At 46.0% G+C, this 144,179-nt stretch overlaps 3 protein-coding genes across 7 annotated transcripts; 2 read left to right on the plus strand and 1 right to left on the minus strand.

The window, feature by feature from the left end:
- Nucleotides 1-4,603: 4,603 nt before the first annotated feature.
- pofut2 (protein O-fucosyltransferase 2) lies at nucleotides 4,604-11,719 on the minus strand. Its single transcript, XM_084451786.1, has 9 exons — nucleotides 11,568-11,719; nucleotides 10,030-10,280; nucleotides 9,356-9,500; nucleotides 8,986-9,096; nucleotides 7,113-7,179; nucleotides 6,792-6,917; nucleotides 6,447-6,627; nucleotides 6,154-6,277; nucleotides 4,604-5,613 (listed from the first exon to the last, which is right to left on the minus strand). The coding sequence occupies exons 1-9, from the start codon at nucleotides 11,669-11,671 to the stop codon at nucleotides 5,460-5,462; spliced, it is 1,263 nt and encodes a 420-aa protein (XP_084307912.1). The 5' UTR covers nucleotides 11,672-11,719; the 3' UTR covers nucleotides 4,604-5,459.
- Nucleotides 11,720-12,897: 1,178 nt separating this feature from the next.
- Nucleotides 12,898-78,214, plus strand: myo1b (myosin IB). 5 transcript variants are annotated; one of them, XM_084452203.1, is made up of 32 exons: nucleotides 12,898-13,134; nucleotides 20,375-20,518; nucleotides 24,480-24,595; nucleotides 44,162-44,256; nucleotides 47,492-47,596; nucleotides 49,139-49,185; nucleotides 51,449-51,512; nucleotides 54,302-54,400; nucleotides 55,161-55,264; nucleotides 56,290-56,437; nucleotides 57,237-57,355; nucleotides 58,675-58,761; nucleotides 59,441-59,506; nucleotides 61,016-61,120; nucleotides 62,477-62,539; nucleotides 62,898-63,098; nucleotides 64,143-64,369; nucleotides 64,581-64,781; nucleotides 65,749-65,842; nucleotides 67,398-67,547; nucleotides 67,797-67,865; nucleotides 68,004-68,090; nucleotides 68,452-68,538; nucleotides 69,865-69,951; nucleotides 71,465-71,551; nucleotides 72,590-72,664; nucleotides 73,321-73,455; nucleotides 73,619-73,725; nucleotides 73,914-74,050; nucleotides 75,127-75,275; nucleotides 75,495-75,625; nucleotides 75,727-78,214. In XM_084452203.1, the coding sequence occupies exons 2-32, from the start codon at nucleotides 20,393-20,395 to the stop codon at nucleotides 75,854-75,856; spliced, it is 3,498 nt and encodes a 1,165-aa protein (XP_084308329.1). In that variant the 5' UTR covers nucleotides 12,898-13,134; nucleotides 20,375-20,392; the 3' UTR covers nucleotides 75,857-78,214. The 5 variants fall into 5 exon arrangements, with proteins under 5 accessions (XP_084308329.1, XP_084308330.1, XP_084308332.1 ...); XM_084452204.1 differs by lacking the exon at nucleotides 69,865-69,951 and having other exon boundaries at nucleotides 75,727-78,213; XM_084452206.1 differs by lacking the exons at nucleotides 69,865-69,951; nucleotides 71,465-71,551 and having other exon boundaries at nucleotides 75,727-78,213.
- A 4,269-nt stretch (nucleotides 78,215-82,483) lies between these two features.
- Nucleotides 82,484-92,631, plus strand: LOC311320155 (eIF5-mimic protein 2-A-like). The gene is made up of 12 exons (XM_084451844.1): nucleotides 82,484-82,563; nucleotides 84,913-84,986; nucleotides 85,152-85,328; nucleotides 85,446-85,540; nucleotides 85,679-85,744; nucleotides 85,893-86,028; nucleotides 86,277-86,386; nucleotides 88,674-88,844; nucleotides 88,963-89,109; nucleotides 89,278-89,416; nucleotides 90,211-90,333; nucleotides 91,763-92,631. The coding sequence occupies exons 2-12, from the start codon at nucleotides 84,923-84,925 to the stop codon at nucleotides 91,792-91,794; spliced, it is 1,260 nt and encodes a 419-aa protein (XP_084307970.1). The 5' UTR covers nucleotides 82,484-82,563; nucleotides 84,913-84,922; the 3' UTR covers nucleotides 91,795-92,631.
- Nucleotides 92,632-144,179: the final 51,548 nt, after the last annotated feature.

The following is a 144,179-nucleotide window of genomic DNA, read 5'->3' on the forward strand; positions in this document are numbered from 1 at the left end:
TAATAATTGGGATAAAAAATATAGTTATAGTGAATTTTCAGACAGTGTAGACTAAGATGTTCACTCACTGGCTGTCTGATGACGCTAAGGCCATTTTTCCAGAGTAAAAGTCGTAGTTGTTGGAAAGATGATGCCATTGGGAAAGCTGTGTGAAAAAAGAATCTGATTATATGAATTACATTTCATCTCATTTCAAGGCAATCAATATCCACTCGGTAGCCTATGCTTGAGCATCGCTTCTACAGTAGCCTAGCCTACAGACCAGTCGGGAATATAGGGTACTATATCACTGCAGCTATACAGTAGAACCTTATTGTTAAAAGGTAGGCTTCTGTAGTGTTTTAATACACCAATAGCATAATCAAAGAAACATGGGTATCGGTCGAGTCAATGTGTTGTAATCTATGCATGTGTGTGAACCCCTATACACACAATGAAATTGCAAAATAGGCTATAGGCTACTGTTCAATTATCAAATTAGGCTACCAAAACACACTATCATTATCTGATTATATTATTTACCCTAAAGTTATTAGGCTTATCCGTTACCTTGTTTTTTTGTTATCGGATGCGATCAACAACTCTTGGTAACGGCATCGCGCAGGTGAGTCCTAGCAGGTAATGCTCCCCATGGGTTGAAATGAGCCTATACAACTTGAAATCTTAAAACGCAACCGATGACTTGTTTGGCTAACCGACGTAGGCTCTTATTTCAACCAAATCTTTGAACACTCCAGCATAAATCCGCCGCTTACTTTTCTTGATCCTTGGTCAAAGACTTCACTGGGAATTGTGCCAGAGGATACTTAAGTGGGGGCGTGCGCGCAACTTGACGGTCCTGTTTTGAGGGTGCTGCGCGTAGCCTATAGGGTGCGTCTAGAGTTGTCTGAGAACTGTAGGCTATGTCTGGTGATTTATCACGTTATTTAATTGCCATTTGAAACTATAAACTAGGTTCTCGAAATCAATCAATCAATCAATCAATCAATCAATCAATGCTTTATTTATATAGTACATTTCCTGCAAATTGCAACGCAATGTGCTTTACAGAAACACGACATGAAACAATTACAGACAGACAGTTCTAATTGAGACTAGTCCGCAGATGTGGGCCGTGATATCCCTGTATTGCCACAACACAACAAAACTCCGCAGAGGATCTGTCTAGAGAGGCATACAAGCTTTCCTGTGATTGTGCCAGAAGACCTACTGTAGGGAGAGAGAGGGGGGGGGTCTAGTTTGACTTCTGAGTCAAGAGAAACATACATTTTTAAATTCAACCATGACGTAGCTACTCCGCAGCAATATAGCTGGAAAAACACACTAAGTGTTGCTAGTTTAGAGGAGCTATTAGCCTTCAAAATGAGTGTTATCCATATCATAATAGATCATTCCTATCAGGCTCCAGGTATGACCATAGACTATATTGTTTAATTGTGTAGGCCTACTGTATACCACATGCTACACGCATGCTCCACTGTAGCTACTTCGATAAACCCTTGTTTAATAGACACACTGGGGAAGCAATAGTGTTAGAGAGGAACTTCAGTGCCTATTTCATTTGAAGGATATAAAAATGAGGATATGACACCAGTTTTATTCATTCCGTATTATGTTTCAGTTAGTGGCCTTTGGCAGTGGGACACAGACAGCAGCTGTAGCCTACAAGTTGTGAACTCAAACAATGCCACCAATACCAATACCGTTTAGCCAGTTCCGTGAGGATTCCTTCCACCCACAGATAAGAGGCAGTGGTGGCTCAGAAGAAAGGTGACACCACTGTATTGCACTACAACAAAACAAAACTTCACAGAGGACTTCAAGCCAGACAAGCTTTCCAATTTCTGCGATGTCGTGTCATGAAGACAAAGATGGCTGATAGAAGGAGTGATAAGGCGCCAAAAAGGGCAGGTCTGTCACAGTGACATACAATGCTGACCTTTAAGCTGCAATGATCAAATTACCTAAATGCTATAATTTGAGGCCACACAACCAGCCACATCCCTCTGACAGAGTTGTATCCCCTCACTAATAAAAAAAAAGAAAAGTTAAACGAACAAAAGTTCGACTGAAACAGACTTCAATGGGTGATCCTAATTATTCTCAAAGCTTAAATAGTTGGAGCAACTCTGAGATTCCTATGTTCCCCAGGTCGTATGTTCCCCGAGTCCTATGTTCCCCAGGCCGTATGTTTCCAGGGTCCTATGTTCCCCAGGTCCTATGTTCCCCAGATCCTATGTTCCCCTCAGCAGAGTGTAGGCCTATTAACCAGGAGAGATCTATAACACCAACACCATGACTTACTGTGGATTTACTGTAGACAAGTAATAGAAAAGTAGGCAGCTGTTGAACAAACCAGGCCAGGTCAAGCCTGGCTTATGTGCGTAGCGTAGCTGGCTTGTTTCTGTTCAGGACTGGTAGGACAGAAGCTAGTCATATCACTGAAATAGCTGTGAATTGAAATGACATGAAATAATGTCTGATAAATTAAGATAGGTCTTGTCGCCTGGACACATCAGTTCCAATGCTTCCAATGCTAATCCAGCACAATAAGAGCGGGATAGCCAGTTAGCTCATGGGCTCACAACAACTATCAGAAGCTTCCATAACATTAGCGGTTAGTGGCTAAAGCAGTTACACTGATGATTCCTGTAGCGTTAGCTATTTTGCTGCAATTGGTTCAACTTCTGTTTCTGGACAAAGGTAAGGGTTAAACCCAGATAACACAAGGCTAGCGGACCTACAGCGGGTCCCAGGGGACGAGTTGGCGGACCTCCAGCGAAATATAAAACAAGGCTAGCAGACCTACAGCAGGTCCCTGATGGACGAGCTGGTAGACATCCAGCCGAATCCACTGGCGGACCTCCGGCCAAATCCGCTGGCGGGTTCCTGGCTATTTGCACATCGAATGGCAAGCGGACCTCTGGTGGATTATTAGCGTCAGGGACAGCGGTCCGCTAGTAATCCGAAATGCTCCTGCTATTGCTCCACCACCATTCCACCGGTAGTTTATTGTCTATATCCTAGGCCCATTGGCCCTAGGCTTATGGATTTCTATTGCTAAATTAACTTACTCTGAACATTTTTGGGGTAACCCTTCCTTTCCCCCAATTACTAAACATTTACCTGGTAAATACATGCAAAGTATAGCCTAATATATAATGGGTAATTACTGAGACACCTATACTGTAGGTATCATTTCAAAACAGGATTATTTCAAATGTTCAATTACTGCACATAAATTCAATAACTGACATAGCACCACCAGGTAACCACATTTGTACATAGCCTCTCTAATATCCAGTGACGAAATATCATTCACACCAAGGTTTGAACCCACAACCTTCAGCATGGGAGGCAAACACCCTATTCACTACACCACAGAGGATCTGGAGAATCTCTGGCGTCAGTGTTTTTCTTTTGATGTTCTGGGACCACTGCCTCTTGTGGTAGCAACATAAAACTGCATATCAACAACACGACGGAGGAAGGGAGAGACAACCGGACATTTGCTATCTTTGGTGCGCTGGCTTACAGCCACGCACAAAAATAAGGCATGGGTTATTATAATTTATTCATCTTCATGGTCACCACAATCACTGAATCCATATCCCTATCAATTGTTTTTAATAAAGAGATACGACAACGCACCCGTTGCTTGCCGTTATCTTGGAGATGTGCCTGTAAGGAAATAATAATGGGTAATAATAATGGAAGAAAATATGCAACCGCACACTCCGCCTCCCTTGCGGTTTCTTATTTTCTCCCATTAGCAATCGTAGCAAGGCTATTTTGGATTGATTATTGACAGATATCTCTAGGCTAGCCTACTGTATTTCTTTGATTTTGTTTGAGAAAAATACAAAATCATGTGTAGACACAGATATATAGATGTCTCATTGAAGAAATAGATATCATGGCATGTTTTCCATATGATAGATTTACCTAAGTAAATAGAACCCAGGGAACATAGACCCGCTCCCCTGACAAACAACTACATTCCTTTCTCAAAACTATACAGTTAACAGTCATAACTGCATGATACTATAGCATAGTCTATGACAATGCCTTTACCGTGCATTTACAGATCACACACATTCTTTGTACAAGTTCCTAATCAGGCAAGATATATCCATCATCTGGACTGAAAATACAGGCAAGTTGTGTTCAAAAATATTATTTTTAATGTTTGTCATGTTGACATGTTGAAAGTTGATATACTGTACAAAGTCAGCTTTGTGTCATCTCTTTCAATGGAAGAAAAATGACTGATAAAGTCAGCCAACATAATATATTGTACTTTTCTCACAAATATTTAAAATGGCACACTTCCCACACAGAAACCAAGTACAATAGGCTCTTTGCACAAGCTCCACTACTTCCTGAAATTCTACAGGCATATTTATTTCCTGTCCTAAACCATTGGATGGAAGTGATTAATCAGGTGTGATCAGGTGTGCCGCACACCTGATTAATCACTTCCATCCAATAGTTTAGGACAGGAAATAAGGATGCCTGTAGAATTTCAGGAAGTAGTGGAGCTTGTGCAAAGAGCCTATACTTTGTGCTTTGAAATATATGAAAAAAAAAAATTGTTCTTTGTAAAACTATCACTCAGTGATTTTACTACTGTGTCAGGGAATAAATTACACGATGTAATCATAGAAAAATAAGAGGATAGGGGTAGTGGATTGCAGGTATACTTTCAACATTCAATGAAAACAAATGCTTTCCACTGATAAAGGCATTCTTCAGCAACCAATCATTTATGAAAATGAGGCAGGCAGCCTAGTAAGGCAGTAGCATGAGTTGAATGAGAGAGGGCAAAACATGGCTCTTCTGGGTTTACCCCTGTACTTATTACATGGCCTAATAAAGAATCCCTTTAGAATCCCTCATCACATCTAAACTGTAAATGACTCAACACATTCACCGGCAGGGTGCATGGCACTGTTCGTTAACACTAAATGCATAAAAGTGTAAAGTGAATCAATGGCTGTGGTTCCTGGATGTGGTCACACTGGATGGAGTCTGTTTTCCCACAATCCACTCTGCCTTTTTTTACAAAGCAACGGGGAGTGGCCACACAGTGCAAAAAAAACGCAACCCCTCCAACTTTGTTGAAAATATTAAAAACATTTGGAATAGCAAAAATTGCTTTTCATTGAAAAAAGCAGACCAGAAATAATCTGCAGTGTGACCACAGTCTAAATCTCCTGTTTAAGTTTGACTGAGTTGAATCATTAAAACATGGCTGTCTGAAGTCTGCCCAGTCTTGATCTCTCGAACATAAAGTTCAGTCACAGTGGTCACAATGTAAACCTGTTTACACAAAACATTAAAAAAGTAAAACATAAAACGCAGTATAAAATACATCACATATTTTATATTTTTAAATTTCTACACTGGTTTGGCACTTTTGTCATGAAGAGAAGATCTCAAAAATCATGTGTTGTCCATCAGTAGACTATCTTCCAGTGCGTGGGCTGTTCACACTCCTTCTCGGTGTCCCCACAGAAGCGGTGGTAGGTGGTTTTGGGGTCAAAGCCCAGGATCTCCCTCTCCTCATGGATCCGGAATGAAAAGGTTGATACAGAGGTTCCGATAAAAAACCTGTAACACATGAAGCAGAGAGGTGGAAATGTTTCATCATGGTGATGAAACTGGAATGCAGAAAGGGTGTAGGAAGGGTGGTACTATATACTGTAGAGTCTGGATTTATGTGCAGTAAAGTACAGTAGGTGTAAAACACTGCACTGTACAACTACTTTTACTGTTAGCATCGCCATTATTGAAATTGCTTAAAACATATTGGTGGAATCGGCAGCTATACGTAGATTTTACGTATGTTTTCTTCATATCTACACTGCAATACTGGCAAGCTCCTCTTAAGGACACTTGATAAAAACATAATGTGGCAACTTCATTTTTCACAATCCTGCCTGTGATGTCACAGGATCTTACAACCCGGTTCCCACAAACAAACACCAAAAGGAAAAAAAAGGTTTTACTATGTCTGTGTACTCTGAAACAAAAGAAGCAAGGTGCAGCCCATCCGTATGCCTATTTATCATGACACACTACAATGAGCAGTGCATTGAGCAACACTTAGAACTGAGCGCAAGAAAGTGAAGCACATGGTTTGGGCCCTACCTAGCATGTGCACAGATCCACTGATCGATGACGGCAACTCCCCCATCCTTGAGGAGCTCCAGGTCTTCCCAAGTGGGCTCGAAGCGCACCATCTCTGGCAGCATCCTCTTCAGCTCCTCTAGCTCTGACAAGCACACAGAGAACAATATATACTCCTACATTCAATATGTTGATTCTGAATCGAGGTTGAGGGGACGCACATCTCGCCGTGCCTTCTCTTGGTCTGTATCAGTATAGTTGCATCTCCTCACAAGGTCACTTGAAACTGCTGTTATCCATCTAGATGTCCTTACCTTCCTCGTCTGCGTCTGTGGCGATGAAGACTATGTCAAGTTTATGCTTTTTCATCAGGCTACGGATTTTCTTGACGGCCCCTTTGAGGCTGGGCACGTCCTCTCTGTGACCCCAGATGAAGTCCTTTCTGCGGAGGTGAACCCCCAGGTAAGGGCCCCCTCTGGCAGAACCTAGGTTAGACTGAGATTGATGAAGAAAGACAATGATCAGCCGTTTAACCACTTACCATGAACAGTTACTGAATAAACTGTTGACAATGCATTTACATGTGTCTGGGATTATCCTATATCCTGGACAGCTGAATTATGAAAATGATAATGATGTTTGTGAATAAGTTGCCACACCTTCATGCGAGTCCAGTCCTCGTTGTACACAGTCTGGTCTGCTTCGTCAGTGGAGTTGAGGTACTTTGCTCTAAACTCATCCCCTATGAGTCTCAAGTGCTTGGCAAAAACCATGCTACGACGAGTCTGGAAGAGATAAAAGACAAGCGCACATTGTTATATACAGGTATAGCCAACTCTTGAATGCGTGACTGTTGCTGAAAGTCTGTAATGATGTCCTTCTTCTTAACATTATACTTTGGTAAGTATAACGCTAATATATAAGTTCAAAATAAGCTTGTGATGCTCAGTTTGTGGTATGAAGACATTTATAACACTTACATCCCAGTAATCTTTCCCAGCATAGTGGTCATGGAGGACAGTCTCTGCTCTGTCCAACATAACTGATCTGCAATGATAAGAACATGTTATTAGCTTAAAGAAACACTGAGCATCAATGGATGAAAACTAAGCTGCAAGTCCATTTTTAAAGAACACCTCACTATTTTTAACAAAGCAATTAAAAATGCAAGACAAGCTCATTTCTCCAAGCTGATTTCCTAAAAAATCATGATAACCCCAGAATGCTTTTGTCAACTATAGATAGCCTCATAAATCCAGCTCCAAAAAGCCACATGATGAATTTGCTGAATTTTTCAGAGACAAGATATAACAAGAATAACAAATATCAGACTGGATCTAAATCATGTGGTAGTGAAAGTGTGAGGCCCTGTCCTTGGACCCTCCCCCTCTGCCCAAGACTGCTGTTGACAAAGGAATGCTCAGGAAGGAAGGAGAAAAAGAAGAAGGCTTTATTTTACGACCTGTTGTTCAGTCTCTATATTTTCACCTTCGTAAAATAGTCATTTTTTGAGGATTTTCTTTTTTTTGCCCAAGTCATATCTTCATGATGCTGACCAGCTCTGGTAAAATTGCCTACATCCTCAATTGAAAAGATCACACTATTCCTACCCCGGTAGTACAATGGCACTATGTCAATGCCTACATGTTGACTTAGTGTATGCCATTCTGTTTTTTGAAAAATGTGAAAATATGACTCATTATTTTAACGTGACTATGCTGCCACTGGGTAATATCAGAGAACATGGGATTCATTTCCATAGCTATGCTGATGATACGCAACTGTAAATCTCTTATCACCCAGTGACGCCAGCCTATTGATAAACTGGTTCAATGTATTGATCACATCAACTTGTGGATGTCACATAATTTTTTGCAATTTAACAAAGATAAGACAGAGGTTCTAATTATTGGAGCAAAAGCCCAGAGAGAGAGATACTGTGCACTAACTTAAAATCCCTGGCATAAAACATCAAGCCCGTAGCTAAAAATCTTGGCATGCTTCTACACACAGATTTGAATATTAATTTCCACATCAGTAGTATCACTAGAGCTGCCTTTTATTACCTTAGAAATATAACTAAAGTGTGACCGTTTCTCTCCCAGGCCGATACTGAGACTTCTGCATGCTTTTATCTCTAGCAGGCTTGATTAGTGCAGTGCTCACCTCTCTGGTGAAAGCTATAAGTAAGCTACAGATCATTCAGAATGCAGCTGCACGTGTACTAAACAAGACCAGAAGGAGAGCACACATCACACCTGTCCTTAAGTCCCATCATTGGTTGCCTGTCAGTTGCCTGTCAGTTTTAGGATAATATTCTCTTCGGTGTGCATATCACACTATGCACTAGCGCCAGAATACTTGTCAGACATGCTTTTAATGTATGCTCCCTCCTGACACCTCAGGTGCTCTTTGACCTCAACCTCCCTGGGTGAGGACCAGGAACTACGCGGAGGCAGATTCAGTGTTTATGGTCCTTTATCTGGAAAAGCCTGTCAGAGGGGTTTTAAAAGCAATCTACTCTTTTACTGTGCCTCACTTGTCTCGTTTATTATCTAATATTTTTATTGTAGCGTTGCTATTTTTTTCATTGTATTGTTGTATTTTATTGTATTTTGTCTGTTTGTATTGCTTGTGAAGCACCTTGTATTGCAATTTTGCACAAAAGGCGCTATATCAATAAAATCTGATTTGATATGATCATTGCTGACGACCATTTAATATGTTCAGGATAAAATTTTGAGGGGTATCTAATAGATGTAACAATATTCAAAGGTGTATATCTGGCTTGATATTCCACTGCTTCGTGATGCCCCCCTGTGGAAAATAACGCCTGGCATTCTACTGACTCACGTGGATGTGATGTTGGTCTGTAGGAGTGGGGCCAGGATGGAGGCGTGGCCCTGAGCAGACAAGCAGGTGACATTCAGCCCTCGTGTTTCCTCATATCCCCAGAACCATCCTCTGAGGGAGACACATTACATAACAGTGAGCAGGGGCGGGGAGCATTCCTTCAACACAAGAACTTCAAAAGCATGTTTGTGGAAAGCATACCGTGCCTAATGTACAGCCACAGTAGCTGACAGGAGAAATAACGCAACAAATGAATGGATTATAACTTTGAGCCATACTTTCTACATGGGGGGGGAGGGGAGGAGCCATACATTCTACATGGGGGGGGGGGGGGATATCTTGGTTACATCTGGACTGTTCCAAACCCTACCTGTAGTAGCCCTGCTTGTCTTTAGAGTACAATAAACGCTCGACGCACGGCCTCTCGTCCACTTTCTCCTCCCACTTCCCGTCTGTCCAGCCCTCGGCGTAGTTCTGCAGCACGAGGACTTGGTCAATGAACGGACCCCCGGACTCTAGACCGGAAACGGAGATCAGAAACATTTCATAAACACAAGAGGCTAGAAGACAGACTGTGTGATGCGTACCGTACAGTCAGTGTTAGTGACGGCGACTAGTAATAGTGAGAAAGACTGCCCTGGCCCCAGAGGTGGAACGAACGCTGACGTTGGCCGTCTGGACAGCAGAGTTGCTGTCCATCTCTCGCAGCAGGCTGAAAACTCACCTCTTCAAGAAGTACAGTACTAGTACGTTAAATCAATTATTGTAAATCGCTTTGGGTCAGGAAAGCATTTTTACAGCTCACTTATCTGGCCCCCGGGTGATTACTGTTTTTTTGCTTCCCTCTGGAATATGTAGAGAGTGGGACGTATGCCCACTTCCCTTGTTCTCTGTAAAGCGCATTGTGTTGCCTCTGGGTATGAAATGCGCTATACAAATAAAGCTTTGATTGATTGATGAAGTCCACTAAATGAATGTAATGTAAAGAGGCAAAATAAGCTCAGGTAGAATATTCTTCTGGACTTGTATAGTGCCACCCCTTACCTGCAATGAACTCCTCATACTCGATCACAGGCACATTGGTCTGCAGGCTGGTGAGGCTGAAGAACTCGCCCCATGGGATCCGAACCTGGTGGATGTCGGGGCTCTGCCAGTGGTACAGCCGTCCCCAGGGTGGCAGCACAAGGACCCAGTCTCCTTGCTTCCTCAGGGTCTTCACCAGGGACGCCATGCGGATGTAAACGTCCCGGCGGAGGTTGAAGCCCTCCGGGGGGTTCACGTCGTAAAGCAGGTACCTGGGGTTAGGACAACACAGAAGGAACCTCTACTGAAACTCAGAGAGAGAAGCAAGCTGTGTGTTCAAATGCTGCCTGCATCATTGGCGTAATGCAAACATGCACTGCAATGCCCACAAACTTATCTAGAGATTTCTAGAGAGAAAATCATGAGTTTAATTTCAGTTTAACAATGAGGGGATTTCAAGTGTTGTCAGTTACCTACCTGTATTAGCTCCTACCTAGGATCAATCATCTAGCTAGCTAGCAAGACTGTCTTTTACACACTACAGTCAGTACCAGTAGATGCCTGTGCCCCCACAGTCCAATGCCATTCCGCCACCTCAAGAGTGCCAAATCAAGCAGACCGACTCTGCCTTCTGTCTAAACGCCCCAAAACGAACAGGCAACAAATGCTTTCACTCATCATCACAATTAAACTTGTTAGATAGGGAAGCCTAACGTTCAAGCTAAGTAATGTTAACTTAGTTACCAAGATAGCTAGAACATGTGATTGTCCTGTCCTGTCTTGTGTCGCCTGCAACAGCGTATGCTTTAACCCTACACCAATTCCTAGTGTACCATATACACATGGCCAATAACACGGAATGTTATGGTGCGTTCGTTTATAACTGGGAGGTGCAAATTGCGACTTGCTAGGAATGATTAAATAAAACACCTCATGAACTCACACTTCCTCGTCGCAAATTCGGATGTTTCTCCCCCCAGTTGCTCGAATGCACTAGATATAACTAGGTAACTGTGATATAATGGTATATAGATATAACTAGGTAACTGTGATATAATGGTATATAGATATAACTAGGTAACTGATATAATGGTATATAGATATAACTAGGTAACTGTGATATAATGGTATATAGATATAACTAGGTAACTGATATAATGGTATATAGATATAACTAGGTAACTGTGATATAATGGTATATAGATATAACTAGGTAACTGTGATATAATGGTATATAGATATAACTAGGTAACTGTGATATAATGGTATATAGATATAACTAGGTAACTGTGATATAATGGTATATAGATATAACTAGGTAACTGTGATATAATGGTATATAGATATAACTAGGTAACTGTGATATAATGGTATATAGATATAACTAGGTAACTGTGATATAATGGTATATAGATATAACTAGGTAACTGTGATATAATGGTATATAGCTGAATGCACACAGGGCGGAGGTAGGTATTTTGCCACCTCCGACCACAAACGAACGCACCATAAGATAGATAAGGAACACAACGGTGTAGCTTGTTAGCTGCTGTAGCTACCTCAGGTCTCTGGCCGCCGCTGTGACCGCTGACGGGACAGTGTGCCCGGCACGGAACGCATCTTCAAGCTCAGCCAAACCCGTCCTAACTGTGAGGAAAGTCATAAACAGTTTTATAAGAGACTGAGCTGAAACATTCCGTAACACTGGGGGATGCAGTCCTGTTTTGACTCGGAGATCCGCCATGTTTCCCAAAGCCACGCACATCCGGAAAGGTTTCGCTTCTGTGGTTGCGTGGCAACTGCACTGGTTTTGGTCACTGAACTCGTTCCCAACGCCAATCACATGACTGAGCCATTCTGTCACCAAGAATACATGTTTTATAGGAAAAAACTCACTTATATGCTTTGGCGTTTTCCTGACATGGCCTAAGAGACTTGTCCTTTTTCATGTGACATACTGCGTATGTTTTACTATGTGTTCTTTGTGTGTTATTGTTGTTTGACTTGTACAGCACTTTGGTCAACTTTGTTGTTTTTAAATGTGCTCTATAAATAAAATGGTATGGTATGGTATAGGCCTATTATACTATATTATCATACTTAATTTGCCCTCTGGTAGGATAGGAGTATCATAATGACGAGATTTAGAGATCAGAGTAGAAATAGTATAGAATATAATCTATATTCAATTCAATTCTTTATTTCGGACCCAGGGGGATCCATATCACAATAAAAGCACAGTAAAATGCAGCACATTAAAAATATAAGAAAAAAGAAGTAAAAACAAACAAACAAAGCCCTCCACATAGCTCCATTTCTGACATGTAGGCTTGTTCGCCAATGGTTCCAGAGTCTGGAAGAGAATCTGACAGAACTGCGCATACCGGGTTAGTTATGAAAGTAATGATCAGTCTCGGATGTCCTACACATAAATCTAGGCTATGCATCAAATTACGAAGCACATCAGAATAGGTACCCCGACACTCACAAACACATGGCTTGCACTGGAGCTTCTTGGAGCTCTCAGCAGCAGCAGCCTCATACTGTCATTATAAGCCACACAAATTATAGTTTAATATAATATAACAGAATAATGTATAGTTTAAAATACTAGAATAGAATAGAAACACATAGGCTTAAATAATCAGAATATAAAAGTTAGTAGAAGCACATGGGTTTGCTTCTCCAGTAATTTTGCAAATTTGCGAATTGCAATTCCACCAGTTCCACACCGGAGGGTGCTGTTGTACTGGGTCTACCACCATCTAAATACGAGTAGTTACCAGGTTGCCTGCCGTGCAGAACTTGGGACAATCCCCCTCTCTCTCTCCCAGCGGTTGTAGTGTAACCTACATGAGGGACGCCAACGGGACTTGTTCCGCTGTTTCAGCCACTCCCTGCCTGTGGACCCCGTAGTCCGCTCCAGTTCCATTCAAACTTCAGAGAGCCCGATGAGGAGACGCGTCCAGGCTTATTCACCACGGATACTAGCTGATAAAACGAAAACGGGGAAGGGTTTTTAAAACAAATCGCTTTTCATCTGAAGGGCCACTCCGGGACTCTTGGCTTTATTATCCCCCAGAGTGGATTTGGGAAAGGGAGCATCACTTCTGACATAGGCTACAGGCAAGTAGTCTTATTGAACCCTTGTAGCCTGCATGTGGGTTCTGTGATGGGAAACACTTACGTGTTATTGTTGTTACCGTTATTTTGCAACACTATTGGGAGTTTGCCTACTTTGAAGCTACAACACAGGTTTGCTAAGTTTCAGGTCTGCTGAACTCATCCAACCCGCTCTCCACTTTGTTCTACTCCTGCAGGACGGGTAGGCTACTCTAGTAGTCGGAGTAAAGTAGTATTCATTTAGTACACAGTTGTTTCACCAACATTGCTTGTGGGTTGGTAGCAGCTTTTCTTCGGGATGGGAAGAGATGAGTATTAAGGGTGGATGTAGGTTAGGCTCCACCACTAAATCTATGGCGATTTTGCATTGTTAATCGTTGCGAACATCTGCGAGGGAATGAAGAAGACAATGCATTTACTCATTATTGAGCGCTGATTGGACGTTTAATTAGGTCTATAGCCCAGAAACCCAGAGCAGCTGAGCGAAGGTGACATTAACAAAGCAGATGGGAACATGTCCTCCGTAAAATTGTTGCAGTTTGTCTACGGCTCGCCATAGCCTACTCAAACAGCTCTGTATTCATGAATTCCACATAAAGGGGTCAAAGGGCCCCCCCGCACTTGACCTAAGACATTCTGGCTGTTAAATGTTTTCAAAGTTGTGACAGGGTTCAGAGGACACATTTTGGTGGGATTCATTAAAAGGATGAATGGGTGTGTCGAGACCTGGATAGTTAATTTCAGTTTACAAGGCACATATTTCATAGTTTGTGGATGACAAACAATACATGGCATCCCTGCCTAGAGTTCCTACTGCAAGAATGAAATATCCTATTAACCATGAGACACCCCAATGAGGCTGTATTCCATGCACATGCTGTTTTTGATGGACAACCCAAGGAGTTGGAGATATAGTCTTTTTCAATCTAAACATGATTCTGCTTGACCTCACATGTGACCCTGATGTGGTAGACTGCCAATTTAGAGGGCCAGGTGTAGAAAGTTAGCCATTAGCCCTCATCTCTAAATCTATTCTGTTGTGGTGGAGGACTAGGGGTACAATCAGCATACCCATGTGGCCAAATACTGTAAGTATTTTAAAGAATCCTCTCTTTGACTCTTTCCTTGTGTGACTTATGCGGTTTCATCAAATATGCCCAGTGTTCATGAGCCAAGTCACAGTGGGGAAACCAGATGGGAACATTATTACCCGGCTTGATCAAACAAACTAAGATGTCAGTTCAGACAGTGGACTTTGGCATGGTACTAGCTCAAAACATCTATCAACGGTCAGAGAGGCAGTTAGGGAAATGTACAATTTAAATGAATTTGCCAAGTATGCAAGTGTTTACCAGGTTGCGCATTCACCATATCTTAATCGATCTTAAAACTAGCAAAGATGCACACAATTTGCTGGGATGTAGTAAGTCAAGTCAGTTACACTACACTGTTTAGACTAACCTGCATAATTGCTTACTGTAATTCCCACAAAGAGGCTTTCCCTTTTGGATAAATCTGTTGAGCTTCCCTTCTCCCTACAATGCTTCAGTTGTAGTACTGTGCAATTTGAATCAGTCCGTTTCTGCTCTCTGAAATCCTGGCCAGCTGCTTTTCTCATTCAGTTATTGAAACCCCGTAGCCGTAGACTAGACTGCCTTACTACATTACTTGTAAGCCACAGCCATTGAATCATAGAACTAAGTGACTTTGACTGCATGAAACCGATACGGAAAACGTTACGCTACCTCACACAAAAGTATCAGTGCTGAATCAAGGTGTTATTAAATCAAACCACATAGTCGGCAAGAAACGGTCAAGCGAAGGGGCATCGGACCAGACCAGACATAAACATGCTGAGAGAGAGGAGGACAAGGGATGGGGTGGAGATTCAAATTGTGGAGGACATTTCTTCCTTCACTATCAGAGTCTGGCATCTTGTCTTCTGCATTGTACTGATTAGCAGAAGGAAACCACTGAGTGGGCGCACATGTTGTGATGTAGGAGGGGAACGCGGGGGGATCTCTTGTTTTGAAGAGGACATTGTTTGTCGAGTACTCAGTCGTGATTGATTGCTGCTTTTCATGAATTCAGTTTCCTTTTTTGAGGCCAACGTGGTCCACATCGGGGACACAAGCCTTCATGTGATGCTCTGGTACTCGACATTTGTCAGACCCATCATCACATTCGGCAAATATGGAAAGCATTTTCTTTAATGGCTATTTTTGAGACTATCGGAGGGAGAAAACTCGTGTAAACCTCCAGGCGGACTCGCTGGCTCTAGTTGGGAATGTCAGTTAGCTAGGCATGAAGATGTCATGAATAGAAAGTCGTGTTCAGACTCTTACAGCTGTCTCCATAACTCTTCTCTCAAGTAGCTTTTAATGCTGACTCAGCTGAAGCCATACAACCAACATTATGTTGGTTAGCAGTCGTCTCTGCTTGTTTAACCCCTTGTTATCTAAAGTTATATAAGATTGCTGTGCTTGTATTTTGACCAGGGAGACATGTAGGCCTATCCTTTAGCAAGGCTGCTGTATGTTAAATAACATTTTATCATCTTTGCGATCAGGGCGTTTACAGTACGTCCTCATCAAGGTCTATGTGTAATTTAGATTGCATAATGCACAATGCTACAGGTTCGTGGATTAAGGAAGTTCATAGATAAAATTAGTCACATCCTCTGAGGATTTAACTCACTACTCATAGTACATTATGGTGAGGCTGTAGCCAGGTTACACAGCAGTTCTGCTGGGATTAAAACAATAATTAAATAGACTTCTTTGTAAATAGAATTCATGATGCATCTCTGGGATATTTCCGTCTGTTTCATTAGCAGAAAACCCATCTTAATATGGGCAAGGCCCAGGATTTGTCATTAGTCATCTCAGCTGAAGCTAAATGCCTCCTCATCAGTAAGATGGCCAGCTCGCTGAGGAATTCAGTCTGAGTAGCCCCAAACTCAGCTCCCCTCACCAATTCACCACTCCACTGGTGGTCAGTGGTCTTGTTAACCATTTCTTTTGAATGCAGGGAGAAATGAATCATGGATGGATCAAAACTGCAAAGTAGTGTTACCACAAGACTTCTGGGAAGTCTCCCAGGGTTAAATCCTACACTGACGCACATACTGTACACGGTCACACGCATACACACACTTACAGTGCAACAGTATTTTAGCTCAGTGGCCTTTAGTAAAGCCATTCTCCGGCTAGCTATTGCTAGCTACTATTCCATTAGATAGCTTTAAGCATTAATCTCTCAGATTGCCAACAAGCTGTGATGCTGTTATTCAGCAGCCCTCACCCTCGCTGGCCCATCTCTAGGGATTTACAGACAATTAAACTTCATAATGGACTTAATGTCTGAATGTCATAACGTTTGTTTTGACAGGCACTCTCACGCTCTCATATGGCAGACTGCCACTTCAGTACTCTTCAGCTCATGTAAAACTACCGTTACCACCCAGCCTCAAGTTTAAGATGCATATCGTACAAAAACATGTTGAAGACGTTGACTTGTCGTGGCTTGATTTCGGATACCTTCACATCCCAACCGTTTCAGTAGGCGACAGTAGTGTTTTCTCACCGCTGGTTTCTTGAAGTGCGTAGCAGGCCTAGTCGATGATGTGGACTGGGGTGGCATGGCTTTGGCTAGTTCCCCTAGCGGTGGTGCACACTGCACAAGGCTGTCTGCCCGGGGGTGAAATGGAGAGACCCTTTTCACACATCAAATGCAAGTGGAAAATCACACATGGCCCCAGTCCAGGAACCCTAAATTATATATTATTTTCGCTGCTCCGGCTGGAAAACTGGGGTAATGTCAAACCCTGGAGGTGAAGCAGGCCGCGCACTACAGGCGAGGTGACATGGTTCTTAATCTTGGGTGTAAGTCCTTGATCATCTGTAATTTCCATTTTAGGGCAATCAATCAAGTTTCTAAAAATGTATCACTTGAATCTTAGAGATCTTTTTAAAATAAGGTGTACGTTGTGTTGATTTGTCATGGGACCCAGAACTAACTCTGACTTGCTGATGTACTACAAAGATATCAAATTATTCAGCTATGTATGAATGCTCTTGAACTGACAGCGTTTGAAATCCCTGGATTTACGTTGACTGTTTGTGTAATGGCATAAAATCTCACTTGTATGACATGAAGGGAATTCCTTCATGTGTAAACATAGAGTTGTTTATGCAAGTATTTACTTTCGTTGTACCAGTTTAGGACAAGAAATTGCGGCATCTGAAATAAAACCAAGAATCACAGTTTTAAATTTGGTCAAGTAGCCTACACATAGGCCTATTATTCCTCAACAGCCTACACACACACACACACACACCCTTTATCCCAGTTTTGCAGTCAGGGTAGTTCAGTTCATCCACCTCTTGTCAGGTCCTCACTCTGAACTGAATTGGATGGGACAGGCGCGGCACCCAGGCACTCTCTTTAATGTGGTTACGTCACAGCTGCCTGCCTGGCACTGAGGACGGCACATTCTGAATCTGAGGTACTAGGATACCAGCCCGGGAGATGCTTACCCAGAAAACACACACACACACACACACATACACACTTCTGCCTTGAGAGCTATACACTACTGTACTCAGAATAGTAGTGATACATTGAGGCATCGAGGGTGGGTGTGCTTCCTCCCTCCCATGTCAGGGACATGTCTAGGTCCTCAGGGTTTCCCTCCGTCCTCGCTTGGTTTACGAGGAGGAGGACACGGGAGCTGCTGGTCTGTAGCTTTCCACATCATCTCCCCTAAGGCAGACAGAAACAGAGCAGTCAATGGTTCTAATTTATCTTATCTCATGAATGTCTCGTTTCAATTAGTTGAATTGTTGCGATTGAGTGTTCAGGATTGATCTGTTGTTGTTGCTACTGAGAGGTTTAAGAAGGATTATTGGTGCGTTCGTTTATAACTGGGAGGTGGCAAATTGCGACTTGCTCCTAGGAATGATTAAATGAAACGCCGCATGAACTCGCACTTCCTCATCGCAAATTCGGATATGTTTCTCAGCCCCCAGTTGCCGGCTGACGTCAATATCATATCATATCATCATCGTATCATTCGCTATAGCTCGAATGCACACAGGTCGGAGGTAGGTATTTTGCCACTTGCGACTTGCCACCTCCGACCACAAACGAACGCACCATAAGTTGCCAACTTCAGTCGATAATTCTTTCTCCCCTATCCTCCTATCTTCAAAGGCTGTGTTTTATACTGATAATGATGAACAGAGGGAGTTGAGTGGGTTTGGAACATGTCCTTCGTCTCCTACCAAGAGCCAGGTCTGTTTTATGCGCTTGTAACCTTGACTGTACCCTAGGGCTAGAGGACCAGAAGAGTCTGGGTACATGGGGAGTCGACTTTCTGACGAACACTGTTGCTATGCGCTGAGGAAAATAAACCATGGAATTGTTTCTCCCTACATTGGGAGTTGCATTTTTTGGATCCAGCGGGGGTTCCCCTAGCTAAGGGTTGGAACCTCTCCTGTCGACACTTGCAGAAATCTTTATAGAGCTCCATCACAATGACTTTAACCTCTCCTCGCCTCAAGCTCCCATCTTGGAGACTAGACTGACTTACTGGGCCAACTGTGCCTCTTGTAAAAACAAGGGATGGATAGTGACCAAGGTTATTACCAACGGGTTTGGCAGACTTGCATTTTTATCTTTGCCGTAAATTGTTTGTCATCGTTACAGAGGCTGTTTTCAGTCCTGAGATATGCTAATGTATGTAGCAATGGTCTGATAGTCACCGGATCAAGATGGTATTAGTGATTTGAGAAAATATGATTGAAATGTCAGAATAAGGATATATTCTTGAACACAAATAACACTGAACTTCGTAGCATCTGGGTCATAGCAGTAACTATTCTACATTATCAGTCTCTCTAACCCAAGACCGAGCTCTGTGTTGAAGACGGTTCAGTTGTCAATCGTGTCGTTTTACTCATCTAAAAATCCTGTTGCTTTGTGGTCAGATGAAGGCACTGAACCTCATGCATTGTTAATGTGGGATCCTGATAATAAGGACTCGGATGTACGGGTAATAGTCCAGCTGTGCCCTGTCTGGGGCCAGTTGTATCAGTGACGCCGCCCTTCCCCCCCCTGGACCCAGCTCCAGACCTCACCGCTGTCCGGCCGCCACCCCCCCTCTGCCTGTCTCTCCAGATCGCATGCCAATCCAATAGTGTAATCCCTCACATTGACTCGCACCATCCAGGTCGGTGCCATTTGACCTCTCGAACGGCTGGCGGAAACTGCTGTGTACAGTTTCCTTTCCGAGCACTGGTCTGCCCTCAGCTTCTTCTGATACCTCACAGCATAATCTAAGTGGATATAGGATAGGATATCTGCCTATTTCCCCATAAAATGCATGTTTTTGCTCTGTGCCGGTGTTGGTTTCTGCTGATCTAAAGGGTGGTGATTGGGATGTGGAGACCTGTGGACAATGGAGGATGAGCGCATTGCTTCAGCCCCGGCCCCTCTGTTACAACAGCAGACACGGGGTTTGGGGTACAGCAAAGCCCCTGTATCAAGGCCTTGAATGTGCCCTAGGCCTCTCTTTATCTCCAGTGCTATAGCGCCGGGATTAGTGGCCACAGGAGACGGGGAACATGGGGGGGGGGGAGAAAAACTGCAACCCCCAGCAGAGTCTTTGTCTCCTGAACTTTGGTTTGCGTCGCTCCCCTTTCCAAATATCCAACCGCTGGCACCAGCAGCTGGAAAAGGAAAGGAAGGTAGCGTTATATTGTTCCTTGGCCTAGCGTTTCGTTCACAGGTCATTTGGACTGGCGTAGAATAGGGGCCTCTCCGCTTCCCTGATAAGTGTTCGGGGAGCAGGTCCAAGCCACATGGACACCCAGAGGTCAAGTTTGCAGTTCTTCCATGACATAATTCCCAGTGGAATCTCTCAAGTCCACAGTGTGCTGAGCGAGATTTGAACAGGCAGGGGACAATCAAGCACTCTGCTACTCAGCAGCCCGAACCTCGGCTGAACAAAATTGTACCCCCCTCCAGAGTTTATTTGTGTTAGCTAAGTTTAGAACTGTTTGTTATTGAGTGTCCAGATCTCCTTCAGAGACTTGGCCATCGGGATTAATGTACTCCAGCCTCCGCACAGCACTGGAAAACGCTATAAAAACGTTTTGCTGACCAGCACAGAATGAATCTGACGTCAGGTCTCCTTCCCTCAATGTCTGACGTCATCTGTGGGTGTGTTCTCTCCATACAGGGGGACACTGAATCCAAGATGGAGGTGAAGACGTCCCTTCTCGACAACATGATAGGGGTGGGGGACATGGTCCTGCTGGAGCCCCTCACCGAAGACTCCTTCATCGAGAACCTGAGGAACCGCTTCGACCACAACGAGATCTACGTAAGTTCCTCAGCTGTCACTACATTGGGGGTCTACATTGAGGTCTACATTGGGGGTCAACATTGAGGTCTACATTGGGGGTCTACATTGGGGGTTTACATTGGGGGTCTACATTGGGGGTCTACATTGGGGGTCTACATTGGGGGTCTACATTGGGAGTCTACATTGGGGGTCTACATTGGGGGTCTACATTGTCCGAATGCATTTGTGTTTTTAAAGCTTCCTCTAATCTCTTAGTCAAGTTTTTGTTTTGCGCTCAGGTGTCCCTACACGTTTTCACCCTTTGCACTTCTGAACTACGCTGTCGTGTAGCTGTGCGTCCCTCTGTCGTTTCACTCGGCTTTGCCTGAGCCTATTAAGTACAGCCCCGGCCTCTGAAACACTGGCACAGATACAGCCACCACAGAGCTCAACCCGTCAATAAATCACATCATCGAGGAATGTAGACCGTGTCTTAAATGAGGCAGAACGTTGAGCTCAGGGTGAGGATCGGGACCGCGGCTGGCTGGATGACCCCCCCCAGAGAGGGAAGACGGGGGAGGGGAGGGTGTCTGAGTTGGAGAGCCTGAATCAGGGCTCTGGCTCTGGGGCTATGAGCTCTGGCAGCTCCCCTGGGTGCGGGCTCCTCCTCCGCTCTGTGGCTCGGCTCCTCCAGGCGTCAGCCTCTATGATTATGGCTCTCCATCGCCGACTAGGACGGGCTCAGAGCCCCGGGAATGACATCACCATGACATCACCACGCTGAATTCTGATAGGTTCTCTCGAGACTCTCGATGCTTCTCCCGGTCCAGTTCAACTCGTCGCCGTGATGCCTTCGGATTGGTCTGTTGCTAAGTGTAAATCCAGATTGCGGTGCGTCTCTTGCGGTGGTGGTGGCCCCCGTGTTGCGTCCATCACAGAAGCAGTTTTGCGCTGCTACAGCGAATCGACGCTAAGGCTAAACATCTCCGATGTTTATTCTCAAGCAGTGCGACATCAGCAGAACAGGGCAACACCATAATTACCCAGGATGGAGTGGAAACACAGAGGAGCCTTTCATAGAGCGGTGCAGAGCGTACGGCTGGTCCCAAGGCTGTAACGATAACATTTGGGTGGCCCTTAGTGGCTAGAAGGCTCGGAGGGGGAAGCAAACCGCCTCCCCGAAGCCTGTACTTACCCCCATAAACCCTTGTTTGTCCCGTCAGCCTGCTTGTTGTGGTGTCACAGGTCTGTCCTCGCGAAGGTATCGTTCTGGGGGAGGCCTCAGTCTTGTCCTCCTCCTAGGCGTCAACCGCTACCCCGTTGTATCATATGACATGGGTCCTAAGCAGAAGAAGGAAGTTCTATTCAGGCAGGAAAATTCACAGACAATCCCCCCTCCCCCCATCCACCCCTTGCACCTCTGTTGATGTCATTTGTCTGTTTTGCTGAGCAAGCGAAAAGGCAAACGGGGAAATCTAAATGTCAATCGATGCATGGCATTTGCTTTATGTGCTAAATCTGTTTGAGCAGATCTTATTTTAAGATCAAACGGCCGCAGTGCGACGTCTGGATTTTGATTCATGAGATGAGGAAGTGTTTTTCTTTCCCTTTGCAGCTACAGTAGTAATTACTAAGTCCCATGAGGAGATTCCACCCGTCTCTACTTTACTCATCTCCTTTTTACTTTCATCCTCCACTTAAACTGGAGCGACTTTAGCTTTGAAACAGGCCTGGGCTGCCTGCACGAACCTACGTATTCCTGATGGTTGAGCTACGTTGATATAGGATTGATTGATGTGTGGTATTGAAGAATCAATGGCCGGAGAGGAAAGTCGTTTGCTGAAGCTGAATTGTAGATCAGATTCACCGTTTATTTAGTAAAACAGCATACGGATCGGGGTCAGTCACAGTGGAACGCTTTGGCAGTCGGCGTTCCCTGATCAGACAACATGCTAGCCAGTTTCGCCCGGTAGCCTGTATCTATACATAGTTTCAGTCCAGTGGCCAGAGTTCTCCAACTATGGCCGTATACATCAGTGGGCAGCGGGCTTCTTATAGCTGTACACTTGATCTTCCCAAGACATTGACCATGACCAACTGAGACATGTCCAGTAGCTGGTCTAGTGCTGGGAATAGTCTTAGCACTCGTGACAGAAAAGAAGCACTTATCCTACGTGCCAAGTTTAGCCTACGTCTTGATCTTGGCTTCACCGACGATAACCGAGATGTACAGTCGGTGCATTTACTCTAGACAAATGTACTATGTACTGTAAGTCGCTTCGGATAAAAGTGTCCTCTAAACGACTGAAATGTAAACGATCCTGATTTTCCGACGGTCATCCCCCTTGTGTTTACACGGGGCCAACCTTGACTCGTCGTCCCTACTGTAAGGCTAGCGGGAAAACCTCCTCCAGGCTCTACTGTGAAACACCCACTAGCCTTCCTTCCTATCCCCCCCTCATGGCTGAGATGTTTACACTAGCTGGCCCCCCTATCCCACAACCACCAGATAGAGATCTCTACGGTATCCCTCTCTGGACCCATTTTAACCATCTATCTAAGGTGTTCAGAGGGGGGTGGGTGGGGGGTGGGGGTCATAAACACATTAGGGGGGCCACTGGAAGGTGTGTGTGTGTGTGTGGTGCCTTTCCTGTGGAGTCTAGGAAGAGGGGGCCGAGCCTTAACGACTCTGCACACGCACGCACACACACACACACACACACATCCGACGGCTGTCTCGACCCCACAGACCGGCGTTTGTTTTCGTAACACGCACTCCCATTTGTCTCCGTCGACCCCGAAGCCCTGATTATCATACGCCTCCCATGTTCCGTCTGACAATAGGGCGCCGGGAGGCTGCGTTGCCACGAAACGGGGGCCTCCGATCCGCTCTGCTTTTCGAGGGGCTTACGCAACAGCCATTAAAACCGGAGAGAGAGCGGAAAGGTCGAGAGGCTGTTCAGAAAACGCCGCGATCGCTGGTCCTCCTGGGGTTTCTGTTCCAGCGACAATCGCTCTCTTACGGAAATGACAAGCGGCTGTCATTTTCTGCTGCAAAAAAAAGACAGCACACCAACTTTGTAGTTAGATAATCTCCTTAAACACACACACACACACACACACACACACACACACACACGCACACCCGCGCCTACATTCCTCTGTCTAATCAGGGAGGTATTATAGGAGCAGACACTAACAGACACTCTCGTGCCGCCTTGACCTCCATCGTTCGCTCGGAGCTCTTAAAGCGTTGGATGTGCCGCTGCCGAAGCTTCCCAGAATTCCACACATTTTTCCTTTGTTTTTGCGCTCCCGTGTCCCGATGCTCACTCTGGGCCTCGCATGCCTGAACAGTACAGCAGGAATTCCCAGCTGGGAAGTGAACGCGCTCACCTTAGCGCATCGCTGACTGCACGCCAGTGATAACGGCGAGGGAATCAAGATGGGTGTTTTTGTGACGGCGTGATCATTTCCGACTTCAAAGAAGTTCACTTTTGTCATTTGACGGCCCCGCGGTAGCGTGTAGCTTATAATCCTCTCTCTGCTCGTCCTGTTTTCTTTCTTTCTCATCTCCTCTCTCTCTCTCTCTCTCCCTCCTCTTTTTCTCTCCATCTCAACTCACTCACTCACTCACTCACTCACTCACACTCACTCACTCACTCACTCACTCACTCACTCACTCACTCACTCACTCACTCACTCACTCACTCACTCACTCACTCACTCTCTCCCTCCCTCCCTCTCTCTCTCTCTCCCTCCTCTCTTTCTCTCCATCTCAACTCACTCACTCTCTCTCTCTCTCCCTCCCTCTCTCTCCCTCCCTCTCTCTCTCTCCATCTCAATCACTCTCTCCCTCTCTCCCTCTCTCTCTCTCTCTCTCTCTCTCTCTCACTCTCTCGCTCTCTCTCCCTCTCTCTCCCTCTCTCTCCCTCTCTCTCCCTCTCTCTCACTCTCTCCCTCTCTCCCCCTCTCTCCCTCTCTCTCTCCCTCTCTGCAGACGTACATCGGCAGTGTGGTGATCTCCATGAACCCCTACAGGCTGCTGCCCATCTTCACGCCAGACAAGGTGGAGGAGTACCGCAACAGGAACTTCTACGAGCTCAGCCCGCACATGTGAGTCCCGGCCGGGTAACCAGGTCTGGCCCGGGTTAAACCCCCCCAGGCACGCCGTCGTGTAGGACGCGGCTTTGGTCTCACTCGGTGTTTAGGCTACGAGCAACAAAGGTCCCCTGTCATTTCAAAGGCCTGGTGTTTGCCTTTTCAGGCAAATGTCAAAACACACACACACACACACACACACACACACACACAAGTGAACAGCACCGCTCATCACATTCACACAGAGATGCAGGCCAGGCAGGCACGCATGCACACACACACACACACGGGCACACACACACACACAGACATACACACACACAAATATTTGAGAGCGAGTTAGACACAATGCATATCTCAGACAATGGGTTGGCCTTCATGCAAGTCCCAAATAACGAGTTCAAGAAAAGGTTTTTCCTTCTTTTGATCCTTGAACTACACTTGTTCCCTTTCGAATGCTAACGAGCTTGGTTGAATGCAGTAGACTGTGTTTGGGGGACAGTTGGGTAATGGGGGGGGGGGGGGGGGGGGGGGGGTGCACGTGGGGGGCGTGCACGTGGCCATCTGTCAGTCCAGTGCCGAGCCAGCCTCTCTGCTGGGCTGCTGGAGTAAAAACAAAGACTGAGCACTCGTCAATTAGCCGGCCGTATCCCTGAGCAGCAGCGCACACCCTCTCTGAGAAAGAGACCCCCCCCCCCCCCCCCCCGGCTCTGCACCGACAGACTCCACACAGACAAAAGAGACGGTCTGTATTTACACAGGAGCTGGCGAACTCCAAATGGCCTTCTCCTTCTCCACTTCATTCAAGCGCTCTCGTGCTCTATCTCTGCGTCTCTCTCTCTCTCTCTCTCTCCCTCTCTCTCTCTCTCTCTCTCTCTCTCTCTCTCTCCCCTTTGTTTAACTTACTATCATTCTTCCTCCCCGTGGTGTACAGTGACTCGGCAGGACAGTCCGACATGGCGGACGCGTCCAGTTGTTTATTTTGGCAGACTCGCGGCGGGATGTTTTCCTCTCTCCCCAGATACTACAGTTGTTCTTCCCCTCTGTGCATCGTCACGGCCTCTCTCTCTCTCTCTCTCTCTCTCTCTCTCTCTCTGTGTCAGAATCCCAGGGCGTCTCTCTCTCTCTCTCTCTCTCTCTCTCTCTCTCTCTGTGTCAGAATCCCAGGGCGTCTCTCTCTCCCTCTGATCGGGAGCCATGAGGAGGCCTTGGCCGGAGCATGGGGCCAGTCCAGGGCAGCTGTTTTGACTAACGCTGCCCAGAGGCCGGGCCCTCAGATGGGGACAGGGCTGATAACCGAGGGCCTGGATTTATGGGGCGTCATGGGGCTCCACATTCCAGTAGCCTGAGACAATAGCCTATCGCAGGGCCCGTTGAACTGTGAAGAGGACACATTACGGTCAACACCTTGTTTGCCCAATAAACAGTTCGGACTGGAGTAGCCTGGCAGTATTGATATCCGAAGGCCCAAACACACACTCACTCTTGCGTGTATTTTGGCAGTTGGAGAAATTGCGCAAGTTGTATTTTCTGCCTCAGGTATTCTGCTGATGCATGCACTTCCCCCCTTGCTCATCACTCAGTCATCGTCTGCCGCGTCTGATCCTTTTCTGAGCTGTCTGGGAGCCCCGTGTGTTGCCGCTACTCAGCGTCTTAGAGCGGTTTAACCGGTAATCTGTCATCCAAGGGCAGAGGTCAAACAGAAGACCCTGATCACTGTCTCAGCCAGACCAGTGCTTAAGGAACTGATCCGGACTTGTCAGTAGGGGCTTCTAATGAGGGTATACATAATAGTCTAAGAGGAGCAGATACTGTAAACACAGCTCTCCTAGTGGTTTTCAGGCGTGGGGATTAAGCCCCTGTTAATTGGGGGCCACTCAATCAATCAATCAATCAAAGCTTTATTTGTATAGCGCATTTCATACCCAGAGGCAACACAATGCGCTTTACAGAGAACAAGGGAGGTGGGCATACGACCCACTCTCTACATATTCCACTCATAGTTATAAATATAACCAAAGATATAATTGATAGACTGCTAGACTACAGATAGTAAATTGCCTGTTTTGGAACCTTTTAATGTCTAACTACGTACTTAGGACTGGAATAGGACTGCAACGAGGAACTGATTAGTGCTGATAAGTTACTGTAAGGACGAGCATTGACAAGAATTACAATGTACCTGTACTGGTTATATATAGCAAATCAAATGTTCTCTTCTTCCATTCTGTTCTATTCTAGTTGTTCCTGCAGTGGCTGTCGGGGACAGATTGTTTCCATATATTGATCTTAATCCTCCTGTTGCCATCTGGACGTTGTGTGCTGCTGACCCTGCCCTGTGTAACATAAAACCCGCACCAAAGCAGTCAAACACTCGTCATACCCCGTCACCCAGGTCCCTTCATCTCCCGCTCGGCTAACGTACCTCATGAGGAAGCACAGCGGTCACACTGACACACCTCTGCGTAAAAAAACGCTGAGTCAAAGTCACTGAACCTTTTCAATCGGTCCCAAATAACACCGAAAAAGTGTCCGAGCTTGCCCGTGGCTTAGGGAAGCGTCGTGCACCGACACGCTTCTGTTTTATTAAGTACACAGCCATTTCCCCAGCCGGAGATGCTAATTTGTGGCCTGGAAAGCAATTTGAATAGAGATTTGAATCCATGTGCTTTTTCTGGCATTCAAAATAGAGCTGCAACTATGTATGACATGAGGAAGTATTTTCATGTTGACGTTTTTTGGCCAGAGGAAGCTTTGAAGCCTCTTTCACTTGTTATGCGAGCAATGTGTTAAAACACAATGGATTGATATGTATCAATATCACTCTAATAGGAGCACTTACTGTACTGCTTGGTTCTGGAATATGTTTGATACTGTGGATGCTGGAGGCTAGTATCCGATATGGTGCTGATTTCATCTCATTTAATCACCTTTATCAGATCCACAAATGACTTGAAGTCAACAGTGTGGTCAATCTTTTTGTGTCCAGGAGTTGAACCAGGCTTAGCAGCACAGTCAGACTGTATTAAACGCAGCTCATAGACAACACGGGAAAGAGGAACGCGTACGAAGGCCGGAGTCAAGGAGAATCGGCCACTCCTACAGAATCCTGTTTATTTTACCGCTCTTAACTACGGTTTCAAAGGTCGCCCATGCAGTAAAACAACCAGATTAAATGAAAGATAAACATTTACTTAACTTAGCAAGATTTCCGCACATGCAGCCAAGGGCTCTATGTGCCCACCATCCAAGGCCACTTGGGATATATAAACAGAAAATATCATGGATGCAAATCTGACACACGCGCGGGTAGGAGTCGATCCAAAAATGGAGAGTTGATTAAACTGATGTCTAGAGAAGGTTGATCTAGTCTGTCGAAAGGAATTACCATGATTCACCAGTTGGACAATGCTTAGTAAGGGAATATAAAATTATCAATTTATACTTATAAACTTTTTTTTTTTAAGTTTTAAAAGTTTTGTTTCCTTCTTTTTTTCTTTTCTTTTTTACTCTTCCATTCCAGAAATGGCCTCCCATCGTTATGGCCTGCCCAAATACGCCCCCCCTCCTCCCCCCCTCCAAGAGGCTGTAGTCATTGTTGGTCTGATTGGGCTTTTGTCGAAAGGAGATCAGCGTTGGATTTTAATCAAAGTAACACGGAGCGGGGGGGCGGGGGTCCTGTAGGGGGGGGGGTCCTGTAGGGGGGGGGTCCTGTAGGGGGGGGGGGTCCTGTAGGGCCCCCTAGGGCCCCTCGCCTTCCTTATCTCATCCTTATTAGAGACTTAAAGAGACTTAAATAGACTTTAAAAACCAACAGACAAGACCAGATCAGACCAGACCGGACCACAGCTCGGCTCGGCTCGGCAGCCTGGCTCTGTTGTTGTTGTACGCACTGAATCTGCCCCTAGCTTAGTCTGCGGCCCTCCGTCTCCACTCCAAATGATGGGTCATTTTCAGAGTTAAGTTTATGTTAACAAGAGTGGGTGTGGGTGAGAGCAGATAGTCCCTAATCCACGCAGACTGGGGGACGTTGTACCATGCGATCAAGTCCACCTCAGCTCCCTCAGCAGTTGAGGGACAGCAGGTCTCCTGGGACAGTGGTGTTTTCTATGGGATGGTCAGGGTGGGGTGGACCATAATCATCATCATCATCACTTAGGAGGTAGGTGGCAGGCAGACAGGTGGACAGGCCACCCCTGTAGTCACACCTCCAGTTTAATGACCTGGGATGACCATAGAGGGAGCAGCCTGGAGCCCCACCCCTTTTCCCCTCTCTGTTGATGCATCTTCACCACCCACAGGAGAGTCAGACCTCGTCTCATAGCATGAATCTGAGGTGGCGGCTTTGCCATGCGGATTTAGTTCTGGATTCCCAATATGCTTTTTTGAGCACCTACAATGTACCGCTTTGCAAAGGATGTTTAAAAGCGCACAGCGGTCACTATACTTAGTGTTGCTATGGTCTGCCTAGTTTGTACAGCGCTGCTCCGATCTTATTTCCAGATGTGGCTTATTGCTTTAGCTGAGGTTTGAAAGATCGCAGACGAGATTAGGCAAGATTGCAGACGGGATTACGCATTAAGGCTCGATCGTTTAACTCCACGGCGTGCCTTAATCACCGGTGATGGAGTAGAGTCTCCTTCAACTACAGTATGAAAGCCAGGCTGAACGTTTGCTGTGGGTTATTAACTGGCAGAGTCAAAGCCATCACTACCATTAACTTTATTGTGCCAGGGCCGGCTGTCCATTCTGAGAGGAAGCCTGCTGCTCAGGTGTGTGTGTGTGTGTGTGTGTCTGTGTGTGTGTGTGTGTGTGTGTGTGTGTGTGTGTGTGTGTGTGTCTGTGTGTGTGTGTGTGTGTGTGTGTGTGTGTGTGTGTGTGTGTGTGTGTGTGTGTGTGTGTGTGCGCCTGTCACATTCATTCTCTGTTACCATGTGATTGCATCTCCGCGAGGTTCTTTTTCCAGAGACTGCCCTTTGAGATATTCAACATAACAGATGGACACACTCTAGATCCAAGAGAATTCCCAAATGAAACGGGGGCCGTCAAGCCCATCGTCCTCTCCTCAGGGAGACGTGCGAGGTCACCTGGGGGCCCCGGGGGGTCCACTCTGCTGGGGCCCTGCTCGGCAGGCTCCCGGCCCCAGACCCAGCAGACGGGGGCCAGTCACCCCCCCCCGCTCAGCACTGGCTGTGAGTTTGCTCTCTTTTATTGTCATTGCCGAACGGCACCAGAGGACAAATAGCAGCCTGCTCTCACTCTCAGACTGTTTACTGTTTACACACACACACACACACACACACACACACACACACACACACACACACACACACTGCAAATAACACCAACCTGTCAGTTGGCAACACTTAGTCAGATTCCAGGAAGCCAAATCCCATATGTATAAAGCTGCTGTTGTCATAGCCAACAGTGTTAGACTGATAAGCCCCTCAACCACCATTGCCTTTCCAATTTCTCCACCCCTGTTTGGGGGGTGTGGGTCCATGGTGGGCCAGTGGGTGGTAGGGGGTCCATGGTGGGCCAGTGGGTGGGAGGGGGGTTCCATGGTGGGCCAGTGGGTGGGAGGGGGGGTCCATGGTGGGCCAGTGGGTGGTAGGGGGGTTCCATGGTGGGCCAGTAGGTGGTAGGGGGGTTCCATGGTGGGCCAGTGGGTGGGAGGGGGGTTCCATGGTGGGCCAGTGGGTGGGAGGGGGGGTCCATGGTGGGCCAGTGGGTGGTAGGGGGGGTCCATGGTGGGCCAGTAGGTGGTAGGGGGTCCATGGTGGGCCAGTGGGTGGTAGGGGGTCCATGGTGGGCCAGTGGGTGGGAGGGGGGATCCATGGTGGGCCAGTGGGTGGTAGGGGGGGTCCATGGTGGGCCAGTAGGTGGTAGGGGGGATCCATGGTGGGCCAGTAGGTGGTAGGGGGTCCATGGTGGGCCAGTGGGTGGTAGGGGGGGTCCATGGTGGGCCAGTGGGTGGTAGGGGGGATCCATGGTGGGCCAGTAGGTGGTAGGGAGGGATCCATGGTGGGCCAGTAGGTGGTAGGGGGGGTCCATGGTGGGCCAGTGGGTGGTAGGGGGGGTCCATGGTGGGCCAGTGGGTGGTAGGGGGTCCATGGTGGGCCAGTGGGTGGTAGGGGGGGATCCATGGTGGGCCAGTGGGTGGTGGGGGGTCCATGGTGGGCCAGTAGGTGGTAGGGGGGGTCCATGGTGGGCCAGTGGGTGGTAGGGAGGGATCCATGGTGGGCCAGTAGGTGGTAGGGGGGGTCCATGGTGGGCCAGTGGGTGGTAGGGGGGGTCCATGGTGGGCCAGTAGGTGGTAGGGGGGGTCCATGGTGGGCCAGTAGGTGGTAGGGGGTCCATGGTTGGCCAGTAGGTGGTAGGGGGGGTCCATGGTGGGCCAGTAGGTGGTAGGGGGTCCATGGTGGGCCAGTGGGTGGTGGGGGGTCCATGGTGGGCCAGTAGGTGGTAGGGGGGGTCCATGGTGGGCCAGTAGGTGGTAGGGGGGGTCCATGGTGGGCCAGTGGGTGGTAGGGGGGGTCCATGGTGGGCCAGTGGGTGGTAGGGGGTCCATGGTGGGCCAGTGGGTGGGAGGGGGGATCCATGGTGGGCCAGTAGGTGGTAGGGGGGTTCCATGGTGGGCCAGTGGGTGGGAGAGGGGATCCATGGTGGGCCAGTAGGTGGTAGGGGGGTTCCATGGTGGGCCAGTGGGTGGGAGAGGGGTTCCATGGTGGGCCAGTGGGTGGGAGAGGGGTTCCATGGTGGGCCAGTGGGTGGTAGGGGGGGTCCATGGTGGTAGGGGGGGTCCATGGTTGGCCAGTGGGTGGTAGGGGGGTTCCATGGTGGGCCAGTGGGTGGTAGGGGGGGTCCATGGTGGGCCAGTAGGTGGTAGGGAGTCCATGGTGGGCCAGTAGGTGGTAGGGGGGATCCATGGTGGGCCAGTAGGTGGTAGGGGGGGTCCATGGTGGGCCAGTAGGTGGTAGGGGGGGTCCATTGTGGGCCAGTAGGTGGTAGGGGGTCCATGGTGGGCCAGTAGGTGGTAGGGGGGGTCCATGGTGGGCCAGTAGGTGGTAGGGGGGGTCCATGGTGGGCCAGTAGGTGGTAGGGAGTCCATGGTGGGCCAGTAGGTGGTAGGGGGGGTCCATGGTGGGCCAGTAGGTGGTAGGGGGGGTCCATGGTGGGCCAGTGGGTGGTAGGGAGGGATCCATGGTGGGCCAGTAGGTGGTAGGGGGGGTCCATGGTGGGCCAGTAGGTGGTAGGGGGTCCATGGTGGGCCAGTAGGTGGTAGGGGGTCCATGGTGGGCCAGTGGGTGGTAGGGGGGTTCCATGGTGGGCCAGTAGGTGGTAGGGGGTCCATGGTGGGCCAGTGGGGGGTAGGGGGTCCATGGTGGGCCAGTAGGTGGTAGGGGGGATCCATGGTGGGCCAGTAGGTGGTAGGGAGGGATCCATGGTGGGACAGTGGGTGGGAGGGGGGGTCCATGGTGGGCCAGTAGGTGGTGGGGGGTCCATGGTGGGCCAGTGGGTGGGAGGGGGGATCCATGGTGGGCCAGTGGGTGGTAGGGGGGTTCCAGCCAGTCAGGGATGCATTGAACAGTCGAAGACAGCTGCTCTGTTCTAACACGCCCAGGCGACAGACATGGACCCATAGACATGGCCTCACAACGCACGCTGGAGGAGTTACAACAGACTAGACCACAATCTAGGAGAACAGGTTCTCCACTGGAACATGATTGGCCGGGTCTGTTGTACAGATGTTAAATTTTTTTTCTCCCGTATTATTTTTTGGGTCTGATTGTGTCACAGGAAGTTATTAAACGCCTACGACGGGCTATCGGCTCAGATAAGGGGACAGTCATAGGCCGGAAGGTTACTGATTGACAGTATTGCTGGATTAGGGAGTCGGACTGAAGCCGTTCAAATACAGTACTTGCACACTGACTGACTCACCTCAGTGCTAGTACATCATTATTGCGTCAACCCTTTGCCTGCGTGTGTGCGGTGAGAGGTGTGGGGGGGTGATGGTAGGGTGTGTGTGTGTGCGCGCGTGTGTGTGTGTGCGCGTGCGCCCCTACACCTGCTCCTGTACCCCCAGAGACGTGCGAGGGTGGCGTGCAGCGCTGCAGCTGGTCTCCCTGGCTAGCTGCTCTAATCATGTCTTTTATTAGGTTGGGGTACTTATCAGAGCCCATTAGTGAGAGAGAGCCGGGATCCCTCCCCGGTCTGGACCAGGCGCACGCCCCCACCAAGACCAGCAGGCGTCCATCCCTCCTCCCGCGTCTCTCCCTCTGCCCAGACGAGCCCTTGTTTATCAAACGGCAGGTGGCCCCGCCCCCCCCCCCCTCCCCCTTTTCAACACTCATCTGGTATCGTGGAGTGATGGCGTAATCAGTGCTCCCTCTGGTTTCCACAGTGCTGTGGCCTTGCAGATGGTGTGGCCTTGTCTTTTGTGTGTCCCAGTGGCTGCCCCCCCCCCCCCCCCCACCCGCCCCCCCACAGCACCATATTGAGCTGGTGCAGTGGTAGAGCAGACAGCTCGATCTCTCCTGGGGGGGGATCGTGTTCCGTCTGCGTAATTAGGTAATAAGACCCCCAATCATAGCCCCTCTCGCTCAGCAACCCCGGGGCATTGTGGGTATGGGCCACACGGGTATCATGATTGGAGGATGAGCCAGAGAGTCCCAGCTGTAAGGCATTATGGGCGTTTTTTTGGAAGGCAGTGGTAGTCCACTCTCAGGACTGTGGGGAATACATGGTTTTAGTGTTAGACACACACAGTCTCAGAGCTCAGAGGCCTTATTCAAGGACATTCAATCTGGGGATCATGTGGAACGGGTGATTCAAAACCTACATAGCTTGATTAACGCAACACAAGCCTAGCTCTGTTTACCATTAGAGATGCCTTGTGTATTTTTATATCCCGGTGTCTCTGTTAGCATATAGCGGCTACGCTAATCAGGCTGCAGATAGTGCCTCACTGTACCCGGGTCTTTTAGTCTGCTCCACGGACAGGCGGGACAGAGAGGGCGTCCGTCTACTGTGAGACGGACCCCCCCCCCCCTCCTCGGGCCCCAGAACTCTGGAAGCCCGGCCTCCTCGAGAACCACGGCTGAGAGGCTCATCGGGGTTTAGCCCGGATTCTGGTCTCAATCTGAAAATCACATGCTCACCGCGGCTCCAGTTTGTAGCTTAATATGATTGCAGTTTATCAACGGCTAAATACAGCCATGGTCAAATTGCTTGATGGGATACGAGCTCTGCCTGTCATGTTTGATGGTCTGCTATGCTTTTGGAAAGGCGGTTTTATTACACCTTAATAACAACTAGCTAGAGCGGTGTAGTGGTGTATACGGAGTATACCCACTTCTTTATCCACGGACCCACAGTAAATTCACTTTAAGCACCACTAATGTAAAAACGCTAACATTTCTGCTCCAGTATACCCACTTCTATACTCTCCACTACACCCCTGCTACACGTGAGAGAGGCGCCCAGATCAAACCAAGCCCAGCGTGCAGAAAGGCCAAGGCCAGATCCGTGCACGGTAGACCTCCGGCAGACAGGGGTCACTGTGATTCCCCCGATCCCTGTCGTTAAGAATGCGTGTTCCGGGTCATACAGCTAGCGAGGCAGAAACGTGAGTCAGTGCGGGGGCTGGGTGAAGGTAGGAGGGCTGGATGAAGGTAGGAGGAGAGCAATCAACCTCACGCCGAGTGGATCTCGGCTCCTCTCAGCTCCCTCCTACACACAGGCGGGGGGCGGGGGGGGGGGGGGGTGAGGGTTGCGGTACTCCACGAATAAGCAGAGAGATGCTTCTATAGTAGAGAGCCAGCTGTGACATGGTTGTTTACAGTCCTGGTCTGAAGGGGGGGGCATGGAGATGGGCTCTTCACGAGGGGGGTCTGGAGGGAGGGGGGGGGGGGGTAGCTAGCTACTGTCTGGGCTGGTTCTGCCGGGCTCCTGTGTTTGACTTGCTCTCTTGGCGCCAGATCTCACACATATATGAGGCCCAGGGTGTGGGCCAGATGTCTGGCTCCGAGGCCGTTACGAAGCCCCGGCCTCAGCCCCGGCCTCAGCCCCGGCCTCAGCCCCACTCCTGGGCGCGCCTCCCATCAGACGGGGAGTATCAAACAGTAATATCTGAGAGATGACAGACGGCACATCAGCCAAACACACCCTAGACTCCTAGACTAGATGTGGGCTGTGGCTCAGTGGTAGAGCGGATCGTCCAATGATTGTAGGGTCGGCAGTTCGAATCCCGCCTCCTCCTGTCCACATGCGAAGTGTCCTTGGGCAAGACACTGAACCCCAAATTGCTCCCAATGAGCAGACTAGCACCTTGCATGGCAGCTGCCGCCATTGGTGTGTGAATGGGTGAATGAGAGGCTATTGTAAAGTGCTTTGGATAACAGTGCTATATAAGTGCAGTCCATGCTCTTGTCACATTTATTATTCCCTGAGTTGCCATACGAATCCCCCCTCAGTGCCAAATCTACCCACCCAGGGGTGAAAATTAACTTTTTGGCTCACGGTGAGTCACCTGCCAAGGGGACTGTAGATGAAAAAACCTACCGGCCAAGTATATATTTTTTTCAGATAGCCTTCCGAAATCTAGTCGCCAATTGGAAATTTTACCTGCATTTGGCCGGTGGCAGGTGTTAATTTTCAGCCCTGTACCCTCCCATCCAATATATCACTTTCTTTCGACCAGCCTGTGTCGATGTCATAGCGACGCACCATGGTAACATTCCCGCTGATAGTGATTGCGTGTCTGTGGACTTCAGACCCTTTTTATAGTGTGCACCTTTCTTTTGTTTGCATTGACAGCGATAAGAGTTTTCAAAAGAGAGATGGCTTATTATTTTCATTTCATTTCAAACCTTTATTCATATTCGCAAAGCACTGAGGTTTTCCTCGTTTACAGTGATGGCGAGTTTTATTGTAGCTTCCAGCCAAACCCGCATCCAAACCAAATCAGCCACTTTTCAGGGTAGAAGAGCAGAGCATGAAACTGGAAGTAAATACCCGCAAGCTGGAATGTGCTTCCTTGTGGTTTCATTCTCGGGCATGAGAAAAGGCCATGTTTGATTTCATATTTTGATGGTGTCTGATCAGAGTGCATCTGGCGGATGTGTGTGTACCATCGACGTGGGTAGACCTGGACAGGTGTGCCTGTAACCCCGCCCCCCTTCCATCGTTGTTTACAAGCTTGCTCATTTGTTTACTTTTCCAGAGTCTCTCGGAACTGGAGAGTTTAACAAGGCCGGAATACAACTTTTCCTTGGAATGGAGGTTTACATTGTGTATATTCTTCCCCACATTTCTACCAAACGTACGGCGTTTTAGTGAATATGCGTCAGTCTCTTTAACCCATCACACTTGGAAGTGCTACAGTCTTCCTCACTCCTCTAACCCCCTTCATATGTTTGATTCAACAACCGGAACACGACCGACTGTTTTGCAGCTCTCAAGCCTACAGCACTGCAGCATGGGGCCTATTGTACAGTAATTGTTAGTAGTGGGCTCTTAAAAGCCCCGGGATTCTGACCCAGGTGGGTAGATTCTGACCCAGGTGGGCAGCGGCGTGCGCTCTGCCGTCGCTCACGTGTTTGCGTGGTGCTGCGAAGGTGAAGGTAGAGAGGGACGAAGAGCAGCTCTCTGGGTGACTGCGCCTCCTCCACACACCCCCATCTGCGCTGAGAACAACTAAATATGAACGAGTAAATATATGATACTCCGGTGCTCATGCGCTGTGTCCTTCAGCTTAACCACGACACTAGCTCATCATTCTAAATCCAAATGTCGCTAAAAGCATCTGTTAAGTGACTCAAATGTCAAAATGTAAATGTAGAGTTGAGCTTTCAACAGCTGTGTTTGGTGGATGAGGAACGAGGCTGGTGAACGGCCAAGCTCTCAAAAGAGCTCCCAGTCTCTCCGTAGCTCCGGGGTCCTGAGAGAGAGAGGTGGAAAGTCTCTCACACGCTGCTGGAAAATGATTTGTTTATTGTTCTCTTGCCACACGTGTAAGACTGGGATCTCTCGGGCTGTTTTCGCCGGCAGGATTTCTGAGGGAACACGTTACATGATGTATTATTGTCCCATATTGAGGAAGAGGGGTGTGTTAGGTAGGTCATTTGTTAATGTGTTTCACTGGTTGAATAACATAAGCCTCCAGCCTGGATCAATAGGCCTCATAGCGACCAGTCGTGGGACTGTATAGAAGTGAAGGGTGGATTGATTGTCTGTGCCTTTGTCAAATGTCGCTATTCACAGACTGAACAATAGACATCCCCCTTTTATCTGTGTACAACATACATCACTGTTAATCAATAACACAACTGAATGGAGGTGAATTGACACAATCGATTTCACTTCAGCCAAACATTTTTCTACCCTGTAAACTTTCACCTCAGAAGACAAAGAATCCTGCTCTTCAGCCCTTTAACCAGCTACGAATTGCAAAGAAATGCAGGTTACTATCAGTATACTATGAAGACATGACGGTTTTGTTGACTGGCCACCACTAGGTTCGACTAATATTTGAGATATTATTCCAACGGTCTATTCGCACTCATGTTCAAATTAATGCGCATGCCATTTCCTTTCAAGGAGTTTCTCCATTTACGTTGAACTTTGAACCCACGCTTCGACAAAGTCTGTCATGTTTGGGTTTCCCGTTGTTTACATTCCTAAGCATTATTTCCCATGAGTCGGGCCGCAGCTTAACATGTGGTTTCTCAGCGTGCTTCCCCTCCTGCCGCCATGACAGGGACGATGCTCTAGCACAGCGTTTCTCAACCGGTGGGTCGCGACCCAAAGGTGGGTCGCAGAGCCGTTTTGATTGGGTCGCGGCCTCGTGGGCGGTTTCCCTTTTCTTTTCTTTTTTTTTAAGGGATTTTAAAATATATATATATTTATAGAGAAAATGTTGGGTTTTTATTTTGCAGGACACTCAATTCAATTCAATAATTTCAATAATTTATTTACGAGACATGACAGGATGTGGGCTAACCTTAGCGTGGGCCAATGTTGTGTTATGTGTCACAGACTTTTTCTATTTTTGTGGAATAAATTTGAGTGCTGTGGAATAAATTTGGGTCGCGACTTCATGATAAGGAAAAATGTGGGTCCTGAGGCTCCACCAGTTGAGAACCACTGCTCTAGCGGCTACGTTTTAGAACGTCCCCTCGCTTCCCCGCAACTCCCCTTCGTCCTAACCGATTCATCCGCTCTGTTGGAAGTGACCGGGGTACGAGAGCTCGGCGGCGTATGATCTCAAAAGGGCGCCCGCCGCCCCATCGGTTTCGCCCTCAGACGCCCGGACGTGCGGATTAGCTCAACCTCCACACCCGGCTCAACCTCCACACCTCTTCAGTTCATCCTGCCGTACTCTACTTTCCACGGAAGCGCCGGGCTCATTCACTCTCCACCTCCTGATTAACCTTTCAGCTCTAATGTTTCAAGCCTGCTCTGTTTCTCTTGGCACCGGGTGTTTAGAAAGCGTCCCACTACACCCTGACGATGTAACCCTCCGGCCCTGTACCCCCCCCCCTGGAGGGACAGGGTAAACACCCCACCCCCCACCCCCCGGGGGCTAGGGGCCTATACCGTGACCGTCGGCCTGCCTGCCAGTCTGCCTCGAGCCACAATGGCAGCGTCTGTAGTCTGCAGTCAGGACCGACGGCTTCTGCCGTTCGGGTTCTGCGGAGGTCACCGCGCGGCCAGCGCTCCCTTGGAGGGACGCGTGAGGCGGCGTGCTGCTTCCAGGGACATTATTTGTCTAAGCCCTCTTTGTCTGCATGTGTGTATGTGCGTATTATTGTGTATTATGTGTGTGCGGAAGGCTTTGGAGGGCGCCCTGAACTACAACTCGTTGTTTACACGTTACAGGATTTGAATCAGATGCCGTCTGTGCTGTTAAGTGCTGTGTGCCATCAAGATAATTGAGTTTTTAAGAGCACAACAGTTCCGTTTGAGGGGAAAACGCTCGATGTAGGAAAGAGGATTTGATTGTGACCGGCAGGCTGACCCCATGATCCTCTCCATAGGAGAAGAGTGTTCAAGCATGGTCTCGACCATCCGGTCCACGTGCGTTTTATGGATTTGGTTTGGGGCCAAACACTCATCAGTTTATTCCTCGAACCACACGAATGGCCCTCTTGGTGTAATGGTAGATAAGAGAGAGAGAGACCGGGGTTCGTTCCCTGCTCTGTATGCATGCGGATGGCTACTATGTGAAAGAGTGAGTGTCTTAATGTAATGCTAAGTCATCTGTATTGTACTTTGTTTTACTTATTATGTTTGTTGTTTTTATCTGTTACCTGTTTACAGGGACTGCAGATGAAAATTAGCCCAAGGCTAACTCTGGTGCGATGCATCAAATGTTTTGACATTTATGTTTTAATTGCACATGGTCCCTTCCAAATAAAATTGAAAATGAAATGAAATACTACAACGGGTGGTGCTCACTGGCACAGGATGAAGTGGCCCCCGGGTAGGGAGCCCAGTCAGAGAGCAGGGCCACGCAGGAGGGCAGACAGGGAAGTCCTCCAGAGCTCTCTGAGCTAAAAACAGGCCTGACTTATCCTTCTGTTTCCAACATCCTGCCACATAGTGTGTGTGTTGTGTATGTGTGTGTGTGTTCCTGTCCAAAAGAGATGAGAGGGAAGCCAGTCACGCACACATGTTCCCCCAGAGGCTACTGTGAGACACACTCCCGATTGTGTGTAGGTTGAGACTGTTAGCCAACACTCCAGGAGGGCTTCTCTAGTTGGTGCACTTACAGGGGGGCCTGGGAGGGAGGGCTGAATAATTGGGTTAGATCTACTAAATTTGATTTGACCGCCGAAAAGCACGGTTCATTCTTTATCCATACTGTATGTTAGCCCGCACACTGCTTGAACAGAGACTACTGTTGTTGCTGATCTGGTAAAGGGAGGGGGGCGCTTTCAGAGCTTGTTTCGTTTACTACCGTAGTCAACTTTGTATATTTTTAAGTGTCGGTTTTGCATTTTTTTTCCCAAGGATCAAACAAACGGCTTTAAATATGGAGTGCTCTCTCGTTCAAGTTTCATCACGCAAGACCTGGACCCCCTCGAAGTCTGACTTCAAATTCTTAGAAGGGGGTGCCCCAGCTCATCGGGCTGGGGCGCTTAGCATGTAAAGGCTAAGTCCTTTCTGCAGCGGCGTGGGTTCGAATCCGGCCCACGCCCTTTGCTGCATGTCTTCCCCTCTCTCTCTCTCTCTCTCTCTCTCTTTCTCTCTCCCACCTTTCCTGTCTGTCACCTACACTGTCCTATCATAATAAAGCAGAAATGCCTTAAAAAATATATCTTAAAAAAAAATCTTGGAAGCAGTCGGACATCAGTCATTTTCAAGGACACTTCTCTGTGTCTCTGAGTGGGAACACGTGTGTGTGTGTGTGTGTGCGTGTGCGTGCAGGCCCAAGTGTTATTATTCTGTCTCCATCATCCACCATGTTGGACAGCAGTCCCAGCCAAGTGACCCCTGTCTCCATTGTGTAACCAGCGACCAATAGTCGTTGACTTCCACGTCTCGACCGTTGACCCCGCTGGTCCCAGCGCCACCTGTGCCTGTGGCTGCAGGAAACGCCGGCTTCCTCTGCCGTGCTATCGGTGTGCGACACGGACATCCTGAAAGCTGCCTCTGGAGAACCCGGCTCTGAGATCTCTGGCCAAGCCTGGGCCAGAGTGCCTGCACAGCTGTCACACACTAGGAGAGAGCTTTGTTTTAGCAACCAACGGCTAATTCATATCGTATTGTTCACCCTGTTCTGAAACTGAGCAGCCTCTGACACTATAGCCATGTTTCCATCCACACGTTTTATGCAAATTAAGTTATATCGAATTAAAAATGCCTTATGGAAACAGTAAAATTCAATAAAAAAATCATGAAAATGACAATGTTTGTACTGTCGATCTCATCGGATTTTCTCTTGTTCGATAAAAGTCTTTTGTGATAAATGCTTTATCCGATTTAAAGCTCTAGATGGAAACGCACGTTCGCCGGCTTTATTCGCATTCATATTTTTAGCGATCCTCACACAATTAGATTGACAAGTGGATGGAAACATGGCTTATGACTGATTTGTCATTTCGTTTCACTCCATTATTCAGTCTAACAGGCTCCCATTGCAGCCGCTTTCACCAGATGGGCGTTGCTGAAGGAGTCCTCGGCGATTAGTCCATCCCCTAACCAATCACGTTGCGCGGTTTAATTCCGTAATCACGTTCAAAAGACACTGATTGGCCTGGTTGGAATTCCGGCCGAGAAATCGGAGCCTTTCAAGACTTTAAATCTCATTTAGAAAATGTGAAAATTCCGATTCAGGTGCTGGAGCAGACCTAGACCCGTATCCGGGTGAATATCTGCTGCTGTGGCGGGATCAGTCCCTCCTCATTACAGCTCGGCGGGCCGCGGTCACACCGGAGCGCTGACTTCATCTTAACTTCGTTAGAGGCATGACTTTAAGTCTCCAGATGGAAGGGGCAGGATCCATTCGGAGGAGGGACAAGGTCCCCCTTCCTCTCTCTGTCTCGCATGCAGGTTCCAGATCCTTCAGAGCTTCACCCTGTCTTCGGGGGGAGGAGGGGGGGAGGAGGAGGAGGAGGAGAAGGAGAAGGAGGAGGAGGAGGAGAAGGAGGAGGGAAGGCCGAGCGGCTATTTTTCGCTGCTGCTTGCCTCATGCCCCTGTGGCTTGGAGTCCCACCGCTGCCACGAGGAAGCCTTAATTACAGCCCTGGGCCGCTGGTGACGGCTGTGTGACGGGGGTGTGCCAGGCAGCCGGTCCCCACCCCTGCCCTGCCCTGTGCCACCCCGCACCGGGGCACAGCCCCTGGTCAGGCCAGGGGGGCCTCGCAGAGCTTCAGGGCCAAAGCCAGGCTTTTATCTCCCGTTCTGGTGTGTCGTCATAATTTCCACGCCGATCCTAATAAAATAAGCTGTGATGTATATAAATGGTAACTTGGCGCTCGGTGAACCTGAATGCATCAATTTTGCAGCTCTCAGCCCTTTCATGGTCTCGGATGATTATACGATGCCGGTGTCCTAGCAGATGGTCTGATCGGACTCTCTCTCTCTCTCCCTCTCTCTCTCTCTCTCTCTCTCTCTCTCTCTGCTCTCTCTCTCTCTCTCTCTCTCTCTCTCTCTCTCTCTCTCTCTCTGCCTCTGTCACAGGGTGTGGCAGCAGTGTAGTTGCAGTGTATTGCAAGAACATACCCTATCTAATGCCCAGGTTCTAAAGTCACTGAGTGAGCTGCTTTGACTTCCTAGAGAGAACTTTAACCAGTGTGTGTGTGTGTGTGTGTCCCACCCCACCCTGCAAACACAGGGCTGCTGCTTTGTCGCCTCTTTCCGCTCCCTTGTTGGAACCTCGTTTTCCCCTCGCAGCAGCTTGTGGGTTCATTCATATTGTGATCGGTCCATTCATATTCATACGTTCTGCTCGGGTCAGAAGGGGGTTCAGGGAGCTTGGAGGGAGGGACATGACGCGTCACGTCACACCACGGCTAATCATTTGGCATGTTTCCTGGCAGGGGACCTCCCACTGATTCTCTAGGCCCCACCCCCCACCCTCCCCTCCCCTCTTTTGGCCAAGGTCATTGTTCAGTGGTTGTTCTTTGTCGGGTTCAGTCAACCGGGACGGTTTTCACAAAGCCCAGACATCTGGTGCGCTGCCCTGCGCGGCTCAGCAGTGACGTAATGCCACAGCGCCGGAGCTCGGTCCAGAGGCCTGACAGAACCGGGTTTGTGCCGCCCAAACCTCAGATTCCGATCCAGCGCTCTTAGTCTGCGGTGGCGTGGAACCTGGAGCTGCGATCGCTAGCCTGGCCCCGAGTGTTGACTCCCGCTCCCGTGGCCTGGAATCCATTGGTCTGTCTCGCTCTCGCTCTGGTGGCTGCCTCCTACCACGCCAATAAGTCTTCGAATCGAGAGGTCAACAATGGTTCAGCTGTTGGAGATTGACTACTACAAATTTCGACCACCGTGGAAGCGTGGTGTGTGAGGCCCTTGTCTGTCTGTGTGGGGGATCTGGGAGCCCAACAGCCTAAGACTCTTGTGCTTCTAACGACTTTAATTAATAACATTATTCATCGTTAAGACCGGGTTGCCTAGCTATCACTCTCAGGGACGGGAATTAGATCATGACGTGACACTAAAATTAAAACGCTTGGCAAGCCCATTTTGATACATTCCTCTAAAATTGTCTCAAGCTGTAGGATGCATTTACAGTGAACGATGCATGACTTACTGTAGGACGGCTAAGTATTTTAAAGTATTTTAACAGTCTTCTGTTATTTGTTTGACAAGCAATAAGTGTCATGTGGCATCACCCCTCTGGCTCTCCATGTTTGGACAACTCTCCTCTCAGTTCTTTGCTATAAGACAAAAATCTAGTCTGCCAAGGTGTGTAAGAGTCCATCTAGCTTCTTTTTTTTACCCATCGGGACTCTACAAAGGCCTACAAGTTACCTTACCATGTTATTCAATAAAAAGCCATCATCATCTTTTCTCACCAGACAGCGGGTGTTATGGGTAGAGTGAAAAGGAAACGGCACGCAACATTTCCTCCACAATCATAGCTATTATTAGTGGTGGTTCTGGAAAATTCCTGAGTAATGAATGTAGAAAAACACAACAGCGGAGGGAAAATGGGAGACCTTGCTGGCTAATTTGGACTCTTAAGTTGGCTGGGGGGAAGTTTTGGAACATTGCTCCAGCAGTACTGTAGATGACTGTTAGTCTGCCAAGTGCGATCCATAAAGAGGCATGGCCTGGAGCCATCGGGTGGCTCCTCCTACCCTCTGGGGGGGCGTTTCCCCTGAAAACGACAGCAAGGGGCCCTGGTCTCCAACCTTCCTGGCACCTCCCCACCCACCATCACGCTTAGCTCGCCACCTCAGGCTGCTCCGCTCACCCTTGGTCTTTAGCATCAGGGGACATTTTAGGACAATAACAAGCAGAGCATTGTTAGGGTGACCACTGAGTCTGCTATACTCTGTCCCACTTTCCCATTGTGTCACCGTCCTGGAATGTAAGGACAATGGGCTTCGTTTTACAAGCGCTAGCCCCCTTTTTGATAATGAAAGATTAATGCAAAGACGGGGCATTGTGGTGATGTGCCTCTCAACTGAAGCTTACAACTGGTTTCTACTTGGAAGCTAAGCTTTGTTAATATAAGGTTGTGACGTTCCCACTGGAAATGCTCAACGATTTACACTGCAGCAAAATGATAAATGCCACCACATAAAAACTCCCCCGACAGCTCAGATCACAGCGAAAGAACAGCGCCGCAGATGCGACCTAGTCTCTATCAGCGATGCCACATGTTATTGATCAGCAGGCATGTGCCTCATCTGAACATTCACTGACCCATTATCCCTCATCAAACAAGGCTAACCAGTTTGACATCACAGACTCACATACCCTACTTAGCCACCTTTGTATTTAGAATACATACAGTCCAGGAATAACATGGGCGTGGATGTCAATGAATAGACATACTGTAGGGAGTTTGAGTAGCATTCTTCTCATCGACCTCTCCATTTGTCCCTTTGTGTTTTCCAGATATGCCCTGGCGGACGAGGCGTACCGCTCCCTGAGGGACCAGGACAAGGACCAGTGCATCCTGATCACAGGGGAGAGTGGAGCAGGCAAGACCGGTGAGTCATATCGAACGCACCCTGGACCCCACCAACTTCTAAAGAATCCGACTTGAGGCATCAGCAGCAGAGGAACTGTTCAAAACCAGCCTTTCAAGGGTTAAGAGACCTGGGCCCTAGAGGCTCTAAAAACACCAGGGGCCCCTTTACTAGCAGCGTAAGAGAACATCTTGTTCCATGTCAGGACGTTTGGAGCTCAGGGAAACTGTACGATAAGTAACCACAGCAACATTCAGGATTTAGAAGTCTTGATTTCTCTTGGACCAGAACTGTGAGGGGGCTGTGTTTAGGGTAGGCATACGCGTGAGTCGGGTTCAAACCTGAAACTCCAGGTGCTGTAATCCTCCATGTGCACATGTGCAGCACAGTATGCACGGTAGAGCAGCAGCTGACCCTGGCAGGCCTCAGCGCCAGCCCAATATACCGGTGAATTGTATATTCACTTAGGTGGCTAATTTTGGAAGGCTGAGGTGATCTCCTGAGAAATCACACGTGTTCCACAGAAGCCTGGAGGAATGGTATTCCCAGGGTTGGCTGAGAACTTGATTCCCAGGTGATGGCCATATTGAACGGGATGAGGAGAGGCTGGTTGGAAGGCTCTCGCGTCGGTTCCCTATAGGATGGTGTCATGTTCTGCAGCTCACACACACACACACATCCATACCTCACACGCACAAATGCAAACCCACACCACACTACAGCTGTGTAAAGGTTTTCTTCTCTCCCTGGTGAGGTGGTTTTAAATTACCTCGCCTACTAAAGCCATCAAAAGCCAATTTCACATTTGGGTGTCTTGTTACATTTTTACGAGATTCAACCTTTCAACTTGGTCTAATTTCCGCCAGGATAATCAGAAACTGTCGGAGGGGGCGGATTTAGCTTGCTTTTGAAAGTCTGACTTTGATGAATCAGGATTTATGTTATTTTGCAGCCGTGTTCCTACTCATGTTCATATCATAACCCCTATTTATCATAGCAGTACTGTGTGTGAGCATGTTGTATCTCTCTCCGAGGTTACATTATAAATATTCACACTCTTGAGTCGTGTATTCTCCAGCCCCATGTGTGTGCCAGAGGAAGGCCTGATGATTGTATGCTACTGGAGTGATTTATGGACCTGCCGTCAATCCTGCTGACTCTCACATTTGGTTCCCATTCACACTTGCTTCACGTGGCTCTCATCTCACCGGAGAGTGGACAGAAATACATTAATGTTTACAACAGATGAGAGCCCACAGCCATGAAACCACTCGGTGGTTTACTGTAACTTTTGATTACAAACCTCCGGTTTATCAATCACACCGTAGTAAATGACTCCACCTCAGAGAACACGACTGTGATCAAAGTGATGCTGGTTCTCTGGCTACCTAGCCAACTGCCACTTTATTTTGTCCCCACTGTAAAATGTGATGCATTGATTCCACTCCCAAAAAAAGTGAGGGAACCTGTTGCCGTAGGAACATTAAGTCAAGAAACGTATTTATGAAGAAAAAAAAAAAGGAAATGCGTTTAAGAAGAATTTCACTATAAAAGTTGAAAAAACTCATTCAAAAATTAAAGCTCAATGAGAACTTTTGTTTATTGTTCAATATTCCTTTACTTGCTATTATTTGTTTATGAATTGGTCTGAGTAAGACCCCAAAAATCATTTTCTTGACCTGAGACTGCATGAGACCCTGTGAATTTGAGGGAGAGGAGGGCAGGAGGGAGGGAGGGATGGATGGAGGGAGGGGGGTAGTAGCCCGGTGGTTAGAGCATCAGAGACCTGCCCGGGTCACTTGACAAGGTGGGAACTTAACTGCTGCCTGGAGGGCTGAGTTCCCTTCAGTGATTGCCTACCGTTGTGCCCTTGAGCAAGGCACCTAACCCCAACACTAGCTCATAACATCAGGGGCGCTGTTCATGCTGGCTGGTGCAGTACAGTGGCTGTCTTATATGAAGCGTCAGTGTAAAGCATTCCCACTGTGTCAGGGGAGCGTCTCTGTTTCTCTGTTCAGGTATCCGGATACGTCTGTAGCCTTTGAAGTGCTACTGAATGGACAGCAGCAACAATAGCCGTTATTAGATAGCCTGCAGACGACAATGTGTATTCTCTCTCCTGAGAGATAGCTGAAAGATACATATTTATTTTGACTTTCGGTGAGTCATCAAAGCTCATCATGAACAGGCATGTCATTGTACCAAAACTGTGCCTTTCTGATTCTGTGTGACAACTTTCAGATTGCCGCTTTTGATTTGGGGAAATTTTGGGCTTTCTTTAATGTTTTGTTCCCCCCCCCCCCCCCCCCCGATATTATCCTCTAGATTTTAACATGTACTTTCATCACTGTAATTTCACTGTGTTGGGCAAGTTGATTAATAAAAGTAATCAACTAAAGCTACTGATAACTTTCTTTAAATTTTAATTAGATTACTTTACTAATTACTCTGTGAAAGGTAATCCGATTACTAATTACTTTAGTTTATACTTTAATTATTTTTGAACTACTTTCCAAAACCAGATAATTTCTTACCTGATTCATAGAAGTGCGGATCTAGGATCAGTTGTGCATCTTAGATCATAATAGACACAAGAAAATCTGATGTCACTCTTAGCACATCTCGACCCTGGTGACATAAACAGTCATAAAAAGTACAGCAAATCACACTTTTATTAGGTCAGTAACTGTAAATTACTGAAAATGTAATCCCTTACATTACAAGTTACTGGAAAAATTAATCTGACATACTATAGTAATCGGTTACTCCCAACACTGACAGTTTTACTCAACTGTTTTACCATCGTGGCTTTCTTCTCTTTGTCTTCATATCAAGCTCCTTTTTCTTGCAAGGTATTTTGTCCTTCATACAGGCGTTTCGCCCAGGGCTGGTCCAATAGCTAGTCTGTGATCTGAGCCAACATCTCTGGTCAAACATCCTGGCGCATAGTGAAGTCATTACCATTAATGATGTTCATTAAGTGCAATAATAATCACCTCCATCTAACCAAACAAAGGAGTGCATGGGTATGGAGCGTGTGAACAGCACTGACTCCTCCCCCCCAGCGGGCCTCAGCTGGACGGTCCACACCCTGTCCCTGGAGGGCTGGGGAGAGAGGGGTGATGCAAGAGCTTTCTGGGCCACACTTCTTTTTCTTCCCCGTCTTTAGGGCGTGGAGCGTTCGTCCCTCAGGCCTGTTTGGAAGAGACTGACCTCTGACCCCCTGTTTTTTTGTCGTCCCGTGTCTTCCATCCAGAGGCCAGCAAGCTGGTGATGTCGTACGTGGCGGCGGTGTGCGGCAAGGGCCAGGAGGTGAACAAGGTGAAGGAGCAGCTGCTGCAGTCCAATCCCGTGCTAGAGGGTGAGTGTTTTCGAGGCGTCAGGTAGTCGGCCGTGAGACGAATCGTCCGGAGACACGCCCTCGTGGCCGTTAGCGCCTAGCTTCTGTTCCGAGCCCCCCCCCTGTCTTTTCTCACACAAGTCACTGCGCTTCTCAACACGCTAAAAATCGCGCTACAGATAATCTCGAAAAACATATGTCGGTTGAGACGCCTCTGTGTCCGTGACTGCAACAGTCTGAGAACCATCATGCGTCAAGGATCTCCGCTCTCCTTCACTCAGCAACGCCGTGTCCAACGCTGTCCAATTTCCATTCCTTTTTATAAATTTCCAACATTCCCTAGTCATCTACGGTACAGAAATCCCGCAAAGCCGGTTGCCGCTTGCGTGGCGAGACCTGCGTTTTAACAGGGGTTTGCAGACAGGAAATGCCCATGAATGATGAAGCGACGCGCAGTGTCGAGCTGCCGCGCGGCCTGAGAACATCTGCAAGGCGTTAGCAGCTGGCTGTAACGAGACATCCTGCTGCACGCTGCTGGCTCTTTCCTTCTCTCTCCGACACAAACACACGCACACTCTCTCTTTCATTCTCTCTCTTTCCATCCGCTCTATGTCTCTGTCTCTCTCTCTCTCTCTCTCTCTCTCCACTATCTCTCTTTCTCCACTGTTTCTCTCTCTCTCTCTCTCCACTATCTCTCTTTCTCCACTGTTTCTCTCTCTCTTTCTCTCTCTCTCTCCACTCTCTTTCTCCACTGTTTCTCTCTCTCTCTCTCTCTCTCTCTCTCTCTCTCTCTCTCTCTCTTCTATCTTCGCTCATTCCCTCAGGCCCTCAGCATGCTAGTTTAAAAGCCCAGACATGCACATTACTAATGAACTTAATCATTAATTAGTGGGGCAATTAAAGCAATTTGAGCCTCATGGCAATGTGTTGCACAACATATTAATGCTATCAAAACATACAGTAAGTACAATGCGGTTTCACAGGTTTTGTGAATAGAGGAGTAGTGAATAGAACGGAGTTCCAGCATTCCCATGACCAAGCCTATGCATGAGTACATGTACGAACCTGCACCTCATTCATTTAGGGGTGGTTTCTAACTGCTAAATTTTAATGGAGGCTGTCATGTTTTTCATTGTTTGGCATCAGTGTGCCCTCTAACTCAAATGTAGCGAGACCGCTGGTTCAGCCAATGCTAAACCTACAGGTGAAAAGCTTCAGAACTTCATTTGAATCCATACCCTTCAATAACATAATAGGTCCAAATTATGAGGCCTTGTCAGGACAAATAGCTTTCCAGTCCAGGTGTTGCATGACTGACGGCTAAAAGAGGACAAGACACATGATCCTAACTTAATGGTTTGTTCCTGTTTAAAAAAACAGGCACAAACAAGTTTGAAGGCTTGAGATTAGAAATGTAATCTGAAGCCATGTCGCTGATATGATCAGGACTCCTGTGGCACTTCCCTTGAGGTTCTGGAACTTTCCATTCATGTGTGATGCATTGAAATGAACCACCCTGTCTGTGTAGTTGGTGCTAATACGCTGATGTTTTCTCCCTTTCAGCTTTTGGGAACGCCAAAACAGTGAGAAACGATAACTCGTCCCGATTCGTAAGTGTCCTTGTTCAGTTCCTGGCTGGTTACCTGCTTTGATGGTTTCCCCTGAGTTTGTTTGCTCAACATTAAACACATGTGGACGTTTGATCTAGATGTCAGCATGCACAAACCGCTCGCTCCTTCTCTCCTTTTGGCACTCGAGAGTCTTTCTCTCTTTCACTCCTTTTTTGTTTTACCGCTCTGTCTTGCCGAGCAGAGGTCGCCATATGTTCTGTGCAGAGGCCGTGACGCTCTTGCGTCCGGGGATCGCTCATTTCGGGGACCTTCGTCTGCTCATCGTCACCGCTGATTGCGCTTTAAGCACGGCGAGTCTCTTCAGGCCGGCGTCCGCGCACGCAACGCCGCGTAGGGTCTGACGGAGCGCCAGGGAGATCACAGTTGCAGGAACGCCGCCGAGGACAGAACAGAAATGAAACTGGAGTCGGCAGTGTTTTACCGTTTTGGCAAGCGTCTCCAGATGTCTGGCGACGGCCCCTGCCAAGATCGCTTGTGTTTGGAGACTTGCTATTTTCTCCTGTACTTGTACAGCAGCGCTGTCTCTTTTTCCTAAGGAGGGATGTCTCTGAGCGCTTCTTCTGTATCCAGTCCGCCCGCCCTCACAGACGGCTCCTGGCCTTTACCGTTAAGAGATTACAGACCATGCAAATCAGCCTGGGACTCTCCGCTGGCGTGGAGACAGCATTGGCAACCAATCGTAGGAGGAGTTGACTTCTCCCGCTGCCCTTTGACCTGTAATACTGCTCTCTTTACTGCAGCTGGCCAGCTGCCCACGCAGGACAAACTGACGTGGCATCCTCCTATGTCCCTCCGCCATTATGACTCATGAGTAGTGTGAAGATGGCTTCCCAGCATTGCTTTGTCACAAAATGTTACGGTATGAAAGGTTTTCACGGAGGCTTTGATGCAGATAGCACCAGCACAGTGTGTTGCAACCACTGTTCTTACTGAGGCTGTTTTGTCTGGTACACCTATCTAGGCAAGCATGTTATTTACAGTCACTGGAGATATGAAACTTATGAAACTAGAGCCATGTCTAGAGCACCACAGCTTTTCACCGAGGCTTTCTCACGCTCACTGGCGCACGGCGTTTCTGGGGGTGCTCTCTGGCAACAGCTGGCTCGTTCAGATTCCACCCCGATGTCTTTGCGTCATGGACGCCTTCCCCGATCTCAGATAGCCTCGACACCCAGCCTCGGGAATGAACCAGGCCCTCCATGCCTTCCCCCGCGGCCTCAGCCCCTATCCTGGAGGTTCTAGTCTAGACTGCCAAACAGTCGTCATTTATTTAGTCTGTAGTACATTGTGGGTGTTGCCGCCATGTTGCCGCCGCAGAGAATAAGAGATTGTCAAAGACGACTGTTCACGGCACTGCCATAGAATCCTCCATAAGCCAAGGTGATTGACGACTGTACATACTGTAACTACGGTTGTGTCTCTAGCACCTTCACTCTCAGCGCCAGTTGGTTGGCAATGCCACTCACCAACCCCTTCTTTGTGTCTGATGTGGTTATATTTAGGTAACCTTGGTGTAAAGCATCGGATGAGCAGCAACTTTCCACTCCAGTCATAATAACTCATTTGCTTCTGAGCAGAACAAACAGGTCGATCTGTTACTTCTACACAGGGAAGCAGGGACGTTAGTTGGTCTTTGGCCGCGGACGACTTATCCAGCTGAGACTGCTTTTTTTTGTGAACTGCCGACTATAAATAAAAGAAGGATGGTGGGTTGAGGGGAGATCAGAGTTTGTCAGAGACACTGGGCTCAGTGTTCCAAGTCCAACTTAGAGGAAGAGAGATGGTTTGTTTTACTCCTCCAATGGAATGAAGAAGTAATTTCCTTTTTACAGTAGTCCATTACTTCACTGCAAAAACCTATTTTATGATTGGCAGCCGACTTTATGAACACATCTGTGCCCGGAGACAGAATTACTTGAGTTTGGAGAGACTCTTACTGCCTTCAGTGCCTTGTGTAAGGCTCATATTTCAGTGAGGTTTGTAGTGATCCCTGTGTGTGTGTCCTTTCTCTCTATTGGAGAGACTGGCCAGGGCCTTGCGGTACTGGATAGCAACCCTGTTGTGCTATTGGGGTCTTTGATGCTAGGTCATCAGGCGTTGGGCTCTGTGCCTAGCGCGGCCCAATGGATCCGTGTTATCTTATTTTGCCTGCTTAGAAAGTCTCTATGCTTCCAAAAAGGTAACTGATTTACCTAAGCAAGCAACTTTTATTTGCTCACTATGTTTATCTTATTCTCCACAGGGGAAGTATATGGACATCGAGTTTGACTTCAAAGGAGACCCTCTGGGTGGAGTTATTAGCAACTGTGAGTATGACACACACACACACACACACACACACACACACCTACTCATCCCACTTGCTCCTCTCATGCCAGTGATGTGAGCCCAATAGCGATTGCATGGACCCCCTGCTGCCATCTCCCGGTGACAACATTTCAATTGAATCCCCTAATCAGCCCACCCTGTTAATGATTCCTCACACACGCGCCTGGCCAGGGCCACGGAGGCCAGGCCGGCCGTGACGCGCTGCATACAGCTGTCCCAGTGTGGCCTGCCGGCCCATCAGAGAGAGCAGCTGATCAATATCCATGCCGTTTGATTCCCCGTCAAGGACACAGGACTAAAAAAACCAGCCTGCAGTGGAGAATTACTTTCCAATCTGCTCTGTTTCTCCCTCTCTCTCTGCTCCGTTTCTCCTCTCTCTCTCTCTCTCTCTCTCTCTCTCTCTCTCTCTCTCTCTCTCTCTCTCATCTTCACTCATTCCCTCAGGCCCTCAGCATGCTAGTTTAAAAGCCCAGACATGCACATTACTAATGAACTTAATCATTAATTAGTGGGGCAATTAAGCACTTTGAGCCTCATGGCAATGTGTTGCACAATGTCTCTCTCTCTCTCTCTCTCTATCTCTCTCTCTCTCTCTTTCCCTCTCTCTCTCTTTCTTTCTCTTGTTCTATTTCTCTCTCTACCCCCTCCACCCACGTTAAGTTTCACTATCTCTCTCCAGGCTGTTGTGTCTATGTGGAGAGATGTGCCTGAGGTCACAGAAACGGCGAGGGCCCGACGATCTCCCGGTCACAGATGCCTCTCTGTCTGTCCGGTTGGAGGTCTCATAGGAAGTCATCTCCCCGTACAAGGAGAGCTTTATGATGGCAGGATGGCAGGAGGACATGTGACTGTTTTGTAGCCACAGACAGGGATGGATGGAAGTAGTAACTGGCCTCCCTAGAGCCCTTTAGGTGGGGGGGGGGGGTCTCTCAGAAGTCACAGGCAGTAAATTTTGTCTTTTCTTTTTTACACAACAGCAGTCAGCTGACACCGCGTTTTTTTTGTGTTTTTCTTTTCATTTTGCCCCAAGGCCCTTTTTTCACTGAGAAAGAGCAGCAGCAGTCCTAGGGAGCACGGTCACACTACAGTCACATCACAGAGCGGAGCAGGGATCGGGTTTAGAGCCACCCGTACTCAGCAGCGTCACTCACTGTCCTGGTTACAGTCGCATGGTGGGACGCGGTCGAATGGCTTGTTAGATCCCAGTCCAAACGGCAACAACACAGGGTGCGGGCTCTCTTTCCTACAGCACGCCATGTCGCATGTCAAACACTGCTGCTTTCATGTCTGTTTATCTAATAGTGCGTATCCTGGATTGCAGTCCGCTGGAAATGCCGTTCCGGATTTCACAAATGCTTTACAGCAGGGATGAAAAACGGCGCATAGCCTCAGCAGTAAAAAGCAATAACACGAGTGAGCTCTTTGAGCGTACAAAAGGTGGAAGGTCACGACCGAGCCCCCCCCAAACCCCCCCCCCACCCCCCTCAGGGACATTCTTTGTCCAAACTTCCTGCAACTTATTCTCTGTGTCCTTCGAAGTTTGGCGAGCAGCCGCCTGCGGTCCTGCCGCGGAGCGATGTCGCGTTCGCGAACGAGGCAGAGAAACGGCGGCGGGCGAACGAGAAAGCAGATGGGTCTCCCTGTCCGTCTGTGGAGTCCTCTAGCCTACTCTACTTTGATTACAATTCAGACAGAGGCAGCGCTGACTGGCTAGCCACTCTCTCTAAAGAGACCCTGCATCATTCATGAGCCTATTAGCGACAATGGCGCCGAAGCGTGGCAGCGGCAGTGGGCGGCACAGATTGACGGCCGCCTTACCTGATAGCCGCTGACCCCTAAATACGCCTGCTATTGACTCGGCCCCGCCTCTTTAGCGGGCCAGTGGCGACGCGCCAGCGCCTGTAAGTGGTACACGTCGCTATTAGTTCCCGGAGAGTGGGTGGGTCAGGCCGACGGGTGACAACCGAATGGTTTGCAGCAGCTCCCGTTTATAAATGGCGCTCACACACAACCGCCGAGAAGAAAACACACAACGTTTGTAGTTCCAGAACGTCACCCGCTTCCAAAACTGGAGCTGAAGTCAAAGCTTTTGAACTGCAGTTTTAGAACAGAGGAGGTGGCATTTCATCTTGTGTGGCTCGGTTGAATTAGAGGTGTAGAGCCGTGGGTTCCACTTCCATGACCGGTGTGTGAAGATGGGTGTGTGTCAAGCAAGCAGGAGGTGCTTCACTTTTTTGTTTATGACCTTCCTCTTCCTCGTAGCACATGGAGTTCTACAGTATGAACCAACAGCCGCTGAGGAAATGGCTTACCAGACTAATTCATCTTAAATCCGTCCCGTCTTAACCGCAGAGAACACACCCTCTCAAGCTAGTTGTTGTTTTCTCTGGTCAGTAGCCATGGGTACAGGGCTGGCGTTAGATCTTCCCGTGAGGCTTCCTCCTCTGGGGCTTCCTGGCCCTCAAGTCTTCCTCCACTCACACAATGGACAATGAGAGGCCTGATGGTGGCTCCGTCACCTTGGAAACTCTAATATTTAGCAGCCTGGCCCGACAGATGTTGCCGAGACGCCAACCACTCGTACATAAGAGATTCATCATGGTATTAAATGAAATGATACCTCATTTAAAAACCACCGTTTTTTTCGTTCCTCCTAGCCGAACCCTCGTTTGATCCTTCTGTTCTGTGCGGTCTGTTTGGAACAGTCTCATCCTCTCGGTTCCCCGACGTTCTCCTGATGTTCCCCCTGCTGTTGTTCCTTCTGCAGACCTGCTGGAGAAGTCGAGGGTGGTCAAACAGCCCCGCGGAGAGAGGAACTTCCACATTTTCTACCAACTTCTGTCCGGAGCCTCAGATGACACGCTGAGTGAGTGACTTGCACAAACACACACACACACACACACATACACACACACACACACACACACACATACACACACACACATGCACACACACACACACACCAAACATGTTTGATGCCAAACAAACACATCACCAGTATTTAAACATGAGTCAACAGGGAACAAAGCCTATGGAACCAGTTCCTCCTATTTGTTTTTCTGGACATTGTTGGACATTCTAGATGAGGAAGGACAATATAATGGTCTTTGATTAGTTTCACCGGTGCTCAGACATCAGAGCGGTGAGCTTGTGCCATTGTTAATGTGACACGTAATCCGATATGGTACCATGCTGAGACACTGGACTGGACTTCCCTGACACTCGATCCCGGGCTTTTAAAAAGCCATTCAATCTACCGTAGTAAAATGTACTATGGCGCCTCCACACCAGCAGCAACTCAGTACTCCTTGTTGATTGGCTGATGTGTTTGACTCCGTACTCCATGTTGATTGGCTGATGTGTTTGACTCCGTACTCCATGTTGATTAGCTGATGCGTTTGACTCCGTACTCCATGTTGATTAGCTGATGTGTTTGACTCCGTACTCCATGTTGATTAGCTGATGTGTTTGACTCCGTACTCCATGTTTATTAGCTGATGTGTTTGACTCCGTACTCCATGTTGATTGGCTGATGTGTTTGACTCCGTACTCCATGTCGATTAGCTGATGTGTTTGACTCCGTACTCCATGTTGACTGTGTTTGACCTTTCCTCTCTGACGCACAGAGAAGCTGAAGCTGGACCGAGACTTCAGCAAATACAACTACCTGAGTCTGGACTCGGCCACCGTCAACGGGCTGGACGATGCAGCCAGCTTCAGGACTGTGAGGGTGAGTGTGTGAGACACACACACACACACACGCACACACACACACACACACACACACACACATACAGTTTACTTGTGTTCCCGTACATCACCATTAACTCCAGCTCAGCCCCTGCCGTTGACTACACTGATGGTAGTGCCAGGTTGCTTTCCGGCTCAAGAGCTCTCTGAGACAGAGGCCAAGATGTGGTCCGGGCTTCTCACATCCTCACTGAACAAATACGTCTTTAACCTGTTACCCAACCACCTGGACTTTGAGCTGACGGAGAGAGGAGGGTAGTTCCACCTACAGGCCGTCCCCTAAACAAACACCAGCACAATGCAGCTGGACAGGCTGGCATGAGAACCCTGGGGCAGAAACAGCAGCTGCATCCTTTTATTCACTCTGATGCACTCACACACACACACACACATGCACAGGCTCACACACACAGGCTCTCACACACACACACACACACACACACACACACACACACACACACACACACACACACACACACACACACAGGCTCTCTCTCTCACACACACACACACACAAACAAACAAACAAACAAACATACGCGCACACACACAGACACACACACACACACACACATACACAGGCTCACACACACACATACAAACATACACCCACACACAAACAAACATACACATACACACACACACAGGCTCACACACAAACACACACATACACAAACATGTGCACGCACACACACACAAGTAAACACACACCGACACTGACAAGTCGTCCCGTCGTGCCATGCGCGGCCGCCGCGCGCAGTCCATCTCTTCCTGTTAGCGTCGACGACTAAGAGGACGCTGTGTCCGAGCCAGACATCGTCCGACTCGAAGTCTACTGGACTCCAGCGCACTCTGCCCTGCCGCTGCACCCTGCTTCTGTTTCTCCTCCGCGTCTCTCTCTCTCTCTGTCTCTCTCTCTCTCTCTCTCTCTCTCTCTCCCCCTCTCCCCGGTGAATTGCGTTGTCTGTCTTCAGTAACTGAATGAGGTGTCTACCTTGTTCCCAGAATGCCATGCAGATCGTGGGCTTCATGGAGGACGAGGTGCAGTCGGTGCTGGAGCTGGTGGCCGCCGTGCTCAAGCTGGGCAACATCGAGTTCAAACCCGAGTCTCGGGTCAACGGCTTCGACGAGAGCAGAGTCAAGGACAAGAACGGTGAGCGGCACAGTTCCCAACCGGAGCTGTAATGTGAATAACTGTGTTCGGAATCGCTCCCTCGTTCCCTCACTCCCTATTCCCTATATAGGGTTCACCATGTAGTGAACTACCTAGGGAACGGAGAAAATGTGGGGTACATGCACTGTTCCCTGCAAATCAAGGTGAATTGTGGGTAATAAATAGTGGACTATATAGGGAAGGAAAATTCCGTGGAGAATTCGGACACTACAAACAAAATGGCTGCCGCCCTATATAGTGCACTATATAGTGAATAGGGAGCGATTCCGAACACAGCTATTGTCTTTGTTTCACGTTGCAAATTCAGTAGCCTTCCAGCTTCTTGATTCTTTCTGCGTGGATCCGTTTAAAGTAAAACAAATAATGCTGTGGTAGTTATGATAGCTGTTTAGATAAGTTGGTTAGAATGACGTGCTGTATATAGATAAGATAGTTACCCAGTAATCCATTACATAATACAGTACATTACCAACTGCCAGTCTGTATGTGCCTATGTGCTTGGTTTTCTCACTGTATGCATGTCTGCTGCCACCTATTGGTGGCTGAGATAACAACACTGTACTTCCCTAACCATGAGGAGTAGGTGGGGTGAGCCTCATTGGTCACAGCTGCTCTCTATTAAGCAAATAGCATAGGGTGTATTTGCATCTCTGATGTTTTGTTTCTTTGTCTCTTGTTCCTTTTGTGTGTGTGTGTGTGTGTGTGTGTGTGTGTGTGTGTGTGTGTGTGTGTGTGTGTGTATGTGTGTGTTTTATTTACCTGTTTTGCCTGCCAACAGACCTGAAGGAGATGTGTGAGCTGCTGGGGATCGAGCAGTCGGTCCTGGAGAGGGCCTTCAGCTACCGCACCGTGGAGGCCAAGATGGAGAAGGTGTCCACCACGCTCAACGTGGCGCAGGTCAGAACAGGAACCGGCCGTCCTGCGCACTTCCAGTACGCTCTTTAGGACAGGTCACCGGGTACTCTACCACACACCGTGGAGGGGGAACGTTACTACTTCCCCCCCCCCACCTCCCCCCCCCCCCCCCCAACAATTCCTCCTCTCCTCACTCACCCTGCCCCCAACATCAAACCACACGAACACAATCAAATATAGATGAGCAGCTTTCTACTGGAAAATTCAGATCTAGGTCACATTTTGGAGCTCTGTGAGATGGCGGGGGATGAGGGGGTGGTGGGATGGGGGGGTGGTGGGGGGGGGGGGGTGCTGATATGAGAGACGTATCTCACGAGTTCTCCTACTCCAGGAGAGCAGCTTAGAACAGGAGGGCTATTTAGAAAAGAGTCCGTCTCCTGATCGGCGGTATGACCGTCCTCGCTGTAGGGGGGTCTGGTTTGTGGAGAAGCCAGAACCCCCTGACGCTGTGGCACTGATCCTGCCTGATCCCCCCCCCCCCCCCCCCCCCCCACACACTAACATCCCCTCCGCAAACATCCGGTACCGTAGAATAAACAACACCGGGAGAGAGAGAGAGACTGCGGCAATCAATCATAGCTCAGCAAGCGACCTAAGAGCGACCCCCGGCTAGTTTAGCGCTAGAACATCGCCAGCTAATCCGCCGCCGACCCCTATTAATCGTTCGCTCGCCGGTCGCGTTTCTGCCACGCCCCCCCAAGGCACCGCAAGTTCACACTCTCCCGTTATGTGCGTGCACGTTTGGCCGTGTTCCCTTTCTGCGTCCGCGTGCCGTTCGTGCGTCCACGAGTCCACGCGAGCGATGACAGGCTTCGCTACAGCATGGCCGGCAGCCAGCGGATGCACCGTCTCGACCATTAGGAGTCATGTTTCCCCCCCCCCCCGCGGACACGCCCACCCAGAGGACACGCCCACCCAGACGTCTGAATGTATCATTTCGCTGGTGCTCCACGGGGACATGGAATGAGAGGAATGCCTGGATGGAATTCACTTCGGCGGTGCTGTACGCGCTCACATCCACCGCGGTTTATCCGAGGTCTTGGTCTGTGTCCTGGTAGACGTCATGCCGACTTGAGTTCTCGTCATAGCATTTGTAACCTTTTTGTAACCCATTTGTAACCTCTTGCGTGTTTACTTGAGCTGTCCTCTTCTTGATAGCGCACTAGTTTGAAGCTTCGGCCCGTTTCCTTCCTAAATCAGGCTAGCGATGAGGTCACTGAAACTAGAGGTATTTATGTGTCCGTGTTCTGTTGATTTGTTTCCTGTGTACTATCTGAAACGTTTTTGTTGTTGTTTTGTAGGCGTACTATGCCCGTGACGCCCTTGCCAAAAACCTCTACAGCCGTCTCTTCAGCTGGCTGGTCACCAGGATCAATGAAAGCATCAAGGTACCCTGTCCCCTGACCCTCTACCTCTGGTCCCCTGACCGTCTCTCTGGTCCCCTGACCGTCTCTCTCTCTGGTCCCCTGACCGTCTCTCTGGTCCCCTGACCGTCTCTCTGGTCCCCTGACCGTCTCTCTGGTCCCCTGACCGTCTCTCTGGTCCCCTGACCGTCTCTCTCTCTGGTCCCCTGACCCTCTCTCTCTCTCTGGTCCCCTGACCCTCTCTCTCTCTCTCTGGTCCCCTGACCCCCTCTCTCTCTCTGGTCCCCTGACCCCCTCTCTCTCTCTGGTCCCCTGACCGTCTCTCTGGTCCCCTGACCCTCTCTCTCTCTCTGGTCCCTTGACCCTCTCTCTCTCTCTCTGGTCCCCTGACCGTCTCTCTCTCTCTCTCTGGTCCCCTGACCCTCTCTCTGGTCCCCTGACCCTCTCTCTCTCTGGTCCCCTGACCCTCTCTCTGGTCCCCTGACCCTCTCTCTCTCTGGTCCCCTGACCCTCTCTCTGGTCCCCTGACCCTCTCTCTGGTCCCCTGACCCTCTCTCTCTCTCTCTCTCTCTCTCTCGTCCCCTGACCCTCTCTCTCTCTCTCTACTCTCTGCTCACATTCTCTACCTCCTTCAATATAGGTATGGGAACCATCAACATTTTCATTGTGTGTCTTATGAATGTCTTTTTTTTTCTCCTCTCAGGCTCAAGTCAAAACACGCCACAAGGTAATGGGTGTCCTGGACATCTACGGCTTTGAGATCTTTGAGGTGAGGATATGGCTCTGTAGGAGTTGCGTCCAGTTGGATTAGTGAAATTCGACAGAAAACGCCCACGGTTACGTGCCAACAGCTTGTTATCAGGCTACTGCTCTGATCAATAAGCCTCTGTTGAAGTCTCTAACCTCCAGAAGTGCATGTGTTCACATCCCACGTTCCCCCACTCACTGCGAAGTCCTTCCTCTCTCCTGAATGTTGTTGTGTCTGGCCGGCCAGGACGGAGTAAGTAAGCCTGCCGAGGACAGTTTGCTGTGGCCGTGTGCATGCTGTGATCTCAGTCTCTAATCCTAGTCCTAATTCAGCTCCTTATCATGAACAACGCAGGTATCCAAGGAGGCAGTGTGCCGCCCGGCCGAAACAAAACAAACGTCTATATTGTTTCGGCCTGGCAGCAGCTGCCCCTTTGGAGATAGCCACGTGCCGACCACCGCCATAGATGCAGCGTACCGTTTGCCGTGGCGTGCGTTTCAGGGGGGGTGAAGGCATAATGGTTTCACTGTCAAAGAACGGAGAGCGCAGACCGCGCTGTATCATGGCTCTTTTTAAAGGACGAACGAACAAACACTCGCTCTGTTGTTGTGTGCTTAGTGGACCAATGTGACCTTTACCTCCGTGTGCTTTTACTACTACTGTAGTCCTAACCCAGCATATCCTAAGCAAATGAGCTACCTAACCCAACCAATGGCGATACTGCTAGCCAAGAACAGATCATGCTAACTCATATGGCCACGATTGATGTAAAAGGGGATAATTGTGATTTTGCAATGGTTAATAATTGATCACTATTTATGACCTGTGAAAGATTTCACAGTTCATAAGTTTCCTATACTGAACAGGAACTGTAAGTCTAGATAAGGATTTACGATCAGCTATCTTTTGTCCAAGACACTGTGTGTTCAACAGTGGCTGTAAAGCAATAAGCTTGTCATCTAGTCAGTAAGAAAGTCAGAAAGTTCCAGGCCCCAAGTTCCAGGCTTGTTTGCATGGATGGCGAACATTGCCTCAACACTACGAGAGACCAGTTCCCACAACCCTGGAGAGAGAGAGAGAGAGAGGGAGAGGGAGGGAGAGAGAACAGATTCTCATCTGTTTGTTTGAAATATTCCTCGTCTCGTGTGACATAACATGGCTAGGAATGGCCTCAGGAATTCCGGAATCTTTAGTGGGATCCGAGGGAGATGTCTGGGGACCGGGGAGATGTCTGGGGACCGGGGAGATGTCTGGGGACCGGGGAGATGTCTGGGGACCGGGGCCCCCACAGGGACATGCGTGCAGGCTGGCGGCTCGCGAAGACTACACGGAAACAGGTGGCGGCAGATGGCCGTGCGCTCTTCTCATTAGCGAGAGGACAGCCGGCGTGTTAGCGAGTTTGTCTCCCGCCCCGACGTACGCGGCGATGCCGTGCGGCGTCCCGCCGTGCGCATCTGGGCGGTGGGCGACGCGTGCGTTTGTGCGACGGAGCACGAGGCTAAACGGTGTCTACGGGTCGTGCCTCCACAGGAGAACAGCTTTGAACAGTTCATCATCAACTACTGCAACGAGAAGCTGCAGCAGATCTTCATCGAGCTGACGCTACGCGAGGAGCAGGAGGAGTATGTCAGAGAGGTGAGTCGGCGCCCCCCTCCCCCCCCCACTTGGGCGGGAGGTGGGAGGTTCGAGGGGTTTGCACTCAGTGCCACACACAGAGGGGGGAGGTGCCCCCTAAAGCCATTCATCTCTCACCATATCACTTAGCCTCCTCCGCCTTTCTGCCCCCACACCCCCCCCCCTCCCCCCTCACCCCCCCGACACCTGCATTCCACACGTTGACAAGCCAATTTGTAGTGTGAACAAGGCTTGTCGCTGTGTGTTTTCGGTGCGTCTGGGCCGTGACGTTGACCTTTTCCATATCAGTCATCTGCTCGAACCTCCAGCCAAACATCCACCCGGCTCCGTCTGTCCCCTCTGCACTCCGCGCCTCACGACTCCTCCCACTCTGTCGTTTTCTCTTGTTTAATCCGTTTCTGCTTTCTCGGAATTAGTCCAGTTCGCTATCCCCCTTTCTGTCCATCAATCTTTCTATCACTCATTCCATCTCTCCTCCCCCACCTCCTCCTCCTCCTCCTCCTCCTCCTCCTCCTCCTCCGTGGTCTTGGGGACGGAAGTGATCTTTCACTCTAGCAGGGGTAAACACACTTCTCCCCTCGGGGCTCAGGGCTCTGTTTGCTTTCAGAGCTTTAAGTATGAGTGCTGCTCCCTTGACCTCCCCACCATGATATTCCACTCCATGGCCCCCCCTCCAGACCAGAGCATGAGAAAATACCACAGTCCAGGAGAGATGGGCTCCAGATTGCTAGCAAACCCACCCTGTCCAAGCTTTAAACCCCTCCCCCTATTTACAATCCCCAAAACCGGTCCCTCACTCACACAGTCCGAAACCGGCCAGAACCACCTTCCAAGCCCTGACAGTAGATGGGCTCTGAACACTCATCCCTGTGAGAAACCATTTTGTTTTCCTGTTCAGACATGATGCAGATCTTGTGTGTTACTGGCACTGTTGAATTGTGTAGAGTCCTACAGTATGAAGGGATGCATCAGAAGGTCAAAGTCAAGGTCAGGTTTATTATCTCACAAAGAGAAATTCATTATGCAGACAGACATGCGATCACATGACATCAATACAGCTACTTGTCCACTAACAGCAATAGCATGCAGATACATAGTTTAACTGAAGGCCGTTAGCCAGGCCAGACATTCCAGATACAATGAAAGAACGGCTTAAAGCAGCTCTTGACAAGATGATCAGTGGTTAGTTGACTAAGAGCCAGGGAGGTCAAGCCTTATCAGTTAAACCACTTAGGTCTGTATACTATAAATTAGTCCAGGCAATGTGGTGAGATTATGCCATGAGATTATCTCTTAGAAACTTGAAGAGGAGAGACAAAATAGTAACCTTTGACCCCTGCTCTTGTTTTGTCACAGGACATCGAGTGGACCAACATTGAATATTTCAACAACGCCATTATCTGTGACCTCATCGAGAATGTAAGTCCATCTATCTGTCTCCGGGTTCTTGGAAAGCAAACAAAACAATTTCAGACTATATTGTTCTAAAGCAATGGTTGGTTTGCCATCACTGCAAATATCAATAAATGCATCTCTCTCTCTCTCTCTCTCTCTCTCTCTCTCCACTATCTCTCTTTCTCCACTGTTTCTCTCTCTCCCTCTCTCTCTCTCTCTCTCTCTCTCTCTCTCACCACTGTCTCTCTCTCTCTCTCTCTCTCACCACTGTCTCTCTTTCTCTCTCTCTCTCTCTCTCTCTATCTCTCTCACCACTGTCTCTCTCCCTCCACTGTCTCTCTCTCTCTCCATCCTCCACGTCTCACTCCATCTTCGTGTCCAGAGCCAGAACGGGATCCTGGCCATGCTGGACGAGGAGTGCCTCCGGCCCGGCACGGTGACCGACGACACCTTCCTGGACAAGCTGAACACCATATGCGCGGAGCACCAGCACTTCGAGAGTCGTCTCAGCAAGAACTCCAAGTTCCTGACGGACCACAGCCTTCCTCACAGCTGCTTCCGCATCCAGCACTACGCTGGGAAGGTAGTGGACAGAGGCCTCACACACCATAAAGACTACACTTCCACCTGAGAGACCACAAAACCAGACCTGGGTCGAAAATACTACTTGGAACGCTTTCAATTGCGTTATCGTTTGCTTGAGTCGGCGGGTGGGTGGGGTTTGTATTTTTTGGGAACTGCCCATTTGGTTCTGTTGTGCCCGACCGATAACAATCAAGCACAGACAAATAAATGATTGTAATTTGGATTTGGACAAAGGTTCGTCCAAAGTCAATTTTTGATGCAGCATTCTGCATTGCTATTTAATCATGACACATCGCAATAGTGTCCCATAGCGTATCTATAGACTGGTGACATTAGAGCCACCACAGGACACTGGAACACCTGCAGGACACTAGGGTCCAGACATCCCACCAGGAGACATACTGTATTTAATCACCAAAGAGGAGGAGACCTGGGATCTATATGATTATTATTATTATTATTCATACCGATTATATAGCTTGTGATTATAGTCAACCCGAGCGTGACAGATTCTGGTTAAAAGCATAACCTGGACTGTGTCATCTGTGTGATTGCTAACGCTGTCAGTAATGCACAGGGTTCTGTCCACGTATGACGGAGGAGAAACCCCCCCCCCCCAGAATATCCCTGGCTTTACAGACGCTCTGCTCAGTGTAAACACACTGATAATCCCTGACGTGCCCCCATCCCCGCGCAGCGAGCCGCAGGCTTCCAAGGCCTGCTTTTCCTCATCTTGGCTGATTACGATTACTCAGGCCATATTATTTATTTACCGCTAAGTAAATAAGGCCATGAGCAAGCACTCGTGCGTACCGTTAGCCTCGCGGAAAGCCAGATTTCCGCGTTGTCACGGCAACCCCGAAACCGAGGGCGAACGTGAAGGTCGAGGGGGCGATCGACATGTTTATAGTTTCTCCGAGGGCGGTGGCTGGATGTCGTTTGGTGTTTCTGAGCTTTTCTGTCACAACAAAGCGGTTTCGCGTCACGTTTTGGGTCACAGTGTCACAACGTTTGCCGTCTGTCCATCCTGTCCGTCCTACAGGTGTTGTACCGGGTCGAAGGCTTCGTAGACAAGAACAACGACCTGCTGTACAGAGACCTGTCCCAGGCGATGTACAAGGCCAACCACAGCTTGATGAGGCAGCTGTTCCCCGAGGGCAACCCCGCCAAGGTCAACCTCAAGAGACCGCCCACGGCCGGCTTCCAGTTCAGAGCCTCAGTGGGCACGCTCATGAGGAACCTGCTGACCAAGAACCCCAATTACATCAGGTAGCTGTCTGACACACGCACACAGACAAGGGCCTCCAAGGGCACACTCCCGAGAAATTGGCAGACGGAGAACGACCACGTTCTCCAGAGCACACGCCCCCCTGCGGAGCCATATCCTGACCCATGTCCTCCTGTCACTATACCGATGCGTTTGTTGTTGTAGGCGCTCTGTGCGGCATCTGACCTGACCTCTGACCCCTCTCCTCCTCAGGTGCATCAAGCCCAACGACAAGAAGGCGGCCCACATCTTCACGGACTCGCTGGTGTGCCACCAGGTGCGCTACCTGGGGTTGATGGAGAACGTGAGGGTGAGGAGGGCGGGCTACGCCTTCCGCCAGGCCTACGAACCCTGCCTGGAACGCTACAAGATGCTCTGCAAGCAGACCTGGCCCCACTGGAGAGGACCCGCCAGGTATGACCTCAAGAACGCCTGTCCAAAATATGGACAGCTAACGTTTGAATAACATTGTTGCTGTGAAGTGAATGATTGGGACGTGCAAAAAACGCATCACACACACACACACACACACACACACACACACACACACATTAACACACTTGCACAAACACGTCACTATTTCAACAAGCTAATTTAGAATCGCCTGGCTCTCTGATTGCCAAGGGCGATAATCCGACCAATCAGAGTTGTGTCATTCTCTTCTTTGGATGCGTTGGGTAATTTCTCTTATCTCTCTGCCATGAACCCACATCACCCCCATCGTCTCTTCTTATAAGACATGTTGCGTCATATCTGCTAGGCACACTGACTGAACTAATATGTTTGGTATCCCGTGTGGTTGTACCGTCCTGATCTGGTCTGTCCATATATGGTGGTTTGGTAGTTCATGAGGTCATGTTTTCATGTTTTCATTCCACATGTCATCATAGATATGCACCAGGAATCGCCTTCTTCCTCTCCATCTCCTCTCCCAACAGTCTTATCAGATCGACCCCGGTCCCATATTCAACCCCCCCTTTTCTCTCTCCCTCTCGTCTTTCTCTCTCTCTCTCTCTCTCTCTCTCTCTCTCTCTCACTAGCCATGTTTCCATCCACTTGTAAATCGAATTGTGTGAGGATCGCTAAAAATATGAATGCGAATAAAGCCGGTGAACGTGCGTTTCCATCTAGAGCTTTAAATCGGATAAAGCATTTATCACAAAAGACTTTTATCGAACAAGAGAAAATCCGATGAGATCGACAGTACAAACTTTTTCTCGATTTTCATGATTTTTAATCGAATTTTACTGTTTCCATAAGGCATTTTTAATTCGATATAACTTAATTCGCATAAAACCTGTGGATGGAAACATGGCTTCTGACTGAAAACACATCTGTGGATGAACACTAGTAAACATATGCACCCCCTCCCTTTACGCAGGGAGGGAGTTGAGGTGCTGATGTCTGACCTCCAAGTCCCAGCAGAGGAGTTCGCCTACGGCCGCTCCAAGATCTTCATCAGGAACCCGAGAACGGTAGCTAGCACCTCCCGCGTTTACGACAGACACACACACAACGCAACTGGATCCTAGCGTACTTTTAACGAACCGGGCTTTAAGAAATGACCTAGTATGTGGAGTATCTTTAAAAGGAAACAGCGAGACCTGGCATCGGTCCACGTTTCTACGTACTGTTTTTTTTTTTTATGTAAGAGGAAATGATGTTTTCATGTTTCAGGCTAGGAAGCAGTGAGCTCAGCCTCTCACTCTGGCTGTATTATGAGGCTACTCGAGCAGGAAGCAGGGCTCTTTAAACCCCTCTCTAGTAATTAGCGCTCGCACAGCATTCTGAACACACATGGTTTCACTCAGCCATCGCTCCGCTGCTAACCGGCGAGCATGGGAAACAGAACGTTTACTCTACGCCACTAGAGAGAGAGAGAGAGAGAAACAGTGGAGAGAGAGAGAAAGAGAGAGAGAGAGAGAGAAACAGTGGAGAAAGAGAGAGAGAGAGAAACAGTGGAGAAAGAGAGATAGTGGAGAGAGAGAGAGAGAGAGAGAGAAACAATGGAGAAAGAGAGATAGTGGGGAGAGAGAGAGAGAGAGGGAGAGAGAGGGAGAGAGAGAGAGAGAAACGGTGGAGAAAGAGAGATAGTGGAGAGAGAGAGAGAGAGAGGGAGAGAGAGAGAAACAGTGGAGAAAGAGAGATAGTGGAGAGAGAGAGGGAGAGAGCGAGAGAGAGAGAGAGAGAGAGAGAGAGAGAGAGGGAGAAACAGTGGAGAAAGAGAGAGAGAGAGACTAAATTTAAAAAAAAACGTGCAGGGGTAGAAAGAAGCCTCCTGTCAGCCTAGGAGACCGAACAACGCCGGCAATAACGCGATGGCGTGCCGGAGCGCCGGAGTATCCGCCATCTATATCCGGGAGAGGCTATCTAGGTCTGCATCGCCCCCGGCTGCAGTGGCAGTCGTATCAGGGTAGGATACAGGCCTACCGCAGGTCGGGCCCGTCCCATTTACTGAACTCTCACCCCCCTATGCCTTCTGGGAAGTCTGAGACGCGGGACGCGTCGGGGCAGATATACCGTAGAACTCGTTCAACAACTTCAATCTGTGGATCCTCGTCTCTTTTTACGGGCCGAAGCCAAAGTCTTTTTGCAGCTGTACCTGCAGGCTGAATATGTAGGGACTTAGCCCCAGATAGACTGTAATGACAAGTATAGAAAGCCACCTCTGTCACAGTGGAACATCACTGTCCCTAAAGCCGTCTCATGACAACCCATGTGTTATCCATTGACCCCAATGCTACCTCTGTGTAAAGCCGGGCTCATGTACATTCGCCGAGGTGGTTTTAAAGCGGTTTTAAATCAAAATCTGACTGCTTCATAGCTTCCTACATGACATGTTAATAGTTCTTTAACTGCCGTTTTCAAGATTAAACCTGTCAAATCTTGGGAAATGGGAGGATTCACAACAGGCGAGACATCGTTTTAAAACTAACAGCTCGACGCGGCCGTCGTGTGTCAATCCGGCTTAAAAGGCACCTGCCGTCGCTGTGTGACGTCCTGATTGGTTCCCTCTGTCACATGCCCCAGCTGTTCTTCCTGGAGGAGAGGAGAAGGCAGTGCCTGGAGGACCTGGCCACGCTCATTCAGAAGATCTACCGCGGCTGGAAGTCTCGCACCCGTTTCCTGCTGCTCAAGAAGAGCCAGGTGGTAGTGGCCGCCTGGTACCGGCGCTACGCGGTGAGCTGGCTGCGCCGCACACACTCACACACGCACGCACGCACACACACACTCACACTCACGCACACACACGCACTCACACGCACGCGCACACACACACACACACACACACACACACTCACACTCACTCACTCACTCACTCACTCACACACACACACACACACACACACACACACACACACACACACACACTCACACACACACAGTTGTCTGTATTTATTTACCATTTATTTACTTTCCCTCTCACAGCAACAAAAGAAATACCAGAACATCAAGAGCGCCACCATAGTGATGCAGTCCTTCATCCGAGGCTGGAAGGTACAGTGCGACGCTCCGACCACGACGTCACACGAAAGACGCCGTCAGAAATCAAGTTTAATCCTAGACGACGCACGGCGGTACCGATTAAAACAAACCGACGGCAACATTTTTTCTTCTTTTTTTCCCCCCCTACAGGCTCGTAAGATTTTGCGAGAGCTGAAATACCAGAAGAGATGCAAGGAGGCCGTGACGACTATTGCAGCGTACTGGCACGGGACTCAGGTACTGCTGTTTCTAGAACCTCATGGGGGGGAGGGTTGTTTGGGGGGGCCTCGGAGAGAGGAAGAGGTCTTTCCTCGAACTCAACTGCACTTGGGCCCGAATGGGATTTCTGATATTGATTGTTGTGCTTTTGCTTCTTCCAGCCAGGCAGGGACATACAGTATTATCAGAATCTTGGGTATCGGAAATATCACTGCTTTCACCCCTTTAGTCGTCTCCTATGGCCGGTCTCACTCTGCCGCTCACTGTTTCCTCTCACTCTCCTCCTCTCTCTGTTCCTGACTCTTCCCTCCTTCCTTAAATCTCTCCGCCTTCCCTTCACGCTCACTCTGACCTGCCTGCCTAACGCCGCCCCCCGCAGGCCAGGATGGAACTGCGGCGCCTGAAGCAGGAGGCGCGGAATAAGCGCGCCGTGTCGGTCATTTGGGCGTTCTGGCAGGGGACCAAGGTATTTAAGCAGCCTGCCATCCTGTGTCGCCATCCCAGTCCTGTCCGTCAACCCTCCCCCCCCCCCCCCGCCCCCTCCCCCCCGTGTCCCACCCACCCCACCTTAAAAGCGACCAGTTGAATGAGGTGTGCCCCTTGAATGCCCCCCCCCCCCCCCCCCATCCCACTCTGTTGTCCAGTCGGGCCCACTAACGTCCCTCACCAGTGTCTGTTACTCATCTATACTGTTGTTCCCGGGTGATGATGCTGGGATAATCTACCCGCTGCTTTTATTTGACCCTTAATGTTCCAACCGTTGTTTTTATGGTTCCTCTGTCTTCATGAAGCCATCCTTTCTCCCTAAGGAACAGTATTCCAGTCTCAGCGCAGCTCTTAATAACCCTCGTGTTCTGTTCTCTGTCCCAGCGTGGTGTTTTATAGTTCACAAACACACACATCTCTTCAATGTGGTGTTATAAGACACACGATACACAGTTTACTGAGGCCTGATTATGCTGTATTATGTTCATTTTGAAAGCCCTGCTAATCCCGAAGATGGGACACAACACGTGCGCGTTATAAGTCAGTCCTCTCACTGGTCAGCAGGCACATATGGTGGCACTTTGTGGACTTAAGAGTGTCATTTTATGCCGTAGAGCTGCACACATAATCCATTCAAACACATGTTGGTGAAGACAGTAACACACTTTTCCCTGATCGTAAAATTCATTAATATCTACATTTGTCATTTTTGTTACGTAGTTCCTACTTTTGTAAGGTTGCCTTTGTACTGTGGCTCTTACTCAACAGCATCTTATCTCCAGGCTCTGTAAGCCGCGATCAGATAAGCATCAAAGAGATTTTCTCGTATCATAAATCGGCCCTGTCGACTTTGTGTGGCATGACCAACGCAGTCATGTGGCTTATCTTATGGACTAATCGGCAGTTATTATTGGTAATCTACTTCTCCACTGCCTTTGGTAACATAGGCAAGGCCAAGGGCAACATACTGTTCTGTGTCTAGCAGATAACTCTCAGGGTTTATTGACCGATCTGTACGCGGTGCCAAGGCAAGCTCTGCCAAGTTCCCCCATGATGTCAGATAGACCTATAATACTGTACCATACTCATAGAGTAATGATCGGTATCTGATCTATTGCATTCACAGTACCAGAACTTTCCGCGCACACACCGTCACTCAAATATAATAGAATTCTCACAGTGTTAAGATCCTACGGCTAGTTTTTTTTTATTCATTATCATTATTCTAGTTTGAGCATACAGTATACCCCCGCCTCCCCCCTCCCCCTTTAATATCACCATGCCAATAAACCCCCCACTTCCCCAGGCCCGGAGAGAACTGCGGCGTCTAAAGGAGGAGGCCAGGAGTAAGCATGCCGTGTCGGTCATTTGGGCCGGCTGGCAAGGCACTAAGGTATTTGGCAAAAGCTTGTCAACATCCATATATCCACCATCTCCATCGAACCCCAGCGCCCGGACCGCCCTGCTGTAGCTGAAGGCTGGAGAGACCAACCCCCCCCCCCTCCCCCCTCCTTCCCCCCCCCCCCCTCAAAGAGAAACAACCCCACCCATTAGCACCCTACCATTCATAATGCATGAAATGGCACCGTAACATACAACCCTGTCATCCCATGTCCCATTGCATGCTCAAAGGGATGAGGACCACTTATGGGAGCAGGACCCCCTACTTACCCCGGCAGGACCCCCTGAGCCCCCCCCTACTTACCCCGGCAGGACCCTCTGAGCCCCCCCCTACTTACCCCGGCAGGACCCCCTGAGCCCCCCCCTACTTACCCCGGCAGGACCCTCTGAGCCCCCCCCTACTTACCCCGGCAGGACCCTCTGAGCCCCCCCCTACTTACCCCGGCAGGACCCTCTGAGCCCCCCCCTACTTACCCCGGCAGGACCCCCTGAGCCCCCCCTACTTACCCCGGCAGTCTTCTCCCACCAGACTGCCCGTGTTTAATGGGGGGGTGTAAAAGATAGATGGCCGAGGAGCCGGCGACCCTCATCTTTGATTGATGTGGGGAGAGGCTGAGGATACAGTCACTTAAGCCTCTTTGCTCCACAGCCCGTGGATTATAGCTGATCCAGACGGGCGCGCATGGTGTGTGTGTGTGTGTGTGTGTGTGTGTGTCGGGGGGGTTGTGTTACTACGCGCTAGGCTGGCATCACTGTTAGCCTCTGCCCCCTGCTGTGCCAAACGGCACAGTGTGTGATGTGTAGCACCAACCCTCTGCAAATACACACTCTCACAGACGCATACATACATGCTCACACACACACACACACACACACACACACACACCGCTCCGCCAGAGAGGCCATGTTTTGGGTGCGTGTCTTTTTTCTCCCCCCCCGCTCTCTGACTCTCTGCATGTTGTGCTCTGCTCTCCACTTGCATGCTCTTTCCATCATGAGTTGTGTGTGCATGGACCCCTCAGTGCCTTGCCTGCTGTTCTCTTGTGAAGTGCTGTGTTGTTGTTGTTGTTTTGGTGTGAGTAGTGTCGGCCCCTTTGAGTGGCCCCCGCTGGCTGACCTCATGTGACCTTTGCTCCTGCCCCTGAGACCTTTAAGGCTCCTAAAGGTCTCTGAAATTAGCCAAATCGGCCTCACTTAAGAAGGATCTGGTCAAAGTTAGATATTCCCACAGCAAACAGCTGTACCCATTATGTTTTCTTCCATACCAGTTTGAAAAGCACCCTTCCTTCAAAGTGGTTTTAACTTTCCAGGGCGTTGTTGATCAGATGAGGCGCGTGTGAAGTACGGTGTGCTGTGTGTGACGTGTGCCGTGTGTGTTTGAAGTGTGTGCGGAGTGTGTTCCTCAAACCAGGCAGGGAGTGTGTCTCGCTCCCTCCCCTCCTCCACGCTCCTCCTGCTTCTCCTTCATCGGTTCCTGCTCTCTTGTTCCTTCCTCCCCTCGACAGGCCCGTAGGGAGCTGAGGCGTTTGAAAGAGGAAGCCAGGCGTAAGCACGCCGTCGCCGTCATTTGGGCCTACTGGCTGGGACTCAAGGTACCTGCTCCCAGCCAACCATCACCCTCCCAGACCCCCCCCCCCACCCACCCCAGTATCTGTGTTCTCTGTCGGAGGGGTGGGGTCCTCTGGCCCCCGCCCCCCCCCCCCCCCCCCCCCCCCAACCTCACTCCATCACTGGTGGTCCAGGGATTCAGATATGAAGCCGGTCCCCTTTCCTCCATACAGTGAAATCTGCTCTGATAATCCTGGGCTTTACATAAGCTAACACTGGATAATTTGAGTGACAGATGCTTTTGTCCCCCCCCCCCCCCCCTTGTTCCGGAAGGCCCCAGTTTCTCACCAGAGAGGTGAAAAGCGCTGACCTTGACTGGCATAGCAGAGGCTGTCTGGATGTGTCCGTCCGTCTGCCTGTCTGTCCATCTGTGTCTCTTTCTGCGTCTGTCCACTCGGTCCTGTCGGCACCCGGCGCACGCCAGGCTGTCAAACTAACCCCCTTTTCTATGTGCCCGTTCTAGTATGTTCTATGTATGTAACCTCTTCCTTTTGTCTAGGTGTCCTGCTTGTGTCCTGTTTCTGTTTTAGTGTCCATTGTGCCGCGTCCACGCAGCTCAGTAAACGTTCACAGCACTTTTCATCACCGTTTGTCGTACTCGTTGATCCCAATCCTCTCATCACATTAATTTATTTCACGTCTACCACAGAACGGCTCTCGGAACAGAAATCTGTTTACTGCTCATTCAGTTCCCTCCAGTGTTATTGGTCAGCACTGACATTATTTACCACAAACGTCCGTGATTAACATTTAATATTCAATTTTCAGCAAACCGTTTGATGAAATTACCACTATAGTTTAGGTCTCTACAGCTTTAACCTTACAATGTTTGTCTTCCTGTTAAACTGTCTGTTGATGTGCTGCCTCTCTGGGTCATTGTAACTAACCACGTGTCTGTTGGTCGATTGTCCTCTTCTGTCAGTGTTATGAGTCATCACCACTGTCACTCGTTCCTCTCTTGGCCCACGCCTCATCTAGTCACCATAGTGATAGTTGATTGACAGTCATCATCTTGGTTACAGGTCCGCAGAGAATACAGGAAGTTCTTCAGGGCCAATGCTGGTAGGAAGATCTACGACTTCACCATCCAGAGGATCGTAAGTAAATGGACTGCACTTATATAGTGCTTTTCCACCTTAGCGGCACTCAAAGCGCTTTACAATGGCCCCTCATTCACCCATTCACACACACACTCACACAACAATGGCGGTAGCTGCCATGCAAGGTGCTAACCTGCTCATTAGGAGCAATTTGGGGTTCAGTGTCTTGCTCAAGGACACTTCGACATGTGGACAGTCGGAGCTGGGATTCGAACCGCTGACCCTTCGATCATTGAACGACCCGCTCTACCAACTGAGCTACAGCCGCCCCTAGGGACCTGAATGAGCCGACTGTCCTTTAACGAACAGTATGCAGTGTAATCGCTACACAGGTTATCACTGCTTGTCAGTACTAATCAAGACAAAGTATTTGGTACAAATCTAAGAGTAGTTTAAGAATCAAAGACAAAGGTATTTGGTACGAATCTAAGAGTATTTTAAGAATGTGAATAGTAATCAGTAATGTAATTTAATCTAGTGGTCCTCATATTCTACTTTCTAGAGCTTAGTGATAAGTACATCATGACTGATGGTATCAAAGTCTAAAAACACAGCTCCAATCACGCCTCACTTGTCCCTTTTTGATTTAACAATCTTGTCTCCAAACTGCATAGGGTGTCGTGTATAAGGGGTGTTCCTCTGTGTGTCTCCAGATGCAGAAGTACTTCCTGGGTTTGAAGACCACCATGCCCTCCATGTCACCCATAGACAGGAAGTGGCCTGCCAGGCCCTACCTGTTTTTGGAGGGAGCCCACACAGAGCTGAGGAGAATCTTCCACCTCTGGAGGGTCAGTCCCCTTACCTAGCTCCTAGCTCCTAGCTACACTAAGCCCATAGGCTGAGTATGGTTTGTTTCCATTCAATTGTCCCCAAATCACCATCTTTGATAGTATCACGTCTAAGGGAGTTTTTGAAAAACCTGTGATGTTGATGTTTGCTTTATGTAACCAGTGCAAGAAGTACAGCAGCCAGTTCACAGAGGAGACGAAAGCTGTCTATGAAGAGAAACTGGAGGCCAGTGAAATCTTCAAGGACAAGAAGGCACTATACCCCAGCAGGTGGGTTGGGCTATAAGAACAGGACCAAGCATTGAGCTGAATCCTCCACGTACTGTAGTACAGCACTCCTGCAACCAAGTAGTCCATGTTCTACCTCCTTTACAATGGAATCTCATTCAGTCTTCCCCCACACATTATAGGCTTCTGTTTTATACATGTTTTTATATGCGTGTTCCTTTGTGTCTCAGTGTCAGTCAGCCCTTCAAAGGAGACTACCTGGAGATCAACAATAATCCCAAGTACCAGAAGCTCAGCAGCGCAGTGGAAGACAAGGTCCTCCTGGCTGACGTGGTCAACAAGATCAACAGGGCCAATGGCAAGGCGAGTACAGCAGCACGCCGTGGCTTTCAGCTGTTCACACACTTTAGGTGCACCTGATTTCAGTCGCCTTGCGTGCCGAGTAAGGATGGGAATTTGGACATTTTATGGTCGACTAACATAATCTGATCAAAACCGACTAATCATCTAGTCTAAAAATAGACAGTGCCGACATACAACAAGATTCCCATCATCTTCAAGATCAAAATACTTCCACAATACACTTTTACAGGACATTTCACGACATTTCACGACACAACACACATACTGTACAGTCAAACCAGAAAGTCTGCACACCCCTTTCACCTTCTCCACGTTTTATTAAACTAGAATTATTTTATTTCGATTTTTAATAAATTAGTATAAATGTCTAAACACCTGTTTTCACTTTGTCATTATGGGCTATTTTGTGGAATTCTGAGACAAACAATGAACTCTATATTGTAGAATAAGTCTGTAACGTAATAAAAAGTGGAGAAGGTGAAAGGCATGTGCAGACTTTCCGGCTTGACTGTATATTATAGCCTACACTACTGGCTATATCGCATGATTGCAATTTGCTCTTACACCCAGCACTGCAGTAGCGGCAACAGTCAGATGTCATCCCACAAAAATTAACTGTGGCCTATACTTTGTATGTAAGATTTAGGTTAACCGCTTAGTATTTTCTTAACGTTTATATACATGTATTTGACTAACAGGTCACCCATCGGTTACTCGACGAGTAACTCGGTTAATCGTGCTGAGCTCACATTCTCAAACCTCCTCTATTGGGGCCATTCTGCCTGACAAGCTGTGCATTTTAGGCATTTTCAAACTGAAATATGACTTTTGCACAGGTCTGTTGTCTCTGACAGCTTTATGACTGTTAGATATGTGCCCGTTAAGTCCTGAAGCTCGAGCACAAGTGCTAACATGTCTGGAACAGGAACAACTCATAAACCCTCAACTACAGTCTGAAACAGCCATGTCATCAGTGACACTGTGCCGTAGTTAAAGAAAGAAAAGATCATGGTCATTTTTCCATCACAAGACAGTTTTATCATAGAGATGAACCAAGTGTCTCCTCCTGCTTACAGGGAGCGGCTAGGATCTTCCTGCTGACCAAGAACAACTTTGTCCTGGCTGACCAGAAGACAGGACAGGTGAAGGCCAGCGTGCCCCTGCCCGACCTCACCAGCGTGTCCGTCAGCACTCAGAACGACGGCTTCTTTGCCCTCAAGCTGAAAGAGGTGATGGACGACATGTCAGCCCATTGACGCGTTTCTGAAATTGTTTTATTTCATCGTGGGCTATAATTCTCCACCACCCATGTGCCTTAGATCTCACAATGTGACATTTTTTTGTTGGGATCAAAAGCAACAAGATATCTTCCCTACCTGGTATTTGTAAAAGACTATATCGAGCTACTGTGTTTGGGTTTTAATGTTGTTTCTGTCTCGCACACACAGGGCTCTGCCTCGGCTACTAAGGGTGACTTCCTGTTGAGCAGCGAGCATCTCATAGAGATCATCACCAAGCTCCACCGTACCGGAGCGTCAGCGGGCGACAGGGAGCAGATCAACATCGACATCTCAGACGAGTAAGACCCCTCTTCGCAGTCCCTGTCTCTCTTTCTGTCCCGCCCAGTTAAGTCCCAGGATGCTGGCGTCTGACCGTGTCATCGGCGTCTCTCTTTGGCAGGTTTCTGGTGCAGTTCAAGCAGGACAAGGTGTGTGTGAAGTTCGTCCAGGTCAGCCCAAAGAACGGCAACAGTGTCGCTTGCAAGCGCAGGAACAACCGCCTACTGGAGGTGTCTGTCCCATCGTCATAGAGACCACCAACCCCCACCCCCACCCCAACATCATGACTGGGTGTTCAGTTCTGGGACAGTTGATCACCAAACCCCAAACCCCACCTTCAAGACCTCCCCTCCCAACCCCCTTTGATGACTGTGCAATTATTTTACTTTTTTTGCGTTGTGTCTCCCGTTCAAAAACATTGCATCAATCACTGTAATATTGGATGGCGCTGTCACTCTGGGTAGAGTGCAACACGGGAGAGAGAAGGCGTTGTAGTATGTTTTAAATGTTGTTTTAAAGGTGCCAGTGGCGATGATGAGGATGAAGATGACAACAATGATAACGTTGATTGTTTTGCTTGGTGAAGCTTATATGCAGGTCTTGATCATAACCCTGTCAGACCGAGTTGAACCCGTTTTTTAAAGTTCTGTGAGGGTGAAGGAACGGGGAACCAACTACGGTCTTCAAATGGCTTTGGGCCACCCTGTCTGTAAGAGATCTGAAAAGCTATTCTTTAGACTGAGGAAGACCAGAAAGCATATGAGCTCCGACGTTTTTCAGAAAGTAAATGTTATAAAGACTGCACTTGTGTTCACCTGGGTGAGGGGCAAACTACGATGGTTTGATTAGATTGTTGTTGTTTTTTTTGTTATGCTTTGCTTACACCTACAGTATGTGGCATAACGCACAGCAGGCGGCTCAGCAGAAACGCCAAGGCTTGTCAAATGTAATTTGCCAAGTGATTGTAAACCACTTCTTACTCGTGACTCCAATGTGCCATTGATCTGGCTCCATGTTCTTTGGGGCTCCACGGCATGCGTGAGAGTGTCAGACTCAAGTCTTGAACTTATCACTGAGAACCAAAAGGTAAATGGTCCCTGTTCAAGTTTATAATTGTTAGTGATGCCAAAAGCATTTGGAGTTGGGGACATTCTCAGCCTGGATGAGACTATTGTACCTCACTGTACACATCATCAGTATCCTCTTTCGTACTACGGTACATCTCTCTTACACCTCGCAAGCTTTGCCCAATATAAATGTACAGAGAACTATGCTGAACAGTATCTGTACTCTAACTGTATTTGAGCAGTGCAGTATCTCTTTTACATGCTACTTGCCCTGTGTCCGTCTGACAACAAGGAATTCTGTCCTCTCTTCATATATAGGCCTACTGTCATTAAGGGCCCCTGGGGTTGGGCATAGGTGAGATGGACACATTGGACAGGAAGTTCTCAACCACACAGGAAGTGAGGGGACCTCCTGGGTCCTCCTAGATGGCTTTCCCAGATCTGGCATGGTTGTTTGTTGTTTTTATCCCAAAGCCCCTTGTTTCCAAAGGGCCTCTTGTGTGAAAGGGAAATGTGCTCATTAGCTCAACACTGCGTACAGAACCGCCATTATTCCTCCTGTCTGCCTGGGGGTTGAAACATAGTGTATACAGGAGATGGGAGTCCTGTTATCTCATGTCAGTTGATTCTCTCGTAAGTGCAGCAATAGACAGATGCCCAGAGCAGACAGGCTCACTGTATCATACACATCAGCTGTACATAGGCTAGGTTGTAGACCCAGCATGGGAGGAATATGAAGAGGTGGATTAGAGTATCCTGTGCTAGTTCTCTTATTGCCGTGTTCCAGAAATATCTATATGTTTTTGCCATAGCAATGTGGTCTGTTATTTTTAGTGACATGCTCTAGGCTAATAATAAATGCAGTGTTTTTCTTGGGGCGAGCTCAAACTGGGTTGGAGTGCGTATAGCCATACATACATTCTTGAGAGGTTTGCAGCAATGTTCCCAAATCAACCAATCACAATGTACAAATTTGGCGTTCAGATCCATAGAAACATGCCAATGTCACTAATCGGATAAATGAGTGCTTTATCTCCGAGGGTTATTTGATATATTCTTTATCTGGATGTTTTAGTCAGGATTTTTGGACTGTTGATTTACAAGTAAACCAATGCGGGGCAATGTGGAGGTGTAGCTCAGCCAAACTGTTCTGGTCATGTTCCCTTAGATTCTGCAGGTGAACTTTGACCTTATCTTTTTTACATGTTATTTGGTAATTCCACAGAAGACACAGGTGGACTTGAGGAATGGCTGTTCCTATTCCTTGTACAGCGGGAAACTTAGCTGAATGAAAGGCAGTTTTTGCGTCTCAGCTCTGTACAGTTTGATATTTCAATGCAGGTTGCAAAGGTTAACGCTCTCTCCCTTGCTCTCTCTCTCTTCCGTGTTTGTATTTGAAGTAAAAGAAAAAATAGAAACGCAAATGATGTATGCATTCTTGTCATGTGCCTAATGTAACCTGTGCTGAGAGGCAGAACATGGTTGTGTTTCAATAGAACTCAATGTAACACATTTACAAGTAATCTTTTTTAAATTAAAAAAGCAATAATAAATAAATTACTTTGGCTACTTGCGGTGATTTTGTTTTGGTTTGAGAGAATTGTTTCAATGTGCAACTTTTAAAGTACACCGACATTTGCTGAGGTATTCTATATGCAAGCTGAATGCCAAGCACCAGCAACATGGGTGATGCAATGTCTTATTAATGACATCAGAGTACTCAAGCCTTTGTATACATACTGTATGCATGCAGATCTGAGAGGAAATTATGCCTTTTGCCATTAATCCGTCAGATCACACCACATTCCTGGGGGGCTGGGATGCTATTTATCATGTAGCAGTACCAGCAGGGCTGGGAAAGGCAGGCGGAGGGTGGACCGGGCCTGTAGGCAGCAGCCCAGATGGTTTCCATCACATCTGGAGAGCTGTTCCCGGGTTAAATTCCGCGGCCAGGGGAGGCTGCCGGCGGCAGGTCTCGGGGGAACAGCCCTTGACAGACTGTGCATAGAGAGGTAAAAATAGCGCACAATTATGGGCTGTCCCGTACCCAGTTCCCACCGAGAGGCTGGGAAAGGAAGGAGGGACCGGTCGACCAGGCCTCCCGTTGTGATTCAGTCCCTCAGTGGGGAGTGTCAGGCAAGGCGCATGGAACAGTCATCTGCCGCAAGATGTGATTATCAGTGGGAAGCAAGTCAGACCCCTTGTGGTCGGCTATCTCTGTCCACACGCCAAGACACAATGCCAGAAAAGGTCTTGATTACGGTCTTGCTTTGCCAATACTGCTCAAGCTTTTGTGTCAAGCATTTATCTAATCTATATTCATGGTGGTCTGCCAAGGCTCTGTACACATGGATTCACACGAGAGGTTCACACAAACAGTTACTGTACATAGGCCTTCTGATCAGGGGTCATTGGTGTCTCCTCTGAGAGTCAATAGTCTCTGCTGCCACCTAGAGGAACTCCTATGAGGTACGGTTTTGCACTGTCCTGTCCTGTACAGCACCCTGTTCTATGTCGTCTGGAACAGCATATGGCCCCTAGTCAAATTCCTAGTATTTGTGAACCATATGCAAGGCAAATAAACAGATCTAGAATCTTGAATCTGGGCAAGCCCTTAATATGGGTCTGGGGTGGAGTGAGTTTAGAGGGGTGAGTGCAACTGAGTGAACCGTGAACCCTCATGAACCCTCATGGAGTGAGTCCAAGGTAGTGGTAGCGAGTAGCTGGTAAAACTCACTCCTCACCGTTACATAGGCCTATAGTTTAAAAACATACAGCTATAATTGCAAACAGACAAACAAACAGTGCACCATAACTAAAAGCAGAAGCAGAAATCTTGCTCTGCCCATAGGCTACCTACTCACTGCAAGTAATAAGTATGCCTAAATCAGAAAGAGATAGTGTCCAGAGTAAGCAATTGTGAGTGAATAGGCTATTGTCTATTTGTGTATACTGAGGGAATAAGTTTAACCAACAAGTTGTTACCTACTCAGAACTCACAAGGACTCTGTTTCATTTGGTTACTTACATATGCATTTACAGTATTAAGTCAAAATGCTTTAATGTTGTTGCATGAAAAGCATGTTGTGAGTGAGCAACATGTATAAAACTTTTACAGTAATTCACTGGGCCTATGTGTGCATAATATCCAGAACCACATAGGGTCTACCTTACACCAGTCACATAACACACAAGACTTTAACCAAAGGTTGATGGGACGCGGGGAGTTCCTAACTTGTCCCTAAGTTCTCAGGCAATAGAATGGCTGTGTGCACGTGCTACATCACTATGGCGTTGACTAAAGATGCCGTCGTCACCCACACCAAAGGGATCCGCAAGGTCACTGGAGACACACTCACTCACACACATACACACACACGCACACACACACACACACACACACATGCAGGCATAAACACTCATTCATCATTCACTCACTCATTCACTCACTCTCAAACACGCACCCATGCATACTCACTACAACAAATCACAGAAAACTAAATTAATACAGAGGCACAACTTATGGTTATTGAACTGTTCATAAAGAGTTGAGTTAATTGCACAAGTTTATAATTAATAGAAGAACTGACTTTATTGAACAGGTTAACAGCCTGAGCGCTTTCAACGACCTACATAGTTGATTAAATTAGTTTATGATTCAGAGAGAGACACTCAGTTTATTAATTACTTTTTGATTTAGTGTGTCATTAATTGAGCTTATAGAGCTTTATTAGAGTTATCAAATATGCTGCCAAAGCCTCCCCATGCCCTGCACTCCCATACTGAGCATGGTGAGGTGTGAAGCTGTTTAATGTGTGTTCTCTTCTGAGGCTCCAAACCACATGTGGTGTCCCATCACTCTGTAGGTGAGAGGCAGTTTCCCCTCCCATCCTACCACTTAACTTCATGAACAGCACAGGGCTGAGTTTCCCAGAGACTCAAATTGATTTATTGATGTTATGACTAATTGTATGATGTAACATTCTGTATTGATGTTTTTGGTTTTGGAATGATTGTGACTGCTGAGAGTAATTATTTAGTGTATGTGATTTATTTAACATGAGCAAAATAAAGTAGTTTTAGTTAAAATAGTTTTCTACATGGCCCTTTATTCCTTATGTGTAGACCTCCTGATGCATTTGTCTGTGGTGAACTGTATATATGAGCGTCAGCAACATCTCCTCTCAGTATCACATGTTTTGCTCCATGCTTCAGCTCGCAAACCACAGCACTCTAGACCTCACTCACATGCCACTTCCTGTAGGCGGTCTCGAATCCACTGTCAGATCGAGCAGCAAGTATACACATGTACTCCTCCACTGCCAGTGCCTGTTCTGTGGCACAGAAACACAACCCTGGCCTCCATTCATACCATGCCTCTACTGTCTTCTGTATATGAAGGCCATATTAGTGAGCATGAACATTCCTACATGTTAATATCAGTGAACAGATATTGATTGCAAAATGTCTTTTCAGATTCCACCCATGACACTGGAATTAAGCTTCATTCTAGAGTCCTAGCTTTTCCATATCACAACAAGAATGGTATTAATCTGACACAAGTATAACTAAATCAACGCAGTATGAACAGTGTCCAGGTCAGGAAACTGACTGTATCCTTTGATTGTTGAGTGAACTACAGTATTCAAGCAGTTAACCAGTTCAGACTTCCAGGACCCATTTGGAGACTTCCTGTGATCTCTGTCAGTTAGCAGTTACTCAAGACGAATCAATAACATATGAGGCTAATGGAACTATGATATTTATTTCATGAGGAAACCGGTTTTGGTGAATTTTTCATGGAGGGGTGCCAGTTGTGTTCAGTTATTAGCTCGTCAGCATATCCCCTGGGCTTTAGATTTCCCTGGGCTTTAGCGTCTGATGATACCAATGGGTGTATGGCATATTTTCAAAGATACAGGTGGTAAAAGTAGGTTAGCTTGTGGGAAACCTTGTCTACATGTTGTATGTAAGGCACTTACCATGCTGTTACTCTTTTCCTGGAGCTAGGCCACATACATATCTGGAAATCAGGAATGTCTATTGAGCATGTAAATTACCTATACAGCAATCCTGATACTTCCCTATTCTCAAAGAAATAAATATCTCATATCTGGTTTCCTTCTCCTCTTTATGCAACAACTTTGAGTCTGGAGGCGATGGCCTGGGTTGGGCAAAACAAACAGGCGTTGATTCATCATGATTGGACATCTTATTATCATTGAATTCTGACACCATCAACATCCTCCCACCATCTTTTTTATTTTTCTAATTGTTTGTTACTGTTCCCCAGGCAATATTAAAGGGTTTATCCATGAGCATTTAGGCCTACCTGCCTTCCAGGCTATAGAGTCTCATACCACAACATTTAATGTCCGGGAATGAACTATGGCATACTGTCTCAACTCTGTTTAGTTAACACTAATGAATGGCGACCAAAGCCATAATATCCGTGAGGTTTCAAATAGTCTATATTTTCCTAAATTAGCTCATGGGTCAGTATAAGAATACCCGGGGCTTTTGTTCATACTTATAAGTATTCTCAGTTTTACGGAGCGTGGTAACTGTCAAAAGTGGGGAGTAATTGGTTTCTGATGCGGAGCGTGTCTGCGCTTTAGTTAACTTTCAAAACATGATTATAACAGCATAATGTAATTTATACATATCCGTTGTTTCTTGGGCATGCAATCCTGTGACATTTCAATGATATGGATGTTTTGCTTTTCAATATATTCGAGTCTCCCCTACAAAAGTGTACTGATCCACAGCATAAAGCTCACGCAGGCGCAGAGTGAACCACTTCCTTATATTTTTCGGTTGGGCCGAGGAATCAAGTTGTGTCGCAGTAATTTGAGTTTCTTCGACTGTTTTTGATCATAAATTTGAATTCGGTAAGTTGACACTCATTTATGTACAGTTGAAATAAACGTATAATAGATTTTATGATATCTGTTGTAGTTTTTAACGTAAATATGTGTCGTTAATAGGATTTGAGGAGGTACTGGCTCTCACTTGCTAACGTTAGCTAGCAAGTTATGGTGCGTTCGTTTGTGGTCGCAAGTGGGAAAATACCCACCTCCGACCTGTGTGCATTCAGCTATATACCATTATATCACAGTTCCCTAGTTATATCTATATACCATTATATCACAGTTACCTAGTTATATCTATATACCATTATATCACAGTTACCTAGTTATATCTATATACCATTATATCACAGTTACCTAGTTATATCTATATACCATTATATCACAGTTACCTAGTTATATCTATATACCATTATATCACAGTTACCTAGTTATATCTATATACCATTATATCACAGTTACCTAGTTATATCTAGTGCATTCGAGCAACTGGGAGCTGAGAAACATCCGAATTTGCGACGAGGAAGTGCGAGTTCATGCGGTGTTTTATTTAATCATTCCTAGCAAGTCGCAATTTGCACCTCCCAGTTATAAACGAACGCACCATAACTAGCATCATTAGCACCAGATACAGGCTAGTAGCTCCAGCGCGGTTAGCCTGGGCTGGGTCTCTCTGTTACTGGAATCGAGAGAAACACTTCATGTAGCCTAACAGTAACCTAGCAGGTCTAGCTAGCTAGGTAACACAATACACCAAACCCGTCGTGTGTCCGGTGTAAACTCGGCCTACATTTTGTAAAGCGAACATTTTATAATATCACCGTTGCATAATTTAGGTTTGTTTTATAGACCAGGCGTTTTCCACCCCGCAGGCCCGGATCGTGTAGTACCTTGCTCACGTTAGCTAGTTAGCTAGATTATAAATTACCGTCAAATTCACTGCCCTGTTGGCACGGTAGCTCCCGTTAGCTGGCGGAGGATCCCTCGGCCTCTGCTAACGTTAGGGTGCGTTCGTTTATAACTGGGAGGTGCACATTGCGACTTGCTACTAGGAATGATTAAATAAAACACCGCATGAACTCGCACTTCCTAGTCGCAAATTCGGATATGTTTCTCAGCCCCCAGTTGCTCGAATGCACTAGATATAACTAGGTAACTGTGATATAATGGTATATAGATATAACTAGGTAACTGTGATATAATGGTATATAGCTATAACTAGGTAACTGTGATATAATGGTATATAGATATAACTAGGTAACTGTGATATAATGGTATAAAGATATAACTAGGTAACTGTGATATAATGGTATATAGATATAACTAGGTAACTGTGATATAATGGTATATAGATATAACTAGGTAACTGTGATATAATGGTATATAGCTATAACTAGGTAACTGTGATATAATGGTATATAGATATAACTAGGTAACTGTGATATAATGGTATATAGATATAACTAGGTAACTGGGATATAATGGTATATAGATATAACTAGGTAACTGGGATATAATGGTATATAGATATAACTAGGTAACTGGGATATAATGGTATATAGATATAACTAGGTAACTGGGATATAATGGTATATAGATATAACTAGGTAACTGGGATATAATGGTATATAGATATAACTAGGTAACTGATATATTGGTATATAGATATAACTAGGTAACTGATATAATGGTATATAGATATAACTAGGTAACTGTGATATAATGGTATATAGATATAACTAGGTAACTGGGATATAATGGTATATAGATATAACTAGGTAACTGGGATATAATGGTATATAGATATAACTAGGTAACTGGGATATAATGGTATATAGATATAACTAGGTAACTGGGATATAATGGTATATAGATATAACTAGGTAACTGGGATATAATGGTATATAGATATAACTAGGTAACTGGGATATAATGGTATATAGATATAACTAGGTAACTGGGATATATTGGTATATAGATATAACTAGGTAACTGTGATATAATGGTATATAGATATAACTAGGTAACTGTGATATAATGGTATATAGCTGGAATGCACACAGGTCGGAGGTGGGTATTTTGCCACTTGCGACTTGCCACCTCCGACCACAAACGAACGCACCATTATCCTTGTCAGTACATGGAGCTGGGCAGCTAGCTGGCTACATTTCTCAGTGTAATGATCGGTTTAATATTACCATCGTGATGTTGGTTAAATGCTTCTCTACATGCCTGTTACATGATCCCTTAATCACAAACGACCATCTGATATGTACAGGCGGGTCATGCGAGTTGACGTGACGTTAATAACTTTAACCTCGTAATTTTCGTTTGGTGCTCATCCCCTGTGCTCTGCTTTGTCTCATACAGGGTGTCTTTTATGAGTAATCAAAGGCAGCAGAAGCCTACGCTAACAGGCCAGCGATTTAAAACTAGGAAAAGAGGTGAGTTAAAACGGTTGTTATATTGAATATCGTCAATTTCCCTGTTGGCAGGATATAACTTGTCCTGTAAAAAAGAAAATAAAGGATATCCAACTTGCGTAAGACAATGCCGCTGCACTGCTTCTACCCCCTCACCTTCCACCTAAATCATGTGTTTTTCAACAGATGAAAAGGAGAGGTTTGACCCTACCCAGTTTCAGGAAAGCATCGTACAAGGTCTGAATCAAACTGGCTCTGATTTGGAGGCTGTCGCAAAATTCTTGGATGCCTCTGGTGCCAAGCTTGACTACCGCCGCTATGCTGAAACCCTCTTCGACATCCTGGTGGCTGGCGGAATGCTTGGTAATGATTTCCGATTTCGCCGGGACGTTCTATACGTACAATGGAGAAATGTCAGTTTGTATAGCTGGTGATGATCTTTGATTATCTTTCCTCATGGCCTCTTTGTTTGTTCTTCAGCCCCAGGGGGTACCTTGTCGGATGACCTGACCCGCACCGAGTTCTGTCTCTTCACGGCACAAGAAGACCTGGAGACCATGCAAGCCTATGCACAGGTTGATTCATTTACATTAATCTCCACCCTGTAAAACATCACATTATTGTTACTTTGGGGGAATTTTTATGTGAAATTATTCACATTACCCTGAGAAATGTTTGTTGTTTGATTTTCATGTTTTCCTTTTTCTTTGTAGGTCTTTAACAAGCTTATCAGGCGTTACAAATACCTGGAGAAAGGATTTGAGGAGGAAATTAAGAAGGTCAGTATGCAGAATGAGTGCCCCCCCCCCCCTTTTTATAATTCATTAAATAACTTTTCCTCATTTGTCAATATTAAATGTTTGAGAACTGTGACTTCCATTTGCAAGTAAATCTGACTTGTTTCTCTTTGCATTATCGCCTTTGCAGTTGCTGCTGTTTTTGAAAGGGTTCACTGAGTCTGAGCGCAACAAGCTGGCCATGCTCACAGGCATCCTGCTGGCCAATGGGAACATCTCGGCATCTATCCTGAACAGCCTCTACAATGAGAACCTTGTCAAAGAAGGTGAGAAGTACAGCCCATCCAGACCAGATGTTCAAAATTCTTTGACCCCCCCCATACTTTTGTGTATTTTGTGTCATACAGCGCCTGGGTGTGATGTTGCCAAAGTATTTGTGGCGCAGGCTTGTAAAGCCTGTGCAAGCATGCGTTTTGGAATTTATCTATGATTTGATTTGATCTTTTCTTGCCAAGCACATGGTAGGTAGGATTGGGGAACAGAAACTCAGCTCCCTAACACCCCCCCCCCTTAGGTGTCTCTGCAGCTTTTGCTGTGAAACTTTTCAAATCCTGGATCCATGAGAAGGACATCAACTCTGTCGCCGGTAGTCTCCGAAAAGTCGGCATGGATAACAGGCTTATGGTGAGTTTCACTAGACAGACAGACCCACTTAAACTCATCAACTGCCTTCTGAACCTCTAGCCTGCCCTTGGAGTCAGCTGTTGCCCAAACAGCGTTGTATGAAGAAAGTGTATGAAGAAAGTGATGTAACCAATCAAATACACGTTGCTATGTTTTTTCTTGACCAATAGAAACCACACTGTTTTTTCATGTGACCTTATTTGGTATTTTACTGCGGATGTGAACAATACAAAAATGTTGACAGGCGAGAGGATAATGGCACCTAACATGTACATTTTCAATTAAGATGGTGACAGTGAAGATGAATATATGGACTTTGGAGAGGATTACTTGGGAATGTAGACTCTCTGCTCACACGCTTCAGGTTCTATGCAATAGCAAGAGCAAAGCGAAGTTTCTCTCCCTGCACGGTAACGAGCAAAACCTGGTGTGTGGATTTTCAGAGGTGGAAATTCTCACACAGTAAAAAGCGGAATGGATTCATTTGGTAATGTGAGACAGATTAGCACTAGATTTCTTGGTACCACTTCGTCAGGTATAGGATATAGTAGCTCATTCAGCCTATGAAATTGCTGAGCCATACCCAAGACAACACAGCAGGCTGTCTTCTACGGACCCCAGCCCATATGCACGGCATTCGCCCCCGTTTCTCCATTTTGATTCAATACACTTTGAAAGTCATGCAGTATGACCTCTGCAACCAGCATTAGTGTAGACTATGGTTGTCAAATTCTTCAACGAGTCTAAAAATGCATAATGGATCTTCAAAATGTAGATTTCATTAGTAGGCTACCGGAAAGCAGTGTGCGTCACACAGCCTCCCGAGTCCCGCCCATCTTCTTATGTCAAAACACATTGGTATTCAATCTTTTCAACATGGCCAAAAAAATGGCGAAACCACTGTAACTACAGTATCTATCTAGGTGGCAAGGAAATGCCTTACTTCCTTTAAATCCGAGCGCGTCTTCTCGTCAGCTGGCAGGAAACATTCTAAACAAGCACTGAATAGTGAATACAAGTGGACCACTATAGGCTATTCCTCGTTTTGTTTTCAGTTGGTTGGATATAGGCCTGATAAAAGGACCCTGTTTGCACTAAATGTCACCCATGTTGACTGGGTATAAACATTAATTGAATTCTTGAATCCTGTGCACACAGACGGACACAAGTTCCGTTGGTCCTTGTTCATGACAATAGGCGGGGAGCGCCCTCTTGATGAGAAGTGGTTCCACTGTGTGCGTCTCTTTCTATGTAAAATTATATAATACCAATCGAATATATATATTAGATTTTCTGAAAATATTTGAGAGAAAGTCAAATATCATTTCTGAGCTCTGTTGACAGTGCAAGTGTAGACTAGAGATATTGGTCTGGCTATGCAAGAGTAGAGTAGGAATTACTAACTCTACCAGGAACTGGATGCTTGTACATAACACGTGGGGCGAACGTATGTAGGCTCAGGAATCACAATATTTATGGTGGGGTCCAGTCCTCTTCTGATCACCTTAATTTTAATCGTTTATACCTGGGATTTTCTGAGGGACATCTACTGTGTACAACACAAGCGTCGGGGATGTGCGAGGGACGTTTTGGACGATCAGATTCAAAGTGGACAGCACTAAATACAGGTGTAAATGGCCACATGTTTTGTGAAACGTTTCCTCAAACCACTTGCTGAGGTGTGGTCAAATGCGCCCCAGACCACATCTTTAGTAGTCTTAATGCTAATGCGTCCCCGACAAAGACAAAAGAGGAAAACCCGTCATTAATGCAGGATAATTTTTCTTCTTCTTTCACCTTATTCTGCACTCTTTTGCAAGTCGCAAATGACTTGTCCTATCAATTGAAATATTTGGAATAGTCCTATGTACATTAGTTCTTCAGACATCTTCGGTTGCTTTCATGCGCACTTTTTCAAAAAAAAATCTGCTCGACGTCAAACCGACTGATCATTGATTTGTTTACATGGAGCAGCTGTGTGACACGGACACAGGCAGGAATGAGTGAGTTACTATGGTTACTCTATACGAACACAAGTGGTCAGCTGGGCACATTTGGAGATGCTTGATGGACACGGGTGTAAATTGTTTTTCGCTGTCCACTTTGATCTGATCGTCCAAAACGCATTTTAAAACCAATTCTAAACAGGGTCATAGACACTTGAGTGGACACATGCGTTTGGGGTAGTGATGGCTATGGGCAGTGCAAAGGAGACTGGCTCTGGAATATGAGAATCAATTTGCTGCTGAAGAGGAGGTGTGAAGCCTGTTTTATTACCGTCTTTCAGGAGCTGTTCCCTGCCAACAAGCGGAGCTGTGAGCACTTCTCCAAGTACTTTACCGATGCCGGACTCAAGGAGCTTTCGGACTTTGCCAGGAACCAGCAGTCTATCGGCGCTCGGAAGGAACTCCAGAAGGAGGTCCAGGAACTGATGGCACGTGGGGAGCCATTGAAAGACGTGAGTCATTTTGTGTCTGGTTAGACCCAGGGCAACCTGAACCCTGAAGATCCTTCTTCTATCAGCCTCATCTTGCTCAGTGCCTTTCACTAATATGACTGCTTGATTTGTCTCATAGATTATTACCTACGTCAAGGATGAGATGAAGAAGACCAGCATCTCTGAGCAGACCATGATTGGCATCATATGGACCAGTGTAATGAGTTCTGTAGAGTGGAACAAGAAAGAGGAGCTGGTCACTGAACAAGCCATCAAACTCTTAAAGGTGGGGCACTGCACTACGCTATGTAAAACGCATGAGAAACTTGTGTCTTATGAGGTGTACCAAAGGCTTCTCACTTGAGCTACAAAATCTGCTCAAAACAAAAAGTGGGAAATTGACATTAAATGTCTTGCTTTCAAAATCCCATTTTTCTCACTTTTATCCCCACAGCAATACAGCCCCCTTCTGAAGGCCTTCACCTCCCAGGGCCTGTCTGAGCTCACTCTGCTGATCAAGATCCAGGAGTACTGCTATGACAACATCCACTTCATTAAGTCCTTCCAGAAGATAGTGGTGCTGCTCTACAAAGGTAAGCAGTAGATGATTTGTAGTAATTTATCATTCATTTAAACAGGGTTTAGTCTATTCAGACTTAGGATACTTTTACAAAGATGCTCTGTGACCAAGGAATACAAAAGTACAACAGTTGACATACAATGAACACTGCTATGAAATCAAATTGATTTATTGAATGAATACAACAAATGAAGAAGAGAACAAGTGCAGTTTAAGGGGAAACCCCTGTATGGCAGCCTTTAGCATACTGAACTATGTAGTTACAAGCCAATGATATGGTTGCTCTATAGTTAAAGCAATACATAGCGTTTTCTCCAGTTCTCGGAACTGCGCCCCCACAGGCTCTGCGAGTAAATGCACTGTCGTAAAGTTTATCAGATTGTCTTTTTTTCTTTGTCTGGCTTCCTCCGTGATGTTTCGCTTCGGTTTTCTCGCCTCCGCCATGATATCATTGCATGTTCTATTAATACTTCAATGCATGATATCCATAGACGCCGGAATAGTTAGCTACTACTGTGTTGTTTAAGCACAACGTTGCACATGCACACTTCGACTGAATGCTGTGTCCCGGGTGCGCAATTTTTAAAAGGTAATAAATGTCAATGTATTATCTTTCTGAGTAGACTGTTTGGACGATTCAGCTTACTTTTAGTAAATCTAATTGGAGAATTGGCACCAGACATGTTTGTAAAGGTCCAAATATCGAGATGTATTGCTTTAAAGGAATTTATCGTTAAACAACACTTTCTCCAGAGGCTATAATGGTGTCATTGGGGATGATGGTTTAATAGTTCTCTCCATTTGCAGCGGATGTCCTTAGTGAGGAGGCGATTCTGAAGTGGTACACTGAAGCCCACCTTGCCAAAGGAAAGAGTGTGTTCCTTGAGCAGATGAAAAAGTTTGTGGAATGGCTCAAGAACGCAGAGGAAGGTGAGCCTGTGAATCTATATTAATCATCACGGTGGCACACAGACTACTGTGCCATTAAGATTAGTGTTTCCCCCTGGATTTTTTTCAAGGGTGGGGGAGTATGCTGAAATTGCTAGGGTTGTTGCAGGGCGGGCATGTCACGAATACATGGTGTTGACAGTTATGGATGTGTGCAGTAAGGCGTTGTTAGCATAGAGGGATCCATGTTTGTTAGTATCGGTGCATTTCTCTACACTGAGCTGAAATGAAACGAGTGCTTAGGTAGATGAATATAAACAATATTTATTTACAAAACATATTACTAGAAAAAATTACATTTCCTGCAGAAAATGTGTGAATGCTGAACAGGGAAATCGCAAAAGCATTGCTGAAAATGCATAGTCTAAATAAAAAAAAAGTGAACTAACTTGACTGCAAAGCCTTTTAGTCCACAACACAGCCTAGCTAATGTTAGCCTACATGCATTTGTATGAGTCCACTATTTTATTTTACGTTTTGGGTCTTAATAGTAGGCATGTTAATGGTTAACCGATAACTGCCAACAATAATTCAATAATTCTAACCGCTTAATCTTCTCAGTTAAATGGTCACTTTTTGAATTTACGTGCATAGCCTGTCAACTGTCAACTACAATACGACACAGCAATGCTCTATCACTTGAAGAATGTTCACTCGGATAAGTTCTCTTCTCCTCGTCACACCTGCAGCAAACCCACCATCGGCTCAGTGTTTGCGAGGAGCTGTGACGCGTAGCAAGCAGGAAAAATAATCTGTAATATCCATCCGTAATAAAGCGTTGGTTAAGAAAAAGAAAACGCATTTGGAAATTTGGGTATTTTAATTACAATTAATCAATTGATTAACATTACCAATGATCGGTTCAGAAACTTGCCTATATTTTGCAACCCTAATGGATATAAAGTCTGTAGGTGGAATGTGCTTTCAAATCCTTACCTACCAAAACCGAATGGCTAGCTAATGTTAGCTGAATTAAGAAACTTTGCTGCTTGGCCTTTCAACTTTTATTTGACAGGTGAGTGAAAGTGTCTTTCTTACTGGCTCGCTGTAGCCAATTAGCTGTGTTACTTGGGGAAGCTTACGCTGGTCTTATCGGTTTAGCGTGGCAGGGTAGCCTGTGTTTGAATATGAGGCTATATTTTTAATGGTTCATGGATTTACGTCATTTATAGCCTATTTTAAGCTTATCGATTAACCGAAAATAACCAATTGAGGGTCAACTATCGGTTAGAAAAAATAGCCTAAACTCGCATCCCAAATTACGACTCAAAGGCTTGAGGCTCAGTTCTATTAACCAGAAATATTGTCAAGTTACCACATGTGCTTATTTGACAGGCCTTTGCGTCCCGGTGTGTTGATGTAGTTGGATGTTTGTTCATGTAGCTGACATTGAATCTGATCTGTGTTCCAGAGTCTGAGTCCGAGGAGGAAGAGGCAGACTAAAGACCTCAAGCCAACCGAGACTCAACCTTTTTTTAGACTAACGTAGCACCAGGAGCAGTAGTGTTTTGTTACAGAAGTGCTTGTCTCTAATTCAAATTATTTTCCCCTTTTTGGCTCCCCCCCCCCCCCTCTTCTACCTCCTCCACTCAAACCATAACATCTAGATGTAATGTAAGGGCTTTTACATCCTGTTCATTTAAACATTTTGTTTTCTTTTGGAATCAATAAAGTTTACAGTTCTTACAGCATGAATCATGAACACAGCCTCCTCATTTGAGGGAGGAAGTTGCCAGATTTGTTAAATTTATCCAGACCCTTTTTATGCACTTTTTTTTTTTACCCTTTTAAAGTTGACCATTTGGCTGGCATTTTTCATTTGTCACGATAGTGGGACTCTTTTTGCCAGTGGGTTGATAGTTATCTGTTAAGCCATGACTAATCTCGGATCACCTGTAAAGAATTGCTATTCCCTTCAAGTCATTCTTTTTCTTTTTTGTTGGCCAATGTGACATCTCTTGGTTTTTATACAAAACGTTTTCAGCTGTCCACCTGCTCTGGTTGCAGCTTGACCAGTCTACTGCAGCGGTGCTGGTGGCATTGCACATTGAAATTGAACTGTAATTGCTCTTCTCATCTTCTGTAACATCCTGTGCCAGCTTCTAGAGTTAATGTTTTGTTTTTCTTAACCCAGATATCAATTTGACTTTAAAATAAAGGAAAGTACTGGTTTCAGAGTTTGTTTCAAGAACATACTGTGCCAGCTTAGATTTAATATTGTTTTGTTTTTCTTTACCCTTATATAAATTTGACTTTTTAAAATAAAGGAAATTACCAGTTTTCAGTGTTTGTTTCAAGATTTAATTGAAGAACTTGGGGTGGGTATCCTATAGGGAGCACTGAACACTTGACTATAGAGATTTTGAGAAGGAACCCTAGAACTGAGGGTAAACTTCAAGATGCAGCTTCTCATGTCAACGTATGCCTCAAGTATAGCTGTCAAGCATGAGCAAGTGGGAATAAGACCAATTCAATGTTGAGTTGAGAATGTGAGTTGAAAACACTCACAGCACACGGTCATTGAGAACATTTGTGACAGTAGCCTAGTTTGAAAAGCAGAACATCTAAAAACAAATCCTCGCGATGAAGGCACAGCGGAGGATGTACTTCCTGAGGCAGCTGAAGACATTCGGCCTACCAAAGGAAATTGTTACTCTTCTACACTTCCATCATTGAGTCCATCCTCACCATCTCCATCTGGTACCTTGCCCTCTACAGCCAAGGACGGGGCCAAACTGCAGTGTGTCATCCGATCTGCTGAGAAGGTGATCAGCGGCAACCTGCCCTCCCTGGTCCTGCACTACTCCCGAACCCTGAAGCGGGGCAGGAAGATTGCAATCGACCCCTCTCACCCCGGCTATAATCTCTTTATACCACTCCCCTCAGGCTGGAGGCTGCGGTCGATCAGGACCACGTCTGCATGCCACAGAGACGGCTTCTTCCCCGCGGCCATCAGCCTCGTCAACAAGGCTCGTGTCCCCCACTGACCCCGCCCCACCACAGACTCCGCCACCACTGAGAGACACTGTCCATAGACACTTGCACATGACCAGAATGTTTTGGACTTGCTGCACGCACGCATCACGCCGCAGACGCATAAAAACATTACACTGCATACTCACTGAATATACACTACTTTTTGTACAGTATCCTTTATCTTATCCTTTTTTTGCACTAGCTTTTTGTACTTGCCCTTTGCACTGTCCTGTCCTTCCTGCACCCTGTCCAGTGTCTAAATGTTATGCACCTCGCCGAAAAGCAACTTCCTAGCACATTGTAAAACTTCATGTCAATAAAAGGTTTCTGATACGGAAATCTGGTTTACAGAGCAAGGATGAAGGCAAGCAAGGCAATCTCAGGCTCTGTGCTTCTAAAGATACCCCTTGAGATACTTTATATTAGGTCAGCCGGTAAGGTGACGCTCAGATTGAATGAGTTAATTATTGAGCTCCAGGGCGATGAGTCTGCCTACAGGTGGGAGATTGACAGCTGCTGTCCTGGTGCAGCCAAAATAACCTGGAGCTGATGGAGACTTCTTGGAGATGTTTGCAGACTTCAGAAAGAACCCATCTCCCCCCTCTGAATCACTCCCAAAGGACTCTCTTGACGCCCTCCTTCCTGGGCGACATCAGCTCCTTCACCAAAAAGGTACAGCGGAGGAGCTAGCTGAAGAAATTCAACCTGCCAAAGGCTGGTTGTGGTACTATTCCACAACTCCATCATTGAGTCCCATCCTCACCTCCATCACCACCTGGTTCTCCGCCGCCACACCAAAAACAAGGCCGGACTGCAGCGCATCATCCGCTCCACTGAGAGGGTGATCGGCTGTAATCTGCCATCCCCTCCAGGGCCCTGAAACGCTCTGGAAAGATTGTGGCTGACCCCTCCCAACCCGGTCGCAATCTCTTTGAACCACTCCCCTCAGAGCCAAGACCTCGTGCCACAAAAACAGCTTCTTCCCCATCTGCTATCAGCCTCACAGCAAGACGCGTGTCCCCCGCTGACTCTGTCCCCTTTGAACTATTTGCACACAGCGGCTGACTGGGCTGTACATAGGGCCGCACTGCACACATATCACGACAACGGCACACATATTGTATATATAAAACATCATACATTACAATCTGCGCACACACTATCACTGCACTCCATTTTGTGTATTTTGTATTTTGCTGTACTTTATTGAATATATTATATGTTTTATTTGCACTGTCCTGTCTTTGCACTGACGCGTCCTGTCCTGCAGCCTGTCTGTCTCCATCAGTGTATGCACCATCGACCAAAACAAATTCCTATCATTTTTACTCTGCACCAGTAGATGGCAGTAAGTCCAGGGGAAATAGCCTACAGTGCATATGTACATCCCTCACTGAAATGTGAGGAATTGGCTGCCTTGAAGCTTTAAAACCAGAGACGATTAGATACTCAACACGTTTTTTTGCTTCTCTCTCTGACCCCGTCTGCGATGAGACTTTGTTGTTTTTGTTTTAAGTCTTTCTAAAAAACATGAAACAATTTGGAAGACTAGCATGCCCGGGGAAGGAAGCTAATGCTAGCCTACTCGTGAGAGATTCTGGTGTGTGTGTGCGCGCGCTCTCTAGTATGTGTGTGTGTGTGCGTGTGTAACCAGTTGTGGGTGGCTATGATGCCCTCTTCCCTGTTACTGTAAACAGCACCTGTGGCATCACCATGTCGGGGCTCTGCTCTGCCTGTCACTGATGCAGCCTGGGTGTGCTGCCTGTCATGTAGCCTGCTCCTTCCTCCTTCATGTAGCCTGCTCCTTCCTCCTTCATGTAGCCTGCTCCTTCCTCCTTCATGTAGCCTGCTCCTTCCTCCTTCATGTAGCCTGCTCCTTCCTCCTTCATGTAGCCTGCTCCTTCCTCCTTCATGTAGCCTGCTCCTTCCTCCTTCATGTAGCCTGCTCCTTCCTCCTTCATGTAGCCTGCTCCTTCCTCCTTCATGTAGCCTGCTCCTTCCTCCTTCATGTAGCCTGCTCCTTCCTCCTTCATGTAGCCTGCTCCTTCCTCCTTCATGTAGCCTGCTCGGCTCAGGAGCTGAGTAGGAAAGCTATAAGCAACACTGCTATTGAGCAGTAGCTATAGGCCTATCCAGTGATGGGAATGTTCATGCAGGGTAAGTACTGTAGTATGCTGCTATTAAGAACAAAGGTCTATATCCAATTTTCTAAGTGCTATGATATATGTACCATTTTTTTATGCAAAACGTATACAAAACAGTCAACAAACACCAAGACAAAGGAAATAACAAAAAAATGAATAATACAATTAACTAGAAAGTAGTCTGTAGAAAATATGAGGTGAGCTAGCTGCTGCAGCTGTATGTAACAGCTACTGCTAGTACTACTACGGACCGGGCAATCTCCATGCACCCATCAGTGAAGACCGTGTGTCTCTAGCCCACTCAGGGGCTGAGTTGTGGGGCCTGTGGCGTGGATAGTGGCGTGGTGGTGAGACTCCGCCCCCTCAGGTCAGAACCGGTTGGGGGCAGTGCAGTGACCTCCGGGCAATCTCCATGCACCCACCAGCGAAGACCGTGTGTCTCTAGCCCACTCAGGGGCTTAGTTGTGGGTTCCGTGGCGTGGATAGTGGCGTGGTGGGGAGACTCCACCCCTTCAGGTCAGAGCCGGTTGGGAACAGTGTACCCCTCTCCGGGCCAACGACCTGCCCCCACCGGTGAAGACCGTGTATCTCTAGGCCACTCAGGGGCTGAATTGTGGGGCCCGTGGTGTGGTGGCGAGACTCCGCCCCCTCAGGTCAGAGCCAGTCGGGGACAGTGTACCCCTCTCCTACCTGACTCCATCGGTTAAGGTGAGAGCCGATTGTTAAGAGTTACATCTAATCTGTATCATTCATCTGAAGGTAGAAATATAATGCTACAGTAGTCATAGAATGGTGTCTGTCAATCAATCAATCAATCAATCAAAGCTTTATTTGTATAGCGCATTTCATACCCAGAGGCAACACAATGCGCTTTACAGAGAACAAGGGAGGAGGGCAAACGACCCACTCTCTACATATTCCAGAGGGAAGCAAAAAAACAGTATCACCCTGGGGCCAGATAAGTGAGCTGTAAAAATTCTTCCCTGACCCCTCTCAACAAGGCGATCGAGCAAGCTCCTGGAGTATGTTTGTCTACCGGCTAAGAACATTTATAAAGCAATAAATTACATTAAATTACATTTTCAGAGTAAGAGAGGCTAAAAACATCATAGGAGAGATATGACAAATACTGGTGTGTGTTTGCCATGGCCCAGGCCTAAAGCCGGAAGTGGGCTGGTGTATGTCTGTGTGTACGTGTGTGTGTGTTAACTAAATGCTATGACATCCACAGCAGACACAGGGGTATCTATCGGACTCAGGGTGGTCTGCTGGTGACAGTGGGGCATCCACTGGACCTGGTTAGAAGATAGGAGGGAGAGAGAGTGGCACTATGGAGAGGGAAGGCAGAACAGGGTTAGTAGCACACAGAGCCATAAAAGCAACACAGATATTAAAACAGGCTCCTGGAATATATTTGTCTAATGGCTAAGAACATTTATAGAGCAATAAATTACATTAAATTACATTTTCAGAGCAAGAAAGGCTAAGAGCATCAGGTCCAGGCCTAAGCCGGAAGTGGGCTGGTGTGTGTCTGTGTGTACGTGTGTGTGTGTGTGTGTGTGTGTGTTAACTAAATACTAAAACATCCACAGCTGACACAGGGGCATCTATCGAACTCAGGGTGGTCTGCGAGCGACAGTGGGGCATCCACTGGACCTGGTTAGAGGATAGGAGGGAGAGAGAGAGGCACTAGGGAAGGCAGAAAACGGTTAGTAGCACGCTGAGCCATTGAAGCAACACAGATGTCAGAACAGAACAAGCCTGTTTCAGGGTAACCAGCTTCTGTACACTACTTGATATACATACAGTGCATAGCAGGATATACACCGATGTATACTGAGGATTCACAGGTAGGTTTGAGGCTGCCTTTCTGTGTCTCAAGGTCCTGGCTAGTGATTGTAGGCTAGGTCGAAAAGGTCTTGAGATCTCGCTTGAAGACCTCCGTTGTTTCGGCCCTTCTTAGGCACTCCGGCAGGGTGTTCCAGAGGTTGGGGGCATAGAAACTAAAAGCTGCCTCTCCGTGTAGGTCTGTACCTTTAAGAGAGGCTGCGCATGCACCCGAATTCAAATCAGAACTGACACTCTGAACATTCCATCAATTGTTTACATGGGAAAGCATGACCAGCTTCAGACAGCTCCAGCTCAAAAAGTATGGGTGCGTTAAGTAGCTGAGTGCTCACTCTAGAATGCTCACTTTGAGTGCTGAGCAGTTTTTAAAACCACTTAACGGTCTCTTCTAACCGTGCGCTGAGTTGCTAGGAGATGAGAACTTTTCCCCAAAAAGTTGTCAATCATGTGTGATTAGCGAGCAGAATGATTCCCAAGCCAAAACGCGCCCCTTGTTTTTTTTTTGCTCAGGTGATGATGATGATTATGAACATTTTGAGATACAATATGTCCATTTAACTTAAAAACTGTAGGAGTGGTGACAGGTTAGAAAACAGGTATGAATTCAGAATGAGCAACTCAAAAGCTAGAGTGGAGTGCCATTAGTTTGAATGGTGAGCATTGTCCTCAAACAAATGGTCATAACGCAAATCTCTTTAAGATACCTTCAAGCTCTCTCCTGTGAACTGTCACCATAGTAACCACAGCGCAGCAGCACAGCTAACAGCACCAAAGCACAGAACACACAGAATTCGCTGACTCACTCGCCATACGTTTCAATGGGGAGCGCAGTTGCCGAACAGATCGTCATACAGCAAAAACTATAAGTCACACAGCTTAGAGACTTACATTGTACGAATCAGCACAGTTGTGTGAACATTTCGATATATAATATGTATATAAGCTGTTAAAACTGTAGGAGTGCCAGCAGTTTACAAAATGTGTGAATATTTTCAAAGCAACAGCTGCCACCACTCTAAAAACACAATGACACTGAACATTCCACCAGCAGTTTCAATGGCACAAAAATTACTATTTGAATCTTTGTAGAAATCACCGCACTCACGACTAACAAATGCTAAGGTGCTAGAACAACAAAACGTAATGTTGAAAAGAAAATTTCTGCACACTTAGGTCTCATGCGAGTTTCAGGTTTTAATACCAAGCTTTCGGTTAGATGACCTTCATCAGGGCAACAAAAATTACTATTAAAAGTTAAATTACTAAAAAACTATAAAAAATATCAAAAATATGAATACATCCGCGCAAGAGCTTAACATCATGAACATTTTAAAGTTTGAATGAAGTTTCTAGCACAAAGTATGAAGAAGTTATAAAGCGGCAAAAAACTGAAGAGAATAAGAAAGAAAGAAAGAAAGAAATAGTGGGAATCTCACAAATTGGGCTAGCTTCTACAAGCTAGCCCACCTAATAAGGATTTTTTTAAATTTATTAATGGAGGAGTATGTTATCTTCTACAGTGAGGGGTCTGGGTTGCTGTGTGTTCAGTTCCGGTGAACATGTCTGCACTACTGATAACTTGGCACCTCTGTAATGGACCATTCGCTGTGCCGTTAGAAGAAATGGGGCTGAGACACTTAGGGGGTTATTGGGGAGGAGGCAGTGCATCTCCCCAGTCGTGTCTCTCTTGGGGAACCTTCCTCTTTTGAGTTCTCCTGGAAGACAGGCAGGCTATTGTTGAGGTAGTACACCTTTCATAATGATGGATGGGAAGTGTTTGAAAACTAATCACTTGACACATACATTTAATCCATAGGCAGCAACACTGCAACCCCATAATCAGGAGTCTAGAGGCAGAGCCATAGAATGGGTGTAGAAGAGGGATGGAGGATGGAATAAGATGGTTGCCGTGGGGTAGAGTAGTTCAGTCAGAAGTCACTCCCTGGCCTTAATAAGCATCTCCACTCTTACTCTCTTCTGACAGCTCGGGAAGACCACACTGGTTGTGTGTAATGGCCTGGCTGTGAGAGTGTCGGGATTTAACACCTTTATCCTGAGTCAACACAGAGAGAGTTATCACAAACATCATTACTGTGGTACATATTGCCTCTGCTCCCCGCTGGCATTGGTCTGTGTTTGTGCACTGAGGGAGGTGACCAGAGAAACGGATGGCCTGACTTGATAGAGTGCCTCTGTGTGAGAATCTCAAACAGGGCTGTTTACTGGGGTTGCACTATCTTTGGTTTCAGTGTTCAGTGGTGTCTGGAGCTACGGCTCTTAAGTGAATGAATACATCATTAGCCATTCTCTCTCTCTCTCTCTCCCTCCCTCCCTCTCCCGAATGGCTAAGCTGGCCTCAAACTCTTCCCTTTCATATCAACAGCATAGGGGCTTAACAGGCAGAAGTACGAGCTAAGTACATTCAATTGGAAGAAGTCTAGAAGTCTACAAGAAGAGTGGAGACATGCACCAGAATCCCCCTGAGTACAAAAGGGCTACATCTCAATGCTTTGACAAACTGCACCGATAATTTACAAATGAAATTAAAAATTGGATTTCCAGAATGTTTTAACGAGTCTCCCTGGAGTCTGTCTTAATGACTGTGTTCCTGCATGTGTGTGTGTGTGTGTGTGTGTGTGTGTGAAAGCGAGAGAGAGAGAGAGAGAGTGAGAGAATATTCTGAGTGTTGGGTCTGCACACGCCACACTTGTCTTTCTGGCTCTATAGGGACACAAGCTGAGGCTGCAGAGATGCACAGAAAGCCTCAACAAAACTGCTTGTTTTGGTTAGGAATTGTTGAGTAAGAAGAAATATTAAAGTTTAATATTAAATAATCCAGAGGGATTATACATGTTATGTAACACAGGGATTGAAAAACCACCTAAACATATAGGTTTACTAATCAAAGGTTCAAATTATCTAGAGTATGATCAACAGGAATCAATCCTGTCAACGGAAACTATTGGGAAGTTATGAGATATTTTGCTTCTAGGTTTCAACTTGTGTGTTTCAGACAAACTGGTACAACACTACAGTACAACACTACAGAAATTAGTTCCCAAGAGAGTTTGTTGATACTCTGCCTCCACTCAGAACCAATGTAGTGAATGTGCCCACTGGAGAAATCCTAGTTTGTTTGTTTTCTTGTCTTTGGGAAGCATCTCTTAAAACACAACTGATAAGACCTTTTTTTTTCCCATTCCCAGGACAAAATGTCACAATAGAGCTTAGAGACTTCCACTGAGAACAAGTATATTTATTGTACCTCAACTAGGCCTATAGTCTTTTCAAGCAGACCACATAGACCACATTAAATGCATTGAATAGCATAGTAAATGTGTGAATGTGCATGGAAAGGAGAGATCAATCAATCAATCAATCAATCAATCAATCAATCAATCAAAGCTTTATTTGTATAGCGCATTTCATACCCAGAGGCAACACAATGCGCTTTACAGAGAACAAGGGAGGTGGGCAGACATCCCACCCCTACATATTCCAGAGGGAAGCAAAAAAACAGTAATCACCCGGGGGCCAGATAAGTGAGCTGTAAAAATTCTTCCCTGACCCCTCTCAACGAGGCGATTGAGCAAGCTCCTGGAGTATGTTTGTCTACCGGCTAAGAACATTTATAGAGCAATAAATAACATTAAATTACATTTTCAGAGTAAGAGAGGCTAATAACATCATAGGAGAGACATGGCAAACACTGGTGTATGTCTGTGTGTGCGTGAATGTGCCTGTGGAGTTAATTACCAACAGTTCTCGTCTGATGCCGTCACAAAAAATGTTATACTGTTTCCACCCAGATAACCTTCTCTTTATTTTTCTTATCTTATTTCTCTTAAGAGAGGATATTTGATGCTATTGACAGAGTAGCCAAAGCCTTTTGGAGATAAATTCTGATAGAAGTTGGTATTATTTGAAAGATTGCCTGAAATGGGAAACTGCTTATCGTCCAATTTCACTCAATTAGAAAATGGCATTTTAAAATCTGACGTTATTTGAAAGACATAGTATCTGAAAACAGTAAATCATTTGGGTGGAATACAAGATTGAACTACTGTAGGAGTTTTTTTTTCATCTTCCACCAACCTCATTGCTGAATATCCAAAACAAATGGCTGCAACCTTCCAGTCTTTATTTGTAAATTAGCATCTGTCTATGACATACATTAGTGCTTGCTTCAAGGTTTAAGGGGATGTGCATGTTTGGCTACAGTATGTGTCCTCATCTACTTTAGGCATGACTGTGCTCGGCTGAGAAAACAAGTCAAAGTTACACCAATTAAAACTGGTTTAAAATGGCTTCTGACCTTACTGTTTTGCTAGAAAACGAGCCATGCCTTTTTGACATGATTTATTTCCTTACTTCAGAATCAAAGTAGAACTCTTTTTTTTTTTGTAAATTGCAGTGAAGTGGTTGGTGGTCTGATGCTCTCAGACATGATTTCAAATGCATGGTGGACCACATTTTCTCTGAGGGGGCTGGAAATACGTCCGTACAACCAATCAATGACATCCGTGTTTGCAATTTATGTGTTGAATGCCAATAAATACCTACACGTAAAACCAAGAAGTCGTCTAGGGAATTAAAACAATTATTGGCAAACCAGTTGTAGATAGTTCCAAACTGAAAAACAGATTTTAATTATTGTCTGTTCACCAAAACAAGAATATTGAGATTACACTACGTTGCAAAACAATAGTTCAACAGTGCTAAAACAGACCAGTGTGCTGCATCAGCAGAGGAACAGAGAGCTTTACTCTGCTGTACAAAGATATCACAATTTTGTAGGTTTCTTCAACCACAAGATGAGGGATTTGAATGGGAATGACTGGCGGGTTTGGAGGCTGGGTGAGTGTGTTGAGAATCAGACCGGCAGTGCATCAGTAAGTACCCAACAAGCTCTGATTCATCTCTTCTGGCTGATGGGAGACACTGGGCTGAACCATTCACAGGGTGTGTATTAAAGCAAGCACACCATGACTTCATAAAATACACAAAAGTGCACACACACCAGAGGCAAGTCACTTATTCATGCAGGGGATTAGGGTAAGAAGGGAGAGGGAGGGCATCTGCAGAACTGTGAGCACTCTATCATGAAATGTATGCAATCATGCAAATATTGCTGCAGATTTATTCTCTTTTCCCACAAAGCATCTGGGTTTTTGCAGTTATAAATGTCTTTCCACAAAGTTAGTATGCATGCACCGTGCAAGGTAGCCTACGCTACTGATGGCACCTGGTCTATTTTCAAGGCTTTTAGTGTTACGTGAAGCATACACTGTAAATGCTGGTGAACTCTGTAAGAACTGAGTTATGCCGGGAGGTACGTTGTGATGTTTTTGTACATGTGTGAAACAAGAGTTTGGTTGACAAAATACCCCAAAGAGTCCATTTGTGAATTAATAAAAATATGAATGAAAGGAAATTCACCTTTATTGTCATACAGCTTTATTGACACAGTCATGCGCATACAGGGAGCAGCGACACCGAGACACACGCATGCAGGAGTGGTCAGCCAATTAACTTTATTCTCCGCCTTTAACCCATCCGTGCTGTGTTACTCCAATCAAAGCTTTCAATCAATCAAACTTTATTTGTATAGTGCATTTCATACCCAGAGGCAACACAATGCGCTTTACAGAGAACAAGGGAGGTGGGCATACGACCCACCCCTACATATTCCAGAGGGAAGCAAAAAATCAGTATCACCCGGGGGCCAGATAGTGAGCTGTAAAAACTCTTCCCTGACCCCTCTCAACAAGGAGATCGAGCAAGCTCCTGGAGTATGTTTGTCTATCGGCTAAGAACAAGAGCAATAAATTACATTCATACATTAAATTACACTCCGAGGGCAGCCAGGAGCAGTGGGCAGCCCTTACATTGCCCGGGGACCAGTCCAGGTGTGTGGATTGTCCAGTCTCGTCATGGACAGACAGTAGAGCGATGAGTTCCTCTACCTATTTTTATATGGGGGTTGTGGAGGTAACCCTTGTGAGCATGGGGAGAACATGCAAACTCCACTCAGAAAGGCCCGGGAGATACCCCACCTGGGTATCTGGGAAGAACATGCCCCCCAATGCCGTGCCATGTCATCCCACATGGGAATCGCACCCAGAACCTTTTTGCTGAGAGGTGACAGTGCAAAGCACCATGGCACACAGATTTACTATGGTACTGTATGTGTAAGGTCACAGCCTACGCCAAGAAAGTGAATCTTGTGACTGCGGAGCTAGCACTTGAACATAAAGAAAAGACTTGGACATGTCACATCTATGACAAAGACAGCGAGATTAAATATGTACCAGTCCACATACACTCATCAGTGTAATAGCCCTGCCACTTCAGAGGAAGGACACTTCCCTGTCTTTGAATAAAACATACCATAGTACAGAAGGTGCCTGGAGAGGCATCAGTGATGGATGTCTGACCTAAGGTTTAAAAATGTATACATCCTTATTAGTGACTCTATCCTGCCCTTTGTCTTTCTTAGTTTGATCCCATCAACTGCGGGGAAAGGTTCCCTCTTCCTCTCAGAATGACTCATACATTATCATCTTTTAATGTTCAGGAAAGAAAATGATTATGGTTTTATACAGGTGACCCACATGGGACATGAGAAAAATAAGCAACATTTGAACATCCATCCATCCATCCATTCATCTTCATCCGTTTATCCGGGGTCGGGTCGCGGAGGCAGCAGTTCCAGCAGGGGGCCCCAGACATCCCTATCCAAAACAATTTAATTCTAAAACGACTTAAAACCGTAAAATAAAGTCTACACTGTCAACCCCGCTTTAAACAGCCACACATCCACCACAGCACTACCTCAGCTAGGAAGCCAGGGGAATCAGATTTGATAATTAGCACTGGTTGTGGTACCACCAAGGGGAGGTATATTGGAAACATGGCTTGGTTTCATCAAATTTGGCACCTTACACATTTTTGATATCCTATAAGGCCATAGGCTACTACAGGTAAATGTCACACTGCCTATTCAGGTAAAAATCCCCCCTAGTCTGGAGAAGCAAGTTTATTGGCAAGTTACAAGTGCAGCCATGCTCAGGGTTCTGAGTGACTGACACACATGCTTGTAAAGCCACAGGCTCATTTCTTCAATAGCTCATAACATCAATGAAGTCATTTCTGTGATTAAGCAATGCCTTGATACCAGGCAGAAATGCACCGCAAAGCACTATCGTGGTAGTTGCTAATTGCCTGATGACTTTAATCTAACTTCAGCCACATACATGACTGATTATGCCACTGCACGGTTCCGCCCCCTTTTAATGGGACTTTTCTTGTTTTTGCCCATGCTAGCAGTACTTTAATAGGAAATCAGTCCGAGGTGAAGAATGCCCTGTGCACAGATCAAGCGGAAGTAGGCTATGGTCACGCCTGTATTCAATCATGAATGAATCAGAAGCATCCTGCCTCACAGAGAAAGCCCCCCTACACTGAGGGAATTGCTTTTATTTGCAGAGGTCTCTGGAGTTAATACCTGCCATTATGTATTTTGTAACCTTTAAAATGATGCCATCTTGTGACTATTGTGCACACAAATGCTCCTGCTCGGCCTATAACCTTTACAAAATTGAAAACCATGAACACAAAATCATTCAAATTGGTATAACTATCTTGAGCAGTTGTGGATCCATAATAGTTTTTTGTAGGCCTAATAGACAGGGAAATGACTAGGTAAGGTCATACCGACTCAGTGTAGATAGTACACACCCATTTGCTATTTCAAACAAATTTCTATTTCAAAATCAATGAAGTGGCTTTCTGGATGATTATGAGTTTATAACTATATATGAAACAACTTTGAAGTATGGTGCAATGAAATGAACCATACAAAAGCCCTCAATCAATAAGTTCCCCTGATGAAGAATGAACAGGATAAACAACCAAGAAAGCATGCTGTGTGCTCTTATTAACAGATGGAACATTCATTACTATTTTCCATAAAATGGAAAATTCCTCTTCCTCCCCTAGAGAAAAGCTAAATATCAGTGTAAGAACCCATATTTAGACCGATTCTATGATTTCAAACGTCCCGTATGTAGGGGACTAGACAAGTGGGGAGACATTGAAGGATTGCAGCACAGGGCAGGTGTGTAAGTTCACCACCTGGTGGCGATCACATCGTTCTCAACATCCTCCTTCTCCATGGAACGTGTTCTGCAGCTGCAGCAGCACTATAGAAGACATGCAGGAGACCAGAAATGGCCTGTAGCCAATCAGAGAGGAGAGATCTGATGCAGCGAGAAACCTGTCATAATACAGTAGGTTGGTTACGTACGTACTATAATATAACAGGTGACTACTCACTGTCAATCCCTGTGCTCATCTCTGATTAGTTACTGGGGAATTCACCAACATTCTTCACTTGAGATGCCTTAGATTTGCACTGCACTATGCGGAGCAACCTAATGTACATACAGTCAAGTATAGTGCTCTCTTCTGACTCTCTACTGACTCTCTTCCATATTCTCGCTAAGTTTATTAGCTCAAATGGATCCTGTAGTGTGATTCCCCGAAGTAGGAGAGAACAGCCAAACATAGAATCAGAAATGAATTGTCCAAGGCCAGATGATTATTCCGAGTCACTCAACACCAAGAGTCCTGGAGGCAAAACATTCATTATTCATGCCATTGCAGAGCTTTTAACATATTGCAGGAACACATTGAGTGATGGGATATAGCCTACAGCAAGCGTTGAGCACTTTTGGTGCTCTTTGTGCAACACTCCTTGTTCTGTGAAGTAGCCTAGTCTATCACAGGTGTCTGACAGACAGCCTGGGTTATTGATTTTAAAGACGACGCTTGGTTGGAGAGTCTGTGGGTGCCATCGAAGATCCAAGAAAGCTCCCGCTGCTTTACATTTATAGGCTTACTTCCTGAGGAGGAGTCCTTGAGGTTGAGGTCTTCTTACTTCAGCGGGGACACTACAGATTTCAGGGGAGAACATTTGATAGAGATTATTACATTTTAGTATGGCTAAAGAAAGCTGCAGTTTGGATGACAATCTATCATTCTATGTGAATTTTACCTTACCTACCAGTAGGCTACATTGTGCAGCAGTCACAAGTACACAAAAAGATGCGAGGAATATTAATGTTTTATAACTCTGTGTTGGTGTCATTAAAATGAGATAAATATGCTCTGCTGCCTTAACGACCCAGGGTCTAGGTTTAAAAGGACAAACCCACAATTGAAACGACTTCACCGACTCACAGACTCTTGGCGCGCAAAGTGGGATGGTGGAGAGCTGGTGAACAGACATTCTGCGATGATGATTAGAGAGCTAGAGACATCTGTCATCTGTTTAAGAACCATACCGGACTAAATATGATTTGATCTCCTAAAACTAGTCACCCAACGTATATCACATTATCGTATTTAGACCGGTCGTATGGTCCTTTAAGGTGTGCTGTATGCTATACCATGGAGGATATTACAGGTTCACTATCAACAGAGGGGGTGGGGGAGGATTACAGAGGCTTATGCTAAGCCTTGCATCCCATACATGGGGGTGGGGTTAGATGTACTCCCTTGTTGTGGATCAGCGTGTCTGGAATACTGCTGAACAGGGATGTGACCACGGTACATGGGTCAGGCTCAAGCTGTTGGAGGGGGACACATCTCAGACAATCACACAGTTATTTCGGTCGTATATCACCAGATGCAGGGGCCAGATGTGAGACTGCGCCGCTTTGCCCTGGGCTACTACGAAGAGATAGGGAGACGATGTTGGGGATATTGGCATTGCGTATTCTCATGGCACGGTTGCTTATGGGAGGGGCTCCATGAAAATGGAAGACTCGGGTAAAAGCCCTCTACGCTATGTGTGTATGACCTGAGGTGTCAGAGGGCTGGGCAATGGGCCCCAGCGTGGGGGATGGGGCGGGAAATCAAATTGATTTCCCGCTAATTGATTTCAGGTGTGGCGAGGATGAGAACAATAGCAAGAGGCACAGAAATACTATCTCCATTGATCTGCAGTGACATCTATGGCGATTGCCTTGGAAACACACACTCAATGGTGTGAGCAGAGAAAAAATGAACCTGACCAAGTATACTACCGTCTGGAGACTGAAGATCCATTTGAACGATTGTATAGTGTCGATATTTCTTACAGTTGCTCCATTAATAGAATCAGCCGCCTCGTTAATATGTACAGAGCCGCTCGAGATGACCTTCACAATTAGGACGGTCTCCTCTGAGCTCTGACTTCTATGTCTGGCTGCATTAGTCTCCAAAATATATTTTTGTTTTATGTGCATCCACGTCATGTGTTGCAAACCACGCTTCAACCTCAAGGCCCCGATCTGTTCCTGCTACCATTGTGGGTAAGCTATTGGATCAATTTGGCTGCTCAGTTATGCTTGGTGTATTTTGTTATCCCCTGTGATTAGAAGGGAATCCATACTAAATTGCAACTGTGAATGGCAACTAGAGGCGGATGCTGAACCAGACCTGTGGTCCTTCATGCTTAGGCAGGCAGAGTTCCCCTTCAATCAGCCCAGCCATGAGTTCAATCAGACAACTTAGTCCAGACCGATATGAAAGTCAGGGCTCTTGAGAACAGGGTTAAGTAGTTGTACACGGCAGTGTAGCTCCACTAATCAATGTGCGTGTATACCGTCAGTTAGTTCCATGATAAATGCCCCTGTGGTTAAGAATGTCTCTTTCAAGTCCAATCAGGGCCATTATTGGCAGATGATGGCTTGTGATGGGAGCCAGCTTTTTTCCTCCTGCCTGATGTGTTCAGAATGGGCCAATCAGGGCTGTCCTTCATACGGTGGAACATTGGTGAGAGAATAGAAGCCACATGGAGCTTATCCACTTACAGCTTCTGTCTCAGAAAGTTGTCATCACCCTGCCCATCTAAATGGAAATGACCCATGGATGTAGCTACGGAAGCAAATCTGCAGGTGAAGGATTGGATGCACATAAGCCATATTTCCACCGGGATAACCTTGTGGTGTGCTGCAACACTGAGGAGAAGCATGATTCTGATCAACCTCACCTGCCCCTTCCCTCCACACCCTTATCACCTGGCCCAGTACTTGACAGGACAGGACTGAGGCGGTGACAACGGTCAGGAGTAGCATAAATCCATAACTAAAGTCGGGTCAGTTGTTGGGTCTGCCTGGCACGTGTGTGTGTGTGTGTGTGTGTTGGTGTGTGCGCGAGCGCCACAAGTGTGTGTGTATGTGTGGATGTTTGACGAATGGGACCAGAAGCCCAGAGTCAATCACTGTCGCAGTTCGCAGATGGCTGCCTGGTCTGAGATGTTAATTAGCGATGGCTTCCCTTTCTGCCTCGGGGCAGAGGGAAGGTGAGATAGTTACGGCTGGTGGAATGTGTGTGTGTGTGTGTGGGGTGGGGTGGGGGGGGGGGGCTGAGCCTCTTCTGAGCTTGTGTTCTGCTTGCTCTGTTTGATCCGCTCAGATCACACTTGTCGGGCACTCGTTTTCACTTAGAGACACAAGACAGTGATACAAAGGAACCTTCAACATCACCTTAGTCTTAGGAAGCCAGTGATCCCATCCAGCACAGACAGTAGTGTTCCTCAGAAGTTGTGAGTTTCTCTTCAAAGTGAACACGCTATGCTATGGGGCTCAATCCTATGCGTAGGAAGCCAGTCCTGTAACCCCTAGACCAATGGTGGAATTTGCTAAAGGCTTGTCTGCTACAGTTGCTGTCGGTGATAACTTGGCCTGGTTCCTTTACAGGAAATAACATGATAGTGAGTAATGAACAAAACCTGTTGTTATGAAGTCTTGAGTCCCTGTATGGCACAATAGGAGTGTATCAGAGTTCCTTATCAATAGCATGTGAGGGCAGACGTATGGCGGTATGAAAAGAAACGCCACCATCCATTATTTGCAATAACACTCTCAGAGCTTAAAGGACAAACATGTGGAGACAGACTGTGTGACCTTTCATTAGAGAGACAGGGCCCTTTGTTGGCATATTTTTCTCTGCACTCACAGGGGCAACGGTGGGGCCCCTGAGACTAACGAGGATCAGTTCTTAATTAGCAAAGCACAGCACCAAGAACATCAGTGGGAGTGCACCGTGAATTGAGCCGTGTGTTTCAGTTTTCCAGGTATTCTCACATTTCACTCTCTCACAGCACCGTATGAGAAGATGGATATAATTGAAAGAAAAACTTAGATTTACTGTTTCTATCACTGGTGAAGGTCAAGTGGTATTTCTGAAGAGGTAGAGTAATTACACTTTCCTATACTCCATGTGCCATCGTGATGATATCATGCCTATAGCCAAGTCAGAGAAGGGAAATGTCACCAGCAGAAGTCATTTAGATGTCAAAGACAACACCTGATGGAGGGCTGAAGTTGAACACATCAAAACAACAAATGCAGCCATTAGCTACAGTATCAGTGGCAACTCTGGTGGTATGGTAAGGTCCAAGGCTTGTGGAGAATTTAACATTTTAAGTAGGTTCCCTAAATCGAACTAGAAATCCAGGACTATGCATTTGATGGCTTGGAAAATACATCCATTATATATAGATTTGGTGTAGTTCCATATGCCCATGAAGCCCAGCCTAGCGTTAGAATATAACCCTGTTAGGTTCAGGGGATTGGCAGATGTATCTCTTATTCAATCTGTAGATTTCCATTATGTTATTGTTGAAGAGTGTAAATAAAAAAGCACAGACATTCTGCCGATATGACATTCCTGTTATTTGATCCAAAGACAAGCCAATGTCCTGGCCTTTTAAGAATCCTTTCTCAACTTTGACGCTTATAAACTGTGGATCACGAAAAGCAAGACAACCAGAGAGATGTTTTCTGCTGCCATTCCTGCCTGTGGTGTTGTAGATAAGAGCTAACAGCGTTGCTCTCAAACACCAGGTTGCGTCGCATCATATATGATAGCATCAAGGGATAGTCTACAATTTCCAGGGTAACCTTGTTATCCCTTCTTAGTGACTGGGAGAACATACATATATAAACAACAGAAAGGAAGGGCTCTCTAAACCTAAACAAGCCTCAATGCAGCCCTTTCTGAGTAGAACAAACCTATCCAGCCCTTCCTGTGTTTGGAGAGAGAAAGACACAATCTATTCCAGTGTAGACAAATGTGAGCTATTCTTCACATGGAGTCGCTCCCTGCTGCTCCAAAGACACTCTTGATTGCGCAGGCCAAGGGCATAACTGTATAATGAGTCTTGCTCTCCGTGTACTGAAGTATGTATATATATATATATATATATATATATATATATATATATATATATAGCTGTGTATTCAAGAAGAGTGCAATAAAAAAAATCCACCAGACATCATTATTCAGGGACAGACATTTCAGAGTGCAAGACGGTATAAGAATAATGCTTTATTATTGTTTTGTTTTTAAAATTTCTGAACATTTCAACCATGTTCGCTTTGGCCTCAACATTTCACTCCATGGACTTATTAAAGGGGCAGTGTGCTATTTTGGACATTTAGGCCTATTTATGGTACAGTGTGTCTACCATGAACCTGAAACATAAGAGATCATAATTTCACAGATTGTTCCAATATTGAGCTATCTGCAGTTTTTATGCAGGCTCTCACTGGGCTACAACGGAAGTCAATAGGGCATACACAAATGATAAATGTGTTTTTCTGAGATGGGAAGCACAGGGTGTAATCTTACCAGTATTAGTATGCACTCTTGTGAAATGCAATGAAAATAAGATTCAGACAGTAATTGGTATTCTGCAATACCAATGTGGGTGTGTGTGTGTGTGTGTGTGTGTGTGTGTGTGTGTGTCTGCTCTTGGGGAACCCTGATGCTTTTTGATTCTCATGTTTATAGAGGGTAAGGAAATGGCAGTGTCTCCTGGGTGGTGAAAATGATAAATGATTGAAGCAATCACAGCAGGACAGTTCTGGAAGGATCAATCATGTGCATACTTCATATGCAGGTCCTGTTTTGTTCATTTCACATCGTATTGCACCCAAGGATGCCCTTGTTTTCTAAACACACATAAAGGTAAAATAAACAAATGGTGGCTGCTTTTTGATCATCCTTTTAATTAAAGTAGGACTCCAACTGAGGGCCAGGATAGAAAACAAAATGGTGACAAAGGCAAACTGTCTTTAGGCAGAATGTTTAGGAAGTGCTGGTTTACCAGATGGCGTTGGAGGCAAGTGAGGATATAATGTATGCATATCGATAGACAGACTAGGCTTTATAAATCTCTTTGTTGCCTGTTAACTTTGAGGAAGGGGGAAATTATCTAGACTTTTTGTTCATTGCATGTGTGCACAGTGCAATATAAATTCTAATGTATGTAAAGTATTCAGAATTCTGAGGCTCTTTTACATATTCACGGCAGCATTGTTTAATCCCATGCCAAACACTTCTGGCTGTGTGCAAAGATGTGCCATGGTTTTAATTATCATGAAAAGTAACTATTTTGCAGTGTTTCAGTTTATTCCCAAAGCTCTACAAGTGTGCAAAATAATTGCAAATCTGTAATGCAATGCCACTCTAGTATAATTGCAGTGCACTTTACCAAGAGGTTATTAGCAAATGTTTTTTGTCCAAGCTACAGTATATCACTATCTAAGTTGTGCTAGAACTATATAAAGAGTTACAAGTGGAGGGAACCTTTGAGTTCATTATGAGAGAAGAGATGAGGCCAAACCTCTCATAAAACAGACCCCGCCATGGATCATCATAGTGTAATGCTTCATTCAAGGTGACTGCGAGGCAAATGTGACATTAACAACATCTTACGACATTAATTCATTCTAAATGTGCCACTTAGTGTCGTGGCAAACTGATTTTTTTTTAAAAAGAAGAAAAAAGTCCACAATATCCGTTGTGCAAAGGTCATTGTCTGAATTTCTGGACCCCAGCTTAAATTTTCAGAAAATAGTTTTCAAGATGTCTGGATTAATTTTGGCAACATACAGTATCTAATATCAACCAAGGGAGAGACACTTACAGTACAAATGATTGATGCTGATGCTAGGGATATGTGTAACACCTGGGGACCCTGTCATAGAAATTGTAATTTCACCACCTCCCTCAACCTTTCACATAGCTGTGCTAACCTCATTTATGACAGGATAACCTCCAGGAGGTCAACACACCTAGACGTTGTCTGCCCTAGAATAACCATCCTTTGTTCCATTGTCCCTGCAAGATTTACCGCCCTTTCTCATGTCACGTGTCCGTATTCTCGACCACTGTTGATGATGTCCGCCATTTCTTATGACGTGTACAGATGGGTTAGCCAACTAAATCTCTGATAGCGTCACTTCCATGTATTGCTCTAATATAGTCCTTGCGCTCGTATGTTTTCTCAATAAATCAGACCTGACCTGTTTGAGCGAACCATGGCAAATCATTTTACTTTCGATCAGATTTAATTCTATTACAACCCCCACAGACTAATTGCACAACGGAACCCAAACATCACTAGACCAAAAGGAACTTCCCAGACATTTTGGGCTGTCACAGGCTGGGCTACTCATCACACGAGCATTGTTAAAAAACAACAAAAACTACAACTCTGACAAAGCTGAGAGTTACTTGTCTATTCACCCACTTCATTATGCAGTGCACCACACCAGGAATACACCGAGTAATTTCTCCAGGATGTATGCAAACAGCTGATAGAGGGTAGAAAGCCAGCACTGCCTCCTCCAGATGCTATCTATTCTTGTAATTGGTTAGTATTCAGCCTTAGTTGCTGAGAGTGTGCAGGCTGAGGGAAATCAGTGTGGGATTTGTAGTTCCAGGCCTCTTCCCCACAGCAGCCAGGCTCATCGCAGCTCTTGGCAGAGCTGATAAGGTAGGGGAGACAGACTTCTTGGTCTAGCATGGTCCCAGCTCCAGCAGGGTTCAAAGACATTAGCGATGGGGGGCAGTGAGGTGTGAGAGGTAGGAACCGAGAGCTGAGTGTGTATGAGCAAGACAATGCCTGACCTTGGTCCCTGTGTGTGAGAGAGGCTATGGTAACAGGCGTGCACCCCTTGGAATGAAAAGGAATATTAGAGTGGAAGAACAGAAGGGATAAATATAATGGAAGAGGAAGTTCAGAATTACGGAAACTAGTATCTAGGCTCAAATCTCCATTAAAGGAGTAATATCGTGATTTTTACTTTTTCTGGGTTTTTATATGCTATTTGCACTAGAGGGCATTGGAGACACATGATTAAAGTATTAAATATGTATCTGTATCTGTTGTTCTTTGTTTTGGAGAAGTAGCAATGTTTAATTTCTAATCCTGTTTTCAACCGTTTTAGAAAATCCCCAATTTATGACTCATAAATATAATAGCCACACCCCAAATTCATGACTCACTCCGGATAACCACGCCCATAAAGGAATCTGCCCTATCAACACCCCCCCCCAAAGAAATCTAATGTGAATACAGAAGTAACAAAACTCCCTCTCCATGGTTCCCTCACTCATGAACAAGACCCCCAGATACTTGAACTCCTTCACTTGGGGTAAGGACTAATTTCCTACTCGGAGCGGACAGACCACCGGTTTCCTGCTGAGAACCATGGCCTCAGATTTAGATGAGCCTGGTCTTACTTGGCAGACTTCAGAATTCGACGTTTGTCCATCGCCTACAAACGTAATTTCTAGACAGCATCATACAGTTGGCAGACGACGTGGGATAGGCCTACGTTTTTGATTGGTTGTTCTCAGAGTTTTGTGGTTGGTTGTTCACATTGGAACACGTGATAGAAGAGGCGTATACATTTGCGAGTGCTTTTGAGGGTGGGTTGGATGGGTCAAACAACTTTGGTGAGACAACACCTTTGGTGAGACAACACCGAGTGCAAAACTAGCTGGCGAAACTAGCAAACAACGGTGCCCCCCGCCTTCACCGCCACCTAGTTGGCAGCGCACCCGACCCCGACAATTCCTCCCACAGGTCCACAGGACAATGGAGGATGAGATGGTGTTGCCACGTTGCTTGTTCGGGCTGGGCCCGGCCGGGCTCCGTGGTAAGCCTGGCCACCAGGCGTTCGCAGGCGGACCCTCCGTCTGGGCCCTCCGTCTGGGCCTGGCTTCCTCCGGGCCGGGTTTCTCTTCCTTTTTGTTGTTCTGTCATCAGTTTTTTTTCTTTACCTGTACCCCAGGTAGGGGGGCTAGGGGGTACTACCACTTGCCCAAGGTGGACCCCCAGACTAGTGGAGGGAAGGAGGCGTCTTACTTCTCCATTCTAGTTTTGCACTGAAAACTAGCTATTGCCCGAGCCACTGCTTTTTATTAAATCAAATAATTATTTATTCATACACTGCACTGTAACTTTTTTTTACTGCATTTTGTTTTAAATGTCCTTTTTTGCATTTCATTTTATATGACCTTTTATGTGTTGCACTTTGTCTTGATGCTTTTAATGTCTTATGTAAAGCACTTTGAATTGCCTTGTTGCTGAAATGTGCTATATAAATAAACTTGCCTTGCCTTGCCTTGCCTAATTTTCCATAATCCCCAAAAGTTTTTATATTTTCAAAGGCTAATCCATAATCATAGTTTAGTGTGCATTAAAAGATGAACAGAACAGAGGACACAGTTTGTGTGGAGGACAACTTTATTTTACTGAGCATTGATGGATGTGTGGAAGTAAATTGAGTTCATGGCAGGATTTATTAGCCATGTTACAACCACACTCACTGACTTTGGGAGTGTTTTAGATGACCGGCAAGTGACCATGCATGTGTTAGAGGAGAGGGACAGGTTCAGCTTAGTCTGACCAGTTAGTACCCTAGCCTTTCCTGCTCAGTGCCCTTAAATACCTGACACCCATGCACAGTATGATAGCAAAGCTCAAAGAGCTGACTGTTCATTCCTTTCATTAACGGCATACCAAGGTAAATACTACCCCTGTGCCATCATGGTCTTGGGACTGAGTAACACTTCACTTTCAGTCCTGCTTGGCTTTGACAGTAAAAGGCATTTCCACTTGTAAATGGCTCTCTGCAGCCAGCTGACCATTTAAGAGCTTATTTTCTGCCTCAGTGCAGGTATAGACAAAACTAAATCAGGTTGTAATGATGAGCCAAAGTCATGTCTAAGCATTAGGAAAAACAGTCTGCAGATGAAGGCCAGCCTCACACACACACACACACACACACACACACACACACACACTTGCACACATGCTTGATAAAACTTGGTGCACTTCATCCACTCTATAACTTCACACTAGTGTCACACACACTTTCAGTAGAGAATGGTTAGTACTTTTGGCATGATCTGTGTGTGTGTGTGTGTGTGTGTGTGTGTGTGTGTGTGTGTGTGTGTGTGTGTGTGTGTGTGTGTGTGTGTGTGTGTGTGTGTGTGTGTGTGTGTGTGTGTGTGTGTGTGTGTGTGTGTGTGTGTGTGTGTGTGTGTGTGTGTGTGTGTGTGTGTGTGTGTGTGTGTGTGTGTGTGTGTGTGTGTGTGTGTGTGTGTGTGGGGTGGAAAAGCAGCCCAGAGAATAAGGTTGTCCCTGCTCGTCCCTGTCCCTTTACTTTGCAGTACTCTCACGTTCTCTCCAAAGCACATGGGGGAGTTAAAGGGAAAGAAGGCAACTTTCTCTAGTTGAGGAGAAGAGTGTTTTTATGATGGATAGTACAGACTGAGAGCCTCGATTGGAGACTCTGGGAGCACTACGTTGTGACCAGGGGGTCACTCATTGATTCCCAGCCATCTCGACTGAGCCGCTAATAAGACACTTGGCATTTTCCCTCATGCTAGATAACTCCCCTTGTGTACATCTACCACCTATCCAGTTAGTGGATCTCTATGGGAAGTAGAATGTACCATGTGTTTACCAGGAATACTTCATGTCTCCAGTGGCTACATTTATGCAGTGCGGTTGGCAGAGGAGGAGAAAAGTAATTTAGGATTCAAGAAAACAGGACTTGAAAACATGAAACTATCATGAAACCCAGACAAAACTGACCCTGGAAAATGAATTCCCATCTTATGTAAGACGCAGACTTTCATATTCCTCCAAAAAGCAAACTCTGAGATGGTTAGTTTTTCTGAAAGTGGTGTGAATATGTATGTGATTATAGAAGTAAGTATTATGTATGATATAGCCAGGAGTGCTACTATCATTTTTAATTCATTGTTTAAGTAGGATATCAAAGTTAAACATGTATGTATGATGTTGTGTCATCCCCATGGACACATTCAATATTGTGTTTCCAATGTGTTGCACATTGTCACAGAGAACTAATTTGCACTAAATGGTATTTTGCAATGTAATTAGCCCATATTAAAATTCTCGTTTCACAATTCAATTCAAACCCAGGACAAACCCATTGAGACCAGGGTCTCATTCACAATGGTGCCCTGGCTACAACAATCAGTGAACAATACAACACATAAGCAATACAATCATAAAAAAAACAAATACACTCATAAAAACAATATACAACAATGCATAGAGATAACACATATAATTTAACTAAAACAAACACAAGCATCTGATTCAGTTTTATTTATCAATTGCTTAAAATCACCAAATGACACCAAATGAGTGTCTTCACTCATTCCGTGCTCTCTGAGCACAGTATCTTAAAGCAGTTTTCACGGTTACTACAGCTATTAGTGTAAAATAGACACACAGCAATGTTAAATATTAACATGTATTCAAAACGAAGCATCATTCCCTCAATTCCGCGGAGCAAAATAGTTCCCCTAACAAATGGGTTGCCAAGCAACAACAACAACTACAATGCATTGGATCAAATGGGAGGCGCATTAATACTGAAAATGGAATGATATCCGGTCCCAGGTGTGTGTTACAAAGTATTTTAACACGGCTTCCAGCCAATCAGAATGAAGAACCAGAACTAAGCGTTGCATAAAAGCAGTTTTTCCAGCTCAGTTTAAACTCGAGGGACCTCAAGAACCGACCAGTCTTGGGACCTTGTCTGGTAACGACCACTCATTTATCATTGAGGTACGCCTTCTTTTACACGGTCTTTTTCGCGATTTCAGGCGTACGCCATTTGCCCCCCCCACATTGCGATTTATCAAGCCGAAAGGGCGGAAATTTAGTCGCCTTTCTCCGCGCTTTTGTACGACACCTCTCAAGTTGTCGTACCGATTTACACGGTGTTCTACGCCCTTTTTGAACACAGGGGGAACTGGCGACGCAGGTGGTGCGTCGGTGAATTACTATGTTTGATGGAGAGAATAAGAGCGACAGTTCATGAACGCACAATCATGTAGGCTAATAGCCCAATTCAGCACCAACATATATCGCAATGCAAGATTAGACGTGTCCTCTAACCGGCTCATGAATGGTCCGATATGGATTTGTTCCCCAAAAAGAACCTATGCGCTGTCCCAAACCTTTCCGCGCTATATGTCACACACCTAATGCAGGCACTCCATCAAACGGCAATAATTGACCAATTAGATTGTCATTAATATGTGATCATGTGGACCTGTTTGCTCTTTGGTAAGCATATAAATGACAGTCCTCCTGTGCGTAATGCGAGCCTAAATGAATCCGGCGCTACTCGGCCTACTGGCCGAGATAGAACTCCAAATAGGTGACGGCGATGGCGACTGCACCCACATAAGGGCACCATCAGTGAATGAATACGTCTATGTGAATCGCTAAAATGTGCACACTAGAAATACCCAAATCATATGCGACGCCGACATGCTCATCACAAGTGTAGTGGCACGGTGGCCTGGCTCCACGCATGACTCATTCATCCTGGCGCACAGCAGGGTAGGGCTAGACTGGAGGCAGGCGCTGCGCGTGACGGCTGGCTTGTTGGTGTGTCCATAACCAAGATACATATTCTTTGTCTTATTTACTTTTAATCTTTATTAGCATTTTCCATCCATACAACGACAATACAATAAAACATAAAAACCTACAATAACAGCTTATGGGTACATCCATCCATGCAGCTTTTTTTTCTTACTCAAATATGACAATTTTAATATTAGTGGTATCATCACACTTCCTTCTATAATCCATCCATTTTTCCCATCTCCCTTCAAACTTTCCTTCCTGCATCCTCAATGCATGCGTGAACCTCTCCCTAACATACATCTCCTCCACAACACCCAGCCACTGCTCCTTGGTTGGGCGTTCCACCTTATACCAAGCCCTCGTTATTGTCTTTTTACTAGCAACCAATAGTACTTTCACTAGGTATCTGTCCCCTCCTTGTACATCATCCCGTGTTATGTTTGCCAAGATATATATTCAAAGCTGATAAGAAGGTGGAGGTCGTGGCGCTGGAGGTGGAGGCTACAACTCGCGGGGGCACGACCGTCAGGTCAAGGACCACTGCAGACTCCCCCTCCTCTGAGTCCCACCCCACGTCAGAGTCTGGAGAAACAATTTCAATCATGTTCCTTGAGTTTGTCTGTGAACTTGATTATGCATTAAACATTTCATTGTGCAGCCATATTCATTTGATATGTTTTTCTGTTGGCAGTCAAATAAATGCTGTGATTTAGATGAGTCTTAATTTCCCAGAGGGGAAAATGTTTAATGTGTTCTAACATTATGAAGTGGTCATCTGCGTTATTGTTCCCTGTTTTTGGTCCTAATTTAATCATAGCCTACCACAGAATGTTTGCTTTCCTCACAGCCACATGTTACAGTATGTCCACGTGTATGCCAAATCCTAGATGCACAAAACGTAGCTAAAGTAGGCTACTAAGCTGTAGGAGCAAACAGACAAAGGTAGGCTATTAATACCTTCCGAAGAGGATTGTCTTCCTCGCGTGGACCTCACCAACAAGCACATGCACCTCCGTCTCCGAGAAGTTCCTCTTCTTAGCTCTTCGTTCCATGTTTCATTGTCCCGCCTGGGTGCTCCACGCTACCTTTTTAAGCCGGTTCCTTCCGGGAAACCACGTTTGGCCACTCATGGTTTTGACCATATATGGTTGGATTAGGGCGTGGCGAGGGCGGAACACGGGGCGCGTGCGCGTACGCTCTATTCTCCGCCAGTCTCGGATTTCTCGTGCAGAAAAGGGCGTACGACCTTTTTGATAGATCCGAAAAGCGTGTATATATTCTCGTCGTACGCTACATTTCGCATTTTCCGCGTTTTCGTCGTACGCCCTCTTTTACACCGGAATTTACATGCTCTTTGATAAATGAGGCCCCAGAGCACCATGTGATGAGTGATGTCAGGTAACTAGTTTTTGCAAGATCACTTTGTAAACATACAGGTACAAATGCTGCATTCTCCTAGTGGACAAGGCTGGCCACCCCACTGACTGATACAGATTACAGTGGTTTGTTCTGAAATTATCACCTGTACCAAAACAAAGTGCTAAATGATAAACCATGACAAGCTGTTTTAAAATGGTAGAGCCTGCATGCATGTAGTGTAATGTCAGCATAGTCCAGAACTGACAGGAAGGTTGATTATACTAAAAGCTTCCTTGTCATGGGAGAAACTTGGTCTATTTCTATACAAGAACCCAAGTTTCCCTCTCAGCTTTTTTGTCATTCCAGCATCCATTTTAAAAGACAGTTTTCATCAATACAAATCCCTAGGTATTTGTATAGGGCACTCAATTGCACATCCATAATAAGTACCCTGTTGTTATGCTAGGATCATCAGGCCAAGTCATTATCATGTTTATCATTTAATCTGGATAATAATGGTACTCTAAAAGAAAATGCAAAATAGGTGAGTGCAAGGGAAAGAAATAATAAATAATTTAATCGCATTATCTTAAACAATGGATCCCTTGGGTACTTCAGGTGCCAATCATAGCCCAACTTATTTATCTGCAAACTGAATTAGAGCCGCAGCCCCTTTTGGATGTCCCAAGGTGAACAGGCAGACGTTAGTGGACATGACTGAGGCCAGATGAAGACTAAACAAAGGCCTTTGAATGTTCCCCCTTTCTCTAAGTGTCAGATAGAATTGATGTCTGGAGAGACAGTCCATGCAGAGGGGGTAGAGGTTTGAGAGTCTTTCTCTAGAGAGGTTAGGTTTTCATAGACCTCAGTGTGAGATTGCCGATGCAGTTTGCCGGACCTTCGCCTACAGAGGTCAGCCAACTCTTTGTTGTTTTAGTGAAGGCTGCGCCTCAGAGAATGTACATATTGAATCCATTTCTTAGGAAGCGTTTGGTTATAGGCTGCAGTGGAAAGGGATTTGTGGTACTTTTTATATAATTAGGCTACTCAGCAGTGGCGTATTTATGCATGGGTAACATGGGCAGTCGGGGGGACATCTCGGGGGGGGGGTGCTCGGGTGGGGGGCGGCAATAGGAGCAGAAGAAGGAAGTGAACCGCCCCCCCCCTCCGTCAACAAATCGCACGTCAATCAGAATTAGAATTGCCTGTCAGCACCCCCCCCCCCCCCCTGCTCAACAGCTTGCCGACAGTTTATCATTCACAATCGGAAAGCCCGTTCGTTTCACGTTTACAAAACGAAACTGAAAGTGTTCCATCTCACCGTGTCGGCTCCGGACCTGGGGGGTTCGCCCAGGGTGGCATATAAGGTAGAAAAGCTACTGCTACTCAGGACTGAGATGGGAGTACCGGTAACTAAACAACATTAAAGCTCCTCATGAATAGTATAGTATTTGCCTGGTAATGATAAACTTTCCCAGTTTGTCAAACAAAGAGGTAGATAAAGTAGGCTACCATCATAATATCAGTTCACTAAAGCTTACGGTCTCTAAATGACAGTGGAAGTGTCTCGCTGTCCATGGTGCTGAAATCCCATCTGCCCTCCTCCTGATTGCCTGAGCCCGGCTCCACAGGTGCAGAGAAGTCCCAGACTGAGCTTCATTAACTGATAGCAGCAGAGATGGAGACATAAGCAGGGGAAGGAGACTCGGGGTGAGATTCTCAGATAGAAGATAGACACCCAGCTGGGAGTTGGTGTGCTAGCTGCTGTTCAGATCTACCTTCCTCATAACAGATAATCGTATTGAACGTCAAACTTGGCAACATTTTGGCTTTAAGGAAACCGAAGTCACATAATTGGAAAAATAACTGTATATCAGAACACAGATTGTTTATGGTTTGTGTAAGTTTAGATTTAGGATATTTGAAGGATGGTGGGATGTCTTTAGTGAAGTGTGTCAGTACAAGGTGATCATGGTGATATGTTGTGTACAGGTCTGTGGTTATGTTGAGGTGTTTTGTTGTCGTTTGTTGTGGGTATTTTAGATGTCTGTTTACCTCCGCCCAAGCGACAGTGCAGGACGAGAGGTAATGTTTTTGGTGGCGTTTGTTTGTTTGTTTGTTTGTCTGTCTGTTAGCAGGATTATTCAAAAACTACTGGACCAATTTTCACGACTTGGTGGAAGGGTGTAGCATGGTCCAACTTAGAACCAATTACATTCTGGAGCAGATCCGAAGCACGGAGAGGGTCCACGGGCTGCCCAAACACGGCCGGCCGTTCACCTCCTTTCATTTTTTGGAATATGATTACATAAAAACTACAGTGCCAAACCAATTTTGATGAAACTCGGTGGAGGGGTGCATCATGGGCCATCATAGAACCCATTACATTTTCAAGCAGATCCGAATCATGGGCCAGATTCACAAATGAAAACATAACTTAGAATGAAGCCAGCTCCCTGTGTGGGGGTGCTAGAGACACAGGGTTTGGACTGGGGTGTGGGGGAAGCCAAGGGGGGCGCCACAATCACACTCAAACACGGCTGCCCATTCACCTCCAGTTCATTTTTGTTGAAAATTTCCCCCCATTCATTGTTATATCTCGACATGGGAAGCTCACAGACACAGGGTTTGGACTGTCATAAAGCTTTCGACCTAACGAATGCAGCAATACCAAGCACGCCCTGCTCACATGCACATGTACACGCACAGAGCCACAAACTGCATTCATGGACGGAGGTCTGTGCTCTCCGTGCACCATTTCTAGTTTTCTATAGATTGCTGTTTGGCACATCATTAATTTAAGAAAGGACTAATAAAATATATGTATTGATTTATCTATTAGATTAACAACGGCTTGACCCTCGTGGTACACACAATGCCATGCACACAGTTTTGTTAGTACCAGCATTGACTACAAACAAAGATGCCATCCACTGTGGTGTTTATCAGTTAATCAAGACGATAGATGATGCTGGTTTCCTGAGGTCTTACAGAGGATTTAGGGATTATGTTTACCAGTTCTAAACTCTGCTGCAATCCAGTATTCAATGCATATAAATTATTCTAGCCAGTCCAGCATTCACATTCACAATAATGATGCCCTTGAATCAGAATCAGGGTATTTGAAATGTTGAGCAGGTTTTTCTAATTCATGATGTTGCTGGTGGTCATTGATCGTAGAGTTGGTCAGGAGCCCAGCAGAGTAGCTGGACCCTGGTACTGTATCAGTCTTATAGAGAACCTGTTTGATCCCATCTCCAATGCCATATTCACTATTGGGGAAAGGAGAAGGGAATTTAATTAGATGAGTTTAATGCTGCCTTTATTAGGCCTGGAGGGGATCCTCTCCTCCTACTGATGCATATTCATGAGTCCAGCCTCTTTTGTTGTGAGGACCAGTAGTAGAGGAGCATCCAGATCACAGCTCTGGGAGCTCCTCACAGCTCAGCTATCCACACCCCCTGAACAGAGACTGACCCTGGTGATCAGGCCAAACAATAAGTATTATATTACATTACATTACAGTGATTTAGCAGATGGTTTTATCCATTGCGACTCAATTATAACAATACATGCATTCAACATAGTCAAGAGAACTATGATCACCAGAACTCATTAGTGCACCTCCTTTCTAAACAAGCATCTAAGAGCAACCAGTGCTGAAAATAAATATGAATTCAGTAAGTGCTAAGAGGAAGGGCCAGGGTAGTACCTCGAGGACAAAGGTAAATCCTCTAATGAAAGCAGATAGAAGCAGACCCAGGTCTAACCTTGGTAATGTTCGTCGTATCTGGAAATGCTCTTAGGGCTCAATAAGGCAGTGATTTGTGGTGGATATCAGGATACAGAGAATAGCAGGGTTCAGGCTCAATATTAATATTGCAAACATACAAGCCGCTAGCATCCTCTCTGTATAGATTAACTCTGCGTTGAGCGCTGCCAGGATGTATTTTCCTCAGTATAAAAACCCCTAGTTCTGAGTCTACTGATGAGGTAGTAATGACCAGTTACAGAAATAACCCAGTCTCAAACAGATGACTCTATTAACATAAAAACAGAGAGAAAGAAAATAGCCAATCAGGGGAGAAGTTGGTGGGGGTTGCCACACGCCAGACAGATCAGGCCAGACATGATTCTAATGGATTCCAATGACTGGTAGATTTGTCTTTAATCAACAGGGAGGTACACAGAGAGGGAGATAGAGCGTCAGAAGGATGCAGCTCTTTTTCAGAGTCATTATGGTTGAATATAATGGCTCTGGGCGACAGAGAATTAATGGAAAAAAAGAGTCCCTAAGGCCTGGATAACTGAAAGCATCACGCCACACATTTCATCCTCATTCTATTGAAGCCCAGAAACTGTCACACAGTTTGGTGTCTAGGATCGATCATTAACTGGAAATTTTATGTCATCATCTGAGTTTATAGAACTCTTGAACAGAACTGTTTTGGGGGGGGGACAGTACACTGTAAATTAATTCCACCATTTCAAGGCTTTATATCACTCTTTTGAAATTTCAAGTTCCATTTGAAACCTGGGACATATTACATCATAACGAGAGCAGTTATCAAAAATGTGGCCCCTGCTCTCTGTCCACAGTAGAGGGTATTTGATGCATGTGGTAATGTGTCCTTATCTTGTTCTGGTGGTCTCTCATCAGAGATATCAGAGCTCTTAACAAGTGGGTGGGCAGCAGCGTACTGCACCATGTCAGAATTCTTAATAGTTCCACATGAAGTGTCAAACTCTTACTGCAGAAAACAGCCAGACATTACAGACAGCTCACCCGGTCCCTGAGGGCGTCATTACGACGAGGACCGGCAGCTCCTAACATGGAGAATCCAGTGACAGAGGGGAGAAAGCTCGGGGAGAGAGGGAGGGAGTGAACGAGCAGATAATGTGTCTGTGCGTGTGTGTGAGTGAGAGAAAGAGAGAGTGAGGAGGAGGAGAGCAGGAGGTGAAGACAACAAACAAAAAACTGGGTGATAGAGCAATTGAATGGAGTTTCTGAAAAAGCAATACAGTTTTATTAGATCATTTTGGCCATTAGCCAGGCTTCCAGTTATTGTGTGGTGCTACGAAGGGTTCATCTGCCTGCTAGCACTACCCCCTTGAGAATAGCTGGTGTTGTACACAAGGATCAGTGTTGAGTATCTCTTGGTGCTCCTTAATGATCACATACGATAGTGTTTGCTTGACTGCTGCAACAGCTTCAAGGTACTCCTCTGTATTTCCCTCGCCTTCTAATGGACGAGAGTGGAGAGTGTTGGGATATGTGGGTCACACAGATCAAGCCGTTGTAAAACCGTAGACCCATGGCATTATCCTAAGCTTGAATTATTGATCAGGTGTACTGCAAGTGGATCACTAACCACAAAACAGTGGACTGTTTATGAAGGGTTTTACACCTCAGTATCTATCTGTTACTGGCCTCAATGATTTGAGTGGACATGATTTGATATGCGTTTTGAAGTTTGCACCAGAATAACCAACCAGTCTTCAGAAGTAATCTTCCTTGTTCATTTCCTATACTAAAGTAGTACAATTTGCATGAGGTAATTGGTTTGGAGCTGATTAGGTAATCACACCAACCAAATCCTATGGAGCCAAACAAACTCTCAACAACCCTGCATAAATTAATGCCAGAGCAACTTAAGCGCAGCCGATGGCATTTAAACTGACTCAAGGTGTGCATTCCGCTTCACAGTTTGAGCTTAGCATGGAAATATCTGAAGGTTCCCCCTGAATCCTATCTGCGTGTGTCAGATCCCCAATTCCCTGTCGAGGTCTTAATTGCATCTCGGAAGTAATCCTATCTCTTGACAGGGATGCCAGTGAAGACGGCCCTCTCAGTGAAAGATAATCAGCACACTGATGGTGCAAAACAGTGCACACCTGGCTCCCTTCCATGACAACAGCGTGATAAAGAACGTGTGAGGACTTTGATGTCATTTTGAATTCAGACAACAAGTCGCTGTTGGTGGCTGGAGGATCTAGACTAAGAACAGAGACGGTCTGCATTTGTTTGGTCTTGCTAATCCCAGAGAAGCTCTCGGTAGTAGATCTACCGTAGCCCATATGACATCAGTGCCATGTTGGTCAAATGAGACTGTGTGTGTGTGTGTGTGTGTGTGTGTGTGTGTGTGTGTGTGTGTGTGTGTGTGTGTGTGTGTGCGCACATGTGTGTGTTACCTCTGGAAATCATCATTCTTTTATCTATTCATGCTGCATTACTTTGTATTGCAGCATACACTCAATCAAAAACCCATGAACAGGAAGAATAGACCACTCTTATTACTATAGATTAATTCAAGCATGATGGCATGCAATCATCTTGGCAGGTCATGTGACTACTCCTATTTCTCACACACGAGGAGAAAAAGACTAGAAGGAAAGTAGTTGGCGCATGCAAAGATGAAAGCTGGACTCACACATCCAATGATTCCTTGCGTTTGAGTGGTAGCAAGGTGAAGGTCACTGCAGTTGGCAATTGAACATGTACACGGCTGTTTTGATTAAAGCTCAAGGTACAGCCACTAAAACGATCCACGACTGAACTCATAGAGATGGGGTTATTCTCCATCATTACCAGGGCACCTTCTGGACTCGTAGGACTCAGGTATCCATCACCTCATAGAATGACTAAGGCCAATGCTCCCTGCCTGTAAGAGCTTCTCTGACAGATGCTGCAGTGGGCTAGTGAAGCATTGAGCCTCAGAGGAGTAAGAAGCGAGTTATTTGTGAACGTGACAAATCGCCTCAGTGGATGTTGAGGTCCCTGGGCTGTGTTATGTGTAGCTACGGTGTGACACTGGGAGCAGGGAAGTGACATTGGCTGTTCACCTTGGCGGTCCTTGTTAATAGATATATCAAAGGTCACTCCACAAAAGGTCACGTTGTGGAGACCATCTATGGATCTTCTGAAACCCAACCTTCTAAGAGGAGATGAGTGCTAGGTAGTTTTTATGGTTTAAAACGTCTTTGTGTTTGTCTCTGGTCTTTTGTTTTGGACGAACATAATATAAATCATAGAATAACACTTTCTTGTCCACTCTACTGTACACTGGATAGCCTGCCGTTCAAGTTTGCATTATTTTCTCTTTGGTTGTCCTCTGCCTTGTTGGTAGCTCAGTGACAAAGAGCTATTGATTAGGTGTTTGATGTGTAGCGCGTGCCGCCGTAAACATGAATGTGCATGTCGATCGTCAAAGCCTCAAGATCAAAGCACGTGGAGGGAGACAGAACACCAATATCTGAGAGAAGGGCTTTGTCATTCAACATCATTGAGTCTCTTACAGCATATGTTTGCAAGATGTCCGCATGGTTGTTTCTTTACACCATGTCCCGAATGAAAGAGAAACCTTTCTTATGTTCTTGACTTCGAAGCTATTCAAGCTAGATATAATCTCCCTTTTAATTCATACAGAATTAAAACAATATTCACCATCCACTTTTCCATTAACATTCTACAAGGATTTACAGTATAAAGACAAAACTCTCAAATAATTTCTCTTTCAAACAGGTTTTTAATCTTCACTAATGTATATTCCAGCTTATCTCTTGAGGTGAGCTTTAAGAGCTTTTGATTGACAGGAGCAATGAATAGAGTGGGAGCTTCTTTGTACTGTATTGCGTGTGCATTCATATTTGAATCGATTCATTTCTCTCATAGAGGAAAACTCTGGGGTCCAGTAAAGTCCATGGTTATACTACTGATGGTAAAAAGGGATTAAAAAAAATTGCTGGAGCAAAGTGACAATTAAACCCTGACAATCTCAGTGAAGCAAACTCAGAGCGTACACACGTGATGTGTGCTCTCTCTTTTACCCTTTTATCCAAAGGAGCAAAGACCATCTAACCAGTGGTCATCTAAAAAGCAGAGTAAAAATGAGTCCTTCAGTGGGTCTAGTAAATTAACAACAAGGTATTATTGTTATAATTGTTTGCAGTTAGTCATGTCCCTCAGACAATAGCACTGACACCTTCTCCTCAGTCTGTTTACACAGCAACCTCAGGTCTTGCTCTGCTTGAGTCATCATACTCATCCATTGTTGGTAACTGAATTAACAGTTCCTCACAATGTATCAAGGTGAAGGAACAAATAACAATGAAAAGAAAATAAGCGAGTTACTTTCCAGTTTGCCTCGACATCCTTCTATTACATTATGGCCGCCCAGCAGGGACCTAAACCAATAGAGAGGTAGAATCGAATTCAATCTTGCTTACTGGGATATGCAAAACACAGTCTTGTCATTGGCAGGGCAGTTTTAAATATTCTCTTTGCTTCTAATTAGGCTTTGATCTTGTAAAAACAATCGGACAAGAATCTGGCACCCTGTGTTCACCTGACCGGGTTCGACAAGTAGCCACGAAGAGGTGAGCTCTCCCGGGGGGGAGGGGTGGGGGACTTTCTTTTATTTCCTGCCTGACTGCCTCAGATTGTGGGCTTGGTGGGTCTGCTTTTGTCTTCCCTCCCCTGTGTCCCGCTCATCTGTTCCCTGCCTCACGCATGACATTTCCTCCGCATATAGGTCACTATAGGAGGCCAGAGAAATCCACTGGGCTTCCAGAAACAACTATTTAGGAAACCTGTGATGTTGTGGGCTGGGAAGAAAAGGTGCTAATTACCTCTGCTTAGAGGACAATTCACTCTCCCTTTCTTCCTCCCAGAGCTCGGTGTTAACTAATTAGAGGTACAGTAGGAACTTGTTATTGTGTACTGGAGACAGAAAGCTGAGGGAACGAGTGGGGGGCTTTTTTCATTACACTGAGAGAGAGGTGTCTTTTATAGGTGGGAAGCTGAAATCAAACTGGATCAAATATGATTAGTGGGATGTTTGAAAGGGGTAGCTATTAAGTAGGAGTAACACCGGCCTTCGGGAGGAATACTTAATGAGGCAGATATCGTGAGCGTGAGAGAGGAAAAGGAAACAGGTTTTAGAGTCACAGAGACAACCATCTTCTCCAACATCAGCTCTGCAGTTAGACATCAATTGCTTGGTGCTAAACTCTGTAAGATAAATAGTCGCAGCTTTAGTTTCTTGGTATCCTCTCTCTCTACTCTCTCTCTTCTCTCTCTCTTTCTCTCTCTGTCATCTATCCGAGGTTCGAGGCATAAGCTACACCCTGGAAACTATCAGGAAGATGATGTGTCTCTGGAGAGCGAGACGCCTGGGGGAAGATGCAGCCCTTAATCATCGGGGACCCACTTCTCTGGCGTCTCCCTCCTTGTAGGATGGGAGGACACTCACACAACCCTGAATATAACGATATTTGCATACTTGCAAATCCTTACAAGATACCGTGTTCCCATTTAGATGGGACTGTGTGACAAATGCATACCTAAATTAAGAACGTTTGCCATATTAATGTACCTCTATGTGTTATTGGGCAACCGCAGCACTGTGACATAATTGTTGTATCAATTTGTAAGCGACAATTCAGATATATATCATCAACAGTAGGTGCTGGCTACCCACTGAGCAAAGACATGTCTAGAAGATGTCTTTTAGACGTCTTTTTTGGTCTTTTTCGGACGTCCAAAGACATCCAATTAGGAGCCAGAAGGAAAGTTTATTTTAGACGTTCAGATTTTGAACCTGTTCTGCACGTCCACAGACGTCTTAGAGGGGTCCAAGCCAGACGTGTGAATATTGAGGGGTCCAGCAGACGTACAAACGGGGTTCTGGACCGACGGACGTTATTAAGACATGATCTGAACGTCTCCCTGACGTTGCGTGTTTGCTGGGTAGCGACTGTAACTTACTCGAACAAGCAACATGCACGCCTAATTAGAGACTCCTGCTGAAATATGCCTCATCTCTTAAAATTGTGTCTGGCATGCTTGAGAGGAGAGTGACAGAGGAAATCTATCTTAATTCTTCTCCCCACCACTCCAGAGTCTGTGAATAGGAGCCACTGTGGGCTGTTTCAGCTGTGCTGCTCTGAGCCTGGAGGAGGATCATTTGTAACCAGTCAGTCAGAGTCTGTGGACCACCGACAAACAGAGACAGACGGGCAGATGAGGAGAACCCTGGGCCAGTCTTGACAAATCTAGAGCCGAGAAAACTATACATCATATTTTACATGAAACATGAATAGATGCCGCAAAATTGGTGCAAAGTTGCATTCCAGATACTGTATGTGACACCTCTAAAGTAATTACTGCCAAAATTATGGAATTTGTCTAGATTGTTGGTGACAGCCTACAAATTCATATCTGCCACTTTCAGCAATGCTCTTGCCCAGATCCATAGCGTTGCTTTATCTTTTCTGTTTTTCTGTCTGTTGTCATCAATCATGCATGAAGGATGAGACGATCTTTTCGGATCTGTCACCTTTCTCACAGTAAATTCTTCACCTTCCTCATGTAGGAACAGATACACTGCTCAGTCAGAGTAGATTGAGTAGATAAGCTGCTTCCCTCCTCGCTGTTCATCAAAATGTCCTACAGGGGGCGCCCAGGCACCACAGCCGCACGTATCTATTTGTTGGACAGGATGGACAAGGAGACCACTCACCACCACCCACAAATATTCATTGTCAGTTTACGAACTCAATTCATAATGCCTGAAATGAAAGTACTCTGAAATGCTAACCCTGTTCAAAGACGTAAACGTGCAATATGCAGATGTTGAGGGTAAGGACCTGTCCTTTTTTGGAAGTGTTTTGGAAAACAAGTGGATGTAATAAAGACCCCCAGGCACAGCGTGGAGCTGCAATTAATATTCCTGAGCTGAGGAGAGGGTTTAGTTTTCGACTGGTCACGTGATACGGCCTCTCACAGCTCACACAAGTCAGATAATTATCCTTTTATATTTCACCCAGACAGCCTTGCTTCCACAGCTACTGGTGGAGAAAGACAGAGAAAGAGAGAGAGAGAGAAAGAGAGAGAGAGAGAGTGAGAGTGTGTGACTGTGTGTGTATTTGTGTGTGTGTGTGTGTGTGTGTGTGTGTGTGTGTGTGTGTGTTAGACTGGCCTTCTACCACAGAGCTCAAGAGCTCAGGAAAGGTCTGCCACCACTGTCTAAAGTAAGATGGTTGTCACAGGAAAAAAACAAAACAGGAGATGGTTTCCATGACAACATCAAAAACGTGACAGATTCGATCGGATAACAATGTGTATGGGTGTATTTGTGAGGGCTTGAGTGTATGCTTTTGTGATCAAGCAATTGGAAAGCAACTGTTTTGGTGCATATGGAGGACAATTTGACCAATGAGAGAAAGCAGATGTCGGTGTGAGTGGACATGTGTCCGGACCAATTGGATGCTGAAGACTTCTGGCTGATTTGTCCAATCAGGGGCGAATGTGGGGACAGTCTTTCCAGAGCAGTGGAGAGAAGTCCTCATTGATAACCATGGACTCAGAGCTGCCTCCGGCTCAACTCTCCCCTCCAGTGCCAATCAAGAGGGGGGGGGGGCAGAGGAATCTGCGTTGCCTCCAGGCTCACCGTGGGTATCTTGGCTCAGGTACAGTATGGGCAGATAGATATACAGTAGCAGGCATATGACAACCATTAGAACTACACCATTTTCATATGAATGGTATGAAGCATGGTATGGAATGCAGCCACGGGGATCTGAGAGCCATCTGGTGTAAGCTATAACATTCAGTTATGTTGTGTTTGTCACTAGGAAAATGGATGGGGGTTGGGGATGGCGAGCTTAATTTACCATTATCAAAACTTCTAGCCTAAATAAGCAATGCATATGCCGGTAAACCTCCTTTGTGAACAGCTATCAGTGTTCTATCACAAGACTAGACCATTTTTAACAATAATTAAGATCTGTGAAGTCAACCTTGCTTGTGGCACAGCTGGTTGTGAGTATGCCTGTCCCTGTCACCAAAGTATGTGACTAGCCTTGTAGTAGATCCCTGCAAATCCAAAACCCATTTGTTTCGGGAAATTCTGGGAGGTGTCAAAGCAGAATATGCACTTGCATTGGTGGAGCTGGTTGGACCCATAGCTGGTTGGACCCTTGCGGACAAACTGAAACTGAAAGCCTTTTATAGCGTCTATACAAAGATCAACACATGCAATGGACCATCACTGAGGAGGGTTGTATTAATTTTAACCCATTGCATGATTCTCTCAGGGATGTTTTGTGTGCAAACAAGATTGTGTTGGCCAAATCTGCTAGATAAGGCTTTTGCCAATACGTGTTGGCAGGCAGATAATAACTCAACTGTGGTTGTTATTGGCTTAATTGAGTGAAGGCGTTATTGAGTGAATATGGCAGGCTTCCAAAAGCGTTGAATCAAAAACATCTTCACTAATTTCCATTTCCACTAGCAGTTATGAAGGATTGAGTGTCCTCCATTTCCTGTATCGGAGCTACCGAGACTTAATTACAGATGGTTTGCTTGAACGATGATTGTGGGAGACAACCGAATACGGTATGCAAGAGACTCCTTTCAGCAGTCAAACTGACTCTTAACAGGGGTTCAAAACCATCAACTTCGGTCAACTCTAGTCCTGTCTCACATATTACCACTTTCTATCTGGTGAGATAAAAGACAGAGGAAGTAATTCACTTTATACTGTCGACGGGCCAGTTAAATGACTGTATGAATCAGCTTTGGTGTCAATATTAACCTGCTGGAAGTAATTACTTGTTAAGAATCAACAGACAAGGCTTCCTAGGTTATGGCATAGCGTGTAACCTGAAACTGGCACTGTTGCTCTTAATGCTCTTCCATCCTTGTGTTTGTTCAATTTATCAGTTGTCTGACGCAGTTGTGTCCTCCTGTAGGACAATTTTCACTTTCTTCTCACACAGCGGAGATCAGTCAGTGACACTTAAACAGAATTTATGGGATTGAGTTTTATCACACTTGGATAAACTTAATGAAATAAGAGCTTGTCAAAGTGACAACATTTCGTTCAAATTACCCCTATGTTTTTGTTTTTGTGATAGTGATACAGCCACCGATGTGCCATCATACAGCATACTGTAATACTTGTTGGTTATTACTTGGGTGTGCTTTGCAGAGTAATATATAGCGGTATAGCTCAGTTGGTAGAGCGGGTCGTTCAGTGATCGTAGGGTCGGTGGTTCGAATCCCGGCTCCTCCTGACTACCTGTCGAAGTGTCCTTGGGCAAGACACTGAACCCCAAATTGCTCCCAATGAGCAGGCAAGCGCCTTGCATGGCCGCCATTGGTGTGTGAATGGCGCTCCGGGCCAGTGTAACAACTGGATGGGGAGCGCTTTACAAATGCAGTACCTATACTGTACCTATACCTAGAGTCCAGCCATGTATGGTGGTAGTGATGTGTATACACACACACACACACACACACACACACACACACACACACACACACACACACAATACTTGACTTTAGGTCCACTTATGTGTACCTTTGTTGTGTGGACCCTATGGGGATATTCCAGAAAGCGGATTTAGTGAAAACTCTGACCCAGAGATTCAATTCATTTCAATTCAATCTCCGTGTTAGCAAACTCAATTTTCACTAAACCCGCTTTCTGGAACACCCCCTAGGAAGACTAGCTGTTTGCCATGGCAAATGTCAAATGACAAATACATGACGGTCTCTGCCTGGACCCTAATTGTTTAAAATGTATTAAATCAAAAATATTTTCTAAATTATGTGTCCGAGATCCACACAGTACAATGCCTGAATAGCATGTTTTAGCATGTTTATTCTGCATCACCCAGACAACAAAAACATTACCTCTCACCCAGCTGTCTCTGGGGCGGAGGTAATAAAGAGATTAAAGGTGCATGATTTAAGATCTCGCTTAAAATGTTCAGTTTCAGCCATTCCTATGTTTTCTGGCATGGTATTCCAGAAGCTGGGGGCGTAAAAACTGAAAACTGCCTCCCCATGTCTCTTTGTCCTGGCTCTAGGAACCGTTAAAATGTCAGTGCCAGAGGACCTCAGGGATCTACTTGGTGTATATCATAAACATGCCTGACATGCAGTGGTGTAGTGGAGGGTATATGGAGGTGTACAGACTATACCCACTTCTTTATCCATGGACCCACAGTATAGCCACTTCTTTAAACGCCATTTACGTAAAAAATGTAACATTTCTGCTACAGTATACCCACTTCTTTAGTCAGAGTACACCTTCTTTAGTCACCACTACACCCCTGCTGACATGATTCAGAGTATTTTATAAATTAAAATAATCTTAAAATCTATTTAAAACTGAGAGGTAAGAAGTGTAGTGATTGTAAAACTAGTGATGTGTACTCTCCTTCTAGTCTTGATGACTCACAAGAACTCATATTGCAGAATTTTATATCATTTGAAGTTGACTAATAGCTTTCTTTGGCAGACCAGACAGGAGAGTGTTACGGTATTCCAGCCTGCTAGTAATCAAAGCATGCATTAGGCTTTCAGTGTCTGGGAGAGTCAAGGTATCGCCTTAGCAATGTTTCTCAAGTGATAAAAAGATGCCCTTGTCACATTTGTAATATGGGCCTCAAAATTAAGATCAGAATCAAACATGACACCTCTGGCCTGGCATTTGGTGATGTGTCAGTGTTTTTAAATTCCCAGATAGTCTCTACCTTTCAACATTTCCACAATGATCAACACCTCCGTTTTATCCTGGTTTAGCTGGAGGGCATTCTGTGACATCCATACATTTATATCAGCAATACATTCTACCAAATGGTCAACTAAGCTGTAATCATTGGGTGTCACAGAAATATAGAGCTGGGTATCATCTGCATAGCTATGGTAGCTAATATTGTGTCTCCTAATGATGTCACATAGGAGTAGCAAAGTAAAGGCCCTAGAATGGATCTTTGAGGGACCCCATGTCATAGAAGTGTTTTTTGAAACGTGATCGCCAGGCCGACAAAAAACTCTCGGCAGGCTAAATAGGTCGTGAACCAGTTGAGGACAGGACCAGAGAGGCCGACCAACTTCTCAAGTCTTCTAATAAGGATATCATGATCTACAGTGTCAAACGCTGCGCTCAGGTCCAGAAAGACAAGGAGAGAGAGCTTTTTGTAGTCAGCGTTGATTCTGAGGTGGTTGATAACCTTGATCAGCACTGTTTCTGTGCTATGATGGGGGCGAAAACCAGACTGAAAAGTATCAAGGATACAATTAGCATCTAGAACGTAATTTAACCGTACAGACGGATATACTGTATAAGCAGCCGGAATGGCCTGTTGACAGCATGTGGTTCTCATGTTTGTGTGTGGGGGCTGCAGCATGTGGTATACTCCACTACCCCTTCAGTTGAGGAGGTGGGTTCACAGGAACATGTCCACAGTCTCTCTGACAGATCTGCTCTGACTGCAGTCATTATCACGAAGGCTTTTTACATGCAAGCTGCTACCACTTCACACTCACACGTTAACTGAGGAGTTTGAATAAATCAACACTATGGATACATACTAATATTTCACAAGCTCAGAATGTGTGTTGGTATCAGGTCAGGTCCTCTTAATCACAAGTCCAATCAACTTGATGTGGGGGAGGGATATGTTTGTTTACAATGTTTGAAGTGGCATCATCCAGAGGATTTAATGGTTTCCGCCCCCTGTGTGGAAGAGCTCCAAAGGATGTGCCTGAGACCGCTATTCCCCTGCTAGATTTAAACCATCCTGCGTTGAGCCTAGCTGGCTGCCCCGCCCTTTCTGGGTCTGGTTAAGACTCTGTAGCCATATCTGTGCAGCGACTACAGTGGACTTACTATACCTCATGACTACTCCATGTTCCGCCTTGAGCTCTTGGTGTATAATAACGGTATAAAGAAAGGAAAGTATTATGAGAATACTACTCTACTGTAACATCTTTACCTGACTCTCTCTCTCTCTCTCTCTCTCTCTCTCTCTCTCTCTCTCTCTCACACACACACACATACACACACACATACACACACACACACACACACACACACACACTGACAGATACACACACACACACACACACACACACGCACACACACACATACAGACAGACAAATACACCCCCCCACACATCCATCCACCCACACACACACACTATCTCTTTCTGCCTCTCTCTCTCTCTCTCTCTCTCTCTCTCCCTCAAACAAACTAAACCTAAACATTATAATTTGAACATTTTAAAATTAAGAATAAAAGTGGTGCAGGGAGACTGTTTCTTGCCTTTCATGATCAATTTTATACATTACTGTGTAACTCATAGGATCATAGACACCGATCAATTAATCTCCTTAGATAATTGAATTTTTCTTAGTCATATATTAGACTAGCTCTGTCTGGATGGATTACAATGACAAAGCACTCTCTTTATTGGGTTCTGGGTCAATGGATGTAGCCTGCTCTGAAACACAGAACTTCACCCATATTCTGCTGTGTCTGCTTAATATATCACACAGGCATTTTAAGTCTCAATCTGGGTTCTAATGTAACGCAGTGATAGTGATAGCGTGGTGATGTAGTACTCTCTCATAGTAGCAGACAGCACAATATCTACAGGCCAGACCGTCATGTAATATTGCTGAGTTGTCCAGTAGAGACAACACATGGACATTCAATTATTACAATGTACGCCTCAAATGAACCCTAACCTTAACCGTAACGTAAAATACATTATCGTGATTATTTCCAGTATTCCATTATTGATTTTCTTAATTATTCACAAAGCCTTAATGGTCAAAGCCCAATAAAGAATGACTCAGCAATTTCCAACACTAGATAACTATTGGGATATGAGCTTTCTCTCCCTTGGAACACTGTATGTGCCCTATAGACTGCTGTGGATCCCTGTAGGGCTTTAAACAAAAAAAGAAGGACATTTGCGGTGATTACCTGCAGCCTTTATCAGATGAATCAGAAATTGGCCTGCAACAACACTCTAGATCCCCTGATGGACAGACGCCAAACTATAGATTGTGTGATAAAAGCAGCCAGAGAAAATGGTTTTATAAGCTTGACCCCCTTATCACAGTGGGGATATTGAATTAATGTGCTTCTGTTTTCAGGGAATTTTTGTCTGGGAGCCACACTTTGCCCATCTATTGTGAACTCAGGGGGCGAAGCTGCACAATTTGTACAAAAGGGGATGGAGCAGCAGTAAGGACAGCCCATGCTGGACTATCCTACAATATGATTAGAAGGAGATAATATATTTATTTTCCACTGGAATCATATCTACTGTATACCATGACTTACAGACCTTACCATGGACTTACAGACAGCTCTCATTCATTACTGCTGTAGACGTTTTCACCAGTTTAGCCATCTGCTTGCTTGAAGCATTCAAATCACAAACTAAAGAAGTACCTTTTTAAAGTTTTTTTTTTTTTCTAGAGAGCTATTCCCAAGCACGTGGATCCTGTGGGTATTCATTGCATTGACCCTGCATGAGTGTGGCTGCAACCTCTATCTTTTTAGCGGGGATATTGAAGGGCAGGTCAGTAGGAAAAGCCAGAATATTACTCCTCCAGCTGCAGCTCTGCTCATCTCAGGTTTTGAAATGATGCTGCAGCTCCTGTGAGCTTGAAACTGAATTAATAATGAATTGAGTGAATAGGCCCCAATGTCCCAATCTGCCAGAAATCACCTTGGAGTGCCTTTGTGCAGTATACTGAATCTAAAAATACCCTGGTAAACTGATACATTCTCACTTCTCGGCTAAAGACATGATATTTCTACCAATATGACTGAGTTTTCTCTGTGCCTAGTTGTATCTCTCTGCATCCTAGTCTCTAGTTCTCTCCCTCTCTCGCTGCCTTCCTTCCTGATGTATTCAGGGGCAGATACTTGTTCCTGATGTGTCTTGTCTTTGCTAATAAGAAACCGTTTCTTCTCGTTTGCAGCAGAAATGAGTCAATATGTTTTCCTGCTAGAAGATGTGATGTCATTATCCATCTGTTTATTTCCAGCCATATTAACCATAATTTACATTGTATTTATTTCTGATTCTGCATCCAGACTAATTTGTATAGCCAAGATAGGATGTGAATGCAGTTGTTTTCAGAAATAACCCCCGATAAAAAGATTGTGATTGTTTTTTAAGTTGGTAAACACAGTTATTAAGAGCATGAGCATGTTTGTGTACAGTACTCTGCGGGAGAAGGGACTTAGCTATAGGGTAAACTTTCATTATTCATTCAAACTTTTTTCAGACACAGGGTCCAGATAACATAACACAAAACATAACATTATTATTTTTAATTATATTATTAGTACTGTATCATTATTATGATGATGATGATGATGATGAAGAGATAAGGCACTTCACGACAAATTTTCCCAAGCTCTTCAATTCTTTGGTCAATTTCAAATTTCTCTGCTCTGCCTCACAGGGCAAGCTCCTTATTGGCCTAACCAATCGTAGCTAGCTACATTAACTGAAGAAAAAAAACATGCACCCTTGACCAACCAGGTCCGGTGCACCACTATATAAGTGGGCTGCGCCTGCATAACTGCTCCTAGAAACATTCAGCTCACGAAGACTGAGAAGAAAAGAAGAGATGATTTGTGGTGCCCTGGCTGATGCTGCCTAGTCTCTCTGAGAGATTCTGCGGTTGCGGCGCCCTCAACGGAGACGTGGGACATCCACTCTGCTTCTGCTACATGGGGCCGCAGCACACCAAGGTGGGTCTGGTGCCGCCATACTGTAGGCTAGTAGTGGTGTAGTGTAGACTTAGTAGATTTATCATAACTACGTTTGTGACACCAATGAAGAGTCATTAGTGGGGTTGATTAGGCTTGAGAGACATGATGTTTGAGGGTGTGGGTTTAAAATGACGGAGGAGCATAATGATTAATTAGTGGCAAGGACCTGTACCAGAGAGGTACCGCATGTCCTCTATAAACAGATGTCAGAATGCTGTGATCTTAGCTTGTAGGTACTCCAGCATCTGTTGCACTATAAATGAAAGGTTGGGTCCTACAATAGGTACTGTAGCTGAAGCTACTCTATAGGGGCTTTTGGTTACTATAATGCTCATGTTAAAAGCTATACTGTACGGAGCCTTTGGCAAGTGTTCTAATCTAACTTGAAGAAACTGGCATGCGTATCTCACAAATTTCAAAAATCCTTTTTGAAATTTCAAAAATCCTTTTTGAAATACTACTCTACTTCCCGGGGTTTCTGTCTCCTGAACAGGCGGTTCACATCCTTTTCTAGGATGGTGGGGGCTGTGGTGCAGTGGGAGGGAGGGGGGGGGGGGCAGCTGTGGGGAGGTCCAGGTCCATGTTGGAATGGGGGTTGGGTGATGGGGCTGTTGGGTGGGAGAGGTGGGGGGGGGGGCATGTTCCCCTCTGAGAACTGATGTTGTAGTTTCTCAGAGTAGCGTCGTTTTGCCTCCTTCACTGCCTTGCTAAACCTGTACTTGGCCTCTTTAAACCATTCATTTTCTCCACTCTTTCTTGCTTTCTCCTTCTCCAGCCTCTGACCTTGGTACGGGTTGAAACACATACATCCACATCCTGGCTGTTACCAGCCTCTGTCCCTGCCCAATCAACATATTGAACAGGCATGCTTGAACATGCCTATTCAAGAATCACACGTGGTTACGTTCAGCACTCATAATCTGTTCTGTGAGCCAGCTTTGTGCTTCCTGCACAGGCGCGCTTGGAGCGATGTAGGCTACACAAATTATGCATGAACTGAATTCACGAGACAATTAGAATGGTCTGCAGTTCATGATTAGAGATTCCAACTCTGGAGAACAGTGCCGCTGGATCACAGTAGTGACCTTGTACCATGAGTCATTCACAAAAAAACAAATACCCCCACCACGCTGCTTACTGACGAGTAGAATCCCGTCCGCTCTAAACAGCTGGAAGCCTTCCAACTGTACGGCAGCGTCTGGGATATGATCAGGCAGCCATGTCTCTGTAAATGCCAGGATCAAGGATGATGAGAGGTCTCTCCTAATATGACACTGGATAGAGGGATGCGTGAACCACGTTTCCGAAGCCGTACCAGTGCTCCAGCTCGTTTCCCACACTTCCTCCGCCTCCGCCTGATAGCTTGAATGTCCAAAATGTCCATGGTTGGGATGAGAAAATCCAGAATTAAATCCACAGGGGTAATATATATATATATATATATATATATATATATATATATATATATATATATAAGGGATATTCAGGAGCTCCTCTCTGGTGTTGGAATTCCCAGACTGGTTGCAAAGCACTAAATTAAACAAAAAAACAACACGGAACACAGCGCACCATCCACCATAGCGGCCATCCGAGGCGCCATCTTGGACATGGCATCTTGGCTATCGGGCATACATCTTGGATATCTGGCATGTACTTTGAAATGCTTTTAGTACAGTCTGCAAATAAATGGAATATTCCTGTATCTGCAATTATAAAAATGATCCTCTTCCTTGCTCACATTGTGTCCATTAGCTTCTCTCTAACTACTTAATGTGCCAAAGGTTCACCTATCTATATGCTTAATGATGAGAGCTTGAGGAAACCAAGAATCTCTCACAAATATCTTTACTGCTAAATTGACAGCCTCCATTTAAGACGGGGAATTACTAGTCTGACTCTGTGACCTTAAATTCTTAATCACACTAATTAAGTGTAATTAGACAATGGGATCTGAAATATTCATGTAGCACTTAACTTTGCCTGCCTCCCCAAATATGCTATCAATCACACGTAGCCTTTTAGTGGGATCTGCCTGTTGCATTGTCTGCTGGCGGATAACTTTTCTGTGCCAAAAACATTGCTCGGATACACTCTTAATTACAGAACGACTTTCAGAAAACAACTTGAGAGTTCAAACGAGAGCATATGGAGCCTTATGTCTACGTATGGTCATAGTCAGAGCTTCCTAAGCAAGCTCATCAACACTGATCAAACGGTAGCGAGAGACGCCAAACTCTTCCCGTGCCAGAGTTTCTCTTTGGTGTTGGTAACTTGGTATGCTGTCCGTCCTACTGTGCCCAATTCTCTTGTTCACATGAATGGACTGGTGGCTATCAGACAGGCTTGGCACAGAGAGAGAAAGAAAGAAAGAGAGAGAGAGAGAGAGAAAGAGAGAGAGGGACCCTTCACGTGAAGCACGACCCCCCTGACACAGAGAGAGAGAGAAAGAAAGAGAGAGAGAGAGAAAGAGAGAGAGAGACACCCTTCACGTGAAGCACGACCCCCCTGACACAGGGACTCAATGGATGGATCTGTTAATAGTACTGTTCTCGTATTGTAATGCCATCTGCTCCACTGGGAGCTGTCAGGGGAGAACCATCAATTTGACTGTGCAGATTGAATTTTCATGGCCTCTCTTGTGCTGTTCCTCAGCCCCCTCAGTCTGGTGCAGCAGCAGGGGAGAACAAGACGTGAGATGAAGCCTCGCTGGTCAAGATCATTTATCTGTAGCCTGCATTTGGTGCAAAAGAGTTAAGTACTGTATACTGATTGGATTCCATTCTACCAATTCTATTCGAATAATGACACTTTATTATCACAATTATTGTTAAAAATGTATGAGACGGCGGGGTGGGGGCGGGGGGGGGGGTTGGGGGGGAATGAACTATTGAACATATCCAGGAAAAATGAACATATTGAACATATTGTTACTGTACATAATACTCATGGTTTAAGAGATGATAATTTAATTTATCTTATTTAATTTAATTTCTGTTTTGTATTTTGTTTTGTTTCTTATTATTTTTGTTTCAGTATTTATACGTATGTATTTTTGTATGTATTGGTGGGATGTTGTTATTGGGGTGGGGATGTGTGTGGGAGGGGGGGTACGAAAATGAAATGCTGCTGTATACATCTCACTATGAAGATCATTGAATAAATATATATATATATATATATATATATATATATATATATATATATATATATATACAAAAAAAAGTATGAGACATAGGTTTTTAGGTAGGGCATGAAACATAGCCCCATACCAGTCTCCCATCATCATGATTCAATTCACGAAACCAGAGGCACAATTACAACGTGTATGTTTCTCCTGCAGTGTCAGCCATCGCCCTGCATACAATCAGAATGCTTATGGAACACACTGACTTTTGCTCAGTGATCCAAGGCACAACTACCACAAGGTTATTCCTGGCACACTAATGCAATATCTTTCCAGAGAGTAATGTGTGTGTGTGTGTGTGTGTGTGTGTGTGTGTGTGTGTGTGTGAGGAGGGTCTTTCTAAAATGGTTCTTATTATCCTCCCATGTGAAGCACTAGGACTCTTTTGTATTGAACACAGAACAATATATTATCTCCTGTATACACTTTCATAAACATCATTTATCATTAAGAAGGGAAAAATGAATTATGTTTTCCTGAGCTAAAAGATAAACCAAACACTTTAGTGAATCACAACAAATGGAATGCATTACTAAACAAATACAATGAGAGTACCACTTAGATATGACACTGAATGATCACTGACTGTGTTCTGGATAAAAAAAACACAAGTTTAAAACCTTATCATTTGCCCTTCTTATCTATATAGACATTAAAATTCGAATCACTCTCAAATCCAACACAGCTTAAATTGGCAGCTTGCTGTAAATGCTTTACAGTAGCTTCTTTAGTAGTTTTTTTTTTAATTTCCTAAATCTTCCCATTTCACATTAGTCTCTTAAAGCTACATGAGATAACTCGGCACTTTGGCGGCCCCTCTGGTTGTGATACAATTGGCACTGCGTTTTAAGAACCACACTTCCCACAATCCCCCACTCACTCGCTGTAATGATGGGGGAAAAAATATGGTAACAAACGCGTGTGGAGCAGACTGGATTGGAAACTTTCAGCAGATCTTCTTTTTTTCTTTGTACCAGTCGCACTCGCTTCGCATATTTCGTTTGTTTGCTGTCTTCCTGATATTGTGACACGCAAAATGCGTCATTTCCGTTTCCACCACAAGATTTCCCGCCAGTGTACAAGCCAGTACACTGAAATTCTAAAATAATAAATTCACAGGGTCTCATGTCAGAAAAATAATTGTTGGGGTCTTGCTAAGGCCAATAGCAAGTAAAGGCGAATATTGAACTATAAAAAAGTTCTCATTGAGCTTTAACTCATTACAAAACATGAGTCATGTAATTTATATATCATATTCTGTAGTTTTTGTCCAAGGCAGTAGGGGACTGTGTGAGCAAAGAGCATCTACTTGATTGGGGACATTAATCATGTCGTCTCATGGAGTCGCCTCTACGTGAGGCAGCGTATTGCAAGCGGGAGAAATGGACTGTGTCATCTTAATGCTCCATTTCTGCCTGAGCTCCGACCTCCTGCAATCCAAATCGATTGGTTATTCACCGCATGCTGTACTGATGATTCATGTCGCATGGTGTTTGAACATCTCAGTCCGAAAGGGAACTGTCCTCTTCCGTTCAAGTCAGAGGAGCCAGGAGATTTTCCAGGTTACACTCTCTGTCCTGCTGCACGTCAGATGGCGGGTGTGACCATGTGTGCTGAGTGTTATCTGAATGATGCCAATGATGCCAACCACCCAATCAAAAGGGAAGCTGAGAACTGTACTAGCCTACCAAATGTCACCAAGTCACATTAGACTAAACATGCACACCCTAATTTTCGAATGAAATGCAACTAATCAGATGCTTCAGAGCTGGAATCCGGCTATGTGACTGCAGAATTCAACAGATTAATTGGAAATAACGCATGGTATCATCCCTTCTGCAGTTAAAATACATAGTCTGCAAGCCTTCAATACCTTCAGTTTGAATCTAAATACGATTTCAGAGAGGTGTTCTGTCCCGCAGTGTACCTAATGGGAGACATGCTGATTCATGGCTTTAATTGACAGTAGCATTGTGCACAGAAGCAGCCAAGCGTCTGCCAGACTCATGTATGTGGTCTGTGGCGTGTCGTCTGTCGCCTTCAATTCCTTCTGAGGTCTGGGAATATTGACGTAAAGGCTTTCTTTGGCATCACGGGATAGAAATGAATGATTGACAGGCAGCTGCAGGCAGGCTAACGACGACGACGCAGGCGGTGACCACGGTGTGGACTGCTGTTAAATTATATTGTTTTCAAGATGGATCTTCCCAGCTGTTATCGGGGTATTACTCTACAGGGACTTTTGGTTACTATAATGCTTATGTTAAAAGCTACAGTACTGCATGCAGCCTTTGGTAAGACGTGTTTAATCTTTTAGTCTAACATGAAGAAACTGGCATGCATATCTCACAAATTTCTAAAATCCATTTTGAAATACTACCCTTATATAAAAAAGAGTCCTTTTTGTGCAGCATAATCATGTTAGTTGTTGTTGGTTAGACCTTTTTCAAATAGACTGTAGTGGCTATTTTCAAGAGTTCATTTTCAAATTCAAGTACCAATTTAACCACTGTGGATGCCACGTGGGGGATTTGTCCTGATGCACAAGAGCCAAAAATAAATCCAATGTCCAGAGGAGAAGTAAATGGAGTTTATTCCAGTCCAAAACCCCCGAATCATAATTTTGGCTCATACAAGACTTTTGAATTAGAAGCTCCTCTGGCAGTGTGGTTTAAGTGCATGCTTTGCTTTAAGGCCTATAGGACTATACAGTATCCTGTCCTTTCAGATAGATAGATAGATAGATAGATAGATAGATAGATAGATAGATAGATAGATAGATAGACACATGGGAGCCTAGTTATAGTTGAAAGTGGAGGTGCAGAGTTGTAGTTATACTACACATTAAGCTGACTGATATTTCCATTACCTGTAACTCCTGGGCCCCTTGTTCATGTCTGCTGCCTCCTCTCTCTGTGTGTACTGTCACTTCATCACTCTACATTAAGGA

This window comes from Borostomias antarcticus (genome assembly GCF_949987555.1).
Source record: "Borostomias antarcticus genome assembly, chromosome: 17".
Lineage (NCBI taxonomy): Eukaryota > Metazoa > Chordata > Actinopteri > Stomiiformes > Stomiidae > Borostomias > Borostomias antarcticus.

Bases quoted from the DNA above. Each gene is read 5' to 3' on its own strand.
- pofut2 (XM_084451786.1), bottom strand. From the start codon at position 11,671: ATGACTTTCCTCACAGTTAGGACGGGTTTGGCTGAGCTTGAAGATGCG. The intron at 9,097-9,355 runs GTAGGGTTTGGA...TGTCTCCCTCAG, and splicing joins GACAAGCAGGGCTACTACAG to AGGATGGTTCTGGGGATATG. The intron at 6,278-6,446 runs GTAAGGACATCT...TGTGCTTGTCAG, and splicing joins CACAGACGCAGACGAGGAAG to AGCTAGAGGAGCTGAAGAGG.
- myo1b (XM_084452203.1), top strand. From the start codon at position 20,393: ATGGAGGTGAAGACGTCCCTTCTCGACAACATGATAGGGGTGGGGGAC. The intron at 64,370-64,580 runs GTAGCTGTCTGA...TCTCCTCCTCAG, and splicing joins AAGAACCCCAATTACATCAG to GTGCATCAAGCCCAACGACA. The intron at 75,276-75,494 runs GTGATGGACGAC...TCGCACACACAG, and splicing joins TTGCCCTCAAGCTGAAAGAG to GGCTCTGCCTCGGCTACTAA.
- LOC311320155 (XM_084451844.1), top strand. From the start codon at position 84,923: ATGAGTAATCAAAGGCAGCAGAAGCCTACGCTAACAGGCCAGCGATTT. The intron at 85,329-85,445 runs GTAATGATTTCC...TTTGTTCTTCAG, and splicing joins GGTGGCTGGCGGAATGCTTG to CCCCAGGGGGTACCTTGTCG. The intron at 89,110-89,277 runs GTGGGGCACTGC...TTATCCCCACAG, and splicing joins AAGCCATCAAACTCTTAAAG to CAATACAGCCCCCTTCTGAA.